The sequence below is a fragment of the Pelophylax lessonae genome, assembly GCF_965119305.1.
Source record: "Pelophylax lessonae genome assembly, chromosome: 5".
NCBI classification, from domain to species: Eukaryota; Metazoa; Chordata; class Amphibia; order Anura; family Ranidae; genus Pelophylax; species Pelophylax lessonae.
The window spans coordinates 548571307-548694905 of record NC_138772.1 but is presented as its reverse complement, the minus strand read 5'-3'; the positions used below and the strand labels follow the sequence as shown (position 1 = coordinate 548694905).

At 46.4% G+C, this 123599-nt stretch overlaps 1 protein-coding gene and 1 pseudogene across 2 annotated transcripts; one reads left to right on the top strand and one right to left on the bottom strand.

The window, feature by feature from the left end:
* Positions 1 to 18486: 18486 nt before the first annotated feature.
* On the bottom strand, positions 18487 to 82930 carry LOC309556121 (cytochrome P450 2C38-like; annotated as a pseudogene). The gene is made up of 9 exons (XR_014226189.1): positions 82750 to 82930; positions 70148 to 70310; positions 67490 to 67630; positions 55477 to 55637; positions 45898 to 46072; positions 36657 to 36798; positions 34343 to 34530; positions 29968 to 30109; positions 18487 to 18737 (listed from the first exon to the last, which is right to left on the bottom strand). The product of XR_014226189.1 is annotated as a cytochrome P450 2C38-like (transcript).
* Positions 82931 to 109192: 26262 nt separating this feature from the next.
* Positions 109193 to 114996, top strand: LOC309556119 (fucolectin-like; the record flags this gene model as incomplete). Its single annotated transcript, XM_082258466.1, has 3 exons — positions 109193 to 109262; positions 110273 to 110555; positions 114792 to 114996. The coding sequence occupies 3 exons, from the start codon at positions 109193 to 109195 to the stop codon at positions 114970 to 114972; spliced, it is 534 nt and encodes a 177-aa protein (XP_082114592.1). The 3' UTR covers positions 114973 to 114996.
* Between the last annotated feature and the right edge of the window lie 8603 nt (positions 114997 to 123599).

Below are 123599 nucleotides of genomic sequence, written 5' to 3'. Positions count from 1 at the left end.
GTGTGATTATTTTTTTTTTCTTTTTTTTTTCTTTAGGTTTTTTTTTTAAGTTTATAAACAAGTAGTCGGTAGATCGTCACAAATTTACCGGGCCTTCTTTTTTTTTCTTTAGGTTTTTTTTTTTTTCTTTAGGTTTTTTTTTTTTAAGTTTATAAACAAGTAGTCAGTAGACCGTCACAAATTTACCGGGCCTTCTTTTTTTTTTCTTTTTTTTTTCTTTAGGTTTTTTTTAAGTTTATAAACAAGTAGTTGGTGGACTGTCACAAATTTACCGGGTCTTCTTTTTTTTTTTTTCTTTAGGTTTTTTTTTTAAGTTTATAAACACGTAGTCAGTAGACCGTCACAAATATACCGGGTCTTCTTTTTTTTTTTCTTTAGGTTTTTTTTTACGTTTATAAACAAGTAGTCAGTAGACCGTCACAAATATACCGGGTCTTCTTTTTTTTTCTTTAGGTTTTTTTTTAAATTTTATATAAACAAGTAGTCCGTAGACCGTCACAAATTTACCGGGCCTTTTTTTTTTTTTTTTCTTTTTTTTTTTCTTCAGGTTTTTTTTTTAAGTTTATATACAAGTAGTCGGTAGACCGTCACAAATTTACCGGGCCTGCATCGGTCTAATATCAGTCTAATTTCCCTAATGAAATACCCCCATTAGAGGGATATCTACATCCAGAGCTGCTGTTGGAAATCACAGGGCCCCATACAGCCTGACAGGACTCCACCCCCCCCCCTCCCCCACCAAAAGTGAGTGAGGACATAGATTTATCAGTCCCTTTCTCTGCAGCCTCAGCTGCACAGATAAAAAAAAAAAAGGAACCCCCTAAGGGAAACAGGACTTTAACCACTTGCCGGCCGCTTAACGAGGATTTACTGCGGCACTTAGCCGCTGCTGGGCAAAGCGACGTAGTACTACGTCGCTCGCCCACGAGCCTGTAGGGGGCGAGCGTGCGCCATTGGCGGCACGCTCCCACCCCCGCTTGTTCCCTGGGGACCTAGCGCGAGTGACCGGCGGCTCCGATGGCCGCCGGCCACTCGCGATCTCCCGCAGGAGAGGAAGAAACACCGACGGCTGATGTAAACATAGCCGTCTGTCATTCTCACTGAAGTAGGCACAGAGGCTATGCGATCCTGCTATATAGGATCGCATGTCTCTGTGGTTACTTCACTAGTCACGCCCCCCTAACAGTTAGATTCACGCCCCCTAGGGACACACTTAACCCCTTGATCACCAATAAAGTTAACCCCTTCCCTGCCAGTGTCATTTTGACAGTAACAGTGCATATTTATAGCACTGATTACTGTAGTAATGTCACTGGTACTCCCAAAAGTGTCAAAAATGTCAGTTAGGGGTCCGATCTGTCCGCCGCAATGTCGCAGCCCCGCTAAAAAAATCACAGATCGCCGCCATTACTAGTTTAAAAAAAAAAAAAAACAATAAAAATGACATAAATCTTTCCCGTAGTTAGTAAACGCAATAACTTTTGCGCAAACCAATCAAAATACTCTTATTGCGTACCAAAAATATGTAGCAGAAAACAAATTGGCCTAAAAGAAAGGGATGTATTCCAGAGATAAGACTATAATCCTTCCACTTTATAAAACTCTGGTCCGACCGCATCTGGAGTATTCTGTCCAGTTCTGGTCGCCAGTCCTCAGGAGGGATGTGTTGGAGCTGGAGAGAGTCCAGAGAAGGGCAACTAAACTAATTAGGGGATTGGAGGACCTTACCTATGAAGAGCGGCTGCAATCGCTCGATTTATTTTCCCTGGAGAAGAGACGTCTGAGAGGGGACATGATAGCAATTTATAAATATCTTAATGGGGATCTCAGCTTAGAAAAAAAGCTGTTCATTCGAAGGAATTGCATGAGGACTCGAGGGCATACAATGCGATTAGAGGAGAAGCGTTTTAACCTCAGGCAACGTGGGGGGTTCTTTACTGTTAGGGCTACAAGATTGTGGAATTGTCTACCACAAGAGGTGGTTTCTGCGGGTAGTATGGTGACTTTCAAAAGACTCTTAGACTTACATCTCAAGGATCAGGAGATAAAGGGCTATGTTAGATGATTACAGTCACACACACCTACACAGGTTGAACTGGATGGACTATTGTCTTTATTCAACCTCACCTACTATGTAACTATGTAACTATGTAAAATGTTAAATTTAGATTTTTAAATTTTTTTGTTTTTGAGAATTTCATATAAAAAAATTTGAAAAATATTGTTATTTTTTCAAAATTGTCTCTCTTATTTTTGTTTATAGCGCAAAAAATAAAAATCGCACAGGTGATCAAATACCACCAAAAAAAAAGCTCTCTTTGTGGGAAAAAAAAGGACGTCAATTTCATTTGGGTACAGTCTCGCACGACCATGCAATTGTCAGTTAAAGTCACGCAGTGCCGAATCGCAAAATAGGGCCTGGTCTTTGAGCAGCCAAATCCTCCGGGGCTAAAGCTGGAGAGCTTTGTAAAATACACATAAAAACAGAATGCAGTGATCTGTAAATCTTATAAACCTGGGTTTTATTCATAACCGAAAATAGAAACCTGTCAAATGTTTAAACTGAGAAAATGGACCATTTTAAAAAAAAAAAAAAAAAAAAAAAATAGGTAATTTTTAAATGGATGGCAGCAACATGCCTCAAAAGAGATGGGGGCCATGTTTAGCATGGTGTAGCATCCACTCTTTTTTTACAAACACTTTGTAAATGTCGGGAACTGAGGAGAACGGTTTCTGGAGTTTTGGGAGAGGAATGTTGTCCCATTCTTGGCTGATATAGGATTCTAACTGCATAACAGTCGTGGGTCTTTGTCGTATTTTTCGTTTCAAGATGCACCACATATTTCCAATTGGTGAAAGGTCTGGACTGCAGGCAGGCCAGTGAAGCCCCCGGACTCTTCTACTAGGAAGCAGTGCTGTTGTCATACAGTCAGGTCCATAAATATTGGGACATCGACCCAATTCTAATCTTTTTGGCTCTATACACCACCACAATGGATTTGAAATGAAACAAACAAGATGTGCTTTAACTGCAGACTTACCGCTTTAATTTGAGGGTATTTACATCCAAATCAGGTGAAAGGTTTAGGAATTACAACAGTTTGTATATGTGTCTCTCACTTTTTAAGGGACCAAAAGTAATGGGACAATTGGCTGTTCCATGGCCAGGTATGTGTTATTCCCTCATTATCCCATTTACAAGGAGCAGATAAAAGCCCCAGAGTTAATTTCAAGTGTGCTATTTGCATTTGGAATCTGTTGCTGTCAACTCTCAATATGAGATCCAAAGAGCTGTCACTATCAGTGAAGCAAGCCATCATTAGGCTGAAAAAAAAAACAAAACAAACCTATCAGAGAGATAGCAAAAACATTAGGTGTGACCAAATCAACTGTTTGGAACATCCTTAAAAAGAAAGAACGCACCGGTGAGCTCAGCAACACCAAAAGACCTGGAAGACCACGGAAAACAACAACTCTCCAGGAGGTAGGTGTATGTGTGTCAAAGTCAACAATCAAGAGAAGACTTCACCAGAGTGAATACAGAGGGTTCACCACAAGATGTAAACCATTGGTGAGCCTCAAAAACAGGAAGGCCAGATTAGAGTTTGCCAAACAACATCTAAAAAAGCCTTCACAGTTCTGGAACAACATCCTATGGACAGATGAGACCAAGATCAACTTGTACCAGAGTGATGGGAAGAGTAGAGTATGGAGAAGGAAAGGAACTGCTCATGATCCAAAGCATACCACCTCATCAGTGAAGCATGGTGGTGGTAGTGTCATGGAGTGGGCATGTATGGCTGCCAATGGAACTGGTTCTCATGTATTTAATGATGATGTGACTGCTGGCAAAAGCAGCAGGATGAATTCTGAAGTGTTTCGGGCAATATTATCTGCACATATTCAGCCAAATGCTTCAGAACTCATTGGACGGCGCTTCACAGTGCAGATGGACAATGACCCGAAGCATACTGCCAAAGCAACCAAAGAGTTTTTTAAGGGAAAAAATTGGAATGTTATGCAATGGCCAAGTCAATCACCTGACCTGAATCCGATTGAGCGTGCATTTCACTTGCTGAAGACAAAACTGAAGGGAAAATGCCCCAAGAACAAGCAGGAACTGAAGACAGTTGCAGTAGAGGCCTGGCAGAGCATCACCAGGGATGAAACCCAGCGTCTGGTGATGTCTATGCGTTCCAGACTTCAGGCTGTAATTGACTGCAAAGGATTTGCAACCAAGTATTAAAAAGTGAAAGTTTGATTTATGATTGTTAATCTGTCCCATTACTTTTGGTCCCTTAAAAAGTGGGAGGCACATATACAAACTATTGTAATTCCTACACCCTTCACCTGATTTGGATGTAAATACCCTCAAATTAAAGCTGACAGTCTGCAGTTAAAGAACATCTTGTTTGTTTCATTTCAAATCCATTGTGGTGTATAGAGCCAAAAAGATTAGAATTGTATCAATGTCCCAATATTTATGGACCTGACTGTAGATGCAGTATGTGGTTTAGCATTGTCCTGCTACAATATGCAAGGTCTTCCCTGAAAAAGATGTTCTCTGGATGGGAGGACATGCTGTTCTAACACTTGGACATACACTACATACACTATTTTACCAAAAGTTTTCTGACACCTGCCTTTACATGCACATCAACTTTAACCACATCCTGCCCAACCTATAGCAGAATGACGTCCGGGTGGGGATTCCACTATCCTGACTGGATGTCAAATGATGTCCAACAGAATAAGCCGCTTGTGTGTGCCCTCAGGGGCACGCAGCACTGCGCAACTCCGATCTTGGGAAAGAACCCTATGACTTAGGCTCTTTACCTTGTGATCAGCGGTGTCCAGTCGCAGCTGATTACAGTGTAACCAGGAAGTGCCGGTTATCGGCTTTCCTCTATTCATGCTGACGGGAGGGTCTGTGCTGATAATCAATGCATTCCCCATCAGCCCCATCAGCAGTGCCCACCAGTATGCCCACAATTGCCCACCTGGGATTCCAATCAGTGCCCATCAGGAATGCCAATCAGTGCCCATCAATAATGCCTGTCATTGCCTCCTCATCAGTGTTGCCCATCATTGCTGCATATTAGTGCCTCCTCATCAGTGCCCATCAGTGAAGGAGAAAACGGACGTATTTACAAACTTTTATAACCACTAAGAAAACATTTTTTCTTTTCAAAATTTTCGGTCTTTTTTTTTATTTATTTAGCAGAAAATAAAAAACCCAGTGATGATTGAATACCACCAAAAGAAAGCTCTAATTGTGGGGGGAAAAAAAGATAACCTTTCATATGGGTTCAGTGTTGCATGACTGTGCAATTGTCATTCAAAGTGCGACAGCGCTGAAAGCTGAAACTTGGCCTGGGCAGGAAGGGGGTGAAAATTCCCGGTATTGAAGTGGTTAATGGCATCCCAGACTTAGTCCGTAGGGTACAATATTGAGTTGGCCCTCCCTTGCAGCTATAACCGCTTCAACTCTTCTGGGAAGGCTGTCCACAAGGTTCAGGAGTGTGTCTATGGGAATTAAAGTAACCACAGAGACATGCGATCCTATATAGCTGGATCGCATTGCCTCTGTGCTTACTTCAGGGAGAATGACAAGACGGCTGTGTTTACATCCTGTGGGAGATCGCGAGTGGCCAACGGCCATCGAAGCCGCCGGTCACACGTGCTGGCTCCCCATGGAATGAGCGGGGGCGGGAGCGTGCCAGCGGCGCGCTCACCCCCTACAGGCTCGTGAGCGAGCGACATAGGTCTACGTCGCTTTGCCTATAAGCGGCAGAGTGCCGCAGTAAATCCTCGTGAGCCGGTCGTAAAGTGGTTAAGTTTTCTTGCTCTTTCTAGCAGCAGACTTGTTGCAACTACCTTATCTTCAGGACACTCTCTAGCATCCCCTTTGACTGACACCTGTCTACTGACTCTTCTACAGAAGGGACGGCCCTCTCAGGACAGGCCCCATGACACAGATCTGTACTCACTGTAGGCATAATCCTTTCCTCTCCAGTGTCTCCCTTCCAGTCAGCTCTACAGGACATCTGGGTTCAGCTCCTCTCTGACTCTCTGGCCCTAAGGTTGACTACCTGAGGCCACATGGCAACTTCTACAGAGGAGGGGCAGCCGCTCCCTCCCTCCAGGACTCCGCTCACCAGCTGAAAGCCCCTGAGCACATGTGCCCTTGGCATTTATACAGTATCCCAGCATGCACCGAGGCACTTTCCTCTGCCAATCATCAGGGCTGTACTAAATGCCCCTGTAGTCATTTATCAGGTTTCCTCCCACTGTCCAATATGCCTCCCTTTGGGCCAGTGTGAAAGACTTCAGACAAACTGAGCTGGACCTGAGCACCATGAGCAGACCTCACTAGCAGATCCTGATCTCTGGTAGGCAGAGAGCAATATACATTTACCTGTCAATCTCTCTGATAAGCAAAAAAGATAGAAAAACTATATTCTCTCTTCTAGGACCTACCTGGGAGGGTGCTACACTATCATCATCCATTGGACACACATCCATAAGCAGTTTTCTATCCAGGTGCATACAGTACCATCCATGCCAACAGACCTCAATTTGTAAATTAGGCATTTATGGGATACTGTGTGACGGGAGTCACTTTGGTTGGGGGGGGGCTGTGGAACCCAGCCTAACTTAGAGAGGTAGGGAAATCCCTAGGCCCCTCTTATGTGTAAGTCACCCTGTGTCTATTAGTGACACAGGGTGACAAAGGAAATGGACACTGAGAATATGGTTTGAATTACTTCAAATTGGACAGTGATGTTTGTCAGCCATGCATCTGAAGAAATATGTGAAGACTATTCCTGGCCTGATTGATTCTGAACATGTTGATTGAAAGAGCTGGTCACGTTGGCCTCTGTACTATGTTCTTCAATGTCAGAGAAGGACAGTCTGTCACTGGTGGCCTCTTGCTATTGTCTGTATAATAAGGTGTTCTGTGTTTATACTTAGGATAATGTGTAATTTTATATTTTGTTTTAGCCTTGTTGCCGGCAGTCTGGTCTTCCAGGATGGTTTAAGTGCGCTTAGTTAATTAGCATGTTAATGATAACCTTGTCTATATGGGATTAGCTATGAGTGAGCTGTACCTAGTTATCTAACCATTGTGTCATGTTTTGGGTAAATATTCGGGTCATTGTTCATGTCGTGACTGACATTCTTCTCAAGTGTATAAAAAGTCTGTTTCTTGTTCAATAAAGGAGTTGTTGTTTTCACATACATGCAAGCTATGTCCAGTCTAGTTTTGTATGTAGGGCGGCTGGAATATCTGATACAGTATCTATGTTCAAGACTGTAGGAAGCCGTATACAGATGGAAGCCCACAAACACAGTGTGGGTTACAGTTCCGTTACACCGTGCTTTGTCGAAATCTAGATACACCACATTCATAGGCCTTCCTCTATCCAGATTACAGCTCACTTCCTCATAGAATGGTAATAGGTTAGTCTGACAAGAATGATCTTGTTAATGATAAATCCATGCTGGTTACTACTAATGATACTATTTTCATCAGCAAATTCTTAAGTATGGTCCCTTATCATTCCCTACAGTAGATAACATGCTAGTAATGTAAGGCTGGCTGGTGTGTATTTTCCTGGGATATATCTCGGCCCTTTTTCTAATATTGGTACCACGTTAGCTTTTTGCCAGTTCGCTGGTACCATTCCAGTCAGTAAGCTGTCGATTGGCTATACTTCTATTAAGCTTATGATCTACGAGAACACCTCTCAATACAAGAAAGGATTTTGTTCTCTTTGGAAACCACAGCTTGGCATTGCATGCTATTATTAAGCTTATGATCCACCAGAACACCCAGATCATCCTCCACCATTGATTCCCCCAGTTCTACTTCCCCTAGTATGTATGATGCATGCATATTCTTAGCCCCCAAGTGCAGAACTATACATTTATCAACATTAAACCTCATCTGCCACATAGTTGCCCAATTACTTCATACCAATGGCGTAGCATGGGGGGGGGGGGGGCAGGAAGGTCACCCCAGGCACAAGATCTAGAGGGGCACAAAAATGTCTGCTCTCCATCTATTAGCAGCCTGGGCTGGAGAGCTGTCCGGGCTCAGTGATGAGCGCAATCTGTGATTGTCCAAACTGTGTCACATGATGATGGTGCGGCAGCGGCGGACAGAACGGGCTGTGGTGGGTGATAGCAGTCCGTTCAGCTATTTAGCAGTCTGTTCAACCCCTCCTCTCTTCAGTCCACCTGGCTCTGTCCTCCCTTCCACCTGGCTGCATCCCCTCCTCTCCTCTGTCCACCTTGCTCCATCCTCCCCTCCACCTGGCTGCATCCCCTCCTTTGTCTACCTGGCTCTGCCCTCCCCACCACCTGGCTGCATCCCCTACTCTCCTCAGTCCACCTGACTCTGTCCTCTCTACACCTGGCTGCATCCCCGCTTCTCCTCTGTCCACCTGGCTCTGTCCTACCATCAACCTGGCTGCATCCCCTCCTCTCCCCAGTCCACCTGGCTCTGTAGTCCCATCCTCTTGGCATCATCTTCCCATCCTTTCCTTTGCCCACCTTGTTCCGTCCTACCCTCCACCTGGCTGCATCCTATCCTCTGTCCAACTGGATAAATCCTCCTCTCCACCTGGCTGCATCCTCCCTCCACCTGGTTGCATCCCCTCCTCTTTTCTGTCATCCTGTTTTCATCCTCCCCTCCACCTGGGTGCATCCCCTCCTCTCCTCAGTCCACCTGGCTCCATCCTCCTTTCCACCTGGCTGCATCACCTCCTCTCCTCTGTCCACCTGGCTCCATCCTCCCCTCCACCTGGCTGCATCCCCTCCTCACTTCTGTCCACATGGCTCCATCCTCCTATCCCCTCCTATCCACCTGGCTGCTCAACCTCCTCTCCTCTGTCCACCTGGCTCTATCCTCCCATCCACCTGGCTGCATCTCCTCCTCTCCTCTGTCCACCTGGCTCTGTCCTCCCCCCCCCCACCTGGCTGCATCCCCTCCTTTCCTCAGTCCACCTGGTTCCATCCTCCCTTCCACCTGGCTGCATGAGGTTTCTTCAGGGGTGCCTTGGAAAAATGCCTAAAAAGTGCCCAAAAATTGTATACAAGCCAGCGTGTGGATGAAGCCTGCCTTTTAGTTACACAAAGCCACGCGTTTTTATTGTGAACCATTACAACCTTCTAGCTGCTGGCGTCCTAACGACCCATAACATCATCAGTTGATAAGGAGGATGTCTGTCACCTGCATAGCATCCTTGTTTGACCTCCCCTGCTCCTCTCCATCAGCTTTGGGGTCACATTAGCCGAGTGATTGATAAAAACTGAGGGAGAAGAGAAACATACTAGTCAGTACCAGTGTGCAAAAGTGCATTTGCTTTGGAAGAATGAATACATTACCTAACCTTGGGTATCCTACTTGGACTTGTGGATGATGCTGCATTATGTAAAACTATTAGAATAGTTTTTACATTTTAGAATGGGGTGCCTTGGGACTGTCCATAATATTAAAAGGGTGCCTCCAGCCCTTCAAGCGCAACATGGATGCGGCCCCTGACCTACGGAAATGAAGTGAAATAAATGGTATAATAGTGCTTCCAATATATATTGCAAATGAGACAGTCTGTGTTGGAAATGATCTTCAAATGTGTCACATGTGTGCTACAAAATTAGAAAAAAGTGTCCCCGGTGCTCAGTGTCCCACTGCACTTACCGGAAATCAATGACCTTTAAAAAAAGGTCTGATAGCGCTTGCTTGAGTTCTGGTATCACACTCCAGTGGGGTAAACCACCATTCTCTTCCTCCAAAACCTCTTTCTCTTCCTCCTTCATCCCTCACATGGAAATACACTCTATTACCATAAGTATTGGGACGCCTGCCTTCATATGACTCATCGGTTGTTAAGGACACGGCGGCCGGCTTCCCAACCCGCTGCTTAACAACCAATTATTCTTCACACAGAATTAGAATAGGACAGCATTCCTCTCCCAAAACTCCAGCAACTCTTACTGTTGGTAAAAGAAGAGGGGATGCTACACCGTGCAAAACATGGCCCCACCCCCAACTTTTCAGAGACAAAATGACCCTATTTTTTTTTTTTTCCAGGTGGTCCTTTTCTCAGTTTAAACATTTAACATGGGGCGTGGCCGAGCAAGGCATGTGAGCGGACGCGCATCACGGAGCTCCCGCTGTTACCCTGCACATCGATCCTTCCTCCGGTATACTTCTTACCTCTAACCGGCACAGACGCCTTCCTCTCCCCCTGGGGACTCCTCCGGTACCCTTTGTGCCTCGCTCCGCACGATGCTGACCCGGAAAAACCGCAAAGACTCTGCCGGCCTGGAAAACCAACATGGCGCCGCGGCCTCCACGCTGAAAGGGACGCCGCGCGCCACTGACAAGGGCAAGGATCACGGGGGTAAGTCCGGCAAGGAGGGCACCAAGGACATGCTATATTATGCCCAGAAACTTACTTATGCCCAGGTGACAGGCCCCCAGGTTGGTGGTGAGGGGGGTGCGGCTCTGACCCTGGCGCCCGGCCTGGAAGCGGATCCCTCATCCAGTTTACCTGATGCTGACACCCCTGCTGCCATGGATTTGGGGATGGATGGGGACGCGGTGGATGGCAATTCTCAGCCCACCCTGGGTCAGATACTGTCGGTGGTGCAGCAATGCACGGCCTCTGTTGGCAAGGTGGAGGAGAAGCTGGGGGGGCTCACTGAGGAGGTCTCCCTGCTCCGGCATGACCTCCAGAAAATGCGGGAAGGGACTACTGCAGTGGAGGGCCGCATAAGTGAGGTTGAGGACAAATTACCCTCCATTATCACCGAGACCCGGGCAACTACATCCCTGGCCAGGGCGGTTCAAGATAAAACGGATGATATCGAGAACCGACTGAGGCGTAACAACATCAGGATCGTGGGGCTCCCGGAGAAGGTGGAGGGCAGGGACCCCACGGAGTTCGTGGAACAGTGGCTGCTGTAGACCTTTGGCAGAGATGCCTTCTCCCCCTTATTTGCTTTGGAGCGTGCCCACCGCACTCCTTCCCGGGCCATTCCGGGCAATGCACCACGTCCTATGCTGGCGTGTCTCCTATACTACCGTGACCGTGAAAAGACCCTTAGGTTGGCAAGGGAGAAGGCCATCATTAAGTTTAATGGGGTCCGGGTGTCTCTGTACCCGGACTTCTCGGCAGAGGTGCAAAAGAAGCGTGCTAAATTTCACGACGTTAAACAGCGCCTGCAGAAGGCCCACCTGCCCTATGCGATGCTATACCCTGCCCGGCTGAGAGTGACCGCCGGAGGGCAAACCCACTTTTTTCAGACCGCGGGTGAAGCTGCGGAGTGGCTGGATGTCAACGAACCGTCTTTGCGGGCCCGACAGCGAGAGGGAGCGGATCCTTGAGGTTGCCTTGGCTGTTGGGATGCTTTCCTGTGACTTACCTGATAGGAGGGATTTTCTTTGCCTTACTGGAGGCCTTTTACCGTTGGCCTGTTATGGCTGGATGGCTCTACATTTCCTGTGATGGTGAAGTATACCAAAGTTATGCGATGCTTACTGTATTATCTGTTGGAGTGTGTTTGCACGTTGCCTACTCCCCGGATATCTTCTGTGCCATGTTGGCACCGTTTTGTTTTCCACCTTTTTTGTTTTTTTCCTGGCCCTGGATGTCTTGACTCTGGGACAAGTTTCTACTTTTATTTCACACACAGGCTTCGCTTTTTTGTTTTGCTGCTGGCATCTTCTGGAGAAGGACTGCTTCCTGTCTACTGTGAGACCCAGGCTGCTGGGTCCTGCTACAACCGTGCTTGCTACCCCTTTTTTCTTTTTTGCACACCTTACCCTGACTGTACTTATGCACTCTATGGAATATGTCTAGTGTACCTTTAGTGTCCTGGAATGTCCGGGGCTTGGGGGATCCCCTCAAGCGGGCTATGGTGAGCTCTGTTCTGCGCAAGTATCACCTGGCGATTGTTGGCCTGCAGGAGACACATCTCACTGTGGACACAGTTGGCTGTGTGCGGTATGCTTGGGCCCAACAGATCTACCATTCCACCCATACCTCCTTCTCTAGGGGGGTGTGTATTTTGGTTCATCGATCGGTGGACTACCAGGAAGTTTCTAAAATGTGTGACCCGGAGGGTAGATTTGTATTCCTGTACTGTACTATTTGTTCCCGTGCTTGTGTACTTGCCATGGTGTATGTCCCGCCTCCCTTTTCGCTTCACGTGTTGAGGGAGCTGGTGAGGTTCACTTTGGACAAGCCCCGTGCGCTGCTGTATGTGCTGGGGGATTTTAATGGGGTGCTGGACCCTTCCAAGGATAGACACCCACCTCCCAGCGTGGGGCCGGACGCCCGTGGCACCCCGCTGGCCCGTTTCCTGGGAGAGATGTCCTGGTGGATATGTGGCGAATCCGGCACACCGCTGCTACCCAATTTTCCTGCTACTCTAAAACGCATGGGTCATTGTCCCGCATAGATCTCTGTCTGGGTACCCCTTTATCCTTGGCAACAGTGTCCAAGGTAAAGTATGCTCCTAGGGGTGTCTCTGACCACTCCCCCCTGATCTGTTGGTTGGAGTTGAGACCTCTCTCGTCCCTGTCTCGGGTCCCTTGGCGTCTCAATGCCTCCTGGTTGAAACTTTTTCCCCCTGACAGTGATCTGCCTAGAGCTATGTCCCGATTCTTTTTAGATAATGATCTCTATCCTGATGTGTTGGTTCAATGGGATGCGTTTAAATGCTATCTTAGGGGGGTGTTCATTGATGTCATTAACCAGGTTAAATCCTCTACTAAAGAATGGGAGGCTCACTTGGCTGCGCATGTGAGGGATCGAGAGGAGGAGTATATTGGCCAACCCACTGAAGCGTCTTGGGCGGCTTGGTTGTCTGCCCAGGATGCGCTGACTAGTTTTATTTCGCATAGGGCAGAGCGCAAGCGTTTTTTTCTAAAGTTACTTTTTATGAAGAGGGGGAGCAGACTGGCCGACTCCTGGCAAAACTTGTTAATGTTGATCCTACAGTCCCTGCTATAGGGGCCCTTAAATTGCCTTCGGGCACCCTGGTTAACTCTTCGGAGCAGGTTATGGAGGAGTTGGTCCGCTTCTATACTAAGCTCTATTCCTCTAGAGCGTCCTACACTGACCTGGAATTGGCGGACTACCTTCTGGGAGTAGATCTCTCCGCTTTATCAGCAGCGCATAAGCGCCAATTGGATGCTCCTCTTACACTGGAGGAGTTTCGGGAGGCTGCCAGCTCTTTTCCCACCTTTAAGGCTCCGGGGGATGACGGATTGCCCATGGAGGTATACCAGTCCTTCCCTGAAACCTTGCTGCCACGACTGTTGCGGGTCTTTAATGAGGCTCTGCGCAGTGGTCGCCTGCCCTCATCCATGTCTGGTGCCAGTATTACCCTGATCTTGAAGCCTGACAAGCCCCCGGTAGACCCCGGCTCTTATAGACCAATATCTTTGTTACAATCTGATGTTAAGATTCTGGCCAAGGTGCTCGCTCGGCGCTTGAACCGGGTGGTGACTACCATTGTTCATGATGATCAGGCGGGATTTATGCCCAACAAATCTACAGCTGTTAATCTCTGTAGGCTATATGTTAATATGCAGAGTAGAGCGGACAATGTGGGCTCTCAGGCCCTCTTGTCCCTCGATGCTAATAAAGCCTTCGACAGTGTCGAGTGGGGGTACCTCTGGGCGGTGTTGGAGAAATTCGGTTTCGGTCCCACGTTCATAGCATGGGTTCGCCTTCTTTACCAGGCCCCGCAAGTGGTTATAAGAGAGGGGGGCAGGCAGTCGGCACCGTTTCTCCTGGAGAGGGGGACTAGGCAGGGCTGTCCTCTGTCCCCTCTGCTGTTTGCTCTGGCCATAGAGCCTCTGGCGGCGAGGATTCGGGCCAGTGCCTCGGTGGTGGCCTTTCAGTATGGGACACTGCAGGAAAAGATACTTTTGTATGCTGATGACATGTTGCTGCTCCTGGGTGACACAGGCTCCTCCCTTCGGGCAGTGATGCGCATCATCATGGAGTTTGGTGGCTTCTCGGGTCTGACCATCAACTGGTCCAAGTCGGCCTTGTTGCCGCTGGACCAGGGGGTGGATCCCCGGTTGCCTGATTTTTGCCCGGTACGGATAGTGCAACAGTTCAAATATTTGGGGGTGGTGATCTCCGCTGTCATTACCGATTATTGTCGCCTGAACCTCTTCCCACTTTTGACGAGATTCAGGGACAAGGTGGCCATTTGGTCCAAACTTTGGCTCTCAGTAGCTGGTAGAGCTTACTTGGTGAAGATGATCTTAATGCCCCAACTTTTGTATTTCCTCCATAATTCCCCGGTGGTCATTCCTTTGAGGCTGTTTCGCCTGGTGAACTCCATCTTCCGCTCCTTGTTGTGGAGGTCGGGGGTTGCCAGGATACGCCTTGAACAATTATACAGGCCCAAGGATAGGGGAGGCTTGGCCTTCCTGAACCCTTGGATCTATTACTTGGCGGTGCAGCTGCAGCACTTGGTAAAGGCCCTTTGTGGGGGGGATCAGGATGGCGGGGACTCTACGGTTCAGGTTATACTCCATGAGGTTGTGGCGCGCAGGGTCCCGGAGGCACTAGAATCGCAGCTCTTCTTGAAATCTAACAAATTATTTCCCACCTATAGATTAATGCATAAAATATGGTCAAAGGTGAAACAGTTGCAGGGGGTTACCGGTTTTACCGAATATAGTTTACTATGGGGTAACTTGACCTATCCGAAGTTGGCCGGGTTGCCATGTGCGGCAGCTTGGTGAGCGCGGGGAATTACTCACCTCAAGCAGGTGTTCCTCCAGGGACGCTTGCTAGACTTTGCCCAGCTTAGTGCAGCCTATGACTTACCTCCGAGTATGCAGTTTTCATATTTGCAGCTGCGGCATGCAGTCCGAGCTCAGCCCTCCCTGCTGGGCCCAGAACTGTCCCCAACACCAGTTTTTACTATGATGAGGCGCTGTGTTACGACTAAGGGGTTTATATCGGAATGTTACTCTATGCTGCTAACGGATTATCTGGAGAAATTTCCTAGCCCTGCTAAATCTCACTGGGAGGCGGATGTTGGGGTTATCAGTGATGATCAGTGGGATGAGGCCTTAGAGTCGGTGCGTACATGCTCCCTTGGCATTGCGCAACGACTCTCCCAACTTTATATACTCCTCCGGGTGCACCGCACCCCCCTCCGCCTTTACAGGATGGGTCTTAGAGCTGACTCCTTGTGCACCAGGTGTAGTAGAGACTGTGGGGACCTCATTCACCTTCTGTGGCGCTGCCCCAAGCTCCACAGGTATTGGACGGCGGTGGTCCAGACCGCTGTTAATGCTGCATTCTCCCTGTCTGTGCCGGTAGATCCGAAGCCGTGCCTCCTTGGCATGGTGGAGGACTTCTCGCCTGATGTCAACGTGCGATTAGCGTTGTCAAGGTCTTTTTTTCAGGCCCGGAAGCTTATTTTGCAGCACTGGACGTCTCCGTCCCCTCCCTCATTGGAGATGTGGGAGAAGGCAGTGGGCGCTACCCTACGGTATTAACGCCTAATTTATCAGCATAGAGGTGTCCCGCTAAGGTATGACAAAATTTGGGCTGGGTGGCTGGCACAACTAGGCCTGGCCCGTGCTGATCTTATCATGGATCGCTTATTGCAATAGTCCCCTACTTGTTCTGGTTGCAGCATATGGAGAGGTTATTTGATGTATACTTGTTTTATTATGCTCGGGTGTGTGGATGTGCCTACTTCGATGGGAATGCACTTTTTTGGGGATGTCATGTATCTGATATTTGTTTGCCTATACTCTCTTTGTAAGAGAGCTTGTTGTGTTGAAGCCTGTGAATTTTCAATTTCGTTCAATAAACTTTGTTTCTGATTTAAAAAAAAAAACATTTAACATACTTTATATTTTCTATTGTGAATAAAATAAGTTTATGAGATTTGCAAATCATTGCATTCTGTTTTTATGTAAATTTTACACAGCCTCCCAATTTTTTATGAAATTGGGGTTGTAGATCACTATGAATCATAGACGGGAAAATTGGATTCTATGGAGGCCACTATGGATCACAGGTTCAGAGATCAGACCCATGACAGTTTCCCACAGCAAAGCAGATTTTATTCCACCTCCTCCATTTATAATAAAAATATTTTTTTTCCAAGACAATTTACTGCTGGTTTTATATACACTATTTTGTCAAAGTATTGGGACGCCTGCCTTTGAACGCACATCAACTTTAATGGCATTCCAGAAAGAAAGGGAGGTCTAAAGATGGACTTTGTTGGCACATCACTAAATTTAGCTAATTTAATAGTATCCCAGTCTTAGTCCATGGGGTTCAATATTGAGTTGGCCCACCCTTTGCAGCTATAACAGCTTCAATTCTTCTGGGAAGGCTGTCCACAAGGTTTAGGAGTGTGTCTATGGGAATTTTTTCATGTGCAACCAAAGAGACTGCGCTTGGTGCCCACAATGGTCACTGTAGGGGGAGCCAATTAGCATAAGAAGAGGCTTGGGAAGATGAAATGCCAACATTTTATTTCAAATGGATAAATATAAGCAAAATATAATAATTAAAATGTAGATGAATGTTACAACGTTATGGAAGCCCCGAGCATCGGGAGGAAGGTCATCCAAAACTGCAGATGGGCTAAGAAGGGGGGCACCAGTGGAAGCCCTGATGGAAGCAGTACGTCTGGTCGATCGCCCTGACGGAGCGCAGCACACACAGGCAGCGGGCAGAAAAAGGAAGACCCAGTGGGAGCCTCAGGGGAACCGGTGTGGACCGCACGCTTGAAACGTTGCAGTGCCAAGTCACTGCAACATCTCCAGCGTGCATCCCAAGCTGGTTCCCACTACAGTGACCATTGCGGGCACCAAGCGCAGTCTCTCTGGTTGCTCTTGACTATATTTTGCACTACTCCAGGTGCTTTTAGACAGCTGCACAGATCTGACCTGGTTCCTTCATCCGTCCGTTCATCCATCCTTTGTGCCTCTAGCGCTCAGTACATGCTTGTTTTCCTATTGGAATATTTAATATTTGACCATTCTTCCAGAAGCGCATTTGTGAGGTCAGGCACTGATGTTGGGAAAGAAAGCCTGGCTCACAGTCTCCGCTCTAATTCATCCTAAAGGTGTTCTGTCAACAACCTGCACACATGTCTATATCAAGTAAAGCCGCCCACTCTCCGACGTAAATATTTATTGGCTACATAGCATTCTGTACACTGTGTCTTTTGATAATGCCTTTTGGCTAATGCAGCCTTCCTCATGCTATGTCTATAAAAGTCTATAAGGCGAAGTCTATGAACTGTGTAGTTTGTTATCTAGCCAATAAAAATTTACGTTAGAGAATATACAGTTTGCCCACCTTTACTTGATATGGAATAGTTGTATTGGGATCAGAACATCCCAGCCAGAGCCACCGGTCTTTTGCTATTGAACCTTGAACAAAACAGTCGAGCTGGGGTATGGTTTTGTACTTGTAACCTGCACACATGTGCCAGTTTTAATCTTGGCAAAAAAAGAAAAAGCACGGTAAAAATATGTAGAGTTCCTGTACAATGGTGGCCAGTGGAGAAGTGTCCTTTTACATTGGTGGCCAGTGGAGAAGTGTCCTTTTACATCGGTGGCCAGTGGAGAAGTGTCCTTTTACATCGGTGGCCAGTGGAGAAGTGTCCTTTTACATCGGTGGCCAGTGGAGAAGTGTCCTCTTACATCGGTGGCCAGTTGAGAAGTGTCCTCTTACATCGGTGGGCAGTGGAGAAGTGTCCTCTTACATTGGTGGGCAGTGGAGAAGTGTCCTCCTACATCGGTGGTCAGTAGAGAAGTGTCCTCTTACATTGGTGGCCAGTGGAGAAGTGTCCTCTTACATTGGTGGCCAGTGGAGAAGTGTCCTTTTACATTGGTGGCCAGTGGAGAAGTGTCCTCTTATATTGGTGGTCAGAGGGAGAAAAGCCCTTTTACATTGATGGTCATCGGGAGAAGTGTCCTCTATTCATTGATGCTCTTTAGTGTAGACCTGCCTTACATTATTGGGTCAGTGTAGAAGTGTGGAATAGAAAGGGGTTCTCATATATTAATGACCAGTGTTATGAATTCTCCTCTTTCATTGTTGGTCATTGAAAAAGGCCCACCTTACATCAGTGGTAAATGGGAAGAATTCCCCTTACAGACAACTAAGAAGGTCTAAGTGGTTATATACCTAAAAAATAAGAAGAGAGTGTCTCCACTGGAGCCATGCCATTACCTCTGCCAATTGACAATGGTGCCACAACTATGCAGGTGCCAATCAACTGGAAGATCCACCCTTCCAAAGCTCTCTGCTCAAAAAACCCTTTATGACTCCTAGACAAACCTTAGTTGAGAAAGGCTAATAAAACTATATTTTGTATTTCATATATACACCTTATAATCCTCTTCTCTCTCTTTCACTCTATTTATCTGAATTATTGATGAGCAGATATATCACACCATTCACAGTTTGGATTTTAAGGAGTTCCCCTTCAGAAACTCTTATTTGGGGGTATTACAGGTTACTTGGAGGGTAATGCTCGGGGTACGGCACACAGCTGAGCATTAGCGATAATGTCCCGTTTATTGGCATTTAGCCATTTTGAGTCCCGACGCTCAACTCCCGAGGGCAGCTTGAAGGTGAATTTCTGAAGCAGAGCAGAGAGGAGAAGGAAGAGCTCCATTCGGGCCAAATTCTCTCCGGGACAAACACGCTTTCCTGTAGAAGAGACAAGGGAAATGTTTACATGAGGCAGAGTTATAAATCTGCACCAGCAGCATGGCTGTTTTTACTCCATTGTATAATATTTTATCCAAATCTGCAAATTAGTAGCAAAAGCATCATTGTAAAACGTCAAGTGTTTTTTGTAGATCCAGAAAGAGTTTAGGTGTACACAACCAAGCAGAAGACCTTATTAATGACATTGGGTCAATAGAATTGTTAGATTTTGTTTGGTAATAGATTAGCAAATGGAGGCCACTTTGTAGATCTGGTATGAAAACAACTCTGTCCTCACTGCAGAGGAAACTTTTACATAGGCACGGGGGAGTTTAGGGAAGGTGTTAGACCAGGGGTGTCAAACTCAATTTCATCATGGGCCACATTGGCATTTTGATTGCTCTCAAAGGGCCGGTTCTATCTGTAAGACTAGATGTCCAGAGCACCCAACCCATACTGACCACACCATATCTCCCCCCCCCCCCCCCAGACCACACCAGCATTTTAGATTCTTAGATTTTCTTTTTATATAAAATGTAAAAAAGACCTTTGTTTTTATATGACTGTTTATGTCTGATGATGGTACCAACAAAATCCTGCTTGCCCCTTCGCCCCCCCCCCCTCTAATTTTTCCCCTTTTGGACAGTTCTGGCCTGATAAGATTATAATAAATAGGATGCAGGTGCCGAGTCTTACCCATACTAGTAAGGAGTGCTGACAGTTTACTTACTTAAAGTAATGATAAAGGACAAAAAGAACAATTCCAGAGATAAAACCTGATGGAGAAAACAGGTGGCCTCCCATTTCCTCCACCCATGAGCTCTCTTTGTCAAATCAAAGAAAAGCCCTACTACCCCTAATGGTCCTACAACCTGACTCAGCCATGCATATGGGCCATCATCATGCACATGACCAAGGTAGGCATAAAGTCACTTCCTGAATACTTTTGTAGTGCCCTCCTAGGTAGGTGCTACAGTGAGTGTATATCGATTTTGGTTTCTCTGCCTAACAGGGAGACAGCTAGGCAAATGTATGTGCTGTCTGCTTAACAGAGAGCGGAGATTGTTTAATGAAGTGTGCTCAGGTGCTGCTCATGCTCTCTTGATGTTTCACACTGATCCAAAAGCTATGGAGTATTTTTGACAGTGGGTGAAAAACTAGCAGATGCGAGCATGGATGTCTGTACAGCCCCGGCTAATTAGAAGGGGATGTGCCCCAAGGCATGCTGGGTACCTGTATTTATATCTGAAGAGCATATGGACTCCAGGTTCCGTCTACCTGTAGAGAAAGCAGTCCAGGTGGGGAGGGGGCTGGTGCTTCTCCCCAGCACAGGCTGCCATGCAGCCGCAGGTGGTCGACCTGAGGGACTGAAACATTGGAGTTGCAACCCATGGTCCTTATGAGAGCTGACTGAGGGAGGATGTCCACGGAGCCTGTCTGGTACTACGGAGGAAGGCTGCCGTGTGTGCATCAGGAGCCATGTAAGTACAGACCCCCACAGGGGATGCTTGGGATAATGCTGTTAGATCCCCCTCTGGGTGCTAGAAGTCAACTACTGGGTGCAAGCTAAAGGAGACACTGGCTAGTGTCTTGTAGAGGCAAAGTTCACTGAGATCCTTCAGCTACAAAGGAAAATGTTAGGCGGTATGGCGCTCATAGAATATGCAGGGAAATGGCAGCTGCAGTACAGGGTGAGGACATATGTCCTAGGTGGACAACCAGGACACTGGTCAGTGTATTGCTAATAGGCTGTGGTGTAATTAGCACAAGGTGGGGATTTAAAGTCCGTGTGCAAGTCCCTGAGATAAAAAGGGAAGTAAAATATCCAGGAATCCGATAGGGGATGAGCAGGCACAGGCTGGATCCAGGGATGGATGGGTCAGAGGGCACTCAGGGCTGCTGTCCGTGGGAGTGAAGTAGACTCTGAGCAGTAAATAAAGAAGAGGAAAGCGCCTCTTGAGTGTGATAAAAGTAAATTTTAATACAAGACAATGTAGTCACTTACATGTAAGTAAGCAAATCAGTGCATAGCGCTCCGAAGGCGGCTGTTGGTGGTTGCATCCAGGTGTCCAGGCGATAGCTGGTGTCCGGGGAACTGGAGAGACCCACTCTAGCCTTCCGGATTCACGGGACAACGATGGAGACTGGTGCGGCGGTGGAAAATAGACTGCTCTGCCCTAGTGTCTGGACACTTGACAAAGGAGTGCGCATGTCCAGTACCGGACATTCGCGCATGCTCCGAAAGGCATTGTGAGCCCAGACTGCCCACACTACCCATTCATACCTGTGTGACGTCAGACGCTGCCGCCGACCGTCGGCCGCCGCACCAGTCTCCATCGTTGTCCCGTGAATCCGGAAGGCTAGAGCGGGTCTCTCCAGTTCCCCGGACACCAGCTATCGCCTGGACACCTGGATGCAACCACCAACAGCCGCCTTCGGAGCGCCATGCACTGATTTGCTTACTTACATGTAAGTGACTACATTGTCTTGTATTAAAATTTACTTTTATCACACTCAAGAGGCGCTTTCCTCTTCTTTACTTCAGCTACAAAGGGGACTTGATCATCCCATACAGGCGCTGTATGGTGCTACAGATAATCTGCTATACAGTTCTATTGAGAGAGTTGTCCTCACCTGTGAATAATTAATTTGGAGTATCCTATTAAATCCCTACTCCTATCCAAGTTCTCCAAATAAAATACAAAAACAAATTCCCTAGACTGGTCATTGAAGATCAGGAGCTGAAGTGTGTGCACCTGGTTGTGTGAAAATACCCTGTGGAGTAATCAGTGGGAGGCCCAGGCAAAACCAATATCTAAGTGGCTCCTGCGGGGGCACCGCTACACTTTCAAACTTAACTTCCTAAAAGAACCAAATAGAATTTTAGGTTCCTTATCTTTTCCCTTCATGTTACTATGTTTACTGCAACAATACAATATAGATGGCCTCCAGGAGTGTCTATCTTTCTCTGGGCAAATGTAGAAAAAAATATTGCAGGCAGCAAAGTGATTTCTTGGTGCTTGTCACATAACATTCCCTCGGATGTGAAACAGAAGAACTGGGTTGTGTGCTCTACGTAATAAATTTATGGCTAATTTTACAGTTTTGAATAAAGAATTTATTTAAAGACCCGTCTTTGCCCAGCCAGGACAATGTGACAGGGTCTCTTTAACCACTTGCTGACTGCTCACAGTATATTTACTGCGGCAGTCAGCCCCTCACAGGCAGAGCGACGTAGGTCTATGTCGCTAGCCTGTGAGGGTCTCAGGAGCGAGCGCGCGCCACCGGAGGCACGCTCCCGCGCGGTCACGGACCCCCCCCCCCTGCGCGTGTGACCGGCGGACCCGATCGCCCGCCGGTCACTCGCGATCGTCGGTGGAGAGGGAGAAAGGCAGGCGGCTAGTGTAAACAAGCCACCTGCCATTCTCCCCTGTGTAGGAATAGTGATTATACGGTTCTACTATGTAGGACCGTTGATCACTGTTCATACATCTCAAGCCACAGCCAATCACAGTTAGAATCACGCCCCTAGGGACACACATAGCCCCTCCCTCTCAAAAAAAGTTAACCCCTTCACTGCCAGTGTAATTTTACAGTAACAGTGCATATGTATAGCACTGATTACTGTAGAAATGTCACTGGTAACCCCAAAAGTGTCAAAAATGTCAGTCAGGGGTCCGATCTGTCCGCCCCAATGTCGCAGTACCGCAAAAAAAAAAAAAATCGCAGATCGCCGCCATTACGCGTTTAAAAAAAACAACAAAAATGACAAAATCTTTCCCTTTGTTAGTAAACGCGATAACTTTTGCGCAAACCAATCAAAATACGCTTTTTGCGATTTTTTTTACCAAACATAGGTAGCATAAAACAAATTGGCCGAAAATGTTAAAAAATTTTGATTTTTAAATTTTTTTGGGAGGGAATTTCATATAAAAAAATGTGTAAAATATTGCTATTTTTGCATAATTGTCGCTCTTTTTTTGTTTATAGCGCATGATCAAAAAATCGCACAGGTGATCAAATACCACCAAAAGGATGCCAAATTCTTTTAGGTACAGCGTCGCACGACCGCGCAATTGTCCGTTAAAGTCAGGCAGTGCCGAATCGCAAAATACCCCCTGGTCAGGAAGGGGGTAAAATCTTCCAGGGCTTAAGTGGTTAAATCCGCCTCCCAACAATCTTACACTCGCTTTCATAGTCCTTCTCTGCTGCTCTTTCTATCACTACCCTCAAAAAATACCATGCTCAAAAAAAGGTAAAGGAACACTTTCTAATCAATCAGAGTATAGCATCAAGCCAATTCAACACCTGGGATATTGATCTGGTCAGTTAAGTAGCAGAGGGGGCTGTTAACCGCTTGCCGCCCGCCCGCCTTCATATGACGGCGGAGCGGAGCGACCATTATCCTGGGCCGCCGTCATATGACGGCGGCACTTTAAGCAGGGCAGACGCGCGATCGCGTGCGCGGCGCCCTGCACTGCCGGTGTCAGGGTGTCCCCGGGACACCCCCCGTCACCGGCAGGGGGGAAACAGCCAATGGGCGTGGCTGTTTCCCACGTGATCGGCTGTGTTCCAATGACACAGCCGATCACAATGAAGGCGCCCACAAGATGACCGCGCATGCGCAATCGGGAGCGCGCTGCACGGTCATGTCGGTGGCACTGTGTTCCGTAGGAACACAGCTGTCACCGGCGGTAGTAAACAGTCACTGACAGTGACTGTTTACTATGTGATCGGCTGTGAATCCATTCACAGCCGATCAGAAAATGTAAACAAAGAGCAGTAACTGACTGTTACTAGCTCTTCTCCCCTCATACAGTTTCCAGTGTGAGGGGAGAAGAGCTAGAAATAGTGAGTTACTGCTCTGTACACCTGTAAAAAGTAAAAGCACAGAAATAAAGGTCCCCACACAGTCCTCAGCCCCCCCCAATGTCACCTGTTACCCAACAGTCACCTCATCAGTGCCCAGAAATTGACACCCATAACGTTCACATGTGAGCGCAGTGATTCTGCCCGCGATCTCTACGCTCACATGTGAACGTAGCCTAAAGTTCACCGGTCACCAGAGACTGCCATCAGTACCACTGTGCACCATCGCCCGTCACCTGTCACCCATCAGTGACCATCGCCCGTCACCTGTCACCCCGTCAATCACCGTCACCTGTCACCCCATCAGTCATCGTCATCTGTCACCCTATCAATCATCGTCACTTGACACCCCATCAGTGATCGTCACTTGTCACCCCATCAATCATCGTCACATGTCACCCCGTCAGTGATTGTCATCTGTCACCCCATCAATCATCGTCACTTGTCACCTCACCAATCATCGTCACCTGTCACCTCATCAGTCATCATCACCTGTCACCTCATCAGTCATCGTCACCTGTCACCCCATCAGTCATCGTCACCTGTCACCCCATCAGTCATCGTCACCTGTCACCCCATCAGTCATCGTCACCTGTCACCCCATCAGTCATCGTCACCTGTTTGCCATATACATGCAATCACTTACTGACCGCCTAACGACTATATGCGTTGGCCATTAAAAGCTAAATACTGGGGTTATGGCAGCAGATAGCCCCCATAACCCCGGTATTTTTTGAAACGGCGGGCGGTCGGCTTTCAGATAAGGGTGGTCCCAGTGGCGGATTCGCCGCGGAATTACCCTTACGGTGCAGGGGAAGAGGTGCCCCCCCCCCTCCTGCCGCGTCCCAGACGTTTTCCCAGCTTACCGGACCCGCCGGCAGCGGGGAAAACTATCCGGTCCCGGATCCTCAGAGACAGGAAGTCAAGTGAGGGCAAGATGGCCCTCACTCGACTCTATGGTCTTGGAGGACCGGAGCTACGTCAAAAGACGTTGCCTAGCAACCGGTTTAAAGGGCCGCTTTTTTTTTTTCTTTTTTTTTTTTCCTCTTTCAACAAATTTTTTTTTTTTTCTTTTTTAGTGTAGTTGTGAGGTGTGAGGTCTTTTTGACCCCAGATCTCACAATAAAGAGGACCTGTCATGCCTATTTCTATTACAAGGGATGTTTACATTCCTTGTAATAGGAATAAAAATGATCAAAACATTTTTTTTTCTTAAACTGTGTAAAAATAAAAAAATAATAAATAAAATAAATAGGAAAAAAAAAAAAAATTAAAGCGCCCTGTCTCCGTTAGCTCGCGCGCAGAAGCAAACGCATACGCAAGTCCCGCCCACATATGTAAACGGTGTTCAAACCATACATGTGAGGTATCGGCGCGATCGTTAGAGCGAGAGCAATAATTTGAGCCCTAGACCTCCTCTGTAACTCTAAGCTAGTAACCTGCAGAAATTTTTAAAATGTTGCCTATGGGGATTTTTAAGTACCAATGTTTGGCGCCATTCTGTGAGCATGCGCAATTTTGAAGCATGACATGTTGGGTATCTAATTACTCGGTGTAACATTATCTTTCACATTATGGAAAACAATTGGGCTAAATTTACTGCTTTCTTATTTTTTAGTTCAAAAAAGTGAATTTTTTTCAAAAAAATCGCATTTGGAAGACTGCTGCGCAAATATGGTGTGATAAAACATATTGCAACGATCTCCATTTTATTCTCTAGGGTCTCTTCTAAAAAAAATATATAATGTTTGGGGGTTCCAAGTAGTTTTCTAGCAAAAAAAAATGATTTTAGCTTGTAAACACCAAGTGTCAAAAATAGGCCCAGTCTTAAAGTGGATAAATGGACAACTTTGTGTAAAGCGCTACTTGGATGTTAGGCCTATGTATGTGGCCAGGCTGTGAAAAAGTGTTACACATGTGGTATCGCCATACTCAGGAGGAATAGCAGAATGTATTTTGGGGTGCAATTTTTGCTATGTACATGCTATGTGTTAGAAATATTGCATAAATGGACAGCTTTGTGTAAAAAAAATGTGTTTTCATTTTCTTTCCACATTTTCCAAAAACTTGTGGAAAAAAATGACAAGTTCAAAAGACTCATTATGCCTCAAAAATTATACGTTGGGCTGTTTGCTTTCCAAAATGGGGTCATTTTAGGGGGGTTTCCATTGTCCTGGTGCTCCAGGGCCTTCAAAAGTGCGATAGGTTGTCAGGAAATTATATGTGTAATTTGTGCTCCTAGAATACCGGACGCTGCTACTTGGATGTTAGGCCTCTGTATGTGGCCAGGCTGTGAAAAAGTCTCACACATGTGGTATCGCCATACTCAGGAGGAGTAGTAGAATGTGTTTTGGGGTGTAGTTGCAAGTATACATATGCTGTGTGAGAGAAATAACCTGTTAATACAGCAATTTGTAAAATAAAAAAAAATAAAAATATCTTCATTTTGCAAAGCATTGTGGGAAAAAATTACAAATTCAAAAAACTCACCATGCCCCTTATTAAATACCTTGGAATGTCTACTTTCCAAAAAGGGGTCATTTGGGGGGTATTTGTACTTTCCTGACTTTTTAGTGTCTAAAGAAATGAGATAGGCCTTCAGTACATCAGGTGTGATCAATTTTCAATGATTCACACCATAGCTTGTGGACTCTATAACTTTCACAAAGACCAAATAATATACACTTACTTGGGTTATTTTTACCAACGATAAGTAGCAGTATAAATTTTGGCCAAAATTTGTGAAGAAAAATGACTAATTTGCAAAATTTTATGACAGAAACAAAGAAAAATGTGTTTTTTCACGATATTTTCACTCTTTTTTTTATTTATAGCACAAAAAATAAAAAACCCAGTATTGATCAAATACCATCAAAAGAAAGCTCTATTGGTGTGAAAAAAAGGACACAATTTTTGTATGGGTACACTGTTGCATGACTGAGTAATTCTCAGTCAAAGTGTGAGAGCGCTGAAAGCTGAAAATCGGTCTGGGCAGGAAGGGGGTGAAAGTGCACTGTAGGCAAGTGGTTAATCAGTTTCAGCTGATTTGGTATTAATGAAATTAACAACAGGTGCACTAGATTGGCAACAATAAGGCAACCTCAAAAACAGGAATGGTTTTACAGATGAGATGAATTGTTTCCCTACTCATCTTTTCTGACTGTTTTTCACTAGTTTTGCATTTGGCTAGGGTCAGTGTCACTACTGGTAGCATGAGGCCATACCTGGACCCTATCTGCACAGGCAGTCCAACTCCTCCATGGTGGCACATCAATACGTTCCATTGCCAGAAGGTTTGCTGTGTCTCTCAGCACAGTCTCAAGAGCATGGAGGAGATTCCAGGAGACAGGCAGTTACTCTAGGAGAGATGGACAGGGCCATAGAAGGTCCTTAACCCATCAGCAGGACCGGTATCTGCTCCTTTGTGCAAGGAGGAACAGGATGAGCACTGCCAGAGCCCTACAAAATGACCTCCAGCAGGTCACTGGTGTGAATGTCTCTGACCAAACAATCAGAAACAGACTTCATGAGGGTGGCCTGAGGGCCCGATGTCCTCTAGTGGGCCCTGTGCTCGCTGCCCAGCACCATGGAGCTCCATTGCCATTTGCCATTGACCACCAGAATTGGCAGGTCTGCCACTGGCACCCTGTGCTTTTCACAGATGAGAGCAGGTTCACCTTGAGCACATGTGACAGACGTGAAAGGGTCTGGAGAAGCCGCGGAGAACGTTTTGCTGCTTGTAACATTGTTCAGCATGACCGGTTGGGTGGTGGGTCAGTGATGGTCTGGAGGGCCATATCCTTGGAGGGACGCACAGACCTCTACAGGCTAGACAATGGCACCCTGATTGCCATTAGGTATCGGGATGAAATCCTTGGACCCATTGTTAGACCCTACTCTGGTGCAGTGGGTCCTGGGTTCCTCCTGGTGCACAACAATGCCCGGCCTCATGTAGTGAGAATATGCAGCCAGTTCCTGGAGGATGAAGGAATTGATACCATTGAATGGCCCCCACGCTCGCTTGACCTAAATCCAATAGAACACCTCTGGGACATTATGTTTCGGTCCATCGGGCGCTGCCAGGTTGCACCTCAGTCTGTCCAGGAGCTCAGTGATGCCCTGGTCCAGATCTGGGCGGAAATACCCCAGAACACCATCCGTCATCTCATTAGGAGCATTCCCCGACATTTTCAGCCATGCATACAAGCACGTGGGGGTCATCCAAACTACTGAGGACCATTCTGAGTTGCTGCAATGAAATTTTAGCAAAATGGACTCGCCTGCTGCATCATTTTTTCAGTTTGATTTTCGGGGTGTCTTTGAATTCAGCCCTCTGTAGGGTGATAATTTTCGTTTCCATCAAACGATGTGGCATCCTTTCCTACCCAACACATTACCCAGTCCATACCAGTATAGATCCTAATACATTACCCAGTCCATACCAGTATAGATCCCAACACATTACCCAGTCCATACCAGTATAGATCCTAACACATTACCCAGTCCATACCAGTATAGATCCTAACACATTACCTTGCCCATATCAGTATAGATATCCAGCATGATATTTTTTCACATTGAGATCTGATGTGTTTTCAAAGTGTTCCTTTCATTTTTTTTTGTACGTTTTGTTGCAGGTTCGGGGAACATGTGAGCAGCAGTGGCTATGACAGATGTAGGATCGGCAAGGGAGGGCTGTGAAGGTAGTGTTAGGTGGAAGGTTAAAGTCTTGGGGGTATCTCTTCGTCCTGAGTAGACAAGGCAACATGGTCTCTAACTGCTTGCTGACCGCCGCACGACTATTTACTGCGGCGGTCAGCCCTTCACAGGCAGAGCGACGTAGCTGGCCTGTGAGGGTCTAGGGAGCGAGCGCGCGCCACCTGAGGCGCGCTCCCACTCCCGCACGGTCACGGACCCCTCCCAGCGCGTGTGACCGGTGGACCCGATGTCGGCCGGTCACTCGACGATCGTCGGTGCAGAGGGAGAAAAGCAGGCGGCTGATGTAAACAAGCCGCCTGTCATTCTCCCCTGTGTAAGAATGGTGATCATACGGTTCTACTATGTAGGACCGTTGATCACTGTTCATACACCTCAAGCCACAGCCAATCACAGTTAGAATCACGCCCCTAGGGACACACATAACCCCTCCCTCTCAAAAAAAGTTAACCCCTTCACTGCCAGTGTCATTTTACAGTAACAGTGCATATGTATAGCACTGATTACTGTAGTAATGTCACTGGTAACCCCAAAAGTGTCAAAAAATGTCAGTTAAGGGTCCGATCTGTCCGCCGCAATGTCGCAGTACCGCAAAAAAAAAAAAAAAAAACGCAGATCGCCGCCATTACCTGTTAAAAAAAAAAACAACAAAAATGACAAAAATCTTTCCCTTTTTGCAATTTTTTTTACCAAACATATGTAGCATAAAACAAATTGGCCGAAAATGTTAAAAAAATTTTGATTTTTACATTTTTTTGGGGGGGAATTTCATATAAAAAAATGTGAAAAATATTATTTTTGCAAAATTTGCGCTCTTTTTTTGTTTATAGCGTATGATCAAAAAAATCGCACAGGTGATCAAATACCCCCAAAAGAAAGCTCTGTTTGTTGGAAAAAAAGGACGTCAAATTCGTTTAGGTAAAGCGTCGCACGACCGCGCAATTGTCCGTTAAAGTCACGCAGTGCCGAATCGCAAAATAGGCCCCGGTCAGGAAGGGGGTAAAATCTTCCGGGGCTTAAGTGGTTAAGAAGCATCAAAGAGGCCAGACCTGCAGGGACTTGTGGTATATATTTATAATTATTATGGTAAAGGAATAGTTTACTTCACCCCAGCCTGGCACTGAGCCTTGCTGTGAAGGCCAGTTATAGATGGGGGCAGGGGCCATTTCTTTGTTACTGGAGTAAATATTGGTGGGGGGACACACAGGACACATTTGCTGACATTGTGCTATGTGCTGGGTGTCCAGGGTGCCCTTGCACCTTTAGGGAGGTTTGGGCTACCTCCAGGCCCACCTGCCCCTTACCTATCCATTAGATTGCATGTGCTACCACTATGGAGACGCTTATAAATTTAGAAGGGTTAGGACTGCAAGTAATACAGGGTGCCATGAAGGGGCCCTGCAGCTTACGCATGCGTTTGCAAATGTGTGCTATCTAAGCCCCTGTTTTTAACGCATACTGTTGGAAAACCAGAGGTTATTTGGTTTGGTAAGCAGACTGGTTGGTAAGTTGAGCTGGGAACTTTCTCTGGTTTTGTCTTTCATGCGTTTGCCCTTCCATGTGCTCCTTGCTGTGAAGGCCAGTTGTAGATGGGGGCAGGGGCCATGTCTTTGTTACTGACAGAATGGAGTTATGAATTTCTCACCGGCTGAGAATGCCATGAAAGCCACCTGATTGCGGAACCGGCCCTCCTCATCCAGGAAGTGCCCAGGATTGAACTGTTCCGGTGTCTCCCATTGTGAGGGGTCCTTAAGCACCGATGTCAGGAATGGGATGATGGTGGTGCCCTGGTAAAGAAGAGAGAGTCCCTGTTATACATGAGTACAATCAAGTTATACAGGCTCAGTCCTAATTAGGTCATTTCAGAGTCTGTGACTACACAAATGTAACTAATAAATCTGGAAGTGAATGTCATTATAAGGGCTCTTTCAGACGGCCGCTCCGTGTGAAAGCTCCGCTGCGGTCCTTTTTTTTCCACAGAGCGGATGACATTTCTGTCATCCGCTCCGTATGCCCGCATATCATCCCATCCGTTTGCGGATGATATGCGGACATAATGTAAGTCTATGGGGGTTTGCGGATGTCAGCGGATGACACCGCTGACATCCGATTTTCCTTCCTTTCCGTTTTTTGAACGGAACAAAAATAGGGTTCTGTTCAGTTCCAAAAAACGGAACAGAACTGACAGGAAGAAAATCGGATGTCAGCTGATGGTATTCCGCTGACATCCGCAATGCCATAGACTTACATTATGTCCGCAAATCATCCACAAAAAAAATAGGATGATTTGCGGACATACGGAGCGCCCGTGTGAAAGGGCCCTAGCGAGGATGAGCAAAATTACAAGGAGAGAATAGGAAATATACATGTGCCTGAGCAGAATTGGAAACATTTTTCTTTGTGGCTTTTCTATACTGCAATATATTCTATTCTGCTAAGGTAATTATGAAAAGACATTCCACAATCAATCTTTTTTTCTTCCTTTTTTTTCCCAATCAATCTTAATATACAACAAATATTAAATAATAAATAAATATATATATGAACTACAAATCACAATTTGGGAATTAGATCAAAATTCAGTATTGTCCATAGTAACCTATCCACATCCCTTAAATACGTATAAGAAAACAAGGGGCTGAACCTCTGGTCCCAGTCACCAGAAGGGTCATGTTAAAGCGGGACTTTGTAGGATTGGTTATACAGTAAGGAAAGCATATATTGTAAAAAAAACAGTAATTTATTACAAAATAATTTTCCATAAAAACAACATCAGTTGATGTACATAATTAAAAGGCATTGCAGAATTTGACATATAGATGAGTAGATATGAAACTAATTGCCCTCATTCGACGCGTTTCGCAGATTCAAGTGCTGAATGTTGCTTCATCAGGGAATTCATCTATTGTACTTATAGATAAGGAAAGAACAAGAAGTCATGACATTCATCACAATTGATAATGTGAGGGGTAACTTACAATTCAGCATAACGTCACCAGCTTACCATACATTGCAGATGTCTTTTAAAATGGTTTTAAATCAAAGCAGACTCCATGAGATGAAAGGTGACTTCATTGGGTCGACAATTTCGTGTCCTGGTCATACCAACCAAAGGGTCCAAGTGTCCCACTTGGTGGTTGGCCAATAAGGTGCAGACTGGACCAAACACTTGTAACTGGCTCAACCCGTGGCAGGAAATGGGCTTCACCCTCAAGATGATCAGGATCTAGTTCAAAAGGAAATTGGTGGAAGAAATCACCATTGCAATCTTCCTTCACTGATAAGTAAGGCAACCCTCCCCATGCTACTACCTAAACAGATCAACCAGTATTGCCCAGTATAGGTCCTATAAAGCTGGTGTTGTGATCAATGTACTAGTTAATTTAAACCAACGACAGGAGGCATTTTAGATTGGATATTAGATGTTAATGCCCATATTGTTAGGCAAGAAGAAAGGTCAATAAGAACTTCAAATAGAGGGCCAATGAGACCATATCCCTACTAGGTTACCAACGGTTACTCCTAGAGGCGGCTCAAACCCCCCAAAAAACGACATATATAAATACTTGTGGGTTGGTTCATTCATCCTATTCCGGTGTCAATTGATTAAAAATCTCAAAATTTACAAAACTGAATTAGTTGAGCAGTGGTGACACCATTTGCCAAAGTTATTTTCCAATACCTGGGTCTTGTGGATCTGATAAGGCTATATAACAAGCACATCGTCAAAAATAATGCTTGAATACTGGGGGGGTATTCCTTCCCATAACATACCTGTCCGTTAGATCCATTCGGTTCTGCCGTTCACCATTGCGGACGTGCAGGAGGAGCCGCTGACGGCGTTCTCCACGTGCACTCCACTATATGTTTGGTCCCACCGGAAGTGACGCTACACCCGCCCACGTCACTTCCGGCGCATCGCATGGTATTCTGCGCAACGGGGGACGAGCCCGCCCCACGCGGCGCATTCAACCAATCCAGCCAGAGGACCGGAAGAGGCACAGCACCCACTAGTGGGTGCCTGCCTCTCATCCCTGATGAAGTAACATTCAGCACTTGAATCTGCGAAACGCGTCGAATGAGGGCAATTAGTTTCATATCTACTCACCTATATGTCAATTTCTGCAATGCCTTTTAATTATGTACATCAACTGATGTTGTTTTTATGGAAAATTATTTTGTAATAAATTACTGTTTTTTTTACAATATATGCTTGCCTTACTGTATAACCAATCCTACAAAGTCCCACTTTAACATGACCCTTCTGGTGACTGGGACCAGAGGTTCAGCCCCTTGTTTTCTTATACAAATCACAATTTGTTAATAAATATATATCAAGTGGGTTTCCCCAAGTGTTATACCATAAAGTGACTGTACAAAAATATATATATAACAGAAATTCAAATTAAATATAAGTGTAAAGTCCTTGTATCTTCAAAGTGCAATGTGCAACAAACAAATCTGGGTGATTAAAGTGCTTTGTGTTCAACAAAGGTGCATTCCTTCATGCAAATCAGGGAAAGAAGAATCCATCACCAGATGCCCAGCTCACTTACCAGATGGGCATCTGGTGACGGATTCTTCTTTCCCTCATTTGCATGAAGGAATGCACCTTTGTTGAACACAAAGCACTTTAATCAACCAGATTTGTTGCACATTGCACTTGCACTTTGAAGATAAAAGGACTTTACACTTATATTTAATTTAAATTTCTGTTATATTATATATATATTTTTGCACAGTCACTTTATGGTATAACACTTGGGGAAACCCACTTGATATATATTTATTAACAAATTGTGATTTGTAGTTCATATATATATATATATTAATTTATTATTTGTTGTATATTAATATTGATTGTGAAATATCGGATTCACAGATAGATATTATTGAGCGCTGTCCCCCTCCTTTTCACAAATTCCCAACACATTGTTTTTTTCTGACTAGCTGCTCAACCCTTTTTTGCTTTTCACCATTTTCACTTATTTACCTAAGCGCGATGACGTGAGTAACAACAATTACTCGCATTATTTGACCCAATTATGAAAAGAAACAAACTCAGAATGAACAGGCTGCATGACATCCAAATGGTAGATGGCCACATGCAGCATAAGAGGCCGCTCTTCTGGATGGTAGAAATACAATTCTTTACAATCCATTTTTATCTGGCACAAATACGGTCTGACATACTGTATATCATAGTCAAATACAGTAAAACCTTGGATTGCGAGCATAATTCGTTCCAGAAACATGCTTGTAATCCAAAGCACTCTTATATCAAAGCGAATTTCCCCATAGGAAATAAAGGAAACTCCGATGATTCGTTCCACAACCATTTATTCATAAGTCCTTCAGTTTATAGTCCATATAAAAAGATTATAGCATTGCGATAGGTTGTGTAACCATAAAATGTCCATCCACAAATAGCCGCTTCCATAAGGGGATTAGAAGCAAAATCCAGCAGGAGCTACAGAGTATCAAAGAGAAGTGAGGCGCCTCTAAGTGTAGCAATATGGTTCCATTTAATGAAGGTACAACATTTAGCAACTCACATGGTTGATGAATAAAACAGGCACATCTAAGTATACAGGCATCCGGGGTAAAGCTGTCCACATAGACCATCTTCTGCACCACCAGCTGCCAGTCTGTAATCCTGACCGGGAAGACCACCCTGCAGTAAAGGTATCTGAAAGCGAGGGGCAGCATGGAAGGGATGACGTAGATGTCGGTGCGGAGGACGGTCTATGTGGACAGCTTTACCCCGGATGCCTGCATCCTTAGATGTGCCTGTTCCAATCATCAACCATGTGAGTTGCTAAATGTTGTACCTTCATTAAATGTAACCATATTGCTACACTTAGAGGCGCCTCTCTTCTCTTTTATACTTAGCTGTGACTTGAGGCTACTTGTATATCAAGACATTGCTTGTATATCAAGTCAAAATTTATTTGAAAATTTTGCTTGTCTTGCAAAGCGCTCTTAAACCAAGTTACTCTCAAACCAAGGTTTTACTGTACCTTTGGGATGATGTATCCGTGGAACTGGATGTCTTTGGTCACAGCATGCATAACAGCAGTTGGTACCAGGTCTAGAACTCTCTGTATTTCATGGATGACGGCATTGGTGTACGGCAGTTGTGGTCGGTCTTCAGTCGTAGGTGGATGCAGTGACTGTGTCACCTCATCAATTTCCTGTTGGACCTTCGCTGAAATGTGAAAGGAGTTACCTGTGACATCCTAAAATGTTTATGTTAATTGATAGACTTTTTAAATGAGTGCTTCCTTCTTGGTCACAACTAGCCAGTACTTTCTATAAAGAGAGGGGGAGCACACTACTGTAACATTTGGGTGAATAGTGAATAGGTATTTTCATGGGGAAAAAATCATCAAACAAAGAAAAAACAATATAGCGTATACAATTGTGACACAAATCATATTGTAATTGAATGTTATTAAAAATCCCCTTTCCTTTTCAATCTGCAGCTGTTGTAATTTTCTGAAAATGCAATGCAATATGGCCGCCCGGAGCTGTTCTGTACACAGAATGTATACTGACCACACCCCCCAGAAACATCATTTCCTGCTTGTGTGATTGGCTCACCAATTTTTTCAGAAGTCTGCACTAAGATACAAGTCAGATTTCTGGCATCCCCTGCAACACAAATGTCACTTTTGGTGGGATACTCCCAATAGGAACACATCTAAAGGGATGCAGCTTTCCTCATTAGAGCCCTGCAGCTGCTGCAGCCGATAGATAATTATGAAACCACTCCCATTTGACCCACTCAGCACAGAGGCACAGAGGAACAAACAATGATTTCTTCAGAATAACAAAAGGTAGAAATCTGCAACAAAGTGTGTTATAATCCCTGCAATGTACAGAGATCACCCAGAGGGGAATGATTTATTTTCAATGAAAGTGGAGTTATCCTTTAACCACTTGCCGACCGCCACACGACTATTTACTGCGGCAGTCAGCCGCTCCTGGGCAAAGTGACGTAGACCTATGTCGCTCACCCACGAGCCTGTAGGGGGCGAGCGCCCCTGCTAGGTTCCCTGCCTTCCCAGCGCGTGTGACCGGCGGCTCCGATGTCCGCCGGCCACTCGCGATCTTCCACAGGAGAGGGAGAAAGGCAGGCGGCTGATGTAAACACAACCATCTGTCATTCTCCCTGATGTAACCACAGAGGCTATGCGATCCTGTTATGTAGGATCATATCTCTGTGGTTACATCACAAGCCACGCCCCCCCACAGTTAGAATCACGCCCCTCGGGACACACTTAACCCCTTGATCACCAATAAAGTTAACCCCTTCCCTGCCAGTGTCATTTTGACAGTAACAGTACATATGTATAGCACTGATTACTGTAGTATTGTCACTGGTACCCCCAAAAGTGTCAAAAATGTCAGTCAGGGGTCCGATCTGTCCGCCGCAATGTCACAGTCCCGCACAAAAAAAAAAAAAAATTGCAGATCGCCGCCATTACTAGTTAAAAAAAAAAAACAATAAAAATGACATAAATCTTTCCGGTAGGTAGTAAGCGCAATAACTTTTGCGCAAACCAATCAAAATACGCTTATTGCGATTTTTTCACCAAACATAGGAAGCAGAAAACAAATTGGCCTAAAATGTTAAAAAATTTTGATTTTTACATTTTGTTTTTTGAGAATTTCCTATAAAAAAATTTGAAAAATAGTGTTATTTTTGCAAAATTGTCGCTCTTTTTGTGTTTATAGCGCAAAAAATAAAAAATCGCACAGGTGATCAAATACCACCAAAACAAAGCTCTATTTTTGGGGGAAAAAAAGAGGTCAATTTAATTTGGGTACAACGTCACACAACTGCGCCATTGTCCGTTAAATTCATGCAGTGCCGAATCGCAAAATAGGGCCTGGTCTTTGAGCAGCCAAATCCTCCGGGGCTTAAGTGGTTAATAATAATGGACAGTATGAATACTATTCAACCTATTCTGTTACCCAACCTGTCAGAGTTCTATCGGCTGACTCAATGCAGATATCCAAATACTAGCTATCTCCTGCAGGGCGCTGCAGTCATTGGCTAGCAAAAATCTCAGGATTTTTCTATTCTAAATGGTCACTCAAAATAGACATTTAGTAATCAATGGAGGGTGTGGCCTGTGAAATCCGTGAAACATGTAGGTATAAATAAAGTAATTTTTTTAAGGTTATCAGTCTTCACTTAAATGACTTTTCGGACTCCTCCCAGGTCAAGCAAAATCAATTTGTTGATTATTTTTGGTTTGTTGAAAAATCTGACAAACAAACATAATAGATCTTTCTGCATTCTGCGAGGGTTAATATGAATCTTACCCTGGACATCAGGATAGTGAGCAAAGAAGACCAGGCAGAACTTCAGGGTGGAAGCGGTGGTCTCAGAACCTGCTGCTAACAGACTCACCAACATTGCCTGCAGGCTCTCCTCACTGAAATCTGGGTCCTCTTCATGCTCCACCTGAGGAGACAGAGGGGGAATAACATCAGGAGCAATGACTGACAAGCATGAGTCAAATGCCACATCAGGCTGCAAGGGAATTGAAGTTGCATATAGGGCTGCTGTTAGAAATCACTATTATCAGACACAAATATAACATAACTCGCATAATTCCTGCTAAATCTAAAAAAAAAAAAAACGATGTTAAATATAAAAGAAGATAAGATGAGAAAAATATACAGGCTGGGCAGTTGGAGCTCAGTGATCAGAAAGACAGAGAGAGAGAAACAAAGTTACAATTTACAAATAAACTCCTGAGCAGAGATAACATTAGAGCCAGTGCTGGGAGGGGGGCCACACAAGGGAGGGGGATTAGTGAGGGACTCTTTCTCAACAGATAAAAGCTGATAGCAGGGAGAGGGACAGATCAGATTCAGGTGCTGGAGGAAGATTTCTGTATTTGTTTTCCATCGCTAATCCCCCTCTCTGTGTGGCCCCCCTGTGTGCTCGGGCCCCCTACAAGAGGGCTGGTGGTCCCCCCCTATCAGCGGCCCTGGTTGCATATATACAAAAAACAGTGTTTCTGGCGCAAAGGTAACGCTGGATCAGCAAGGAGAACTAAGTCCGATTTGTAGCAGCAGAAAAAGTCAATTGTTCATATGTAAACCATATATTAGTCCATTACAGGGCCAGATTAACGTAGGGGCTATTGGAGCTGCAGCTCCAGGCCCCTACCTTTATATAGGCCCCAGGTTGGCCATATTCACTGTTACCGCTCTTCTGTCACTTGTAAACACAGAAGTCTGGCTTCTATGCTCGCTTCCCCAGGCAGCTCCCTCAGAACCTCCGCACACAGCACGAAGGCCGGACAAGGAGGGACAGTTGCCGATGCATGGATGTGTTTATGGGCTTCAGAGACAGCATCCCATGTTGAATTAGGCATGCATGGCTGCACCCTTCCTCCTCTGGGTGCATGCCAAGGCACGGCCCTTAAGGCCCTTCAAAATCCTCAGCACCAAGCCCATGATGCTCTTAATCCGGCCCTGGTCCATTAGTATATGGAAAAGTTACTAGAGATGAATGGCGGCAGCTATCCTCAGAGTATAGCCAGCTCTGTAATAAATGACAAGAAGGGAGAGAACAGGGAAGCGCCACCCAAGTGTAGAGTTTAAAAAGCATTTATCGCACACAAATAAAAGTTCACTTACAGTCAAAAGGATTGCATGAGGACACAAGGACATACAATGCGATTAGAGGAGAAGCGTTTTAACCTCAGGCAACGCAGGGGGTTCTTTACTGTTAGGGCTACAGGATTGTGGAATTCTCTACCACAAGAGGTGGTTTCTGTGGGAAGTATGGTGGCTTTCAAAAGACTCTTGGACGTACATCTCATTGATCAGACCATTCTGGGGTATGAGAGATGATTACGGTCACACACACCTACACAGGGGGAACTGGATGGACTTTTGTCTTTATTCAACCTCACCTACTATGTAACTATATGTAACATTTGCGTATTTGGTTGTGTAGCAGGTTTTCCAGGCATTGGGCCTGATGTGGGTCTGCCATTGTTACCGGTGACAGCTTCAGCCCATTTAAGCTGAATACCCAAATGTGAGATTGGAGACAATGACCATTCCGGCATCTTTGGTTGGTTTTGTTTATTTGGTAATGGGGATAGGAGAAGGGAATGAGTGGGATACTCCTCTGGCTCAACTAGGTACAAATGGGACACTTTGCAGAAAAAATGCCTTTCAGCGCTGTCTTGACGCCAGCTGGATGCCGACCAACGCTACGCTTGCTGGCGCTTGAAAGGTACTGACTTGCTGAATTGTGCTTGAACTTGATTTTTGACACTGACTAGCTCAGAAAGTCCTGTATACAGCTCCCTCCAGCCCTTCACTGACTGAGGTAGCTCTCTGTAACTGCTTGTGCTGCTGTAACTCTCAACACTGTACACTGCACTCTCTGCACGCTGTACATTTTAACTCTTCAGGGCCCAACCGCTGGCGCCCCCTTTACACTTCAGGGTCCTCTCACAAGGCACCCCCTCTACACTTCAGGGTCCTCTCACTAGGCACCCCCTCTACACTTCAGGGTCCTCTCACAAGGCACCCCCTCTACACTTCAGGGTCCTCTCACTAGGCACCCCCTCTACACTTCAGGGTCCTCTCACTAGGCACCCCCTCTACACTTCAGGGACCTCTCACTAGGCACCCCTCTACACTTCAGGGTCCTCTCACTAGGCACCCCTCTACACTTCAGGGTCCTCTCACTAGGCACCCCTCTACACTTCAGGGTCCTCTCACTAGGCACCGCCTCTTGCCTTTAGGGTCCTCTCACTAAGCATTCTCTCTGTACTTCAGTATCAACACTGGCCCCCCCTTTACCACTGGCTTGCTCCTGGATCCCTTGGACCTTAACCGGAGCGGTCCCCTCTCAGCTAGGCAGACCCCCAGGGGTAGTTTGCAGTACTCACGAACTGGGAATGCTTTCCTGAAACTGGAGCCCCTCAACCCCACTGGTCCTTGGCACACCGGATCCTCTCTGCAGCTCAGCTCAGCCCATGTCCCCTCAGGCAAGCCACCTGGGACACCCGATCCTTCTGACATGAGGAGAGACAGCCGTACTCTCCCTCCTGGGACTCTGCTTCCCACAAAAGACGCTACGTCATGCGCTCCCCTCAAACTTATACCCACTCCCAGAATCCTGTGTGTCAGAATCTGCCTTTCTGGGGTAGATACAGGCCTGAATGTGCCATTTATTGGGTTTCCTCTACAGCCCAATGAGAGTCCTCTCATGGAGCACAGTGGGGAGACTCCCCAATCTCAATAGCCACACCTGGGAGACATGACAGCCCAGCTGAAAATCATGGCCCTGCTGTTAGGCAGCCAAGGCCCACTATACTTTGCCTAGCACCTACCTTGTAGGGTGCTACAGTTATAACATGAGAAAATGTGGAAAATTTCAATTGGTATGAATTCTTTTTTTAAAGAACCCTGTAAAGAAGATGATTAATACAGACCTAGCTAGTAGTAGAGGAGTTCTTTACTCCATTGAAAAGCTATGGTCTGCTTGTTTGAAGAAATTGAAGTCAAATGCCTTGTCCCCTACTGCATGCTGTGGTTCTGGAAGTGCACCAGAAGCTGAAGATTGTTCGGCCAGTGGTTGTAATTCTTCAACCAAAGAGGAGGACTAACTGCCCACCAGACAGGTGGAGGAGGATGGGGTGGGTGGGATGTCAAAGAGAAGAGGGGAAGAAATGTGAAAATTGGGAGGAGGTGAAGGAAAGGGAAAAAGGAAAGTGGAGAAAAGTTGAAGAGTAGATGATGAGATGAAAGCGGAGGAAAAAGAAGGAAGTGGGAGATGAAAAGTCGGGGAGGTAGTGAAGAAGAAGGGAAAGAGAAGGGGAGGACGGCAGAGGGGCTGTGGGAAAGAGGGGAGGAAAGAAGGGGAGAAAGGAGGAATGAGGGGAGGTGAAGGGGGGAAACAGAAAATAGAAAGGAGATAATAAAAAAAAAAGGGAATAGAAGAAAAGAAGAAGGGACGAAAATAAAAGGGAGACAGGAGTAGGTGGGGGGGGGGGGTACAAGAGGGATGGACAGGGAGGAGTGGAGAGAGTGGAGGAAAAAAACAATTTGAGAGGGAAGGGAAAGAGATTTAGAGGAGAAGAGATGAGAGGGAAGGGAAGGGGAGGAAGGGAGAGAAGGGGGGAGGAAGGGAGAGAGGGGGGTGGCAAGAGGAATGGAGCAGAATGGAAAGGAGAGGAGCAAGATGGACTGGGCGTGGGAGGGAGAGCTGAAAACAGAGCAGGAGAGGGTAGAAGAAGGGAACAGCAATACGAGAGAAGAGGAAAAAAAAAGAAAGAAAGAAAGAAAGAAAGGGGACAGGAGAGGAGTTGAGAGGAGAGAAGGAAGGCAGAGGAAAGAAAGGAGAAAAGGAGAGGAGAAAGAAGGCAAAAAAGAGGAAAAGGCAGGTAAGAGGACAGAAGGAAGACAGAGGAGAGGAGCACAGAGGGGAAAGGAGAGGAGAAAGAAGGCAGACGAGAGGGGACGGAAGGCAGAGGGGAGGAGTGGGGAGAGGAGAGGAGAGGAGAAGAAAGGAAAAAGATAGGAGCAGATGGGTTGTAGGCAAGAGGGGAGGAAAGAATGGGAGAAAGAAGGAATGAGGGGAGGGGAAGTGGAGAACAGAAAATGTCAAGGAGATAATAACAAAAAGGGGAAAAGAAGAAGGGACGAAAAAAAAGGGAAAGGGGAGTTGTTGGGGGGGGGGGGGAGAGGAGCACAGAGGGAAGAGGAGAGGAGAAAGAAGGCAGAAGAGAGGGGAAGTTAGGGGAGAGGAGAAGGAAGGCAGAGGGGAGGAGTGGGGAGAGGAGAGGGAGAGGAGCAGAGGGGCTGTAGGCAAGAGGGGAGGAAAGAATGGGAGAAAGAAGGAATAAGGGGAGGGGAAGGGGAGAACAGAAAATGTAAAGGAGATAATAACAAAAAGGGAAAAGAAGAACGGACGAAAATAAAAAGGGGAAGAGGAGTTGGTGGGGGTGGGGGGGGGGAGTTAGGGGAGAGGAGAAGGAAGGCAGAGGGGAGGAGTGGGGAGAGGACAGGAGAAGGAAGAAAAAAGAAAGGGGAAGTCAGGGGAGAGGAGAAAGAAGGCAAAATAGAGGAGCAGGGAGGGGAGAGGTAAAACAGAATAAAGGAGAACAGATAAGAGGAATGAAGAATTAAAAAGGGAGAGAACAAAACTTTAAAATGGACCATGGTACATGTATGTAGAAAGAGCATTGCATTTTCCATATGTGTGACCAGCACATGCAGCAGGGATCCCAGAGCCTCAGGGCCCCCCCATTGGATACGGTTCCCAAGCTCACCTCTTGTACATGTGCATGGATGCAGACCTGAGGCCACACTGACTCATCCTCCTGGACCTAGTATCTGTTAACCTTTTAACACCCGGAGCACTCTTATGCATAGGCCTATGTCTTTCCTGTGGTCCAAGTTAGAGCTCCAGAAGTCCATGGGGACCTGAGTCATTAACACGTTACCTGAGCGGGTTCTTTCTCAACGCTAGAAAGGTGACTCCATTCTTCTAACAACTACCCACTCCAGGTTTGCACAGTAACGCCAATCTTTGATTCTTCTTCACACTTTAGTTAAAGCGGTTCTTCACCCCCCCCCCCCCCCCAAAAAAAAAAAAAACAATTAAAACTCATCAGCAAGAAATTATGAAGCCGCTGACTTTTAATAAAAGGGCACTGACCAGGTCAGGGATCCAGCGTTAATCTCACCAGGGCTGATTTTTCGTCACTCTTCAGGTCCCCGGCACCACTATGCTAACTGTGGGAAGCCAGCTGTGACTCCCTGCGACTTCAGAGCTGACTTCCAACTGTGCATGCGTTAGCAATCCTGCGTTGTGTGAATAGATCTACAGCCTGCTATGGATGGGGGGGGGGGGGGGAACTTCCGCTCAGATCGCCTAGGAAATTTGGGTGGAAGTGGACAGGGGTACTTGTTAAAACCAGGTACCATCCCCACAACCCAACAAAAATATCCAAGAGTTGAAGGGGGGGGGGGGGGGGGAGTTCAGCAGAAAAGCAAAACTTTCCCTTTTTTCGGTGACATGACTTTTAAGGTTACTCGTCCCGGGCTGAGATATTAGTGAGGTCAAAAAGTTTCTTTTACTTTAAACTTGACTCAATAAATGAACAGGAAAACAACAGTCCACGATCTGGATTCTTTGGAAGAATGAGTATACAACAATCCAGCATGATGGCAGTAAGTGAAACACATTAACACCCTTAAATGTCCATAGTCCTGGTAACTATCCTGGCAGCTGTCCCGATAATTTACAGGAGAGGTGCTGTGGCACCACTCACATATATTTATCCCATAACACCGCTCAACACAGGCCTGAAGCCTCCTTTGGTCTGGAACCTCCTCACCCAAGCTCCAGGGGGAGCTCTCTCGCTCAGGCAGACATCAACCCTTGCCATTTGCTGCCATCCTCCAGATGAAAGCAGAGCACAGAGCCTAACACCAGAACCCACCTAATGAGGGAGTGCCCACCAAATAAAAGGGAAACCCTAACTCTGAAAACTAGGGGTCTTCAAACTTTCTAAACAAAGAGCCAGTTTACTGTCCTAAGACTTTAGGGGGGGCCAGGCTGTGGCCAGCGGGAGCTGAAAATGTCCTGGTGTTAGTGGGAGTAAACAACACCCCATCTTTGGTATTAGAGGGAGGAAACTTGATATAGGAAAAGGAATTGGCAGCACTCCAGGTTGAGTCAAAATCCAGATTTATTGACTGGACATCCAAATATGACAATCGTGACAAGGTAGACGCGTTTCACACACTGACTGTGTGCTTAATAACACAGTCAGTGTGTGAAACGCGTCTACCTTGTCACGATTGTCATATTTGGATGTCCAGTCAATAAATCTGGATTTTGACTCAACCTGGAGTGCTTCCAATTCCTTTTCCTTTATCAAGTTTCCACGGAGGTGAGCCGGGGCATGCACCGGTGTGAGTCATCAGGCAATTACACCACCTTGAGCAGTGAGTTCTTGTCTCTTCAATTAGGGGGAGGAACACAGCCTCATTGTTGGTGTCAGTCGGCGGAATAGTATCCCATCATTAAAAAATTATATAAATTATGTAGCGCCAAAGGATAAATACATTAAATATACACAAAATGTCAATTGACAAAACATATATGTCTGTGAATGAATAAATACATATAAAGATGTATCACAATCAAGGTGCAAGTGCTCTTAAATTATGTGATAAGAAAATATTCCAGGTGATAAAAACTATTTCAGTGGATCAAACAATTGTTATAATAAAGGACTATTGTCACAATGAGTGTTCGTGCAAAAAAATGATCACGCATATGCATACACTAGTGTGAAATAGGAATAGGTGCAAAAAAGTCCATAAAAAAGTGGGTGATATCTTCTATGCTGTGTTGGTATCAAGAGACCAAGTGCTGGTGCTTGAATAACTAAAAGTGCCTTGGTGCATAAATGGTAGTGCTGGCCGCTCACCTCCTGGTTTGGCTCATAAATTATAATGAGCCAGACCCGCTTTTTGCACACACAGGTGCCAATAGATGTGGATAGGTAGCTTCCTCCTGTCCTCCCTCTGTATAAAGGTGCTTCAGGTAAAAAATGGGCAGATCCGCTGACACAATGAAGGGGATAGGGTTGTCGTCTCCTCACACTCCTCTCTCCACCGTCATGATATGATACATGTGTAAAATAAATACAGCGATCTAGTGCTCTCTGTAACGTCTACTTTATTGGGGTAAAATAAAACAGAAAAACACTCACATGAACTGGCACTCAGCCAGTGCAGGCAAAGACAGCGATATGGGTGCTACAGCGTGTGCAGGATCCTCCCCCGTACGCGTAACGTCGAAACCACGACTTCCTCAGCACCCCTTTGTTGCTCTATATAAAGATGGCCTAGGCTATAAAATATTGCCAAGACCCTGAAACGTAGCTGCAGCATGGTGGCCAAGACCATACAGCGGTTTAACAGGACAGGTTCCACTCAGAACAGGCCTTGCCATGGTCGACCAAAGAAGTTGAGTGCACGTGCTCAGCGTCATATCCAGAGGTTGTCTTTGGGAAATAGACATATAAGTTTTGCCAGCATTGCTGCAGAGGTTGAAGGGGTGGGGGAGGGGTCAGCCTGTCAATGCTCAGACCATACGCCGCACACTGCATCAAATTGGTCTGCATGGCTGTCGTCCCAGAAGGAAGCCTCTTCTAAAGATGATGTACAAGAAAGCCCACAAACAGTTTGCTGAAGACAAGCAGACTAAGGACATGGATTACTGGAACCATCTCCTGTGGTCTGATGAGACCAAGATAAACTTATTTGGTTCAGATGGTGTCAAGCGTGTGTGGCGGCAACCAGGTGAGGAGTACAAAGACAAGTGTGTCTTCCCTACAGTCATGCATGGTGGTGGGAGTGTCATGGTCTGGGGCTGCATGAGTGCTGCCAGCACTGGGGATCTACAGTTCATTGAGGGAACCATGAATGCCAACATGTACTGTGACATACTGAAGCAGAGCATGATCCCCTCCCTTCAGAGACTGGGCCGCAGGGCAGTATTCCAACATGATAACCCCAAACACACCTCCAAGACAACCACTGCCTTGCTAATGAGCTGAGGGTAAAGGTGATGGACTGGCCAAGCATGTCTCCAGACCTAAACCCTATTGAGCATCTGTGGGGCATCCTCAAACGGAAGGTGGAGGAGCGCAAGGTCTCTAACATCCACCAGCTCTGTGATGTCATCATGGAGGAGTGGAAGAGGACTCCAGTGGTAACCTGTGAAGCTCTGGTGAACTCCATGCCCAAGAGGATTAAGGCAGTGCTGAAAAATAATGGTGGCCACACAAAATATTGACACATTGGGCCCAATTTGGACATTTTCACTTAGGGGTGTACTCACTTTTGTTGCCAGCGGTTTAGACATTAATGGCTGTGTGTTGAGTTATTTTGAGGGGACAGTAAATTTACACTGTTATACAAGCTGTACACTCACTACTTTACATTGTAGCAAAGTGTCATTTCTTCAGTGTTGTCACAGGAAAAGATAGAATAAAATATTTACAAAAATGTGAGGGGTGTACTCACTTATGAGAGATACTGTAACATTGATATATCTTGGAGGGTGGGATACTCGAGTATATAGCGCCATACAGAACCAATCACAGCAATCCATGAGGTCTCATCCTCCCTGCTACAACCAATTACTGTACATTCACACAGCCATTCTCCAGAGCAGCTCTGTCTGTGATTGGCTGGTTTAGAGTCGGTTCACACTGGGGCGACATGACTCCTTACTACTTCGGAGCGACTTGCAGGGACTTCACATAATGGAAGTCAATGCAGGTAGCTCCAGGTCGCCCCGAAGTAGTACAGGACCCTTTTTCTAAGTCGGAGCGACTTGTGTTGCTCCTATTAGAACGGTCCTGTAGCAGTCAATGGACCGCGAGGGAGCGCGACTTGTCAGGCTGACAAGGCGCCTGACAAGTCGCGCTAGTTTGGACCGGCTCTTATGGTGATATGACCAATGTTTATGAAGCATTCATTGGGTGAGGTTTGGTGTACGTACCTCTTTTATTTTCAGCAGGAAATGATCGATAAAATCTCGCGGGGCCCCGGGCTTCAGGGTGCGTTTGTGCTCTTTGATGTAATCTAGCACAAAGTTTTGCAGGTAGGAATTCTCCTCAAAGACAATCTTTGGTAATAATGGCAGCTTGAGGAGGAACGGGAAGGTTTTTGCAGAGCTGAACGGCAGAAACACAAAGAAAAAACAAAAACATTTAATTTGGTTGTAAATCTCTGACATGAAAATATGAACAAAGCATATCCCTCTATAGTGTGCACTTGTCTCAATCCAGAGCGCTCAAGTGTCATTTCTATCTGCTGTCTCGTTCCTCTGCTATCAGCATGAATCACTTCTGACAAGTTTTCCTGACACCAAGAGAAAAAAGGTGACGGGGAGGGAGCTCCAGCACACAGCCTGCGATTGATGACCTCAGCTCTGTTCCTGTGTACTGTATGAAGAGAGTGGGTCCCTTCCCACCAATCAGCTTTCACTGAGATCTGCAGAGTGTAGCTTCAGCCCCACCCTTAACCCGCCTCTTCTGGAAACTCAGGCAAGCTGTGTAGATTCTGGACTTTGAATGCCTGTGGAGGAGACAGGGCTGTAGATAAACAGGTGAAACGTATGTTAGGAGGATCTGTTTAGCCTGTGCATCACCTGAGGCCAGTCACTTCACTGGGTATATGTAAGGGTTTGTAATCAGTTTAAGGCAACAGTTCTTTAGAAGGATGAAGAAATATAATGAGAACTTTGCTCAATATGCGGTTGTGATTCAGGCATTGTGGAAGAGGTTAGTTGAGAAAGATGAGGAAAGCTGCACTTCCCTGGGCACCCTCGGCATAGTGGGGAGGGATCAGTTCATTGCTGAATGGACTTTAATGGACAATTGCGCGGTCGTGCGACGCTGTACCTAAACTAAATTGACTTCCTTTTTTTCCCACAAACAGAGCTTTCTTTTGGTGGTATTTGATCACCTGTGCGATTTTTATTTTTTGTGCTATAAACAAAAAAAGAGCAACAATTTTGAAAAAATAACAATATTTTTCACATTTTTTTAATATGAAATTCCCCCCCCCCCCCCCCAAAAAAAATGTAAAAATCCAAAAATTTAACATTTTAGGCCAATTTGTTTTCTGCTACATATTTTTGGTAAAAAAAAAAAAAAAAAATCGCAATAAGCTGGTTTGCGCAAAAGTTATTGTGTTTACTAACTACGGGAAAGATTTATGTCACTTTTATTGTTTTTTTTTTTAAGCTAGAAATGGCGGCGATCTGCGATTTTTTTTTTTTTTGCGGGACTGCGACATTGCGGCGGACAGATCGGACCCCTGACTGACACTTTTGGGAGTACCAGTGACATTACTACAGTAATTAGTGCTATAATAATGCACTGTTACTCTAAAAATGACACTGGCAGGCAGGGCAGCCATCAGGGGGGGACAGCCCATACACATGTAGGGGGCCCAGGCGTTCTGAGGGGCCCAGCTGCCAAGGCCCCAACCAACGAGACAGAGTTGTTGCTGCTGTAGTAACTAGCAATTGCTAAAGCATGGCGGGTACAGAGTAAGCCGATGCAGCTAAAGGGATGACTCTTTGCTGGATTGCACTGTCTCTTTGCTGAAAATATGAGGCTGTCTCTTTGCTGGATTGGGATATCTATTTGCTGAATTTATGAGGCTGTCTCTTTACTGGATTGGGATGTGTCTTTGTTGAATATATGAGGCTGTCTCTTTGCTGGATTGGGATGTGTCTTTGTTGAATATATGAGGCTGTCTCTTTGCTGGATTGGGATGGTCAGTGGGCGGATTCGGTGGGACGGCAAGAGGGCTGCCCTGCGGAATGTTGGTGGTCAGGCCCAGAGGGGCCCAGGCCTACAGCTGTGTAAGGGGCCCCAAAATTTCTGATGGCTGCCCTGCTGGCAGGGAAGGGGTTAACTTTATTAGTGATCAGTGGGTTAAATGTATCCCTAGGGGCGTGTTTCTAACTGTGGGGGGGGGGGCGTGGCTTGTGATGTAACCACAGAGACATACGATCCTACATAGCAGGGATGTATAGTCTCTGCCTTTACAACAGGGAGAATGACAGGCGGCTGTGTTTACATCAGCCGCCTGCCTTTCTCCCTCTCCAGCGGGAGATCGCGGGTGGCCGGCGGACATCGGAGCCGCCGGTCACACGCACGGGATGCCCGTGAACGAGCGGGGGCGGGAGCGCGCCTCCGGTGGCGCGCGCTCGCCCCCTACAGGCTCCTGGGCGAACGACGTAGTACTACGTTGGTTTGCCCAGGAACGGCTGACCGCCGCAGTAAATATACTGACGGCAGTCGGCAAGTGGTTAAAAATGCATTTTTCTGGATATTTTTGTTGTTATTCTGTCTCTCACTGGTAAAATAAACTGGGCATTAAAATTATAGACTGATTATTTCTTTGTCATTGAGCAAACGTACAAAATCAGCAGGGAGTCAAATACTTTTTTCTCTCACTGCAACTGCAAGAGAGCAGCAAGCATGCACACTCTTAGGGTGTAAAAAAGCAAATGAAGGGTCCAAGGGGACGGAGATTGCCGGAAGTCTGAAGTTAAGCATTTCTGTTGCTATGGACGAGAGCTGCTGAAAATCCCTGCGAGGGCAAACCTCTGAAGAAGAATTGGTGAGACTTTGGAAGCGCTACCTTGAGCTCATCATCCCACAGCATCCACTATTTGCCCCTTAACCACTTTATGACCACCCGCCGCAGTTATACTGCGGCAGGCAACCGCTCCTACGCAAACTGCCGTAGGTATACGTCGGTCGCGCACCTGCAGCTAGGGGGCGAGCGCGCTCCGCCGCTGGCACGCTACCACGCCCGCTCCTTTGCGGAGACTCCGATGCACAAGGCTGGCGGCTCCAATTGCCGTCTGACACCCGCGATCGCTCCCCGCTGAAAGAGAAGAACGGTCGGCTGTTGTAAACACATCTGACCATTCTTCTCCCGGGAATGATCACAGAGCGCCTGTGATCCTTCGATATAGGATCACAGGTTTCTATGATCATTTCACAAGCCACGCCCCCCCCCCCCCCCCCTCAGTTAGAAACACTTCCCTAGGTACACATTTAATCCCTTAATCATCCACAGTGTTAACCTCTTCTCTGCCAGTGTCATTGTTACAGTGACAGTGCATATTTTTTAGCACTGATTACTGTAGTAATGTCACTGGTCCCCCCAAAAGTGTCAAAAACGTTAGTTAGGGGTCCGATCTGTCCACCGCAATGTCGCAGTCCCGCTAAAAATCGCAGATCACCGCCATTACTAGTAAAAAAAAAAAAAATTATAAAAATGACAAATCTTTCCCGTAGTTTGTAGATGGGATAACTTTTGCACAAACCAAGCAAAATACACTTATTGAGCAAGGCCCGAAGCGAAAAAAAAAAAAAAAAAAATAGCGCAGGGCAGACATGACCATGTGAAGAGGGGAGACAGGGCAGGTGTGAGTTAAATTAAATTGTTTTGAGTTGGGGGGTATTCAGGGATTGGTGTATCAGGTTTGGGAGGGGTTGAGGTACAGTTAGGAGGGGTGGCCCCTCAGATTGGAGGTCAGTGGAAGTTCAACGGACGAAGGAAGAAGAAGCTTGGTCACCCACCTTTTTCACTGCAGAGCATCTCACCTCAGCTTCCCTGGTCTGTGATGGCGGATTTGGACGTTTTGCTGGAGCAAATTAAGGCCGCTGCCGCGGTGAAGGGGACTGAGTGGCTCCGGTCCCAGGTCTCCACGTTGATGGGGGTTCAGGACTCTGCACAGGATTCGGAGGGGCTTGCGGTCCCGCGGGCTCGGCGGTCACGGCCGCCGGAGCGTTTTTCACCGGACCCTTCCCCTCAAGCTCAGCGTCATCCTAGGAGCCCCGACAGGGACCCTTCAGGGCCGCCGGCTAAGCGTACTCCTGCTGCGGCCGTGCGCGCCTCTGGGAGGAATCCTCTGCATGGACGGAGCTCTGGGGGTAGTGGGGGGAGGCGGCCTTCGGTCTCTCCCCGTCCCTCTCGCCGGGGTGCTACTGGACTGGCGGGCTCCCCTACTGGCGATGCTCCGGTCGGAGGGGTGCTTCGGCGTGGGAGCGGCTTCATGGCGGCCGGTGGCAGCAGCGATCGGCGGGACTCGGAGTCGGCCTCGGCTGGGCGCAGAGAGATGACGCGGCGGGGCAAGTCACGTGGCCGGGTCATCGGAAGTTCGGCTGGTTCACAGAGGTCTCCGTCGGGCGGAGCTGGAGTACGGGGGCGTGGACGCCTGTCGCTCGGCTCTGCAGATGGCGGGAGTGCGACACCTGGTGGACGGATGTCGGCGGTGCCCGGGGACGATCGTTCGGAAGGCGAGGTGTCCGGATCGGATGTGGAAGAGGATGTCGGTGGTCGGTCGGCGACGAGGGAGGCTGGATCGGCGGCTGGGGGCGCCCCCCCTGGGCAGACAGGTGAGGTCACAATTCCTTCTCTGGCTTTGTCTGATTTGCGGGGCTTGTTTGATGTGGGGGGTGGGAGTGCTGGAGGGGCTCGGGGGGTGGGGGTGTCCCGGCCAGTGGGGGCGGGGACCCCGGAAGGGGGTGATGATGGGGGTTTGAGGGGCTTCCTCCTGGGTCTACGGGACCTCTTAGGGCGTTTGCCCCCGGGGGACGGGGGCCGCTTGTCTCCGGCGGCGGCTTGGGTGCCTCCGGCGGGGGGCTCGGGCACGGAGCCGGGGGGGGCCCCGGGGCTGGCGGGGCCGTCTTCCACGGGGCTAGTTGCGGGGGGGGCTGGGGCCCCTCCCCAGGTTGTGGGTGCGCCGGCAGTGGTGGCGGTGACGGCCGGGGCGGCGGGGGACAAGACCGGGACGGCGAAGGAGGGGAAGGCGGACGCTGTTCGCCTGGACGATTCAGCGAAAGGTGAGGTATATGTTTGTTTTGAGGGCCCGTTGGGGGCACATTTGAAGCAGGAAGTCCGGGAGAAGATCTGGAAGGGTGAGTACGTGGAAATCTTCACGCTGTTGCCCCTCGAGAAGTTTCACCTGGACAGGGTTAAACCGGAGGAGCGCAAGAAGGAGGACGAGGAGGCGCGACGCTATCGGCTTATCCCTCGGACCTTCGCCAATTGGCTGCAGGCCTTTGCCATTCTGGCGGGCGTCATAGGGGAAAAGGCGCCGGAAAACTGCTCGGCCCTGTTCTGCTACATGGACGCTGTAGGGGAAGCCTATCGGGTTTACGGGGGGTCGGCCTGGCTGCGGTACGACGAACAGTTCCGGCAGCGGAAGGCGGTTAGGCCGTCCTTGCGGTGGGACCACAAGGACATCAGCCTGTGGATGCGGCTCATGTCGTCTGCGAAGGCTCCGAATCAGTTTTTTCCAGGGGGGGCCGGTGGTTCTGCGACCCCGGGACAGCCGGCCGCAAAGAGGAGGGGTTTCTGCTGGCAATTTAATGAGGGTTCCTGTAAGTTCGGTGGCACATGTCGCTTCAAACATGAATGCTCCGGTTGCGGAGGTTCCCATTCCTTGGCTCGGTGTTTTAAGTCCGGAAAAGGGCGGTCCGGAGAGCCTTCGCACAAAGGGGACGACGCCGGTGAGGGTGGAAAGGCTGCGGCCTTTTCTAGATAGGTACCCCGATAGGGCGGCTGCCCGACTTCTGGGGGAGGGTTTTGCGGTGGGTTTTCGTATCCCTTGCTCTTTGGCCTCGGTGCCGCCGGTGGCGAGGAATTTGCGTTCGGCATTGCGCCACCCTTTGGTGGTGTCGGATAAGTTGCACAAGGAAGTGGCTCTCGGTCGCATGGCGGGCCCGTTCTCGGAGGTGCCAGGCGTGACTTGGTGGTTTCGCCGTTGGGGGTGGTTCCCAAGAAAGAACCCAACAAGTTTCGCCTCATTCACCACCTCTCCTTCCCAAAGGGTGGGTCTGTGAATGACGCCATCGACCCGGATGCCTGTACGGTGTCTTACATTTCCTTTGACGCCGCGGTGGCCTGGGTGCGACATTATGGGCGGGGGGCCTTGATGGCCAAATCGGACATTGAGGCGGCGTTCAGGTTGCTCCCGGTTCACCCGGACAGTTTTCGATTGCTGGGCTGCCGGTGGCAAGGGGCGTATTATGTGGATCGCTGCCTTCCTATGGGCTGCTCCATATCGTGCGCGCTGTTTGAGACCTTCAGTTCCTTTGTGGAGTGGGTGGTTCGGGAGGTTTCCGGTGTGAATTCGGTGATCCACTATTTGGACGACTTTCTGTGTGTGGGCCCGCCCTCTTCCAACGGGTGCGCGATCCTGCTTGCCACGTTGCAGCATGTGGCCGGGAGCTTCGGCATTCCGTTGGCCCCAGACAAGACGGAAGGCCCGACCACGGTGCTCAGCTTCCTGGGCATTGGCGTGGATTCGGAGGCCATGGAGTGTCGCCTACCGGAGGATAAATTGGGGGCTTTGAGAGCTGAAATTGAAGGGGTGCTGGGTTTGCGCAAGATTCAGTTACGCAGCTTGCAGTCGTTGCTGGGTAAATTGAATTTTGCCTGCCGCATTATGCCCATGGGCCGGGTTTTCTGCCGACGGCTGTCGGCGGCGACTTCGGGGGTGAAGTTGCCCACTCACTTCGTCAGGCTCAACAGGGAACACAGGGATGACTTGCGTCTGTGGCACGGTTTTTTGGCCACGTACAATGGTAGATCCTTGTGGATGGCCGGGCCGATCAGCAACTTTGATTTGGAACTGTTTACCGATGCTGCTGGTTCGGCGGGGTACGGGGCTTTTCACCGGGGGGCGTGGAGCGCCGCCCCTTGGCCGGGGGCATGGCAGGTAGCGGGGCTGGTCAGCAACTTGGTGTTGCTAGAACTGTTCCCGGTGGTGGTGGCCCTGGAGATTTGGGGGGCGGAGTTCAGGAACCTGAAGGTTCGCCTCCATTGCGACAATCTCGGGGTGGTTCAGGTGATCAACCGCGCGTCGGCTTCGTCTCAGCCGGTGGTGCGCCTCCTCAGGTATTTGGTTTTGCGGTGTCTACGGTTGAATGTTTTCCTGTACGCTGTGCACATTCCGGGGGTTAAGAATGATATTGCTGACGCGCTGTCTCGTTTTCAGTGGGACAGGTTCCGGGAGTTGGCACCGGCAGCGGAGCAACGCGGAGTCACGTGTCCGGAGTGGCTATGGGGGATTGCCTTGGGGTCCTCGCTGGATGGATCAGGAAGTCGGTGAGCGAGTCCACGTGGTCGGCTTATTGCAAGGTATGGTTGGAGTGGCTGGAGGTGTTGCGGGTGGCATCGGTGGATCCTCTGGGTCCGGAGGTCAGGTGGATGTTACTTTCTTTTGTCTCTGATCATTTTGAGAGGGGCGCGTCGGCTTCCGCTGTGGCTCGCAAGTTGTCCGGCTTGGCCTTTCTGTTTAAATTTCTGGGTTGTCAGGATTACACGAAGGACTTCGTGGTGAGACAAGCGTTACGGGGCTATTCCAGGGCTTATCGGAGGAGGGACACTAGGCGCCCGATGTCCTTCGCTCTTTTGCAGGACGTCTGCCGGCAATTGGGGGAGCACTGCGCCTCGAGTTACGAGGTGGTGTTGTTTAAGGCGGCCTTTTCTCTCGCTTTTTTCGGGGCTTTCCGGCTTGGGGAATTGGTCAGCTCCTCCCGGACGGTGCCGGGGGGCCTATTGGGTCAGGATGTCTCTGTCGGTCGGGAGGGGGTTACTATCCTCCTTCGACGGTCCAAAACGGACCAGAGTGGCAAGGGGGTCCGTGTCCAGTTGTTCGCGGTGCCGTCTTCGCCGTTGTGCCCGGTAGGGGCGGTTCGGGATTACTGGGCAATCCGCCCTTCGCGGCCCGGTTCATTTTTGATGCATGCGGACGGGTCGTCGTTATCTCGTTTTCAATTTGTATCGGTGTTCAGAAGGTGTGTGGGCTCTTTGGGTTTGGATGCCAGTAGGTTTGCATCTCATTCCTTTCGGATCGGGGCGGCCACTGAGGCTGCACGCTGGGGATTGAACGACGATGCGGTCAAACGCATTGGGCGCTGGGAGTCTAGGAGGTTCTTGTTGTACGTTCGTCCACAGCTGTTGGTGTAGGGTATGTGCGGGGGGTGGTTTTGTCGCTGGGGGGGTGTGGGCCCGGCTGGTTATCTGATTATTGGTTGGTTTTCTTTTCCTTTTGTCCCCTTTTCTTGTAGGTTTGGAACCCTGCCTTGTTTGGATCGTGGGACACTCGTATGTTTTCTGGGGGGCCCGGAGAGCTGATGTGCGTCCTAATGGTAGACAACTTGGTTTTTCTCGGCACGAGGCTTGTGTCAGGTGGCTGGGGGTGCCGGGGCTTACTTGGGGCAGGGTCCTTCCCGAAGTGCATCGTTTCGCCCGGTTGGACAGGCAGCCAGATGTTTTGGTGCTGCATGCCGGGGGCAACGATATGGGGGCCAGGTCCGCGCGGGCCTTGATCAGGGACATCAAGTTGGATTTCCTTCGGCTGCGCACGGCTTTTCCGGCGCTGCTTGTAGTTTGGTCGGATATGGTGGCCCGCACGTCCTGGCGCATGGCCAGGTCGGTCGCGCGCCTTAATAAGGCTCGGATTAAGTTGAACAAGGAAGTGGGGCGCTTTGTGTGTCGGAATGGGGGGTTGGTGGTTCGCCACCTGGAGTTGGAAGTGGACACATGGCGGTATCTGCGGGATGATGGAGTCCACCTCAATGCGGTGGGTATAGATTTATGGGCCCTGGGATTACAGGATGGGATCCAGCGAGCCTTGAGGGTTTGGAGGGGCACGCAAGGGTAAGGTGTCACCCTTGGGTGCTGGTGGCGTTTTGTTGGTCTTTGCTGGCGGGGGAGGTGAACAGTTTAGGATAAGGGTATGGTTGGGACTCATCGTTGGTATGGGTCCCTATGGTGCATTCCATTTAATGTCAGTTTAAATGGAATTCAAAATGGTGGCACTGCGGGGAGTGGTTTGTCTCCGAGCCGGTGACGCGGCTGGAGGCCTATCAGGGCACAGGTCCCGCAGTGCAGGATTTGGAATTATTTGGAGGAGCCTCAAAGACCAACAGGCCTAATGACTGATTGTTTTATGTTTGTAAGGAATGTTTTTTCTCCTTATGTTAATTTTAAGGTAAAAGGGTTAATAAAATGGCTGCTGTGGCCAATTAACTCCAAGCACGGTGTGGTCTCAATTATTTAGGTAAAGGGAGGTTTATGGCATGGGGGTGGAGCCTTTGGCTTTAAGCAGCCTAAGAGTTCGGGGGTGACATCTATTCTACATTGGTCATGATTTTGTTACCAAAAAATTACCAATATGTAGCAGAAAACAAATTGGCCTAAAATGTTAAAAAATGTTGATATTTACATGTTTTTTTTGGGGGGGGGGAATGTTATATAGCAGAATGTGAAAAATATTTTTTTTTTTTTTCAGAATTGTCGCTCTATTTTTGTTTATAGCGCAAAAAATAAAAAATCGCAGAGGTGATCAAATACCACCAAAAGAAAGCTCTGTTTGTGGGGAAAAAAGGACACCAATTTTATTTGGGTACAGAATCGCACGACCGCGCAATTGTCCGTTACAGTAACGCAGTGCCGAATCGCAAAATATGGCCTGGGCAAATCTTCCGGTCCAGAAGTGGTTAATAGGAAGATTCTACCATTGATGATAACCTACCGCATGCAACGGGGACGTGAGATTCCTAATGTGTCGGGAGGTGTAAGACATCAGATGATGTAACTTCGGGTCTTTGTAGGCAAAATGTTCTCCAAACAACACCGAACTGATAATATTCCCAACAGCGCTGGCCAGGATGAGTAGCGGATTGAACGGATTTCCTATAATATGGAAAAAAATGGAAACGTTTACAACTAAAATAAGTAATATTTTTACAATTTTTTAAAAGACGGAGTTTCAGCTGCTGATAATTAGGGATGGGCTTAGGCGTGTTCGGATCCCGGTCCCAACCCACCTGAGCAATCCCACCAGGAAGCCCTCACTGCACACCGCCAATCATAGGCAGTGAGGCATTGCCCGGCCCAAAGCTGCACATACCCACGTCCTGACTAGGCCACTCATGATTGGCGGTGTGCAGTAACGGCTTCCTGGCGGGATTGCTCAGGTGGGTTGGGACCGGGATCTGAACACGCCTAAGCCTATCCCTACTTATAATTTGCCTTCCCTGGCTCCTCCCCCTCCCAGCCCCCTCATTAACATGCTAATGGCATTTTTCAATGTTTCAATTTTCTTTGCCCTTCCAACCCCCGCAGCTCAAATCCTCTCATTTCCCATATGCCCTCAGCACAAATGGACCCCCCCCCCCCAAAAAAAAAACAAAAAAGATTCCACCCTCCTAGTACAAATCCTCTACCCCTCAAACCTCCCTTCTGAGCACAAATCCTCTCACCCCACTCCAAATCCCCCCTCCCAGTACAAATTATCACCAATCCCCCATCATAGAACAAATACCCCCATTCATCCTTGCTAGCAGAAATATCCCCCCCCCCCCCCAAAAAAAAAAAAAAAATCCCCCCCTCCTAGTACAAATCCTCTACCCCTCAAACCTCCACTCTGAGCATGAATCTTCTCCCCCCCCCCCCACTGCAAATCCCGCTCCCAGCACAAAATATTCCCAATCCCTCATCCACACAAATACCCTCATTCATCCCTGCTAGCACAAATCCCCCCCCCCCCCAAAAAAAAATTCTCCCCTAGCACAAATCCCCTCCCCCTACCATAATGCCTTTTCTAGCACATATCCCCCCCTACCATAATGCCTTTTCTAGCACAAATCCCCCCAAAATTCCTCCACCTAGCACAAATCCCCCCCCCACCATAATGCCTTTTCTAGCACAAATCCCCCCAAAATTCCTCCACCTAGCACAAATCCCCCCCCTACCATAATGCCTTTTCTAGCACAAATCCCCCCAAAATTCCTCCACCTAGCACAAATCCCCCCCCCCCCACCATAATGCCTTTTCTAGCACAAATCCCCCCAAAATTCCTACACCTAGCACAAATCTTCTTCTCCCATCCCTCCTCATAACACGAATCCAATCAAATCACCACTCATAGCACAACCCCACCCCCCCCACCTCAAATTTCCCCATCCAGAACAATTAAATATCCCCTGCTGATCCCCTGCTGCCCCCCACATTTCCCCTCCTAGCACCAGGGCTTTTTTTCCTCAGAGAATAGGTGCAGGAACTCCCACTTTCGGAGTTACCCCTTGTCTCTGCCCCCTACCTACCTCCGAGCACCATTCCTAGGTTCCACCCCCTACCCACCTCCCAGTACTGCCCCTTTTAGAGAATACAGAATCAAGTATCATTTGTGGTACTAAGTAATTTGTATGGGATTAACAAGAAAAGCAGTAAAACAACAACAAAGGACCCCCCAGAAACAGTAGATCCCACCAGCAACAATGGACCAGCCACAACAAAATACCCACCAGACAACAATAGACCCTCAGCAGAAACAGCAGATCTCTCCACAGACAGCATCAATAGACCCTCCAGCAGCAACTACATGTGTAGTTATTTGGGTCACTATAGAGATATCGGCTGTTACTCCGCACTGGATTCCCGGCTAGGTGTGGATCCATCCCTTCTCTTGCGCTCCTCGTGACCACTGTGTGGATACGGCCACCAGGGAGGAGAGAAAACTGACAGTGAGGACATCAATATCCTAGTATGCAGTGAAGGGATCTATATCCCCCTACACACAAAAAGAGTCTGTATATCTACCAGACTCCGTTAACATCTATAGATACTATGGTGCAACACAAGTAGACTGTATGAATACGCGGTACCCCAATGCCATACAAACAACTATCTCCTTAGTGCTTTTTCCCCAAAAAGATACAGCTATAAGGACGTTTTTTCGTTCCATATTCCCTCTGTGGATACGCAAGTGGTGAGTGCACGGTTGTGTGTATGTACTTTCCCTGAAGAAGGAATTGTTAAAAATTCCGAAACATGTTGGAGGATACACTTACCTGCCTCATGAACTCCTAATTTGCTATCCCTATCAGGATATGTATATGGAATGTTATACCATTTCAATTTTATCTTTTGTATGTTACTTGTTGAATTTTAAATATAATCAATAAATGTTTAAATTTTACATACTCTCTATATTCTTTCTACTCTACTGACTACCTCCAGCCCATCCATTTAAATTCCCCAGGGACATTTATGGTTGTTTCTTCTTCATAATCATTATTCCTGGTACAGTTCCTTTTTAGTCGAAGTAGTTGACCTTTCGGGATGTTGCATATCCAATTTGCGTGGTGACAGCTATCCGTGGGGAGGTAGCTATTCTTATCGACTTCTTTAAAGTACTTTTTTGTGATCATTCTCTTTTCTTCTTCATCTTGTATAATTTCCAGGTCGAGGTAGTTTACTTGTTTATGTAAGGTTCTGGCACTCTCAGTGCCTCCTATCACATCATTTCCGGGTGCTTTCCATCTACCTAGATAGATGAAGCACATATAGGTATGTTTCCCTTTAAGAGTGCTGACATCATCACTGAGCGCCGGACTGAACAGCTATTTAAATCACTAGCTCTCACTCACATGTGTTCGTTCAACCTGTTGTGTGCCTAGATGTGCCTTGATGCTAACCTGTCTTGAAGCTCTCATGCTTGCAAGCATACCTCGCTGTCGGAACCACGCTGCGCTGATCCCTGTATCCCGCTACCGGATCATCCGCTCTTGTCGAACCTCTCCTCTGCTACATTGCTACTAGTGATAAGTACCCCACAGGGGAAACCTCAATAACCTTCATACTAAAGCTTACACTGTCTAGCTCTGCATACTAAGGACTGTTACTACATCTGCACTATCTAGATTGCTAGCTCTTGAGCCTACTATCATCTGCTCTTGCACTGGGTTGGTCTCTCCTGTATGTTCACCTGCTATTCTATCATCTGCTACCATACATGACTGCTAACCTATCTGCATCCCACCTGTTACTATCTCATTCTCAAGAACATTCCTCTCAAGTGTCTGTCACCTATCATCTCAACTCAACCTGTCTCTTCAGCCTATCACCTCTATACTACTATATACATAGATCACTCCAGGAACTTCTTATTGAGTGAGTGTGTGTATTTACTTGCTGAATTGAGATCATCCACACATGATGAGTCTTTGGGAGTTGGGATTGGTGTCTCAGCGTTTCTCTACATGACTACTGATGTGGAATATTTCTGCAGCTGTAAATCCACATCATACATAAAACGCAGGAGCGTTACAGTTTATTGCTGATCTCCCATGAAAGTTTTATGTTTTTATCATTCACATTTAATTTGGTTAAAAAAGTTTCTAATGTATCTAAAGTGCCATTCCATATTAAAAACACATCATCGATGAATCTTTTGTATAAAAGTAATTCAATTGGGGTGTCTTTAAACACAGTGTCTTCTTCCCATCTTGCCATAAAGATATTCGCGACACTCGGCGCAAATTTCGCGCCCATGGCAATCCCGATTTTTTGGTGATAATAAGTTCTACTGTACCAAAAATAGTTATTTTCTAAACAGAAGTCGAGGCATCTGATTATGAATTTTCTCTGTTTACAGGCTAGTGTCGAATATTTTCTCAGTGCCCATTTCACTGATTCACGTGCTTCCTGATGATTAATAATAGTGTGTAGCGCTGCTACATCCACAGTGGCCATAAGAACATTTTCATTAAAATTTGGTAATCCTTCTAAAATCTGTAAAATGTGTTTGGTGTCTTTCACAAAAGCCTTAGTCTGTGGCACTATCGGTTGTAAGAATGAGTCAATATATTGACCCAGTCTCGATGTAAGAGAGTCTATCCCATTCACAATCGGTCTTGGTGGTGGGTTGTCTTTGTTCTTGTGTATCTTCGGTAACATGTAGATAATCGGGGTCCTGCAGGCTTCAGGAAAGAGGTATTTGGCTTCTTTCTTATTTAGTATGTCTTTTTTCAGGCCTAGATGTAAAAGTTGTTCGAGTTCCTTTCAATATTTAAAGAGGGGGTTACTCGGTAATTTTTCATATGTTACCGTGTCTTCTAGCATTTCTTTCATTATATTTTCATGTTGCTCCTTGTTCAGTATAACGATTCCCCCTCCCTTGTCTGCCGGTCTTATTATAATATCCTTTCTCTTCTGTAATTTCTTTAATCCACTTTGTATAGCTCTAGATTCATCATATTTTCTTATTTTAAGATTTTTTATGTGTTCTAAAACCATATCTTTAAAAACTGTAATGTGTCTATTATCATTCAATTGAGGATTAAAAACAGATCGGTTTCTTAAAGTGCTGTGCTGTATGCCATCCCATTTTGAGGTAGAGGATATACTTGTAATCGGATTGCTCACCAAATATTTTCTAACGTTTAATTGCCGGATGTATTTCTGAATCCCTATTATGTTTCAAATTTATTGCAATTCTTTTTAGGGGCATATTTGAGTCCTTTGTCCAGGACTTTCAGTTCTTCCTGCGTTAGTGTTTTTTCACTGATATTAAAAACTCCCTGACCTATCGGTCTCTTTTCCTCTTGTTTTCTCTTTCCTCCTCTGCTCCCTCTCTTTTTTCCATACTTCTTCTTAGATTTCTTGATTCGTCTTTCTTCTTTGGTGAATTGGCATCCCTTCCTTTCTCTAAAAAAGGCCTGTTGTCTCCTTCTTCCCTCTGTTTGTCTCTCCTTATTTCGTCATTTCTTTGTGGGTTTCTTCTTTCCTCTTCCTGGTAATTAGCCAGGGGGGCAAATTGGTTGTATGTCGGGATCGGGCTCCTATCGCCTCTATATTGGGGAAATTCCTGTGGAGGTCCTCTGTTGTACCCATTGTTATGGTATCCATTATTGTAGTTTTCTTGTGGTGGTCTTCTTGGTCCATTATTGTAATTAAAAAATGGTCTTCTATTGTTTTTCCAGTATGGGGGTTTTCTCCAGCCATTATTTGGTGTTTGATACCCTCCATATCCACCATGGTCTGGATTCCTCTGTGGTTGATGGTGGTAATTCTGATATCCTCTTTGATTTTCATGACCATAGTAGCCTTGCTGTTGATGCTGGTTAAAGTACCTCGGTTGATGGTCTCTAAATTCATTGGTATTGTCTTTGTTGATAGTCCCTTGGTTCGTTGTAGTTTAGGTAATCTCTATTACCATATTGGTGGTCTCTGGATTCATTATACTGTCTTTGATATTGTTCTCTTGGTCCATTGTAGCTTGGATGATCTCTGTTAATCTGACTCCGCTCACTTTCTTTTCTTCCTCTCCTATCCAATTCCTCATTTCGGAGTGGTATATTGAGGTCTAGGTTTTCTCTGTTCTTTAGGGGTCTCTGGGTGGATGTACTGGGAGCCGGGGGTATCCTCCATATTCATGGGTCCTAATGGTGTTAAGTCCATTCTGACCATTTTCTACGGAGTTGAATATGTGGATAAGGGATTCATATCTTCCAAGTTGTTTTGCCATTTAAAAACTCGATCATCTTTGTTGTCATTAATATCTCTTATATACTTTTTAGTTTTTCTTTGTTGTACTTCTCTATCCTTGGTTACCAGGTCTTTGTTTAATTGTCCGGTTAATTTGGTGAACTCTGGCGTTTCCTTAAATGGCTCCAGGACTGTTTTTAATTCTGTGATGAGTCCTTCTATTCGTCTCAGCTTCCTTTGTTTGCGCTTTAACAGAAATTGCACCAATTCCAGCCCTTTTTCATTAAAGAAGTTATACCATTCGTCCACTGCTTCCTTATCGATTAGACCATTATTGATGGGTACCTCCCATCTTAATCTTCTTGGAACTATCCTTTCTTTAATAAACTTATCAAAGGTATTTATGTCCCACCAGAGGCTGACTTTTTTTTCCATGTTGTGTTTGAGTTTTCTCATAAGACCTGTCACTTCACCTTCTTTACTTTTTTTATTATTAGGGTTACCTTCTATGCTGAAGATCTCATCAATATTAATGTTCCTTTCTTCCAGGAAGTTGAAAACTTCCATGACTGCTGCGGGGCTCGGTTTTAGGTTCAGGTAGACTAAAGAGATGTGTGTGATGAGTCCTGCGCTGTCTGGGGAAGATTATGCTCAAAAGGGGGGCCTATCACAGATGCTGCAAGTACCGATACTGGAAACCATGCAGTGTCAGACTTGAGATAAAGGGTGGGGGATACTGCGCTTCTGGGATGTTAATAACCAGTCTTCTAAAAATATAGTCAAGTTAAAGTGTATAAAATTGAGAATTGGATAAACTAAATATGTGCTCCAAGTGGTTAAATATAAATAAAGTGTACAAGATATAGAATGTTCTTAATTCAATCACGTGTGTGCGTATAGTTAATCAGATAAATAAATAAATCAAGGTGCTATGAATATATAAAATCATCAAAACATAGAATAAATTGTGGAAAGATATACACATACAAAATAGGGTATACAACATATATAGTAATTTGGCTTACCTAGACTTTTAATGCGTTTTAATATTGCAACCGTATAATCTGAGTTGAGTTTTAATAATTATAAACATCCATTAATTAATGCTGAAACACTTTGGGTTTCCCGGGGGAGATTTTCCAAAATGGCGGAATCGGTGTATCCGCTTCCGGTATACCACGAAGTAAATAATAATCCAACAAATATGGTGAACGTAGCATATCCGGCTTCGGAGATATAAATAAGCGTCACACACGGCCAATAGCAATCCCCTGAAGAAGTGACGTGATGCGGAAGTGGCGTAACGCGTAGGGACGCTAGACCGGAAGTGACGCACACACGCGGAAGTGAGGACCGCGGTCTCACTCGAGTCTCCTATCTTGCGCATTGTTTTTTTGGCAAATATTCGCTGGGGACTTGGAGAAGGATAGGAAGCTGATCCATCCTTGGCAGCCCATACAACAGTTCCTATTGGGTAGCAGAGCAGGAGTGGAAAGGAGCCCCCTGGATATCGGATAAGGCTTATATTTTCAGACCTTGAGGTGAGTGACTAGCACACACAGAGGGGCATAGAAGAAGCACCCCACTACTTAAGCACGGTGTTAGGTGAAGGGGCATTACCTTTGAAATCTCTCCACCTGGATACACTTTTGGACTATTTGTTTGATTTTTTTGGAGCACCGAGGACACTTTAGTTATTTATTGTATGAATTTATGAATTTAGTTCATGCACTTAGCACTTTTACCTGTCACTGAATGAATTTAGGGCACTTTAAGTGGTGTTGTATACCCTATTTTGTATGTGTATATCTTTCCACAGTTTATTCTATGTTTTGATGATTTTATATATTCATAGCACCTTGATTTATTTATTTATCTGATTAACTATACGCACACACGTGATTGAATTAAGAACATTCTATATCTTGTACACTTTATTTATATTTAACCACTTGGAGCACATATTTAGTTTATCCAATTCTCAATTTTATACACTTTAACTTGACTATATTTTTAGAAGACTGGTTATTAACGTCCCAGAAGCGCATTATCCCCCACCCTTTATCTCAAGTCTGACACTGCATGGTTTCCAGTATCGGTACTTGCAGCATCTGTGATAGGCCCCCCTTTTGAGCATAATCTTCCCCAGACAGCGCAGGACTCATCACACACAACACATTACGCATTACTGGAAGTGACGATCCAGGGACATTGAGCGAGGTTGGGTGAGACACCGCTGTTTCAGTGTACGGTCGGCCGCGACCAGGAAATGGCAGCAATCATGTACACGCAGTTTTGGCGGCGCGCGCACTACCGGACCTGGGCTCCCGCTGTGATTAGACACAGAGGGAGGCAGACCGCGGGAGGAGTGGACTCGATCGCCGCCGGCTTCCTGCGATCTTCGGGGAAACTGACAGGAGAGCCGCCTGCCTATGGAAACAAAGCAGGCGGCTCTTCTGTCAGACAGGCACAATGAGATTGTGTGTCACAGCTAAGCTAAAGCCCTGATCTATGTGTGCCTGTCACAGAGCCCCCCTCCTCCCACAGTCAGTAAGCACAATTAGGCTTAAGTGTAACCCCTTGATCACCCCCATTGTTAACCCCTTCCCTGCCAGTGTCATTATTACAGTAACAGTGCATATTTCTAGCACTGATTACTGTAGTAATGTCACTGGTCCACAAAAAGTGTCAAACATGTCAGTTAGGGGTCCGATCTGTCCGCCGCAATGTCGCAGTCCCACTAAAAATCACTGATCACCACCATTACGAATAAAAATAAATAAATAAATAAATAAAATAAATAAAAAGTCCAAAAATCTATCCCATAGTTTGTAAACGCTATAACCTTTGCGCAAACCGATTAAAATACGCTTTTTGGGATTTTTTTTTTACCAAAAATATGTAGCAGAATACAAATTGGCCTAAACTGATAAGAAAAAAAATTGATCTTTTAAAAATTTTTATTGGGAATGTTTTATAGCAGAAAGTAAAAAATATTGTGTTTTTTTTTTTTAGAATTGTCGCTCTTTTTTTGTTTATAGAGTAACATCTAAAAAAAAAAAAAAATCGCACTGGTGATCAAATACCACCAAAAGAAAGCTCTATTAGTGGGGAAAAAAAGGACATAGATTTTATTTGGTTACAGCGTTGCACGACCGTGCAATTGTCTGTTAAAGTAACACAGTGCCTTATCGCACAAAAGTGGCCTGGTCATTAAGGGGGCCAATCCTGGTTAATGCGCTATTTTATTATGCATAATGTGAGTGTTTTGGACATCAACTACTTCTAAATAAATTTGGATAAAGGTTATTGCACTATTGGTATTTCCTTTTGTTTTACGCATTCACCATACATGTGGATCAACATTGAGGATCGGACACCTGGTGTGGAACATCATTAACCCTTGAGGGGGTGCGTGCTTTGTTTGCTAAATATGAGAATATTTGGCGATTTCATTTGGTGAGTGGACATCTAAAGGGGAAAGGTGTCACCAGTGCACTTGGTGCCGTGGACAGTCGATGAAGGATATTTTATTGTCATGGACATTTATTTGTTTTTCTTTATATTTTTTTTTTTTATATATATTTTTTTCATATTTTTTCATGGGATTCAGTATGTTTGACTATCAATGTCACTCCTCTCTACCACCATTACATCATTTTTTAATATATAGACACACCCCTCCCCCTGTTCCACCTTTTCTCTCCTTCCGATACAAGGAATACCCCTGTATATTTGCCAGCCAGTTTGTGAGGCTGAAAAAAGACATCAGTCCATCCAGTTCAACCTATGATGCGCGTGTGCGTTTGCGGTTATCCGTACATTGTATACCCCTGTATGTTGTACATTGTATACCCCTGTATGTTGTACATTGTATACCCCCTGTATGTTGTACATTGTATACCCCCTGTATGTTGTACATTGTATACCCCTGTATGTTGTACATTGTATACCCCTGTATGTTGTACATTGTATACCCCCTGTATGTTGTACATTGTATACCCCCTGTATGTTGTACATTGTATACCCCCTGTATGTTGTACATTGTATACCCCCTGTATGTTGTACATTGTATACCCCCTGTATGTTGTACATTGTATACCCCTGTATGTTGTACATTGTATACCCCTCTATGTTGTACATTGTATACCCCTCTATGTTGTACATTGTATACCCCTCTATGTTGTACATTGTATACCCCTCTATGTTGTGTTCGTTAAGGTGCTCATCTAATAGTTTTTTGAAACTATCGATGCTCCCTGCTGATACCACTGCTTGTGGAAGAGAATTCCACATCCTTACTGCTCTGACAGTGAAGAACCCCTTACGTATTTTAAGGTTAAACCGTTTTTCCTCTAGTTTTAGTGAGTGGCCACATGTCTTATTGTATTCCCTTTCTCTAAGTCCTCCTCGTGTAATAGCAGCTCCAGTTCCTCCATTTTGTTAGCTAGGCTCCTGGCATTTGTTTATACTCCTCTGAGTGTTGTATGAGTGGAAATTGATTTCTCCTTAAGTTATCTCATGCTTTGTTATTGATTTGACCACTCATTCATCCCAGGATTAGACATTACGGCTATATTATCACTACTGACTCCCCTATTACCCTCTGTCCTTTGCTCACTGCTGGCTGTCACTTCCTTTGAACCCTCCCCCCAGTACTGTATTTTGGCCTAGGCCGACAAGGCCCAGGCCTAGGGTGGCACTTTGCTGGGGGGGGGGCGGCAAAAAAGCCGCCCCTGCCTCCACCTGAGACTCTATTGGCCACTGGTTGCTAGAGCCGCCTGGCGTCTAGCAACCAGTGACGTCATGGCCGTGACTCCCTGGTCCTGCCCATAATTCAAAGTGGAGGAGGATTTAACTTCCTCCTCCTCCGCGCCTAGTGCTCATGGGGCCCAAAGAGTCCCGCCGGTAGCGACGCCGTTTTCACACAGCAAGCGAGCCGGCCGGCCCTGGAGGCTGGCTAGAAACAAGAGTCAGGGAGGGAGAAGACCTCCACTGCCACGGCACCACCCTGTCCTGAGCAGCATTGGGCGCAGCATCCCTGGTGCCTCCCAGAGCCTGCACTCCTTCTCAAACCTCCTCTCCACTCCCAGCTGGGAAATCAACAGGAAAACAGGCTAACCGAGGGCCCAGAGGATGAAGACGGACGGGAGGTAGGTGCATCACACACACCTACCCACAGACAGGGTGTACAGGAGGCACTGCAGGCAGGGCTAGGGGGGTCTCCCACCCCCCTCTCTCTCCCACTGTCCCTCCTCCTCTCTCCCTTCTCCCTCTCTCCCACCCCCTTCTCCCTCTTTCTCCCACCCTCTCTCTCTCTCCCACCCCTCTACCAACCCTTCTCCCTCCATCTCTCCCAGTCCCCTCCCTCCCTCTCTCTCCCAGCCCCCCTCTCTCTCTCTCTCCCACCCCCTCTCTCCCCCACCCAACCCCCCCCTCTCTCTCCCCCACTCCCCTCTCTTTCTCTCTTCCACCCCCTTCTCTCTCCCCCACCCCACTCTCTCTCCCACCCTCCTCTCTCTCTCCCACCCTCCTCTCTCTCTCCCTCCCACCCCCTTCTCCCCTTCTCTCTCCCACTCCCCCTCTCTTTCTCCATTCCCCTTCTCTCCCTCCCACCCCTCACTTTCTCCCAACCCCTTCTCCAACTCCCCCTCTCCCTCTCTCCCACTTCGCCTCTCCTCCCCTCCCCTCCCCTCTCTCTCCCACTCCCCCTCTCCCTCTCTCCATTCCCCCATCTCTCTCTCTATTCCCCCCTCACTCATCCCCCCTCTCTCCCGTCCCCCCTCTCTCATCCCTCCCTCTCTCTCTGCCATCCCCCCTCTCTCTCTCTGCCATCCCCCCACCCTCTATCATCCCTCCCTCTCTCTGTCATTCCCCCCTCTCTCTGTCATTCCCCCCTCTCTCTGTCATCCCCCCCCTCTCTGTCATTCCCCCCCCCCCTCTCTGTCATTCCCTCCCTCTCTCTGTCATTCCCTCCCTCTCTCTGTCATTCCCTCCCTCTCTCTGTCATTTCCTCCCTCTCTCTGTCATTTCCTCCCTCTCTCTCATCCCCCCACCCTCTCTCCGTCATCCCCCCACCCTCTCTCTGTCTCTCATTCCCCCCTCTCTCTCTCATCCCTCCCTCTCTCTCTCATCCCTCCCCCTCTCTCTCTTATCCCCCCTCTCTCTCTCTTATCCCCCCTCTCTCTCTTACCCCCTTTTGTTTTCTCAAACAAACAAAATACCTAGTGAATGAACAAACAAATTGGGTAATAATCAAAAATATTTCCTCCCACCTTCCGTCTCAGACGCTGCGCAGGTGAGATAAGTCGCCTCCTTGAGCACACGGGATTCCATGGTCTTCTTCCCCATCCCAAAGTTCCTCAGAGAGGAGATGGTGAATCGGCGCAGAGGACGCCATCGGGGGCCAGTAATATCTGCAGATAATAATCATCAGCAATGGGTTACAGACCGTAGCAGTGATCATAAGACATGCCGAACCATATTCTACATTGGGCTGTTCTTTACAAAGCAGAGTAAAACAGTGAAAGATGTTCAATAGCGGATCGTTTTCTGTGCAATATATATATATATATATATATACAAAAAATGTAATCAAATGGAAAAAATCTCTTTTTTTCTAGCTTGTTCCAGCTCGAAGCTCCAAAACGCTGGAGGACAAAAAAAAAAATCTATTCTTCTCTATGGAGTCGGTTCACACCTCCACTCCAAAATTGCCTGAAGTCAAACGCCTGAAGTTCAAAAAAGTTTTTTTTTTGTAACTTGAATCAGGCAGATTTGAGCATTTTTTGTGCTTTTTTTATTCCCTTAGACAATGATGGAAACGTGTCATTTACGTTTTGTGCGATTTTCTGCTTAAGGCTCCGTTCACATGTCAGCGTATGATCGCGGGCAGAACCGCCGCGGTTCCGCCCGCGATCCGGACATTTATTGCAAATCGCGGGACGCCTAGCGTTGCCCGTTGATTTGCAATAGCCCCCCAAACGCCGAGCGATGTTGCCGCGATTTACACCCGCCGAATCGCGGCAACATCGCGCAAACAATATCGCGGGACGCAATACGCTCCAAAGAAGCTCTTGTTCTTTTTTGGAGCGTATTGCGTCCCGCGATTTTGCTTGCGCGATGTTGCCGCGATTCGGCGGGCGTAAATCGCGGCAACATCGCTCGGCGTTTGGGGGGCTATTGCAAATCAACGGGCAACGCTAGGCGTCCCGCGATTTGCAATAAATCTCTGGATCGCGGGCGGAACCGCGGCGGTTCTGCCCGCGATCATACGCTGACATGTGAACGGAGCCTAAATGAAAAAAAATGTAAAAAATAAAATAGTAATAATATATAAATAATAAATGGAAAAAAAATACAGAAATAACAAAAATCATCATAAATAAAATAATAAAATATACGAATAATATTTTAAAGTTATAGTTTGGTTTTTACTGCAGTTGAGATTCAACCAAAACACAACTATTGAATAACACCTTTTAATGTTCACTTATTTGGTATATACATTTTACATTTGTATGTATTTTTGCTCCAATATAGATTGTATATTAGACAATTTTAAATTTTTCCTACAAAGCCCATTCTTTTTATTTAATTCCTATTGACACTGCAGACTAGTGATAAGTCAAACACAATTGGGGGAAACCAAAAAAATAAAAAATTAGCTTGGGGGGCCCTTCAGGTCTGGTATGATTTTTAATGGGGTCCCCCCTAAATTCCATACCAGACCCTTAGTATCGCCGCGAACGTTAGAGAGAGAGCAATCATTCTAACCCAAGACCTCCTCTGTAACGGTAAAAATGTTTAAATCGTCGCCTATGGAGATTTTTTTAGGTACCGAAGTTTGGCGCCATTCCATGAGTGTGCGCAATTTTAAAGTTTGACGTGTTAGGTATCTTTTTACTCGGCGTAATATCATTTTACACATTATACAAAAAAATGGGGCCAACTTTACTGTTTTTTTTTTTAATTCATGGAAGTGTTTTTTTTTTCCCCTGCGTAACTACAAGGGTTGCAGGGGTTGCAATTGCAACCGGGCCCCATGCTCCAGGGGGCCTGTGCAGCTCCTTTGTACACCTGGATAGGAGGGGTGGCGTGGGCAACATGTCGAGAAATCACTGTCCTCCTTTTTCCTGGAGATTGGAGGAGATTGATTCCTCTGTATGCTACCCCTGCCACTCCTCCTATCCAGTTCACTTGTGTTCTGCTGTCTCTGGGTCCCTGTGTGCTCCCCTGGTTCCCCCCACCCCCCACTGTGCTCCCTTCCCTCTCCTGCCAGTTGCTGCAGGGGATGTGTCACAATAGAGAACCAGGAAGGGGTCGGTAAATATGTCATTTACCAGCTCCTTCCTTTTCTGAATGGACAGAGTCATAGTCAGTGACATTGTAAAAAAAATAAATAAATAAAATGATAAAAAAATAATACAAATAAAATGGCAAAAAAAAAAACTACTGACACCAATGGGTGAACTTCCAGGTCACACTTGCGACTGGACCCTGGCATTCCACCACCGGGAAAAGGCCCATGCTTGAAGGGAAGGGCCCCTGCCAGGGGTCCGGGGGGCCCTCATTGTTTCTTGCACCGGGGCCCTGAAGGTTCTAATTAGGCCTTTGACCTTGCCTGTTCTGGAATAGGCAAATAATGTACAGTGTCATTTCAAAGCCGCAAATCAGTGCAACTTGCATTGCCGATTTCTTTGCGGCTTGCGGTTTCATTTAACAGAAGTCTATGCAAGTCGCAATGAAACCGGTAAAAAGTAGTGCAGGAACCTTTTTTATTATCGCTGGGACATAAGTCACGGCAATATGAATGGTTCCATTGCCAGCGATGGGGTGCGACTTGCCATGCGCTTTGGAACTGTCAAATCGCATGCCACTGTGAACGGGGGCTAAAGCGGGTTGAGTTCTGAGAAGTGTCCTGGCTATCTTACCGTATCCTTTGCTGGGGATGCTGAGCGTGGAAATAACTGGACGGGCACTGAACTCTTCTGCGTAGTTCACCAGGGCGTCCCTCACCGTCTCATAACCACAGAGGACCACCACCGGCTCCGTCAGTTTCCAGATGGTGAATATCGAGCCGTACTTTTGGCTGAGCTGTCACAGGTAAAAGAAATGAAGAGAGTCAGAGGGCAACAATGACGGGAATTCTCAGCTCATGCCTTGTTAAACAATATGTAGCTGTTAAAGTATAACTTTAGGCAATTTGTTTTTTGGATAGAGGGAGGGATATAACCCCTGTAAGATTTATTTTTGCCATCTTTGCCCCATTGGAAAGATTTCCCTTTAATTCCTGCCTCATAGCCAATCAGGAAGTGAGGGGAAATCCCTGCAAATTAAGGCAATCCCTTGGGTTTTCCCAGTTCACCAGAACTGGTGTCCCCATTGGAAGATTTCCCCTCTATTACTTTTCTGGGGACAACCTAAAATGTGAGATTTGCTTTTACTTTCTCTAGGAGGGGGGAATCTCTGTGCTGTTACACCAATATGTAAGATAGAATATAATGCAGAACCGCAGGCAATGCGGCGCACTGCCCCATGACAATTTTATTTATTTTTTGCTGGGGAAGAAGGAAGTCAAGTCGGGGGCATGGCCACAGAGGCAGCCTCGGAGGAGATCATCCACTAGGTGTGTGAAATTAGTGCTGGGGGAGCTGCAGCACGGGAAAGGCTCGGCGGCGTTTTATTACTTATATACCTTAACTAATAGTATATATTTTATATATGCGCAGTGGCGGAGCCAGAGGGTAAGCTGGGGTGGCAATTGCCACCCCAGAAGAAGTCCTTGCCACCCCTGTTGCCACCCCGATCCTGGGCGGGTGCATGGCAGCGGAGGAATCATAGGGGATCGCCGTACAGGAGCTGCGGAGGGAGGAGGGAGGCAGATGGATAGCTGGTAGGCAGAGGGAGGGAGGAGGAGCGGAGTAATCACAGGGGAGCGCCGATCCATCCCACACCAAGACAGGAAGACCGGACAATCGTCCTGTATCTTACTTTGTGTCCTCCTAATTCTGGGTGATCATGTCATGAGCGAGGGACTAAGGAGAGAACCTCAAATACCCATTGGCTGGGGAGGCAGCAGGAGTCGGTGCAGCCTAAATCTTGGAGGCTGCACGCCTCCTGCTACTTACACAGCCAATGGGTATTTGAGGTTCTCTCCTTAGTCCCTCGCTCATGACATTAAATCTTCATCCCGATTCCCGTGGTCTTCCTGTCTTGGTGCGGGATGGATCAGCTCTCAAAGGAGTTCCTGGCCTGGAAAGCCTGCAGTGACTGAGGTGAGGGACGGTTTGCCCAAGTAGTAGAAGCGCCTGTTCCTGAATCCTGTACATTCTATGCTCCTTACCAAAAATGTTTCCTTTAATAAGTCATTGTAATGTCACCCAGGGCCATATTCTTGCCCTTTTACCAGGGTGAAAGTACCCTAACACCTGTGCAGCATTAGTGTCAGCTTACTGTCAGTCACCCTGTTTAACCACTTAAGCCCCGGAAGATTTTACCCCCATTACGACCAGGGGGTATTTTGCGATTCGGCACTGCGTGACTTTAACGGACAATTGCGCGGTCGTGCGACGCTGTACCTAAACGAATTTGGCGTCCTTTTTTTTTCCACAAACAGAGCTTTCTTTTGGTGGTATTTGATCACCTGTGCGATTTTTTGATCACGCGCTATAAACAAAAAAAGAGCGTCAATTTTGCAAAAATAACAATATTTTTCACATTTTTTTATATGAAATTTCCCCAAAAAAAATGTAAAAATCAAAATTTTTTAACATTTTCGGCCAATTTGTTTTATGCTACCTATGTTTGGTAAAAAAAAATCGCAAAAAGCGTATTTTGATTGGTTTGCGCAAAAGTTATCGCGTTTACTAACAAAGGGAAAGATTTTTGTCATTTTTGTTGTTTTTTTTTTTAACGCGTAATGGCGGCGATCTGCGATTTTTTTTGCGGTACTGCGACATTGCGGCGGACAGATCGGACCCTTGACTGACATTTTTGACACTTTTGGGGTTACCAGTGACATTTCTACAGTAATCAGTGCTATATATATGCACTGTTACTGTAAAAATACACTGGTAGTGAAGGGGTTAACTTTATTTGGGAGGGAGGGGCTGTGTGTGTCCCTAGGGGCGTGCTTTCTACTGTGATTGGCTGTGGCTTCAGCTGTAAGGACACTGATCAACGGATCTACATAGTAGATCCATGTGATCAGTGTCTTTACAGCGAGGAGAATGACAGGTGGCTTGTTTACACAAGCTGCCTGACATTCTCCCTCTCCCCCGCCGATCGCCGAGTGGCCGGTGGACATCAGGTCCGCTGGTCACACGCGCGGGGGGGTCCGTGACCACGCGGGAGCGCGCCTCCGGGGGCGCGCGCTCGCTCCCTAGACCCTCACAAGCAAGCAACGTAGCCCTACGTTAGTTTGCCTGTGAGGGGCTGACCGCCGACGTAGATAGTCGTGCGGCGGTCGGCAAGTGGTTAAAAGGACAGGAATATGGGTGGCATTACAATGATTTATTAAAGGGGGCAACATTATTTGTAATAATTCTCCTAAATCCTGCTTTTTTTTTTTTTTTTTTTTTTTTTTTTTTTTAGCAGAGTGGCAGATTTTTTATGGGGCTAATAACATGTAGAGGGGTTCCAGTTGTGATCTAGACTTTGAGTTGCCTGTTTTTACCATCCCCTGACCGCTCAGAAAAAAGTCTTAAATGGGCAAAATTATCTGAAAAAACTGACCCTTTAACTACTTCAGCTCCCCCTTAATGACCAGACCATTTTCTGCGATACGGCACTGCATTGCTTTAACTGACAATTGTGAGGTTGTGCGACACTGCACCCAAATACAACTGATGTATTTTTTCCCCACAAATAGAGATTTCTTTTGGTGGTATTTTATCACCTCTGCGATTTTTATAGTTTGCGCTATAAACATAAAATTAGCGACAAATCCTTTTTACTTTCTGCTATAAAACATTCCCAATGAAAAAAATCAACATAGAATAAAGACAATAGTCCATCCAGGTTGAACTGGATGGACTATTGTCTTTATTCAACCTCATCTACTATGTAACTTTATTTTTTAATTTTTTTTTACTAGTAATGGCAGCGATCATTGCGGTGGACAAATCTGACACTAAATGACACTTTCTATATTGACCCCCCAAAATAATTCCTTGCCACCCCTTTGCCACCCCTGTTTTAAAAGTCTAGCTCCGCCACTGTATATGCGGCCCGAGAGAATTTCTGTACACTCAATGTGGCCCAGAGAAGCCAAAAGGTTGGACACCCATGATATAATGCATAGTTGTGGTGATGTATTTATATTTGGTCATTATACTGCCATCTTGTGGTTATTTTAGTTGTTGCACTCGCCTTTCTGTTTTTCCCTTCTGTGTTCCTTCCTGTCCCCACCCATTTATGATGTATTTCTTGTTCCGGTGTTCCGTGAGAATTACCTACCCGTGAGAAAAACCTACCCTCGTCGCTTCCGGTTGCACGGCACTGTGTGTAATGCGGCGTTTACATTAAAACAGCTTTGCTGCAATACGAGTCATCTCCACTCCTATCCCGGTCACTTCCCTGATCTCGGCTAGTAAATATAAAAGCGGCGGCGGCTGTATGAGAACATAAATCACGGAGCCGAGAGCCGCTTTTATATTTACTAGCCAAGATCAGGGGAGTTACAGGGACAGGAGCGGAGATGACTTATATTGCAGCACAGCTGTTTTAATGTAAGCGTGGCGTAGGTAGGTTTTTTTCACGGACACCGTGATAATTTCCTACTAGTGCGCACGCGCACTAGTCAGGTCCTCAGCTTTTCTATTAGGTATCCGGGGCTGGGAGCATGCGCACTGCTGCGCTGCTCAGCTGTTCCTGGCCGGAAGTGACGAGGGTAGGTTTTTCTCACGGGGTAGGTAATTCTCACGTTACACCGGCTTCTTTATGCTTGTGGGGATAGAGATAGCCACATCTGTCTAGGCCTTCACACAATCTGCAATACATTGGTAGGACTGTGAACCTAGGACCTAGGCACAGACACATCTATATACAAATGATTTTGAGTGAATATATGTATTGTTGTACTAATTTAGGTTTTGTTTTTGCTTAAGAAATTTCTGATACAAACTGGCCCTGAAGAAGCACGCTGCGAAACGCGTAGACCCGTTGATCAGATATGACTCTGTAATGATCCACTGACCAGATACGATATTGTAACAAGTCTAGTATTCCCTTCACAGTCCTACCATTGGTCCCTTTGAACCATTTGGGATAGAAACTGTTTGGGTTACTATTTTTAGAAATGTTTTCTTTTTTCTTCTATATTCATGTATATTGAGTGAGGATTGTCTGTTTTTTTCCCCACTCTTTTAATTATTTTTTCTGTAATAAAATTATATTTTATCAATTGTGAGTCGCATTGATTCATTCTAGAAGGTGCCCCAGAAAGTCCATGTCTTTTTTATGAAATTATGTGTTGGGTTTTCCCAATCATATATTTCCTCCTTTTTTCTCAATAAACTTATGTGATTTTACCTATTCTTGCATGTCTCGTTAAAGTCCCTTGGGCCCTCAATTTCTTTTGTTTCTATGCTAAAATTAAAGTTTTGCCTTTAGTTATACTTTAAACACATTATTTTATAGTATAACTAAAGGCTAAGCTTTTTTTTTTGGTTTTGCATGGAGTGTAGAGGGTTAGAATCCCTGTCAGTTGTTATTGCTGTCTGTGCCCCCATTAGGGAAATTTCCCCTCTCTATTTGTCCTGTTTACCATTGTCATTAAAAGCGAAAGTAAATTCAAATCCCAAATTTTGGTTTTTCCCCAGAAAAGTAATAGAGGGGGAAGTCCTTCAATGAGGACACTAGTTCTGGTGGCCTGGGGGGTCTAAGGGATTCCCTTAATTTGCAGGGATTTCCTCTTCCTGTTTTGTAACATCTACACAATTATGCAATGTTGTAAATACTGAACATCGTATATTGTACATTTTTTTTTGATTCTCTCAAAACAGGATTAACTGTATACCATATTATGGGACATCTGAACACTTCTACCCACATTCCCAATGTATTTCAAGACTTGCTCTTTTTTAGGGGCGGCAATAAGGGGCATTTCCCTGAAGAGCAAGTCTTTATATGTGTGACACTACACTGCTCTGGTGACTCTGGTAAAAAAAAAAAAAAAACAAAGAAAAATATATATATAGTATCTCACCTCTCACATTTTCTAAATATTTTATTCTATCTTTTCATGTGACAACACTGAAGAAATGACACTTTGCTACAATGTAAAGTAGTGAGTGTACAGCTTGTATAACAGTGTAAATTTACTGTCCCCTCAAAATAACTCAACACACAGCCATTAATGTCTAAACCTCTGGCAACAAAAGTGAGTACACCCCTAAGTGACAATGTCCATATTGGGCCCAATTAGCCATTTTCCCTCCCCGGTGTCAGGTTACCCGTTAGTGTTACAAGGTCTCAGGTGTGTTAAATTTAGTATTATCGCTCTCACTCTCTCATATTGGTCACTGAATGTTCAAAATGGCACCTCATGACAAAGAACTCTCTGAGGATCTGAAAAAAAGAATTGTTGCTCTTCATAAAGATGGCCTAGGCTATAAGAAGATTGCCAAGACCCTGAAACTGAGCTGCAGCACGGTGGCCAAGACCATACAGCGGTTTAATAGGACAGGTTCCACTCAGAACAGGCCTCTTCATGGTGGACCAAAGAAGCTGAGTGCGCATGCTCAGCGTCATATCCAGAGGTTGTCTTTGGGAAATAGATGTATGAGTGCTGCCAGCATTGATGCAGAGGTTGAAGGGGTGGGGGGTCAGCCTGTCAGTGCTCAGACCATACGCCGCACACTGCATCAAATTGGTCTGCATGGCTGTCATCCCAGAAGGAAGCCTCTTCTAAAAGATGATGCACAAGAAAGCCCACAAACAGTTTGCTGAAGACAAGCAGACTAAGGACATGGATTACTGGAACCATCTCCTGTGATCTAACGAGACCAGGATAAATATATATATATATATATATATATATATATATATATATATATATATATATATATACACACACACACACACAGTATCTCACAAAAGTAAGTACACCCCTAACATTTTGTAAATATTTTATTCTATCTTTTCATGTGACAACACTGAAGAAATGACACTTTGCTACAATGTAAATTAGTGAGTGTACAGCTTGTATAACAGTGTAAATTTACTGTTCCATCAAAATAACTCAACACACAGCTATTAATGTCTAAACCGCTGGCAACAAAAGTGAGTACACCCCTAAGTGAAAATGTCCAAATTGGGCCCCAAGTGTCAATATTTTGTGTGGCCACCATTATTTTCCAGCACTGCCTTAACCGTCTTGGGCATGGAGTTCAACAGAGCTTCACAGGTTGCCACTGGAGTCCTTTTCCACTCCTCCATGATGACATCACAGAGCTGGTGGATGTTAGAGACCTTGCGCTCCTCTACCTTCCATTTGAGGATGCCCCACAGATGCTCAATAGGGTTTAGGTCTGGAGACATGCTTGGCCAGTCCATCACCTTTACCTTCAGCTTCTTTAGCAACGCAGTGGTCGTCTTGGAGGTGGGTTTGGGGTCGTTATGTTGGAATTCTGCCCTGCGGTCCAGTCTCTGAAGGGAGGGGATCATGCTCTGATTCAGTATGTCACAGTACGTGTTGGCATTCATGGTTCCCTCAATGAACTGTAGCTCCCCAGTGCCAGCAGCACTCATGCAGCCCCAGACCATGACACTCCCACCACCATGCTTGACTGTAGGCAAGACACACTTGTCTTTGTATTCCTCACCTGGTTGCTACCACACACGCTTGACACCATCTGAACCAAATAAGTTTATCTTTGTGTCAGGGTGCATGGAAACCAGGCCACACGAAGATGCAAGTAAAATAAAGCAATTTATTTATGCAACAATAATAATCACACAGCAAGGGAGAGGAGCAAAATCAAGAACAGCCGGGGTCAAGTTCGGAAGCAGGTAGTCTGCCGAAGCCGGGTCGTCGTCTGATGCGGTGTCATCTGCCGATGTGGAATCCAGAGCCAGGAAGGTCGTCAGCCAAGCCAAGTCATGCACAGAGAAACCACAGAGACCAGAGGACTGCTATCAGTGGAGCACAAATGCAAGGGCAATGTCTGAAAGCCATCAGGTGATACATATAGTCAGGTGTGCAACATCATCACTGAGCGTCGCCCAGGCAGCAGACAAGTGATAATGCAAACAGTTTATAAGAGACAGCAGTCTGCACATGTCCAAGATGGCTGCCAACAGGTAGGTAAGGTAAGACCTTGACACTTAGTCTCATCAGACCACAGGACATGGTTCCAGTAATCCATGTCCTTAGTCAGCTTGTCTTCAGCAAACTGTTTGCGGGCTTTCTTGTGCATCATCTTTAGAAGAGGCTTCCTTCTGGGATGACAGCCATGTAGATAAATTTGATGCAGTGTGCAGGATATTGTCTGAGCACTGACAGGCTGACCCCCCACCCCTTCAACCTCTGCATCAATGCTGGCAGCACTCATACGTCTATTTCCCTAAGACAACCTCTGGATATGACGCTGAGCATGCGCACTCAACTTCTTTGGTTCAGCATGAAGAGGCCTGTTCTGAGTGGAACCTGTCCTGTTAAACCGCTGTATGGTCTTGGCCACCGTGCTGCAGCTCAGTTTCAGGGTCTTGGCAATCTTCTTATAGCCTAGGCCATCTTTATGTAGAGCAACAATTCTTTTTTTCAGATCCTCAGAGAGTTCTTTGCCATGAGGTGCCATGTTGAACTTCCAGTGACCAGTATGAGAGAGTGAGAGCAATAACACCAAATTTAACACACCTGCTCCATATTCACACCTGAGACCTTGTAACCCTAACGAGTCACATGACACCGGGGAGGAAAAATGGCTAATTGGGCCCAATTTGACATTTTCACTTAGCGGTGTACTCACTTTTGTTGCCAGCGGTTTAGACAATAATGGCTGTGTGTTGAGTTATTTTGAGGGGACAGCAAATTTACACTGTTATACAAGCTGTACACTCACTACTTTACATTGAAGCAAAGTGTCATTTCTTCAGTGTTGTCACAAGAAAAGATATAATAAAATATTTACAAAAATGTGAGGGGTGTGCTTACTTTTGTGAGATACTGTAAGTAGGGGGAAAACAGTGAAGCTCATTGCGGACGAGACTGCTACATTGGTGGAGATAAAACCGACTTTAAAGTTCTGATATAGATCGGCTATCTCCATACGGCATGGTGTCTCAGCGAGGAGATAGGCTGCTTCCGGCTCTCAGCTGTGTGGGCCACTGGTTGAGACGCAGCGCCGGCTGGCGTATGACGTCACCGTGGAGCTGGGGGGACACAACGTATTTCCGAGCATGCGCGAAGCTCCGACAGAGTCTTTCAAGACACTTGAAAAAGAAGTGCGCATGCTCCGTGAGAGCTTTGCGCATGCTCGGAAACGCGTTGTGCACATATACATTTATGTTTTTGGTTGTAACATGACAAAATGTGGGAAAGTTCAAGGGGTATGAATACTTTTTCAAGGCACTGTGGATTGAGGCAAGTACACATTATGGAAGGATATGCTTTATCTTTCTTCTTTTCGGGGGTTTACAACAAAACTTCCTCCTCTCCAGTTCCGCACTTTGTATTGTGCATTTATGTTACATTTGCTTTTTTGCTCTGTTTGGTGAATGTGTAATCTGGGTGAGAGGAGACTCATGAGAATTTCAAATCCATTAGCTGTAAACTTTGAACCCTTCCTGTAACTGAGGGCTTCATACCGGGGTGTTACATTGTCTATAAGTCCGCAGACACAGAAACAAACAGAAATTCTTGAATGTATCAAGCAAATTTGCAACAAATGTAGACACAAAATAAGTCTGCCTTTTAGTTAGCAAAGTCTACATTTAATTGATGGAAAAATGAGAGCTCACAAGGTTGCAACAGCTTTATAGTGGTCTCTTAGGAGGGTGTTTGTAGGAGAGGTATAGTGAATAACGGGGTCTCCAAACTCTCTATACAAAGAGCCAGTTTACTGTCGTTCAGACTTTAGGGGGCCGGACTGTGGTCACTGGAAGTAAAAAATGTCCTGGCATCAGTGGGAGCGAACCCCAGTGAGAGGAATTGTACCCCATCGTTTGTGTCTTTGAGTGGAAAGAATCATGCCCCATCGTTGGTGTCATTGGGAGAAACTGTGCCCCATCGTTTGGGTCATTGGGAGAAACTGTTCCCCATTGTTGGTGTCATTGGGAAGAATCGTGCCCCTTTGTTGGTGTCAGTGGGAGAATTTTGCCCCATTGTTGGTGTCATTGAGAGAAACTGTGCCCAATCGTTGGGGTCATTGGGAGAAACTGTGCACCATCGTTGGGGTCATTGGGAAGAATCGTGCCCCTTTGTTGGGTGTCAGTGGGAGAATTTTGCCCCATTGTTGGTGTCACTGAGAGAAGCTGTGCCCCACCGTCGGTGTCATTGGGAGGAATCGTGCCTCTTTGTTGGTGTCACTGAGAGAAACTGTGCCCCATCGTTGGGGTCATTGGGAGAAACTGTGCCCCATCGTTGGTGTCATTGGGAGAAAGCGTGCCCCATCATTGGTGTCATGGAGAGGAATTGTGCCCCTTTGTTGGTGTCACTGAGAGAAACTGTGCCACATCGTTGGGGTCATTGGGAGAAACTGTGCCCCATTGTTGGTGTCATTGGGAAGAATCGTGCCCCTTTGTTGGTGTCAGTGGGAGAATTTTGCCCCATTGTTGGTGTCACTGAGAGAAACTGTGCCCCATCGTTGGGAGTCATTGGGAGAAAGCGTGCCCCATCATTGGTGTCATTGGTAGAAACCGTGCCCCATCATTGGTGTCATTGAGAGGAATTGTGCCCCTTTGTTGGTGTCACAGAGAAGCTGTGCCCCATCGTTGGTGTCATTGGGAGGAATCATGCCTCTTTGTTGGTGTCACTGAGAGAAACTGTCCCCACTGTTGGTGTCACTGAGAGAAACTGTGCCCCATCGTTGGTGTCATTGGGAGGAATTGTGCCCCTTTGTTGGCGTCAATGGGGAATTATGCCCCATTGTTGGTCTCAGAGGATGAAATATTGCCCCAAAGGGCCAGATAAAAGCAAGCAAAGGGATGCATTCGGACCCTTGGCTGCAGTTTGGAGACCACTGGTTTATAGGATATTTCAGCAGACCCTCACACAATGCTATTTTTTGTAACTGTATCAATAGATTTCTATGATCACATGCTACAGTCTAATGACCCACATATTATTGTCCAGCATAAAAATACCATTTGATAGAGACTAAAAACTTTATCTACATTAAATATTTATACCACTTAGGCAATGGAATGTGTCTAATCTGCCTCCGGCACCTCATAATATAGGGTTTTTTTGGTGCTACAATGAAAGTAATCTTCTTCTACAGTTGGGTGGATGCTTGTCAGGGGAGGGCTGAGTCAGGGGGCAATTGCCCCCTGGACCACTCTGATGTCCTGTATAATGGCTGCACCGCTTCTGCCACAGACATGCCTAAAGGATTCCTGATGAAGAGAAGTAAAAAGTCCCCGCCACTGACCTACTGAGTGCGGGTTGAAGACCAGGACAGAGCGTAGGCCTCCCTCCCCAGCATAGATGGTTTAAACTGTCTAAGCAGAGGCCGGTTCCATGTCCCACTGGAGACTCTCATCCCCTGGCCTGCCCCAACTGAGCTGTCCCAGCTCCCCCAACGGCCAGGTTGGGAACCCGGATTCAGCTGGTGAGTAGAGAGTACCTGGAGCAGGGCTTCAAGGAGGTAAGGAGGAGGACGGAGGGCCAAGTCACTGCACCATGGACCTGGGCCAAAATTTGCCAGTCTGCCCCTGATGCTTGTTATTAATGTAATTCCTTCAGATCAGGATTTATTAAACATGACTGGATTTTGGGTCTGCACTGAGAAATAAAAAGCCAGAAATATGGTCTGACAATGCTATTAAGCTGTTAGCTTGAGAAATGTCTTACTAATGGTCCTGGATCATGACTCCGAAACACTGCCAAGTGGAATCTAGGTGCTGATAAGGACTGTGAACATTACTGTCAAAAGTCTTTACTCTGGTCATCACAGAGGACAAGGGGGCACTCTTTACGTCTGGAAAAAACGATTTAATCTCCAAATATAGAAAGGCATCTTCACAGTAAGAGCTGTGAACATGTGGAATTAACTCCCTCAAGATCTGGTTCTGCCAGCTCAGTAGAATGTTTTAAAAAAAAAAAAGGCCTGGATTCTTTCCGAAAAGTACATAATATATCTGGATTCTAATATTTATCGGTAGTTGGTAGTTAGTTGGTAGGTATAGTAGCTAATCCAGCAGTATAGATAAAGTTGATCCAGGGAATATCCAATTGCCTTTTGGGGGATCAGGAATGAATTTTTTCCCCTGTTGGGGGCGACGCTAAGTGGTTAAAGCGGAGTTCCAGTCATTATTTGTTTATTAAAAGTCAGCAACTACAAAAAGTGTATCTGCAGACTTTTAATAAACAGCCACTCACCTGTCCCAAGATCCAGCGGTGTACTCCCCCCCCCCCCCCCCCCAACTGTGTTCTCCCTGTGTCCTCCCGCGGTGGCACCAGCATCTCTACTATGGGCATCCGGCTGTGACAGCTTGCGGTTCACAGCTGGGTGCCCACTGTGCACTCTGTCTAGTCCTGAAGTTTTTCTAGGACCTGTCATGTGTCCCAAAAGACTTTGGGAAGGAGAACTTCCACTTCCGATTGCCTAAGGTGACCAGAATGGAAGTGGGAATGGGGACCTGTAAAATCGGGTACCTGCTTCCCCACTCCTCCCCAAAAGCTCTGTTTCACAAACAGGAGACAGGGAGGAGGCCTTAAAGCGGAAGTTCCACTTTTGGGTGGAATTATGCTTTAAAGAAAGTTTTCTGCCATAGGCATGCGCAGGGGGGTGTGCCTGGGCACACCCTAATCCCTTCGAGCAGTGCTGATTCCACCTACTGCCCGGGCTTCCCCACACCCCGCAGTGCTGCTGGCTTCCTTCCTCTCCCCCCGACTGCTACGGTGGATGTTTCAGGATGGAGAGCGGGGGGAAGGGGCTAGTAAATATGTAATTTAAGGACCCCTTTCTTTTCTAAATGAACACACTCGCGCACTGTGTCCATTCATAACTGAAGCATAGTAAACTGTGTTTACTATGCTTCAGTTTGTGAATGAACAGGAAGCCGCTCAGCACAGAGCACTTCCCATTCATTCACTGCCCTGTGCAGCTGAGGCTACAGAGAAAGGCGTGTGTGTTTGCGCTTTGGGGTGCACAACCTAATGCAATGGGCTGCGCACACCTATATTTGCTGCCTATAAAGTGGCTGACGATAAATGTCTGTACTGGACACTGGGACCCATTGGACACCCACTAAGGAGCGGTATGTGTCTGCCGCTATAAATGTATCTTCACCAGGTACAGGAAACACATTTTGCACAACCACTGAGGACAGTATCTCAGAAGCTGGTTGGATCCCAGAGGTCACTTACCAAGGTGTAGTTTTTATCGGCAGCTCGCAGATTCAAATACTTCGGGGTTCCCAGGAAAGGCAGCGGGGTGGGTCCGGGGGGCAGCGACCTGTACCGTCTGTGCTGTCTCCACCATGATAGGACAAAGTGGAGGGTGATGAGGAAGGTGACCAACAGAGTGAGGATTGCGGAGAATTCCATCTTCCTGGAAGAGACAGACAGATACCGACTATGACAAAGGTAAAGGAGAGCGCGGCCTATTGCATTAGGGTGTGCACCCCAAAAGTATTAAAACATGGACGGTGCTAATAGGGCAGGGGATGGTGTCATGAGAGCAGTGGGCTTGTCAGTAGGGCAGAATTTGGTGTGATTACGGCAGTGGATGGTGTTAGTAATTTTCTATTTTTATCATTTCTTTTTTACTATTTTTTTAGGAGCCCGTTGGGCAGTGGCGGCTGGTGGTCCATGGGCCGGGGGGGGCGGCAGACGGACCACACCATACCCCCCTCCCCACGGACCACACCAGCTCCAACCCCCAAACTAAACCCCCCCCCCCAGTCGCTGGCTCCCGACTCACTCACCCTGGGCAGGCAGCGGCTGCGGCGTCCCCCTCAGTCACCTCCGTGGGCTTCCCCTGCGTCCCCTCCCTCCTCCTTGGCCAATAGCATGGCTTCTCGTTTCGGCCAATTGGGAAACAGGTCTCTGGACGTGCTTCCTGATTAGCCAGTAGGAGAATCAGTGTGGCAATAGCGAATATTCATTCGCTATTGTCACACAACTGGGTGGGCTCAAGGCGCAGTGCTCTGCGCCCCGAGCCCACCCTTTTTCCAAGCCTATTGGAGCCTCTGGCTCTAATCACGTGCTTCAAAAAAAAAAAAAAAAAAAAAACCCCATTGGAATCCATGCGTCCGGCACCCTGCATGTAGATTAGGGGGTGGGAAGCATGGATGGGGGGGCGGCGCCCCTGCGCCCCCACTGGACGGGCTGCCTTTGTCCTTGGGGGGCTTTGGTGAAATATCAGCTGGGGGAATCTGCGCTGCATGGGGTGATTAGGGTGTGCCCAGGCCCGCCTGACACCCCCCCCCCCCCCTGCACATGCCTATAATCCACACTTTAAGGTATTTTGCTTTATGAATTTCACAAAAGGACACTTTGTTCGTTTAAAGATTTGTATCAAATCGGGATATTCACTTGGATTTGTTTCATTTATATAAACACTTTTAGAGCCGGTTCACATTAGCGCGACACGACTCCTTACTACTTCGGGGGCGACTTGTGCATTACATTGCACCACGACTTCGGAGCGACTTGCAGGGACTTCACATAATGGAAGTCTATACAAGTCGCTCCGAGGTCGCTCCAAAATAGTACAGGACCCTTTTTCTAAGTCGGAGCGATTTAGAAAAAAATATATATAATTTTTTTTTTTTTCAAATATGTTTATTTAGAAAGTCAGAAACAGTGAAAGAACATCGGCAAACAGTGCAAACATTGTCACAAGTAAAGTGCATATATATCCAATCTGCAAGAGTGGAACACAACAATATGCAAAAAATGGCCTGGTCATTAAAGGGGTAAAACCTTCCGGGGCTTTTAACAGAGCTCCCCCCCCCCACCCAGTCACACAGTCCCCCATCACAGAGCTCCCCCCCAGTCACACAGTCCCCCATCACAGAGCTCCCCCCAGTCACACAGTCCCCCATCACAGAGCTCCCCCCCAGTCACACAGTCCCCCATCACAGAGCTCCTCCCCAGTCACACAGTCCCCCATCACAGAGCCCCCCCATCACAGAGCCCCCCCCAGTCACACAGTCCCCCATCACAGAGCTCCCCCCAGTCACACAGCCCCCCATCACAGAGCCCCCCCCCCAGTCACACAGTCCCCCATCACAGAGCTCCCCCCCAGTCACACAGTCCCCTATCACAGAGCTCCTCCCCAGTCACACAGTCCCCCGTCACAGAGCCCCCCCCATCACAGAGCCCCCCCCCCCAGTCACACAGTCCCCCATGTCACACAGTCCCCCATCACAGAGCTCCCCCCCAGTCACACAGTCCCCCATCACAGAGCCCCCCCCCCCTCGCCACACAGTCCTCCATCACAGAGCTCCCCCCAGTCACACAGTCCCCAATTCACATAGCTCCCCCCCCCAGTCACACAGTCCCCCATCACAGAGCCCCCCCCCCCAGTCACACAGTCCCCCATCACAGAGCTCCCCCTCCCCCAGTCACACAGTCCCCCATCACAGAGCTCCCCCTCCCAGTCACACAGTCCCTCATCACAGAGCTCCCCCCCCATCACACAGTCCCCCATCACAGAGCTCCCCCCCAGTCACACAGTCCCCCATCACAGAGCTCCCCCCCAGTCACACAGTCCCCCATCACAGAGCTCCCCCCCAGTCACACAGTCCCCCATCACAGAGCTCCTCCACTCACATAGTCCCCCCATCACAGAGCTCCCCCCCCAGTCACACAGTCCCCCATCACAGAGCTCCCCCCCCAGTCACACAGTCCCCCATCACAGAGCTCCTCCACTCACATAGTCCCCCCATCACAGAGCTCCCCCACTCACATAGTCCCCCCAATCACATTGACCCCCGTCACACAGTCCCCCTTCACAGAGTTCCCCAGTCATACCATCCCCCCCAGTCGCACAGTCCCCCCCAACAGAGCTCCCAAGTCATACAGATCCCCATCACAGAACCTACTATCCCAGAACCTCCCAGTTGAATAGTTCCCCATCACAAAGCCCATATATATATATATATATATATATATATATATATATATATATATATATATATATATATATATATATATTTAATGTAAAAATAAGTTTTAATTTGTTTACATTTTTAAAAAAACGTTACTTTTTTTTTATACGATTTGTTAAAAAAAAAAAAAAAAAAAAAAATAAAAGAAAAAAAAAACCTTCCAGGGCTGAAGTGGTTAATAACACCCAATGTATTGCTTCCATAAAACTGAAGTAGTGTGCACAGAGTGAACACCTCCCATAGAGAACCCCATTATCATTACCTGCTCTCCAGTGCACCTCTTCGCTGTGGATTGCTTGCTACAAATCCTCCGTATAGATCCTGATAATGATTAAGCCACCTGTACATTAACACAGTGTGCACATTCCTATATATGATCTCGTCTTGTGTAACGGCATTACCTTGTCTACCCGTCCAACTCGAATTTCTGGATCTTAATGTAGCACCCTCCTCTAGTTAGATTTTTAGGCTAAATGTAGTTGTTAGTGTAGCACCCTCCTAGCCAGGTGCTAGTATAGGGAATGTAGACTGGCTCTGCCTGCTAATCAGGAGAGCAGCAGGCAATACATAGATGCACTCTGCTTAAACACTTCCAAACTGGGCTATCAAATAAAACTGTGGTCACTCTGCATTGAAAGGGGGAACGCATATGAGATATTTTAGGAGGGCGTGTTTAGGGACGGAGCAGGGTAGGGTTTGGGTGGGGCAACAAGTGGCGAGTAATGCCTCGTACACATGCACCGATTGTTGGCCGACCGATCGGCCGACTTTTGTCCAGTGTTGTTGTGTTGGTTGAAATGTGCTCTAGACTGCACACGAATTTTCTCGGCCAACAACAACCAACTGCAGAAGTGATGTCATGTGCTGGTTTACTTTCCGTGTGTTTTTTCTTCTCTGAGCATGCCCAGTCTTGCTCATCTGATGTTTGTCTGCCGAAATCTGTACTGACTGACGGAAAATCGGCCGTTCTGTTGACGGCCAACAAAAATTTTTTAGCCTGCACACCAGATTTTGTTCGGCCGAAAAGTCGCAGTCGGTTGTCGGAATCATCATACTAACAAGCCGATAATCTTGGTTCTCCTTTCTCCTCCACATACAACCATATTTTCATCTCCAGGGTACTGTCCACAGCCTGAAATCGCTATATTTATATACTCCGCTTACCTCTAGCCACGAACAATATATACTTACAAGAGGTATGACAAGGATATTCCTTACTCCCTTCCATCTGTACCCTTCTTATTATTCACTAAAAGATTATTATGACATATACTTATGTATATATGTTTCTTTACTCTACCATTATTTAGTGACTACTGAGATATTACAGTGGCCCACTTACCCATGGGGACCATCTAGGACCAATAATGGATCATTGTGGCGCCCACGATGTTGTCAAATGCCAGCCATCTCTTAAAGCGGAGTTCCAGGCACAAAATTGATCTTTTTTTTTGTGCCCGTCCGCTTGTTCACCTTCACCTGAAACAGAATTGGATAGTTAGGTTTTTTTTTTTTTGTACTCACCTTGTAATTGAAGATCGAAGATACTCACCTATTCTTCACTTCCTCCCTCTCCGCCGTCACTTCCAGGCTTGCAATGATTCCTGGGAGCTGAACGTCATCGCTCCCAGGAATCAATGCGACGGCACCGGCCCCGCTCGTCACTTCCGGGGCGACGCCGCATTCCTCCACAGCTTCTGGGCATGCCCAGAAGCTGTGGAGGAATGCGGCGCCGCACCGGAAGTGACGAGAGGGGCCGGTGCAGGCGCATTCTGGGAGAAGAGGACGCGGAAGAAGACGCGGAAGAGGATCGCACCGGCTTCAGCTGCCCACAAGAGAGATGGAAACGCTGTGGAAGAAATTTTATATTAAGTGAGTATTTCTTCTTGCAGGTAAGTGCGAACCGGGACAGATCAGAGGCTAGCCATTGTGGAATGTGCTAGCCCTGACTGTCCCGGGGGTATGTTTATTGAAAAATGGTTTCTGTGCCCGGAACTCTGCTTTAATTACTCTTTTTTCTCAGTGAATTATGTCTTCTATGAGACCAGACATCTCCTTTTCGGTTGATACCGATTTTAATTGACAGCCCAGTTGCCCCTACAAAGAAAACTCCTTTGGGTAGGTACCTACATTTGAAGACTATGGCATTTGGTATACCCTATACAATATGAATTATTCTTGTATTTTGAATATTGTTTCATTCTCAGAATGCTGAAATACAATTTATATCCATATATAGGTAAACATTGTGTACCGAACTCTGGTTGACCCCTGAAGAAGGGTTTTAAAACCCGAAACGCGTAGGGTCCTGTCCGGTTCTTTCTACCAATGATACCCAAGAGTCTTCTGTATGGATACTGGTCTGTCTTTGCTTGCAGGTTTTTATAGTTCTTGTATGTCTAGTTTTTTCTAGTGATATAATGTTTGTGTATTCAATCGAGAACATGGAAGATTGGGAAGGAAGGATTTTCCAGGCACATGAAGTATTTAAAATCAATTTTATTTAAATTCCATAAAACATAGAAAAAAAAGGGAAGGGGAAGGGGAGGAAAGAGGGAACAAAAAACACATATGAATAAATACAATATAAAATCGATTGGGGCCTGAAAAGCCATGGCGGCGGTTCCCCATCCGGAGAGGACACCATGGACATATAGCACAGAGCTGGTTAAAGGCAACCCACACACCATTTTTTATATGGTATAACTTATGGGCTACACCCATTTAGTTATAGGGAAATGTTCTCAGTATTTGAGTGCTTGGTGGCAGCCAGGTTTTTACCAATCCTGGGCCAGCTTTCTTTCATATGATACCGAGCTCTGACTAATCCACGAGTGTCCCTTCGTCACTAACTACCAATTATTCTGCGGTGACTTCTGTCCTGCATAACAAATATACAGAATCTTTCTACAATACTTACAATTAGGCTCCAGACGAAGCCTCTATATGAGGCGAAACATGTTGAGCAATTAAACCATTACTCTTTGTCACCATTATCTGATCTCGTGTGGGACGGTGCCTGCCAGGACTGACCTCTGACAGCATCCCTGTTATGTATTTACAGTCTTTATTATGGCTAACAGCATTGTAGTTGTGTAGAATTACACCTATTAGAACTGCTGTATGTTATACAGATGATTGGTGCAGCCGTTCAGGCCCCAATCGATTTTATATTGTAATTTTTCATATGTGTTTTTCGTTCCCTCTTTCCTCCCCTTCCCCTTCCCTTTTTTTTTTCTATGTTTTATGGAATTTAAATAAAATTGATTTTAATTACTTCATGTGCCTGGAAAATCCTTCCTTCCCAATCTTCCATGTTCTCAATTTAGTAAATTCTAGGATTGGCACGACCACTAACTTTTTCATATGCTCAGACTGCTGCTGTCTGAAGGCATATCTCATTTATAGTTTGTGTATTCAATATTTTTTGTTATGTAATAAATTTTGATTTTATACATACATCATTGCACCTTCTTTCGGTGTTTGAGTGGCATGTAAAGTCCCAAATCATTGGGGGTACTTTCTTTGTATCTATTTATCGGGATGATGGCCACCTACACTGGGTCTTAGGTGATAGGTCCTACCAGTAAAACAAGCCGATAATCGGCCGATCGGACGTTGGCTGAAAATTCACGGCCAACAATCGTTGCGTGTGTACGAGGCTTAACTCTTAAGGCCTGGCTAATAGCTCATGACTTGAAATTTTGAGCCCTGCATATACCATACATAAATTTCAGTAGCGCAGGAATGGTGGTATCCCCTTACCACCTTTAAGTGCTTTCTAGTGGATACAATGAAAGCACTAGCCACTTTGATGTCCCAGACTGTAATATGATCACCGATTTAGTGCACACTTAATTCTAAGATCATTAAAAAGTCATAAAATATAGTCCATCAAGAGTCCATAAGAGCAAACATGCAGGAAATGGATTGGCAAACTCATCCACAGAGTAGTAATAGTGAGTTTAGGCCAGGGGTCTTCAAACTATGGCCCTCCAGTTGTTCAGGAACTACAATTCCCATCATTCCCAGTCATGTCTGTGAATGTCAGAGTTATACAATGCTTAATGGGATGTGTAGTTCTGCAACAGCTGGAGGGCCGTAGTTTGGAGATCTCTGGTTTAGAGGGAACACTGTCACTCTCCACCACCAATGTTGCCGGGAATAGGGTAGATGATTTGGAGATTTACCAGATCCCCATGCCTACCCACTCTCATGGATTAGGCATAAATAGCATATCACCATCAATACACCTCATCCAGTACGGATCAGTAGTAGTTCCTCTCACACGTATATTTAGGATAAGAGAAAAACCTCCACTAGTGTGATAACGTTTAAATCAAATCTTTGAAATTCCTACAGTTCACCTCGAGGAGGAGCTTCTTAAAACCATCAAGAAGGTCTCTCCAGCTCTCTCCTCAAACTCTCTTCCAGGAGCCACCTTTTCTCTGCGTGACATCATCACCCCACGATGCTGCTGTGATTTATTTGGGCTGAGGGAGTGTCCCCACTGTGTCCAATGGAGAGTCACATTGGACAGTGGAGGAAACCCAGCCAATGACATAGTTACATAGTTACATAGTAGTTGAAGTTGAATAAAGACAATAGTCCATCCAGTTCAACTAGTTTCGGTGTGTGTGGACGTATTCATTTCAAATACCCCTAAATGTTTTGATCTTGGAGATGTACGTCCAAGAGTCTTTTAAAAGTAGCCATACTCCCCGCAGTTACTACCATTTGTGGAAGAGAGTTCCATAATTTTATTGCCCTTACTGTGAAAAAAAACCCCCATGCGTAGCCTGAGGTTAAATCGCTTCCTCTCTAATCGCATTGTATGGCCTCGTGTTCTCTTGCACTCCTTGCGACTGAATAGTTTTTTTTCTATGCTGAGATCACCATTGAGGTATTTGTAAATCGCTATCATGTCCCCTCTCAGGCGTCTCTTCTCTAGGGAGAGTAAATCGAGCGCTTGTAAACGCTCCTCATAATTAAGGTCCTCCAATCCCCTAATTAGCTTAGTTGCCCTTATTTGGACTCTCTCCAGTTCAAACTAGAGAAAGTATATATAGTTGGACTTTGTTGGCACAACAACAGGACAACATGTCATAAAAGGATTATATTTTATTAGAAAATTTTAAAAAATATATATTTAGAATACAAACATATACAAAGCATGGTCTAAAATAATGGTATGAAAACCAATATGTGTCTAAACCCACCCTACCACATGTTTAGTGCTGTATGCGCTTCTTCCGGAGAGTATTGTTATGTAAACTAATCAAGCAATCATGTAGTGAGACATTTGTTGTAGAATACAAGGAAAGATTTCATGCACATCAAAAATGTAACATTTACACTACAGCAGCGGGTCAGCGTGTGCTTATGGTCCAAACCAGAATGGAGGGGGGGGGATATTTAGGGTGAACAGATAATCCAACCCAGATATCGGATATGACGATGGATAAATTATATCTACTCTGCGGGTGTCAGAGGAGGATAAAGGCACGGCATAGATCCAAATAATGGGATATCTGATGTTTCCGAAAGTGTATATCGAGGTACACCACTGATTGTCACATAATGGGCAAAAACTATGCTTACTGGTAAGGTAAAGGGGATTTGTAAAATCTATACAGATTAATCCAATGGTCCCTCCAGCGGTAGCCAGAGCGGACAATACCTTGTAAATAGCCTGGCTACTGCAGAGGGGGACAGTGCACTTCAGCGTGAGGACTTCCACTCTCTCTATCATGGAGGATTAATTTCGGGCCAGCTATTTACAAGGTACTGCCTGACTCTCGTTCCATGGCAGACTCTATGTGAAGTGCAACATGAAGCATCGCTCTGCGGAGAACCTTGATTGTCCAAGAGTGGAGTGTGGAGGAGACGATGGACCATTTCATGCTTCGGTGACCCTTCAATATAGAAGTCTATAAGCGGGTGGGTGGGGCTCTAGGAATCCTTTTCTTTTCCCGCTTGAGCTATGCGGAGTGGTCGTATGGGTCTTTTGAAATGCATCACTTCACGTGGAGTGCACAGTGTCAGGTTTCCACTCGGAAAAAAGTCCTTCCTGTCAATGTGGTGGTGCACAACATTCTAGGTGAGGTTGAGAAGATTCGGGGTCTTAAAAAAGTACAGGTGGCGGCCGGGAGCCTGGACAAAGGCGTGGAGGAATGTCAGGTGCTGCTGTCTGTCAGTCTCTGGATGTGCGGCTCTTCTTTCTATCCTATCACATCCCCTAGACCAGTGGTCCTCAACCCTGGCCCTCAGGGCCCACTAATGCCTCATACACACGCAACGATTATCGGCCGACCGATCGTCCGACTTTTGTCCAGTGTTGTTGTGTTGGTTGGAATGTGCCTAGACTGCACACAAATTTTCTCGGCCAACAAAGATCTACTTCAGAAGTGATGTCATGTGATGGTTTACTTTCCGTGTGTTTTTTCTTCTCTGAGCATGCCCAGTCTTGCTCATCAGATTTTTGTCTGCCGAAATCTGTACTGACTGACGGAAAATCGGCCGTTCTGTTGACGGCCAACAAAAATTTTATAGCATGCACACCAGATTTTTTTCAGCCGAAAAGTCGGAGTCGGTTGTCGGAAGCATCATACTAACAAGCGGAAAATCGGCCGATCGGACGTTGGCCGAAAATTCCCGGCCAATAATCGATTCGTGTGTACGAGGCATAACAGGCCAGGTTTGCAAGATAACTGAAATACATCCCAGGTGATATCATTTGCTGCTCAGTGATTGCAGTACTCTAGTCTGCATCTCCCCAAGGTAATACTTAAAATCTGGCCTGTTAGTGGGCCCTGAGGACCGGAGTTGAGGACCACTGCCCTAGACTTTTTATAAGATTGGATTTTTGGAAAAAGGCTGCATGCATGGGATAAATGTGTAATGCCTGAGGGTGTGTTTAGGTGGAGGTTAGGGCTTTGTTGTGCATTATTATAATAATAATACCATAGATCTTGGTTTGTGAATTTGGTTCTGTTTTATGTTTTCTGGCAAAAAAGTTTGTTTGTTTTTTTATGCTGAAGTAAGCTACATTTTGTTTGTTTATATATAATTTATTTATTCTGTATATATGTAAATATGTTTTTATTACGTTGTATGTTTGTAAGATTTTTAATAAACCAAAACTTATGCCCCGTACACACGTACCGATCGTCGGCCGACCGATCGGCCGTCTTTTGTCCCCGGGCTGTCGTGTCCACTGAAAAGTGCAAAAGACTGCACACGAATTTTGTCCGCCGACTGCAGAAGTGATGTCATGTGATGGTTAACTTTCCCTGTGTTTTTTCTTTTCTGAGCATGCCCAGTCTTGCAAATCTGCTGTCTGTCGGCCGAATTCTGTACTGACTGGCTAAAAATCGGCCTTTCTGGTGTCGGCATACAAAAATTTTAATGCTTGCACGACAGATTCTGTTTGGCCGAAAGTGCGCTGTCGGCTATCGGAAGCATCATACTAACAAGCCTACAATCGGCCGATCGGTCGTCGGCCGAATCTTTTCGGCCGACAATCTGCACGTGTGTACGGGCCTTAACAAGCTGAAAATCGGCCGATCGGTCGTCGGCCGAATCTTTTCGGCCGACTATCTGCACGTGTGTACGGGCCTTTACACTCTAATGTCCCCCCACAGTCACATCAGTCTCTGTACCAGAGGAGCTTACACTCTAATGTCCCCCCACAGTCACATCAGTCTCTGTACCAGAGGAGCTTACACTCTAATGTCCCCCCACAGTCACATCAGTCTCTGTACCAGAGGAGCTTACACTCTAATGTCCCCCCACAGTCACATCAGTCTCTGTACCAGAGGAGCTTACACTCTAATGTCCCCCCACAGTCACATCAGTCTCTGTACCAGAGGAGCTTACACTCTAATGTCCCCCCACAGTCACACACTATTATTATTATACATTTATATAGCTTCAGGATTTTTTTCGTTTATATAATAAAAAAAAATAAAAAATCAAATACCACCAAAATAAAGCTTTATTTGTGTTAAAAAAAAAATATATAAATTTCACTTGGGTACAGCGTTGCATGACCGCACAATTGCCAGTTAAATTAGCACAATGCTGAATAGCTAAAAATGGCCTGGTCATGAAGGGATAAATCCTTCCAGAGCTGAAGTGGTTAAATATGCCAAATGGACTCCAGTATGGAGTTTTGGAGGGAAAACCACCTGTGTCTGCCCAGAGCCCTGCATAAAAGATGGCTGCAGGGCTGGCCTCTGATACCAAGAAGTCAGTAATTCTGGACTCTGCTGCAGGTATAGCAGCTAAAGGTGAGAAGGAACATGGTAGCTGCACTGTGAAAGGTGTTCCTGAAACCTGTGGAAGGTTTTTGTTTAAGGAGTATGTTGGGGGAGGTGAAGACCACAGCATTTGATGTGAGTGGGCCTGCTGGGAGCAGTAGTGCCATGGATGTGAAAATGAATGTGAATGATAAAGCTGCTTGTAATGCTGGAATGGGGAATGTTTGTGTGTTGGTGGATGGAGTGACAGCTGCTGCTGCCTCTGGTAGTGATTTGCAGAGCGGGGGTTCTGACTCTGAGGCTTCTGCAACCAATGGGCAGGGTGCAGCTTTGAGGTCTGGAGCTTCTGGTCCTGTCCATGAAACCTATGCTGCGGCTCTGGCTGGGCAGAGGGGAGGTCACATCAGGTGGGCAGCTCAGGGGGAGCTCTGCTGCAGGTTTGCCATTTCTACCTTTAGCCTCTCAGGTGGCAGAATGTGTGGTGCAGCTCAGGGGTACTGCCCGAATCAGGAGGTTGGTTGTGGACAATGTTTTGGCGATTGGGTTTTTAAGGTGGATGACCGCTTTTCTTTAATCAGTCCGGTAGGCTCCTATGCGTATGAGCTGTCCTTGAGTTGGCCCTAATCGCTAGAAATTTTCTCGGAGAAGTGTGTGTGTGTAAATAATGGGGGGCCTGCTGGAGTCATCAACCTAGTAACGAATTAATCAATTCCTTCTGCTGACTTGTCTGGCTGAGAAGATTTGGGGAGCTTCTAACCCCTCTGTTGTGGTCGGTGTGGATGAGAGGGGCATACGGACAAGTTGAGTGAATGAGGGGCATGCGGCCAAGGTTGGCGGGTGGCCGGTATGGATGAGGGGGGCATGCGGCCAAGGTTGGCGGGTGGCCGGTGTGGATGAGGGGGGCATGCGGCCAAGGTTGGCGGGTGGCCGGTGTGGATGAGGGGGGCATGCGGCCAAGGTTGGCGGGTGGCCGATGTGGATGAGAGGGGCATGCGGCCAAGGTTGGCAGTTGGCGTGTGACTGAGAGGGGCATGTGGCCACGGTTGGCGTGTGACTGAGAGGGGCATGCGGCCACGGTTGGCCGGTGTGGCTGAGAGGGGCATGCGGCCAAGGTTGGCGGGTGGCCAGTGTGGATGAGGGGGGCATGCGGCCAAGGTTGGCGGGTGGCCGATGTGGATGAGGGGGGCATGCGGCCAAGGTTGGCGGGTGGCCGGTGTGGATGAGGGGCATGCGGCCACGGTTGGCGGGTGGCTGAGAGGGGCATGCGGCCACGGTTGGCGGGTGGCTGAGAGGGGCATGCGGCCACGGTTGGCGGGTGGCTGAGAGGGGCATGCGGCCACGGTTGGCGGGTGGCCGGTGTGGCTGAGAGGGGCATGCGGCCACGGTTGGCGGGTGGCCGGTGGGGCTGAGAGGGGCATGCGGCCACGGTTGGCGGGTGGCCGGTGGGGATGGAGGGGCATGCGGCCACGGTTGGCGGGTGGCCGGTGGGGATGGAGGGGCATGCGGCCATGGTTGGCGGGTGGCCGGTGGGGATGAGAGGGGCATGCAGCCAGCCCTGGCAACACCTGTAGAAAATGTGTAACAATGCATGTTAATACATGTTGTGCGTTTTGATGCACTACCACTGATTTCAGTTGAAAACGGTGGTGTACTTCCAATGCTCGTTCACAGCAGGTGCAGTAAGCTGGGTTGTGCACCATTGATTAAGCCAGGTATGACACAAGGACTTGGCGAAAAGAATTGTTCCTTATGTGCGCTGTTCACACCTAGGTGGTGTGCATTGTGAAAAAATGCAAGGGCGGCACAGTGGTGTAGTGGTTGGCACTTTCACCTAGAAGCAAGAGGGTCACTGGTTCGCATCCCAACCACGACACTACCTGCCTGGAGTTTGCATGTTCTCCCTGTGCCTGCGTGGGTTTCCTCCCACACTCCAAAGACATGCTGGTAGGTTAATTGGATCCTGTATAAAATTGGCCCTACTATGTATGTATGAATGTGAGTTGGGGACCTTAGATTTTAAGCTCCTTGAGGGCAGGGACTGATGTGAATGTGCAATGTATATGTAAAGCGCTGCGTAAATTGACAGCGCTATATAAGAACCTAAAATAATAAATAAATAACATGTCTTGCTCTTTTATGCAGTGCAATGCATGTTACCGCATGTCAATGTGCTGTAATGTATGCATAATGCACGCAGCTGCTGTGACGGTCCCCAATGCTGATATTTGTCTTTGGCCAAGCCTGGGATGCCACCTTTTGCATTTGTCCTCCCCGTCACCATGTAATTTCCACTGTGTGACAAACGCACGTCCAATGTGCCTTACAATGCACTTTGTATTGAATGTCAACAAGTGTGTCATAATGCACATCAATGTGTCATGGTGAGTTTACGTACAATGATGCACTGGCATGCATCATGGCGCATGTTGACGATTGAGATGCGTTTTGAGGCATTTCCATTGTTTCAATAGAAAACACATTAAGCAGTAATGTAATCTGAATCTAGCTGACGACTCTGTATTTGGTCATGTAGGCAGTGGCCATGGGCGTACTGGGAGGTTCCTTGCGCTGGATGGATGAGGTTTGTTTGATGGGATTATTGAGGGAATTATTATCTAGTAGATAGAAGGCTGTGAAGATCTTATCTGAGGGATTAGTAAATGACAGATAATGCCGTGTAACACATCCAATAAATCCCATATTATCCCATAATTATCTCTATTATCAGGATTACAGGTGAAGGATAGAGATCAGAGTGGTATATATACAGCAAGTTCTAGAATCTGTCACCAGCACAAAGACTGGACCGCTGCTCACAGGTAAGTGTGGACATATTTACTGTCCTTGGGGCCCCTTTCACATGGCAGTCCACAGGGGAGGGTGTGATGGACTCTGGTATCAGATCCCTGTTCTTCTTACTAACTTGTGACAAAGGACCGGCCAATCTCACACTCCGCTGTCACTTACGTAATAATGCCACTCTGGGTTGCACCCTGCAGAAAGATTTTTCAGCTCATGGGCCCACAATCTAGATGCCAGCAGGCTGAGAGGGATTGTCACTGGGCTAATTAAGCAATTACCCTTTCAACTGCGGCCACCTCTGTTTTGTTGTGCGGGAGGAAGCTCTTACTTTTAGAAATGGACAATTATTCTAAAATCATAATTGGTGTCTTAAGGACTGCTGCTGGATTTTCACTTTCGGGTCCCCCTGGGTTACCGTTAGCAGCTTTGAATTTCAGTCTATCAAGTTACTTCTTGTTTTTTTATTTATAAATTAGGGATTGGAGAAGGGAATAGTGGGATGCTCCAGATTACCTATACAAGACTTTGGGAGGACATCTATCTCTTGATACAGCCAGGCTGTTGATCCACCTTGCCACTTTGGTGGATTTAGGGTTAAGTCTTTCCAGATGACTTGATGAACTAGTCATCTTCAGGACACTCTCCTAGTATCCTCTTGTCCACTGTAGTACCTTGTCTGACTATCCTACTCTGGAGTGGCCCCCCTCAGGTCAGGCCCCTTGACACAATCCCCTGTACTCACGATACTGTTTTTTTCTAGGGTCTGTCTCGCCCCCCCCCCCCCTCTGTCAGCTATCCTGGAACTCTAGGTTCAGCTCCATTCCTCTGGCCCTCAGGACGACCTCCTGATGCCATGTGCCACTGCTACAGAGAAGGAGGCAGCCGCCACCATCCCTCCGCGACTCTGCTCACCAGCCAAAGACCCCGCAGTATGTTCTCCTGGCATTTATACAGTATCCAGAATGCACAGAGACAACCGGTCTCTGCCAATCACCTGGACTGTACCAAAGCCTATGTATCCATTGGTCAGGTTTCCTCCCACTGTCCAACATGCCTCCCTATTGGACCAGCGTGAAACACTCCTCTAGACTCAATGAATCGCATACTGAGCACAATGAGCAGACCTCACTAACAGATCCTGCTCTCTAGTAGGCAGAACGCAATGTAGATTTGCCTGCTGCTCCTCTGATAGGCAGACAGAGCCAAAAACTATACTCTCTCACTAGCACCTATCTAGGAGACAACACAATGTCACCACAGACGGTATGTTCATAGAATTTAATCTATACAGTAGCACGATTCAAGAGACAGGTTCTTTGTTAGCTTGCATTAAGAGCTTAGGGACAAGGTAACGCTTCTCAAACTAAGATTTTAATAATGAAAAGGTCAAAGTTGGTGCAAATAAAATATTTACAGAAAGGGTTTCAAAGGAATAGAGACATAATTCAGCAATAGCAAGAAAAGAGTAGAATTGAGGAGGAAGAATACTTGCAGTCCATTAATGTCCTGGGTGTTATCAGAGTAAAATTGGTGAGCCAGCTGTGATCGGTTCTCAAACTTGATAGATGTTCATGCTTTGATGTTACTATGAGACTTCATCACTGGTTAGGGGTCTCCTTTTTTTTTTTTTTTTTTCTTTTTTCTCTGGGATCAAAGGGGTGTTGACAGATGCCCCTGACCAATTAAACAGATTGGCCATGGGCTGTCCTGGGGTTATGACCAAATCAGGTCTCTCCTTTGGACAGTTTTATACCACTATTCATATCTTAATATATGTATCATTTGCATTCTTGAAAACAGCTCATGGTTCAGCATTGAATCTTGCATCCAGGGACACCAAACACGGAATATCTCAGATAAACTTGTCACCCAGGGAATATCTGACAGCTATCTTCCCTTCTATATGTGATGGTGTGGTCATGTATGACATTTTCTCATCCAAATTTATACTTTTCTCATGTTCCTGTCTGAGTTTATGAATCGTGTGTGTTTAAGTTTGTAAATTGGGCAGGGCTCCATGATTGCCTTTTACCATCTCCATTCGTTATCCTTATTGGATTTGGTCAAAGTTTTTTTTACAATGGCCTGGACGGAAGAAATTGAGTCCTGGCAGGATGTCTATCAGTGGTTTACAGCTCTGAACAGGCCCAAGTGCTGGTTTGGATGTCTGAGTTGAGATAATGGCTCTTTTGAAGTGTGTAACCTATGCGTTCCATGAATTAAAGGAGGTGAGGAGGAGAATATGTTGAGTGCATAACTGTTCTGCAAGACTGTCATGGTTGACCTATGACTGAACATGGTTGCTTGCTACAGCTTTTTGTGTCCAGTGCAGGATATCATTAGAGGGCTGGCAGCCTTAGGCCTAAGGGGCAAGTCCAGTCAAGTGGCCCACTGAACCACCGCATCATCTCACCATTCATGCCCAACTGGTTTTATAATGGATATTGATGGGAAGCAAGACAAATATGATACAATGTGGTAACATAATTTAATGTCAATAGCAACAAAGGAGGTTTAACAAAAATAATGCATCAGCGCAGCCTGATGGGGGGGGGGGGGGGGGTCAGCTGTGTCAGGGTCTTACCTCAGCAATGGCTACTCAGCAGGTCCTTGCACAGCCTCCTGGGGGGGGGGGGGGGGGGTAATGGTCCTGGGGTCAAGTTGTTGCCAGTCACGTGTGTCCTGACTCCCTGGCGCGCCCTACCTTCCTCCAAGACTCCAGGAGTTGTAGTTTCCTCTGCACTGCAGTTTGTAGTTTCCTCTGCACTTAGTTCTCCACCCCCTCCCATTCCGCACACTTCTCCCCAGTCTGCACAACCCCCCCCCCCCCCCCAGTCTGCAAAATCCCTCCCCTCCACCTTCCATTCTGCACAATCCCCCTGTCACTTTGCTTGGGGGGCATGTTGAACCCAGCTTACCTTTTGAGAGCTCTGGAAACCCATTTTCCAGCTTCCCCTAGGCCCCTCTTACGTGTAAGTCACCCTGTGTCTATTAGGGGCAAAGGGTGACCAAGAAAATAACTACCTAATGGACACTGTGAGAATATGGTTTGGATTACTTCAAATGGGACAGTAATTATCAACAATATACCTCAAATGTATAAGATTTAATCCCACTTTACACTGTGAGACCTATAGCCTGTTGCCATGAAGCCTGTGACTCCTAAATCAAAGCATTGTCTGGTGTATTAAGGTGTGATGTGTTAACATTTTATAAAAATATGTATTGTACTTCATGATCACTATAATGACAAGTCTGCTAGTTAATTAAATCACTGTCCTCTTATTAGTTGCTAGTGGGGGAAGTAGAATACAGTTTGTGTTGTTTTTTCCTTTAGATATGTTAATTTCTGTACTGCAGTTATCTGCATAGGATAATGTAATTGGCACGACCTGGTTGAGTATATATTTGGTGTGAGTTTGTTCAATAAATGTTCCAAATATTATACAAGCTATTCTTGGCTAGTTTTGTATGGGGTGGCTACAATATCTGATATCTATGTTCAGACTGGAGGAAGCGGTATACTGACAGAAGCACACAAGCACGTTGTGGGTCGTGGCTCCATTGCACCTGCCCTTCCCCCCCCCCCCCCAATCTCTTCTGCAATTCCCCCTAGTCTGCACACCCCCGCCCCCAGTTTACACAGGGGAGGAACAAGACATGAGAAGGAAGAGAGGTAAAGCAAAAAGGTATGGGGAGAGAGGGGGGTTGTGTAGGGTGCAGATGGCTCACTCACTAATTACGCTTCCCCGCCCCAGGCTGGTCTCCCCAGGTAGGCTAAGCACAGTGCAGGTGTTCTGCCGAAAACGTCAACTTGCCGAGATATCCAACGATGTTCCTTCCGGGGAGTGTACACCAGGAATAATTGGAGATTTCAACCACTTGGTGGTCTCACGCAACACTGGCAGCCTTTACACTCTGGTAGATGCTATAATTAGTGCAGATTGCTAGTCTGCCTGCTAGTAACCAAAAACATGGCCACCTCCAAGGTGGCTACAACTAGCGGGCAGACTAACAATCTGCACTATAGCATCTACTGGAGTGTAGAGGCTGCCAGTGTTTTGTGAAAACGCCAAGTGGTCGAAGTCTCCAATTATTCCTGGTGTAGGCTCACCGGAAGTAACGTCGCTGGAGTTTTCGGTATAACACAGGCACTGCACGTAGGGGGCTGAAGTGTGGGCAGGGTTGGGGTGGAAACAAATGGGGAGGAGAAGTGTCGGATTATACGTCGCTTTTCCTGTGAGGGGCTGACCGCCACAGTAAATAGTCGTGCGGCGGTCGGCAAGTGCTTAAGAAAAAACAGAAGGGGATCTGTCCCCTTCTTTCTGGGCGGATCAGATCAGGGGCCCATAGAGGAGAGCGGGCTGTGTCCGTGTCTGCTCTGCATATGCTGAGTGGACACGCACATGTCATCCACCTGCTCTGCTCATTGTGGCCCGTGACCGGTTACCAAGGCACTAAAGTGGTCCTCTCAAAGGTTGGGCACCTCTGCTGTAGGGGCATGAGTCCTGGATGGAGAGGTGCACTGTAGCAGCCTGCCCCCTTAGTTTTCCGTAGTGTGGCGGAGGGAAGGAGTCCTGGATGGAGAGGTGCACTGTACTGTAGCGCATCAGGAGACCCGAAGGGAAATCCTAAAGATCTCCTATGAAGTTGCTGAAACTGTTAGGACTGTCACGGCTGGCCTTACATTTTTCATTACTGTGGTTGACAGGTCTCACTATTCTTCCCTATCTCCTCCACGCTGAGAGTAAGTGCAATCCTTTTTAAACATGTAACTGTATTAAACAAGGTAAGGACAGTATGATGCGTTACTAACAGTTCTGCAAGGTTAGGACCAGTGCCATCTTAAGAGCATTATAGACCCCCGGGCAATGCAGTGCACTGGGGCCCCGCCTACACAATCGCCCACAAGAATAAAAATGCAAATTATCGATAAGGCAATATTTATTGGTACAGCAGTGCCAGGCTAATGACAGCTTCCAAGTTGGGCGGCTGGGTCTGGTGAACACACACGGACGGGAGTCAGACTCGACTGTCCTGTGTGTGCCTGTTCTCGTGGAGGCGGACCAGCATTCGTGCAGTTGTGGGCTCCCCCTCCACGGCCCAAATGGCCTGACAACAGTGCAAGGCTAACATGTGCTTGCCACCTGCTAAGTTCGGCGGCGGGATGCACACGGGAATCGGGAGTAATGCTTGGCTGGGGCTACGGCGCTGGGCAGGTGGGGCCCGCCAAGCAAGTGGGGCCCCCGGGCAACTGCCCGGCGTGCCCACTCGGTAAGATGGCCCTGGTTAGGACTGTGATACATTAAAAAATTCTGTAAAACACCCTATTTTCTGGCAGTGCCCCTCCTGAGACTAGACTCTGGATCCACCCCTGACTGCCACTGTATTGGCACTGACAGGAAAAGCGACAGTGATCGCCTCTGCTGCCTGAGGTTAAGAGATATGATATATAATATAATATAATGTAATATAAATATACACAAACCCAATTCCAAAAAAGTTGGGGCACTGTACAAATTGTGAGTAAAAAAGATATGGACTAATTTACAAATCTGTTATATTTTATTCACAAAATAATATAGATAACATAATAAATTTTGAAATGTCATGCCAAATATTGGCTCATTTTGGAGTTCCTGAGAGCTACACATTCCAAAAAAGTTCGACAGGTAGCAATAAGTGGCCAGAGAAGTTAAATGTACATATAAGGAACAGCTGGAGGACCAATTGGCAACATGATTGGGTATAAAAAGAGCCTCTGTGTCTCTCAGAAGTCAAGATGGGAAGAGGATCACCAATTCCCCCAATGCTGCAGCGAAAAATAGTGGAGCAATATCAGAAAGGAGTTTATCAGAGAAAAATTGAGTTTAACGTTATCTACAGTGCATCATTTCCAAAGATTCAGAGAATCTGGAACAAGCTCTGTGCGTAAGGGTCAAGGCCGCATAACCATACTGGTTACAAGCCTGTTCTCTTCAGGCCCTTAGGCGGCACTGCATTACATACAGGAATGTTACTGTAATGGAAATCACAACATGGGCTCAGGAATGCTTCCGGAAAACCTTGTCGGTCAACACAATCCACCGTTGCCGGCTAAATCTCTACAGGCCAAAAAAGAAGCCACATCTAAACATGATCCAGAAGCGCAGGCGTTTTCTCTGGGCAGGGGTTCATTTAAAATGGACTGTGGCAAAGTGGAAAACTGTTCTATGGTCAGACGAATCAAAATTTGAAGTGTTCTTTTTGGAAAACTGGGACGCCATGTCATCCGGACTAAAGAGGACAAGGACAACCCAAGTTGTTCTCAGCGCTCAGTTCAGAAGCCGGCATCTCTGATGGTATGGGGTTGCATAAGTGCGTGTGGCATGGGCAGCTTACACATCTGGAAAGGCACCATCAATGCTGAAAGGTATATCCAAGTTCTAGAACATATGCTCCCATCTAGATGTTGTCTTTCAGGGAAGAACTTGCATTTTCCAACCTGACAATGCCAGACAACATACTGCATCAATTACAACATCATGACTGCGTAGAAAAATCCGGGTACTGAAATGGCCGGCCTGCAGTCCAGACCTTTCACCCATAGAAAACATTTGGTTCATCATAAAGAGGAAGATGCGACGAAGATCTAAGACAGTTGAGCAACTAGAAGCCTGTATTAGACAAGAATGGGACAACATTCCTATTCCTAAACCTCAGCAACTTCTCCTCAGTCCCCAGATGTTTGCAGACTGTTATAAGAGGGGATGCCACACAGTGGTAAACATGGCCTTTTCACAACTTTTTTGAGATGTGTTGGTGCCATGAAATTAAAAATAAACTTATTTTTCCCTTTACATTTTCTCAGTTTAAACATTTGATATGTCATCTATGTTGAATTTGAATAAAATATTGAAATTTGAAACTTCCACATTGCATTCTGTTTTTATTCACAATTTGTACAGTATCCCAACATTTTTGGAAGTGTGTGTGTGTGATTATAGTGCCATGATGCGTTATACACAGACTGATTATATTTCAAGTATTTCTTTTAATTTTGACCATTATGGTTTACAGCTACACCCCAAAATTCAGTATTTCAGAAAAATAGAATTACATCAGACCAATAAGTGTTTTTACTACAGAAATGTTGGCTTACTGAAAAGTATACTGCTCAAAAAATGAAAGGAACACTTTGAAAACACATCGGATCTCAATGGGGAAACATCTCATGCTGGATATCTATACTGGTATGGACTGGGTAATGTGTTAGGAAGGAAAGGATGCCACATAGTTTGCTAAAAATGCAAATATCACCCTACAGAGGGCTGAATTCAGACACCCCGAAAATCAAATCAATAGAATTATGCACCCAGCTAGTCAATTTTGCGGAAATTTCATTGCAGCAACTCAAATATTCCTCAGTAGTTTGTATGGCCCCCACGTGCTTGTATGCATGCCTGACAACATCCGGGCATGCTCCTAATGAGACAACAGATGGTGCCCTGGGGCGTTTCCTCCCAGATCTGGACCAGGGCATCACTGAGCGCCTGAACAGACTGAGGTGAAACCTGGCGGCGTCCAATGGATCGAAACCTAATGTCCAAGAGGTGTTCTATTGGATTTCGGTCAGAGCGGGCCATTCAATGGTATCAATTCCTACATCCTCCAGGAACTGGCTGCATACTCAACATTAGACCCGGCATTGTCATGCACCAGGAGGAACCTAGGACCCCCTGGAATCTCTTGAGACTGTGCTGGGAGACACGGCAAACCTTCTGGCAATGCCACGTATTGATGTGCCATCCTGGAGGAGTTGGACTGCCTATGCAACCTCCTATAGGATCCAGGTATCTCCTGTTACCAGTAGTGACGCTGACCCTAGCCAAGACAGTCAAAAGATGAGTAGGGGGGGGGGGGGGGGAGTAAATTGGCCTCCACCTGTAAAACCATTCCTGTTTTTGAGGTTGTCTCATTGTTGCCCATCTCTAGCAACTGTTAATTTAACACCAAAGCAGCTGAAACTGTTTAACAACCCCCTCTGCTACTTACTGACCAGACCAATATCCCAGGAGTTTTATTGACTTGATGCTTTACTCTTCAAAAATGTTCCTTTTTACATTTTTTTTTTTTTTTTTTTTTTTTTAGCAGTGTATGTCCATGTACAGTATAGGATGCACGCAATACTTGATTGGGGCTCCTTTTGCATGAATTACTGCATCAATGCAGCGTGGCATGGAGGTGATCAGCCTGTTATGGAACCCCAGGTTGCTTTGATAGTGGCCCTTAGATTGTCTGTCTGCATTTTTAAAGTGACAGTACAGGTGAAACCCTTCAGGTATAACAATTGTATCTAGGGTCTCATCTTCCTTTTTGACAATACCCCACAGATTCTCTATGGGGTTTAGTTGTAGGCAAGTTTGCTGACCAATCAAGCAGTGATACCATGATCATTAGACCAGGTATTGGTGCTTTTGACAGTGTGGACAGGTGCTAAGTACTGCTGGAAAACCTGCTGGTTTAATGATCATGGTATCACTCTGCTTTATTGGCCAGCAAACTTGCCTGACCTACCCCTAGAGAATCTGTGGGGTATTGTCTAGAACAGGGCTTCCCAAACTTTTTTGGGCCGAGTCCCATTTCTGAATACAGTTATGTTTCGGGACCCACTTGCTTGTAATTGAATATTGTAAAGTGCTACAGAATTTGTTGGCGCTATATAAATGCAAATATTAATAGCAATAGTGCATATTTTAAAGGGAGGAGAATGTTAAATTAAAAATATCAATTTACTACTTTTCAATTTATTATTGCATACACTTGCCAGATGTTATAAGTGAGGGGTCAGAAACCTGTGGCATATATTGTAAGTAATCTGCACCCTTGTAGAAAGTCTAAGGCAGGCAGAGGACAGAAATCAACCACCCCAGGACAGTGATCAGCAGGCTACATGGCACTCACCCTCCTTCCTCTCCCAGCAGTCCACAGTGAAGGTGAAGCCCCTGTTTGCCCTCTCCAGGGACCAGCACACCTCAGTTTCCATGATGAAGAGCTCTTTGCTGATTTTGGTGTCCTGGCTCTTCTCCTTCAGATCCTCTACTGGGGACACAGAAGCTGCCATGAACTGCTGACACCGCTGGGCCACCTGGTCCTCCTATGACACCAAGGCTGCTATCTCTGCCCACTATAGCTGAGAGAATCCCGCTGCCAGTCTAGCCACCACCGCTGCTGCCAGCAGGACCGAGGAGCTGGCTCTGCACCCCATGAACATATCCTACATAACAGCCCACATACGTACTCACTGATGCAAGTATCCTCCTCACGGGAAATGCAGACTAGCCTCCGTAAACTGCGTAGGCGGGATCCTGAATCCATCGCGATTTGACTGCTCTGGCTCACTGTAATGTGCGTGGGCTCGCACAGCACATTTTAAGCGGGCCCGCTCTGTGATTTTTGGCTCATCACGACCCACTCAAACACAGCTCGTAACCCACCAGTGGGTCCTGACCCAGTTTGGGAACTCCTGGTCTAGAGGAAGATGAGACACCAGACCCAACAATGCAGATGAGCTGAAGGCCACTATCAAAGCAACCTAGGCTTCCATACCACCTCAGTAGCGCCACAGGCTGATTGCCTCCATGCCACGCCGCACTGATGCAATATTTTCATGCAAAAGGAGCCCTGACTAAGTATTGAGTGCATACTATACTGTACATGGACAGACTTTTCAGTAAGCCAACATTTCTGTATGAAAACTTTTTGCCACCTTCACCAGAGACTCCAGCATGTGGTACAGTGAGAGCCAAAAGGAAGTGCTTCCAGCAAAGGCTCGTTGGTACAAGACTGACAAGGGGAGTCGGCGACTTTGCGGAATGAGGCGATATTGGCTATCAAGTGGGGAGACCAACTACATGCTCTCCTCAATTCATAATTACCCCGTACGTGGAAATCCCCGGAAGGAACTGCCCAATCCAGAAACCAGCATGTGTCCACGATTTTATAATTTGTTCAAAGGGTGGAAGTTGACTTCAATGATCAAATGATCCAGCCCTACTTTGCTGTAAGCACACACCATTGGTATAATTTTTTTTTCAATTTGGCCATTTTATAATACTTGTGTGATATTACCGTAAATCCACCCCATATCCAAAAAAGCCCCCGTATGTGATCTTCATTATCAAAGAAATTGTCACTGCCCTTTTGTACCCTGAAGGCCCACCAGAAAGCATTCACTCAGATTCAGTGAGCAGACTCCACAAACATTAATTTCCTGAGAAACTCCCTCCCTGGGTGTAAAAAGCCTCTAACCCTGTGACCATTCTTTCCTGCCTGTGAACCTAAGCCCAATATTTCTGCCTGCTGCCAACTTACTGCCATCATGCCTCTACCTGCCGAATGCACTGACCACACCTCTACCTGTACTATGGACCATGTTCCTACCAGGACCAATATTTTGGCACTGTTGGCAAACTCTCTACCTGCACTGACCCTAGACTGTATATGGACAGTATCCCTGCCTGTTGCCTGTAAGGACTATGGACAATATTCCTGGCTGATGCCTGGACAATTCAGCTGTCGCTGACAAAAATAAAGTGCCAGTGCAGGTACATTGGCTAGGCCTTAACGCCTGGTAACAAATGCCTGTCTTGGCCAAAAGTGTTAGTCTATGAGGTGTAGTGCAGGAAAAAGCAAGGAGGTGTTCTATCCTAGTGCTCGTTCTCACAGTAGGGTCCCAAACCCATAGTGATACTTGGAGCGCCACTCCCAGAGGGTGCTTGACCTTTCAGGCTTTCTGCCTTCCCAGTCCCTGGCCGGACTATGTAGTACCACTCAAATCAGACACTGGGCTCCTCAACCTTCCATGCCAGGCAGGGCTGGCGTTAGGGGGGGGGGGCAAACTAGGCAACTGCCCAGGGCCCAGAATGTCCAGGGGCCCCGTGCAGGGCCGGACTGGCCTACCGGGACCGCTTTAAGGGCCGGCGCAGCCGCAGCGCCGCTGTAAGCATTGGGGTGGTGACGGTCCGTCCATCTTATAGTTATTCGCGTCAGCCGCTGTGAGCGGCATGACATCACGATGCCGACGGTCACGGGCGGGCTCAGCGGCTGGCTCGGCGGGGAAACTGAGTGACTGTGGCTGGAGGGGTGGAGACTGAGCCTGCGAATGACTGAGTGAGTGTCACGGGCGCGCCGACTCCGATGATGATCCCTCCCACTGAGTGTGGACGCGGCCGGCACTGTCCCGACACAACACACTACACAGACTGAGAGTCACAGGCCGCGCCAGCCAGCCAGTCAGCATGTGATGGCACTCAGTGAGGTGAGCCTGAGGTCAGTCAGTCAGTGCACTGCAGAGAGCAATAAAAATTGTGCTGCTAGTGGCATCTCCTGTACATGTCCATACAGCCCCTGACCTCTCCTGTACCATGTCCGCACAGCCCCTGACCTCTCCTGTAGCATGTCCGCACAGCCTCTGACCTCTCCTGTACCATGTCCGCACAGCCTCTGACCTCTCCTGTACCATGTCCGCACATCCTCTGACCTCTCCTGTACCATGTCCGCACAGCCCCTGACCTCTCCTGTAGCATGTCCGCACAGCCTCTGACCTCTCCTGTAGCATGTCCGCACAGCCTCTGACCTCTCCTGTAGCATGTCCGCACATCCTCTGACCGCTCCTGTAGCATGTCCGCACAGCCCCTGACCTCTCCTGTACATGTCCGCACAGCCCCTGACCTCTATTGTACATGTTCGCGCAGCCCCTGACCTCTCCTGTACCATGTCCGCACAGCTCCTGACCTCTCCTGTACCATGTCCGCACAGCTCCTGACCTCTCCTGTACCATGTCTGCACAGCCTTGGTAGAATATAAAAAAATTTGGGGCCCCACTTTTAGGTTTGCCCAGGGCCACACTTTGTCTAAAACCGGCCCTGATGCCAGGGAAGTACTTCCGACCCACACCGGACGTGGTGCATGCTCTGTTGGAATTCCTTGCCCATCGGGAAGTTCCCTCAGGACCCCAATCATACCACCAGGAGCACTATACTAACATCCTGGCCATAAAGCCAGAATGACTGTAGAGTGCCCCTAATGGACACTGATAGGATTAGATTCTACACTTTATCTTCGCCAAAACCAGAAAAACATCTAATGAATTTTCTTTATCACATTATGATCTATATTGTCTATCTATAACATGATTTCTCAATCGAGATTCCTCCAGAGGTTGCTAGGGATTCTTTGAGCAATTTCTGCTACTTGGATGAGTTCCCACTGACGCCATTGATCTTTTGGCTATCCACTGACCTCCACTGACCATCACCAATGTATGAGTTGTAGCTATAGTAATTTTTAGCAGGTGGTCTGAGAATGGAAAGTTATTTTAAGGGCTCCTCTGTGCTGAAAAGGTGTAAAGAGGCTGATCTATAGGATGAGGTATGTGTAGCCTCACAAACTTTTGTATCTTCATGTGACTTACAGATAAAGCCACACATGGATTCTTCTATTGTAAAAAAAAAAATCAATCATACAGTTTGTAGTATACTGTGTTCTCTCTTGGTGTCCATTGTTCTTTATTCTTGAATTTTTTTTCTTTCACATGAAGTCTCGCTCATTGTAATACCCCATTTTCCTCTTTCCTATCTCCTCTCCAGAATGACTTTCCCGGTGGCCCTACTTGTGTTCGGGTTCCTGACTGTGGCTCAGTGTTGTACTCAGCCCGGAGGTAAGAACTGAACTGTTTGTTTTAACAGATTGCAGAAAGACTCGGCAGGCTTTTTCCCAGTGCCTTTGAGAGGGGTGGCAGTTTCTTGTAGCAATGCCTACTTATCTCCATCATGCAACAGAGCTTACTTATAGTGAGGGAAACACCGACCAGCGATCGCCCTCTGAAATGTGGTTGCCTGGCTGTCTCTGGCCTTTAATACTTTCTAATTAAACATGAAGACAATGAAGTCCCAATGAAATCAGAACTCCTATGTATTGTAGAGTGCAGCAATGAAATCACTGTTTTCTTTGTATTGGTCTTTTAGGTATCAGTTCATTTTAATTAGAAAATCAGTTGTGTATCAGAATTCCCTACCTTTTTTATGGGCCAAGCATTCTCAACCAGGTTTCCATGGGACCCTAGGGTTCCTCCAGAGGTTGCTAGGGGTTTCCTTGAGGGTTCCTATAGTTTGCTAGGGTTTTTTTTTTTTTTTTTTTGTTTTTTGAGACCCCCTGGAGGTTTCGTGTTGGTGATGTCATATCCTGGTGGTGGGTATAATCATAACGATGGAGAGAAGGTCAGCAGAATAGTATTCCCGATCTCCTATAGGGGGTCATGCTGGAGGGAGTGTTATCCCAGCATGGTGCGTAATTGGGAAGGTAGAGGGGTCATGAGGGTAGTATGGTATGGAGGGTCATGTTGGCGGGTGTGATGTCCTGGTGGGGAGTGTTATCAGAAAAGTAGAGAGCAGGCCAGGAGAAGCTTATTCTCTATACTATAGAGCAGTGATGGCGAACCTTGGCACCCCAGATGTTTTGGAACTACATTTCCCATGATGCTCATGCAGTGTACTTGAGCATCATGGGAAATGTAGTTCCAAAACATCTGGGGTGTCAAGGTTCGCCATCACTGATATAGAGAGGGTCAGATCATGGAAGTTGTAGCTTTTTCTTTTTAAATGGTAAATTTATTGTAAAGTGACATTTCTGGGTGTGAGGTCACCAATTGATTCTGTGTCTTATCTCCAGCGGTTAATCTGGCTCGGAATGGAGAAGCCAGTCAGAGTTCGGACTACCAGTTCAAAGTGACGGGCTATGCAAACAAAGCCATAGACGGAGGAGTCGACAGGAATTTTCATAAAGGTTTCTGCACTCACACAATGAAGGACAACGAGCCCTGGTGGAATCTGGACCTGAAAAAAACCTACAACATATCCAGTATAGTCATCACAAACCGCCAGGACTGCTGCGCGCAACGTCTGCTAGGGGCTGAGGTCCGCATTGGGAATTCACCTGACCGCAAAAATCCTGTGTGAGTACAAAGAGGTTTACTGCTTCAAAAAGAGGCTATAAACTATGATGGTGCCCCAATATGGGCTAATGGGGTGGATTTGATTTTGTTTCCCAGATTAGTCAGAAATGTACCACTGCAACTACTGACATCTGTGCAAATTTAGAAAAAATAAGCAGGATGTACAGTATCTCAAAGTGAGTACACCCCTCACATTTTTGTAAAATATTTTTATTCTATCTTTTCATGTGACAACACTGAAGAAATGACACTTTGCTACAATGTAAAGTAGTGAGTGTACAGCTTGTATAACAGTGTAAATTTACTGTCCCCAGGGGCGTAACTACAGGGGTTGCAGGGGTTGCAATCGCTACCGGGCCCCATGCTCCAGGGGGCCCGGTAGCAAACCAGTGGGTGAACTTCCAGGATCGCAAAGGTCACACTTGCGACCGGACCCTGGCATTGCACCACTCTGGGGAGGCCCCAAGATTGCAGGAAGGGGGCCCACAAGATTGCAGGAAGGGGGCCCACTGCAGAACCTGTGAAAGAATCCTGCTGCGGGACCGTAATAAAAGGCCATGCAATGAGTGTAAAGAGCCCCAGGATTAGTGGGAAGAGCCCTGGGCTTGAAGGTAAGGGCCCCGGCCAGGGGTCTGGGGGGCCCTTCATGGTTTCTTGCATCAGGGCCCTGAAGGTTCTAGTTACGCCTCTGACTGTCCCCTCAAAATAACTCAACACACAGCCACTAATGTCTACTGTATGTACGTTCTATGTTGCACCCCAAGTTTTCTAATGCGTACCGTTCATATCTGAAACCTAAAGTTGCAGGGACTTCAAAATAGTTCACACTACTTTGAGGGCCATAGACTTCAATGTGAACCCTCAAAAGTCACATGAAAGCCTCACCTGAATGTTTTACATGTAACAGTTGTCATTGGACAAAGCCAAAGTCTCATCCAAGTGGCACCCATCCAAAGTCGCATCAATTTGCAACATTGTTGCATTCCGAAGTCGTACAACTTTGGAGTCCTACCAGTGTGAATGGAGCCTTAATCTGACCTGACTATGGTTGATCAGACTGGCCTTTTTCTACTATTGCCTGTTGTCTGCATATTTGTCTAAGATGAGATTTATTTGCAAACTACATGTTTGGCCGCTCCAACCACAGCCAGACCTTTCCACTTACCCTGACCCTGAGATTTACCTTTGCCGCCACCAATGATGTGACTTAAACTGGCCATACATTTCTTCAATTTCAAGTTTTAACCTTGAACCATGTAGTGCAAGGGCTTGCCTGATTGCTTACAAATTGAAAGTGTTTAGGTTTGACCTCATATGGTTTTTGGTAAAGCTAAAGGAAAATTGTATAATGTATGGCCAGCCTAAGGTGGGGTGGGTGGAGGCATCAGCAGGGTTCATTAGCCTTTTCCTACTGGACTAGTTTGGATAAACAGTTCCTATGAAATGTATACTTTTCATGTAGCCTAAAAGCCGGTTCACACTGGCGCGACTTGTTTGGTGATTTTTGTCCTCCAAGTCGCGCCCCGTAAACGGCAATGGAACCGTTCTAATCTGTTCCAACTTGGAAAGAGGTTCCTGCACTACTCTGCAACTTCAGAGGAACTAGCATTGACTTCTGTTGAAGTCTGATTCAAGCTGCGATGAAGTTGCTCAACTTTGAAGCCACCGTGATATTTAAAGTTGGTGATGGCGCCCTTGAGTGTACAAGTGTTAGGAAAAATGTGTAGCTTCCCTTTTTAATTATAAAAAAAAAAAACTCCTTATCAATAAAACCAATAAGTTAAAGATATATTGGCACTCACCTAGTAAAGACCAACACCTTTTACTTTTCTTTTGAAGACACACCAGTGTGAACCAAGGCTACAGGCTCTAATTTTGGAATCTGAGGAGATTCTACAATACAGGAACAATGAAAACAGATTGCTACAGAAAAGCAGATGTATTAGAAACAAGGGGTGTATTTATAAAGTCCATTGATTTTGTGAAGTCGGGAGTTGAATGTTTTGGGCTATAATTTCTGCAGATCCTGTTTTGGTCTATAATTTCTGCAGATCAATGTGTGAATGGGGGGGGGGGGGGGGACCCATTAACTCCACTAGAAAGGAGTATGCTCTTTAGCTCCCTCTAGTGAGCAAAATGTGGTATTTTCCTGTTCTCACATTTGATTAGAGGAGTGTATAGCCTAAGAATATTTGATTTTTGCACCACTCAGGAAAAAAATTTGTGTACATATTAAATGAACAGCTATGCAAAATGTTTAATAGAACTTTAGGTGCCGTGTTACAAATTGTGACCCTGAGCTTGATTATAAACCTAGAGATTGACCACCATCTAAAGGCAAATTATTTTTTATTAAAATTTTATGCCTATACATACTGGCTCTGTGCAAAAAAATTTTTAAGCATGACTAGTCCCAATCCTCTACTACTAGGGTAACCCCTTGGTGCTTCAAGTCCCTCTTCTTCATCTGGTGCCCCCACGGAAAGCCACTTTCCCTAGGGGCACCCATGTGTGCTCGCTCCTGAGTCTTGCTCCTGCGTCCATTGACCCAGCGGGACTTGGCCCCGCCCCATGTCACATCTTTCACTTGAGAGCAGTGGAAGCCAATGGCTCCTGCTATTCTGTCCAATGAGGAGTGACCGCAGCTGGAGGTTCTGCGCATCGCTGGATCGGATCAAGCCCTGGTAAGGGAAAGGGGGGGCTGGGGGAGCTGCAGCACAGAAGGGTCTTCATTGAGGTGGAAAACCTTAAGGCTTTACAACCACTTTAAGGCTGAATGATCGAGCATAGAAGTTGCCAACTGCCTACAGGAGGATTTCGTGGGATGTCAAGAACCATACACTGCACTTTGATGTATTTAACTGGGAGTGGATGGTCCCCATCTTAACTTCACCTAACTGTCTCTTCCTTTTTCAATTGACTCTTCCCCCCCCCCCCCTCCCAAAAATAATTTATCCCCACCCAGATCAATGGGCCCACTAAGAGTCTGGTATCTAAAGCCATTTGGTCCCCTATCTTGTGTAGCCCTCTTGTCTTAAAGGGGGCCACTATGTGAATTTAGTTGTTGGCTCAGACTGATTTGTATGATTTATACCTGATTTTTTTTTTTTTCCCCCTTAATTTCTAGCTCCTTTGTACCAATATAGCATTAATCTTATTTTTGTTAAAAAAAAAAAAAAAAAAAAAAAAAAAAGGAAAACCAGTTTTCCATTTCCATGCACAGTTACCTCACTGGTTTATGGTGGTTTCAAAATACTGCTCAATTACTTCTGTCTTACTTCCTGGACAGACTTTAGGTCATGACACAGGAGAAGGAGTTGACCAGCTGAGGATAGATTATGCAGGGTGTGTGCGCTAAGGAGATAAGCTGATTAACTCCTTCCTGTGTCATGACCTTAAGTCTGTCCAGGAAGTAATCGAGCAATGGAAAGCTGTTTTATTTTTGAACTTGGCCTTTAGGTTGGCTTGTAATTTCTTACTGCTGCCAATAGATGTCACTGGTCATAGTATAAGGTTTCATAAACAAAACAATTCTTCTTTTTTTTTTTTCCCCTTATCCAATCCAGTAGGTTTAGACCCCTAGTGCATGCTAGGGGAGGATATAAAGCATTGGGACAGGCCATGTGCTTGCTCTTTCCCTGGGCTTACACCTAAGGAGGTGCTGCTAGATGGAGCTCTGCTGTTAGGCCCAATAACCTGGTTTGGAGCCTAATGTGTGCTTAAGTGGTCCTAAAACTATCCTGCCTGGTCTAGAGGAAGCCATGCCAAGGAGACTCAGGAAATTCCCTTCCTGGTGAGAGCTGGGAAGAGGGCTGGTGTCTCACTTGGAGGACGCACTGAAATTCAGGAATGTGCTTTACGGTTTTGCCAGGTCGTCTGACAGGTTCTGACACTGAAGCTGTAAGTGACTGCTACGGTATCTGGGACCCCCTAACCCTCACCTCCTTGAATGTTTTGGTATTTAGGAAAACTTTAAAAAGGCAAGTGACTGTTTGACTTTTCTTGTCCCCCCCCCCCCATTTTAGCCATGGGGGGAAATGCTGTCCTGCCCTTGCCTCTGGTGGTGCTACACTGGTTAATGGGGGATGTTGGTGGTAACATGGCTGACGCATTTAACGTGCTAAACTATAGAAGGATTTATCACTCAGTTCTTAGACAGTGACAAGACTTCATGGAAGAAATTAACTCCTCCCATAGAGGTGATACTCATTGCCCAATCCCCTTTTCTCTCTCCAGGTGCAATAAGGTCACAGATCTCTCCAAACCTCAGTTCACTCTGTGTTGCAGCGGGATGGTGGGTCGATACGTCAGTGTGGTGATCCCTGGGCGTTCAGAATTCCTCACACTGTGCGAGGTGGAGGTTTACGGAAATGAGAAGGTGGCTGAGGTCCTTCAGAAGAACCATGTTTGCTGGTGACATCACATGGACCATTATCTCCAGCAATGTTTGGAGCACATCGAATTTTGTTGTTTTCACACACCTGTGCTACTTTAATAAACCTTTCCTCAGAAATGCAGGGTCTGCTTTTGGTGTACTCTTTTGGAAAATTGTTTGATGCCCGGCTGTTTTGTGTGCATCTATGCCGCTGCCATTTCTCATATCCTTGTATTAGACGTGTGCTTCGTTTTTTATTCAGGATCAAAATTCGGACAAATTCGGAAAGTACATCAGTTTCAGATGTACTTTATCAGAATTTCTGAGTTACTATAGAAACGAATTCAAACAAATTTGAAATGACGAAACTAAAATTTTTGTCAAATTCAGATTGAATTTGAAAACAAAAAAATCTAAACTACATAAATTGGTATTAGAATAGTTCCGTCTTCTGAAATTCAAATTTCAAAAGAATAAATTTGAATACAACTATCTTCTGAAATTCAAATGGAACCAGCTATTCTTTACAAAGAATTTGGATCAATTAGCTATTTTAGATTCAAATTCTTAGAATCCATTGGAAAAATGTTTTGAATCCGGTCAACAACTAAATGCAACGAAATTTGTAACTTAACCAATCGATCCAAATTCTTTGAATATAACCATATTCTGGAATTCGAATAGAACCAGCTATTCTTTACAAAGAATATGGATCCATTGGTTACGTTACAAATTTTGTTGCATTTAGTTGTTGACCGGATTCAAAAATGTTTCCAATGGATTCTAAGAATTTGAATCTAAAATGGCTGATCCAAATTCTTTGTAAAGAATAGCTGGTTCTAATCGAATTTCAGAAGATGGTTATATTCAAATTTATTTTTTATTCTTCTGAAATTAAAATTACAAAAGATGGCACTTTTCTAATACTAATTCATGTAGTTTAGATTTTTTAGAATTCAATCCTAAAATTCTTTTTTTTTTTTTTTCATTCTGCACGTCTGCCTCCTATATTGTTTGCTAAGATGCCCATCTAAATGTTTTTAAAACTGTCATTGCTCCCCACTTACACCACCATTTGTGGCAGGAAGTTCCATATCCATACCACTCTAATAGTAAAGAACCCTTTATGAAGTTTAAGGGTAAACTACTTGAGTGGCCACGTGTCGTCTTATACTGAATAAGCTCCTCCCTATGCTTGAATCACCATTTAAATATTTCTATATTGTGATCATATCTCTTCTCCAGGGACAATGTTTAATAATTGTAGTCTTTCCTCATAACTGAGATCCTCCAACCCTCTTATTAGTTTAGTTGCCCTTCTCTTGACTCTCCAGGTTCCAGCACATCCTTCCTGAGGACTGGAGACCAGAAATGGGTGGTATACTCAAGATGTGGCTGGACCAGAGTATAGAACTATAGTTTTATCTCTCGAATAAACACCCTTTTTAATACACATTAATAGTCCACTGGCGTTACTTGACAGCGCATGCTATTTCTGAGCAGGTGATCTATTGGGATCCCCAGATCCTCCTTTCCATTTTGGATTCCCCGAGTAACCTGCCAGTGGTGTATCATCCATGGGTGCAGGGTGTTAGCTGCACATGAGCCCCAAGGGGGTCTCCGACAGACACTGCACCCATGGATAATACATGTCAGGCCAGAGGTGTAGCTTGAAGCTTGTTGGCCCTGATGCAACATGACCTGGCGCAACCAGAGATGCCGAGATACTCCCCTATGTGTTGGCATTGGGCAGGTGACAGGTACTGCTTTTATGGTCTTAGACCCCCAATGTCTCCCATGCCCTACACACCATCTAACAAAGCACAGATTAGCTTGGTTAGAGGCGTCCCCTGGCTGTACTGCCCAGGAAATGGTGCATCTGAAAGTGGAACGGACATCCCTTCCGGTTTCATTGTTTTGCATGTTGAGATCGAGGCATGGATTTGCCTCGGTCTCACTGCAATCTCTCTCCCCCCAGCCGGCAGATGTGTTCCAGGCCTCAGCAAGCACAGAAACCACGGGAGGAGGGGCTGCTGGTGGGAAGGGGGAGGCACTGCGCTGCCAGCTCTGTAAGTGATTGGTGGCTGTGGACCTGCTTTATCACTTTCACTTGGAAGCCGACTACACAAAACACACAAGCTGATGGTGGCTACTACTGAAGCCATCAGCCTGTGATTAAGGGTTCACTCTTTAGACATACATAGTGCCCCCAAAGAGCTGAACTGGTCATAGACTGCTTACCTGGATTCTCCTCCTCCCACCCAGTGGCCGAACTTCCAAGGGGCCCCATCTATGCTCTAGGGGGCCTGTATGGCCTCCTGGCAGGACACCCTCCTGAGTGCCAGCTGTTACAGAAGTCAAAGCTGGCACCACAAGCAGCTGCCTTAGGGCGCCAGGCAGTAAAAATGCACCTGGGTAGACAACCTCTATGCTTTGTCACAGCAGCATATCAGGACATTGATGGGCATACCCTGCCCTCTTCTGCTTCACCTTGCTGCATCAATAGTGTTCTCAGGTGGTGGGGTCTAGTCTGAAAGGGAGCTGCCTGATTTTGCTTCCCTCTCCACTAATATGGTGGCTTCCTGGCAAATACACAGTGGTGAGGAACAGCTGAAGAAGAGGGCCTGGGCAATAAGCAGTTGTGGAATATCATTCATGACTAATTTCGCTTGTATGAAGGATGTCCAAATTTAGATCACTCCAAAAATACTATTCTACACCTACTTATGAAGTCCAATCACAAGACGTAATGCATATTTGGTGGAGCATAGCCAAGCCTGTGGCATCATCCTGTGGCCATCTTTAATTTCTGAGTGGTGAGCTGGGAACCTATAAGCCATACTAGATTACTAAAAGTATTGGTATGCCTGTCTTTACATGCACATTAATTTTAATGGCATCCTGATCTTAGTCTGTAGGGTTCAATATTGAGTTGGTCCAACCTTTGCAGCTATAACAGCTTCAACTCTTCTGGGAAGACTGTCCAAGGTTTAGCAGTGTGTCTATGGGAAATTTTTTGACCATGTTTCCCGAAGCCCATTTGTGAGGTCAGGCACTGATGTTGGAAAGAAGGTCTGTCTCGCAGTCTCAGCTCTTAATTCATCCCAAAGGCGTTCTATAGGGTTGGGGGTCAGGAATTGTATGCAGGTCAGTCAATTTCCTCCACCCCAACTTGCTCATCCATTTCTTTATGGACTTTGGTTTGTGCACTGACCCAAATCATTTGGTGGAGGGGGGGATTATGGTGTGGGTTTTTTTTTCTTTTAGGGATTGGGCTTGGCCCCTTAGTTCCAGTGAAGGGAACTCTTAAGGCGTCAGAATGCCAAGACAATTTCATGCTCCTAACTTTGGGGATGACTCCTTCCTGTCTAAACATGACTGCACACTCCTTAACCTTGTGGACAGCCTTCCCAGAAGAGTTGAAGCTGTTATAGCTGCAAAGGGTGGGCCAACTCAATATTGAACTCTACGGACTAAGACTGGGATGCCATTAAAATTCATGCAGGTGTCCCAATACTTTTGGTAATATAGTGTATGTGCCTTGCTGCATTCTATGTGTTGTAAGTGTTTTTATTCTATTGGGTGGAAATAAACGGTTTATACGGAAAGCACTATGGGTTTCCTTTCTGTTTTATAAATACCCATGTCACTTTATGAATTGTGATTTCGAGTACAAAGAGTGAGCAGTCCCTGGAGCTGAAAAAGGACCATGGAGGAGTGATTGAAGCAAGTGGATTTGGCTGCCTGTTTCCATGTATTCAGCTGGGAATAATCTTGAGCACAATTTGACCTTGTTTGAGGGGTAAAATTTGGAGCTGAGCATGTAATTCACTTGTGTGGTGGAGGTGCGCATGGCACCGTTGGAAAACTAAATATATATTTTCCCCATTTGGCACAGCGATGAAGTGATTTTATCACAGTTCTATGGACTTTTATTAGTTGTGTGACATTATTTTAATTTGTATAATCTTACAGTGGGCTGCATTTTCCATGCAGGCAGAACACATGGATACAACAACCTGGATTTTGGAGGATTTGGAATTAAGTCCTGGAAGCCGCATTTTATTACAAAACAAGAGAAGATTCCCCCAGGGTTTTTTTTGGCAGCAAATAACTACAGAAAACAAATTTTGTAAAAATATTTGATTTTATTAGACAAGTTGTTAAATTGTTCCATGTGGGATAAAAATATGGGCTCTGGTTACAATATTAAACCATCCAATGTAACAACAAGAAAACAATTGAACAATACATAGGTGGTTACATGATCACTACCAAAAACTGGTGTTTTGACCTTTTATAGTGGTGGTCCTCTTCAGGGATTGTGATATCTACAAAATTTATTGTAGTGTTAAGAGTAAATTATACAAAACATATCAGATTTTAGCCATATATTTACCATTGGTAAATGGATGAACATTTTGCAACCAGTTTTTTTCTTTTTTTTTATCCAGAATCATCCTTAAAATGCCCCCCAGGCACCCATGGTGGATATAAAAAGAGACTGGATTGCAGAGGATTATGTTAGGGGCAACCTGGGAGGCAATACACAGTTAAAGAACAAGACCTAGCCGAAAATGCTTGCATTATAAACATAAGTGATTGCTGGGAAGCCCTATGGATCCTAAACCCAAGATAAATATGGGCCTAAGTCTCCATCTAATGTGAAGTAAAGGCCCACCACCTCACAGAGCTAAGTCCCAACACTTTCATTCAACTGTCAAATGGCGCAGGGTCTAGTGGATTTTTGGCATTAGCATTGGGTGGGACCTTTCAATGCAAAATGATGTCATCTGATAGAACACTTCCACCAAGCAAGGTATACTCGCCCATTTGTTCTCTCTAGTCCTTGGCTCCAACAGTGCCGGGCTTCCAGGTATTCTCCCTTACCATCTGTGCTGAGCCACCTCCCCGCTGCTCTCCAACCTGGGCAAGCTCCAACACCTTTCAATACCAGTGTATACCCAGGTTGGAGTCCTTTAGTGGGGAGGTGGCGAGAACATGGATCAGTGCATATGTCTTTTGTGTGTAGGGGGTGCTATAAGAAGGCACGGAATGCTTGTGCCCTCAATGGATGAGGTGGCAGCATCCTTTTAGTTGGGTAGAAGTCAAGGCAGCCTGCAGCCTAAGTCTGTGATCCAGAGGGCTCCACAGCTATCATTTTGAAGATTAAGGGCCAATCACACAACTGGTAACATGCACAGCAGTGCTGGGACAAGGTCATCTAAAGGCCAGGGCAAACATGCCAAACTGCACCCCCCCCCCCAAAGTTGTATGAGCCTTATGTGTCAGTGCACCCCCCTCTCCAAAAAGAAAATTGAGCACTAATCTGCATACTCACCCCAAGCATAAATCCCCCTACTCCCAGAACAAATCCCCCTCCCAGCACAAACCTTGCCCCCCCCCCCCAAATACCCCTGGCACAAATGACCCCCTCCTAGCACAAATCCTCTACCACTCAAATGTCCCCCCTGAGTACACATCCTCTTCCCCCCAGAAGAATGCAGGGAGGGAGCGGGAGAGGAGAATCCCCAATAAGCGTATATTGATTGGTTTGCGCAAAAGTTATCACATCTACAAACTAGGGGATAGATTTATGGACTTTTTTTTTTTTTTTTTTACTAGTAATGGCGGCAAGCAGTGATTTTTTGCAGGACTGCGACATTGCGGCAGACCAGTCTGACACTTAGTTACACTTTTTGGGGACCAGTGACATCAATACAGTGATCAGTGCTAAAAAAAAAAAAAAAAACTGGATTTTTGTCTTACCGTAAAATCCTTTTCTCTGAAGTTCATTGACAGACACAGCTCCATATAATTCTTGACCATTGGGTTATGCTGCCCCCTACAGGAGTAGAACACTAGGCTGGAAAAAGCTTTACAACGCCTATTGGGCCATCCCTACAGGCATACACCCACACACTCTGCTATAGGCTTCAGTTTTGTTGCAAGCAGTGTTTAGAAGAAAAAAAAACCCTCCCACTCAGAAATAAAGGGGCGAGTGCTGCGTCTGTCAATGAACTTCAGAGAAAAGGATTTTACGGTAAGTCAAAAATCCAGTTTTCTCTATCATTCATTGACAGATGCAGCTCTATATTCTTCTTGACTATTGGGATGTCCCAAAGCAGTATTTGCATGAGGGGAGGGAAAACAACAAGAAAAGAATGTAATTCCCCAAAAGGCTAAACATAGCCAACCAGTGAACATGGAGCTCAACCAGGAACAACTGGAGCTCACCTAGAAAAAACATACACCCTCAAGGAGACTCTTTCAAACAGCAGCCTGCAAAACCTTGCGGCCAGAAGAAGCTTCTGAGGATGCCAACACATCTACTTTGTAGAATTTTGTGACTGTGTGCACAGACGACCAAGCTGCCGCCTTGCAAACCTTGTATCATCGATGCCTGATGGCGAAAAGCCCAAGATGCACTCAGCGCCCCAGTAGAATGCGCCTTCACAGGGAAAGGTGGAATCTGACCCTTCAGCGAATAAGCCTGAACTACTGTCTGATCCATCTAGAAATGGTCACAGCAGACGCAGCCAATCTCTTTCTAGGTCCTTCCGTAAGGACAAAAAAACAAATTTGATTTCTTGAAAGATTCAGTAGCCGCCAGGTAAACCCTAATTGCCCGAACCACATCCAAAGAATGCAAAGCAATTTCCTTAGGATGCTTGGGCTTAGGACATAAAGAAGGCAGCAAAATTTTTAATTTAGATGGAAATCAGAAACCACCTTAGGAAGAAAGGACTGACTAGGTCGAAGTACCGCTTTATCTCTGTGGACCACCAAATAAGGTGAACGGCAGGAAAGCGCCGCCAATTCTGATACTCTGCGAGCAGAAGTAATAGCCACCAAAAAGGCAACCTTCTGAGACAAGGTAAGCAGAAGAATCTCCCTAATTTTCTTAAAAGGAGGTTTTTGAAGAACAGACAATACCAAATTCAGATCCCACGGAGGTAACGGGGATCGCCTCGGAGGGGCCACATGATGGACCCCTTGGATAAAAGGGGAGAAATAAACGCATGCGAGGACTTTGGAAAAACACAGCCAAGGTCAACACTTGGCCTTTAATAGTAGCCAAGGCCAACTTCTGTTCGACACCTCATTGAAGGAAAGCCAAGATCCTAGCCACCGAAAAAAGGCAAGGATGCACCTTCATGGATTCACACCATGAAATGTACGATTTTCATGTACAATGATAGATCTTCCTGGAAGTAGACTTCCTGGCCTTCAACAGTGTAGGAATCACTGAATCCAAAAGACCCCTATCCTTCAACACCTGGCTTTCAACACGATCGGCCCTTCAGACAGCAGATCTTCCCTGAGAGGAAGTCTCCAAGGAGCATCGGCGACCAATCTTGCCAGATCTGCGTATCAAGACTGGCGAGGCCAGTCTGGAGCCACCAGAATGACTGGAATCCCCTCCGCCTCTTTTCTGCACAGAAGTCTCGGCAGGAGTTTCAGCGGTGGAAATGCATTAATCAGCCGATAATGACCCCAAGGAGCCCCCAGCGCATCTACGGCATCGGCTAGGGGATCCCGTGACCTGGCTACAAACCTTTGAACCTTCTTGTTGAGCCGAGGCCAACAGGTCGACATTGGGTGTCCCCCCACCGAGCACACAGGAGATGAAAAACCTGACAGCTCAGGTAATCTGCCTGCCAGTTTTCCACACCTGGTATGTGTACCGTGGAGAGAGCCAAAACAAAATTCTCTGCCTATTTCAAGATTTCGGCAACTTCCCGGGCCACTAAGACAGTCTTGGTGCCCTTTGTTGATCTTTGTTCCATTTGACCAGAATTTCCCTCTGTAATGAACTGGTGTGGAACTGAGCAAATGGGAACGCCTCGAAGGTCGGCACCATCAGGCCTAGGACTCTCATGCAAGTCCACAGAGAGGACAGATTTCTGGACAGCAACAAATGAATCGCCCCCTGCAACTTTTGCAGCTTGTCCAGGGGAAGAAAAACCTTTGCCGAAGCAGAATCCAGAGTCAGACCCAGGTAGAACTTGAGGATGGTACCAGGGCTGATTTTACTAAAGTGCAGAGTCCTTACAGTGATTGAGAAATTCCCCCAAAAGAGCTGAATGAGAATCTGCTCTGAACAGAAGATCGTCCAGGTACCCCAGGACCACAATCCCCTTCTGACGTAGAAGTGCCAATATCGGAGCCAACACTTTTGTGAAGACCCTGGGAGCAGAGGCGAGACCAAAGGGTAATGCCACAAATTGAAAGTGCTCCTCTCCCACAGCGAAGCAAAGAAAACGCTGATGTCCAGCGTAGATAGGGATGTACAGATATGCGTCTATGATATCGATTGAGGCCAACAGGTCTCCCTGATGTAGGGTCGCCACCACTGTACGAATAGACTCCATTCGAAACTTCCGTACCCACACAAAGCGGTTCAGAGCTTTGAGATCCAGGATTGGACGCACTTTGCCACCCTTCCTGGGCACAGTAAACAGGTTTGAATAAAACCCCTGAAAACATCCCGAGAGGGAACCGGCACAGTCACTCCCTGTGACAGCAGATCTTGCACTGCCTCTCGTAGATCCATTAACCGAATTGGAGATAGGCGGAGGTTGGACAGGAAGAACCTGTCCGATGGTCGGGACCCGAATTCGATTTTGTAACCCGATCAGATCAGTTTGTGAACCCATTTGTCCTGA